Here is a 144,179-nt window from a genome sequence, read left to right as displayed (position 1 = left end):
GTGGTAATAAGAAAATGGCACACATTGGACACTAATGGATTTCAGGGCCTTACCATAACTTTCGCAGCACTGTTGTAAAGCTCAAATTTTTGCATGTTCTAACCCCCATTGCATGTGCTCAGGCCATTCACCAATTCAAGCCCTTATTGACAATGCACCGAGGTAAACTCAGAGCTTCCAGCTATGGCACACACCCAGGAAAGGTGCCTTCATCCTTTCCTTATCCTTCATAAGCACCTGGTGCCTTTCTGTCTAAGCTCCCACCTAGCAATCTATATGTAGGTTTAGAAATTGAGGTTTTTTTCTATAAATTAACTGTGACCAAATGCCAGCACATTTTAGTGACATCTTAAAAGTGCAAGGAAAAAAAAATTAACATTGAATTGACTTGAACACCAAACTCCTCATTGTTCATCATGAGCCTTACTAGAAGTCACTTAATTTAGGACATAGATCTCTGTTATATATGTATATCTCCACATATATATGTTTAAGATACCTATACAAGACTACAAGGATTTATATGTATCCTTTGATTTTGACAACCTCACTCCTGTTAGACAGAGCCTTACTTTACATGTGGTTTCTACTGAATCTAAATATTTCTTAGGTCCCCTCAATATTTCTGAATATCCTGCTATGTGTGTGTCTAAATATATTTTTTTGAGTTTAAATAATCTCTTAGACAGTTTGGAAAATAGAGGAGAGACACCTCTCTGGGAAACCTAGTCCAGTGTTCAACCACCCTCCACTTTATAAAAAACTTTTTTTTACATTTAAATGGAATTTTCTGTATTTCAAGTTGTGTTCTTTGCCTCTTGTCACTGTGTGCCACTGAGAAGAGTCTGGCTCAGTCTACTTTCAGCCGCCCCGTCAAGTGTTTATACACATTGATAAGGTAAAATGGTATTCAAATTCATTCTTGGCATCTTCCTATCATACTTCCAGAGCAATGTACATTAAAACACACTCTAGCTTGTTTTTTTCTGTTACCTGAAGTCAGTAAATCACAGAGTTACAGAGGTTACCCCAGTTAGGACTAAAGCCATCACCTTTAACATTGGTTTCAGTGAAAACACAAACACTTCTGCAGATGAATGACAAAGTTTTATGGCTACGGTTCTTTGAAACAACTAATAAATATTTGTTTGCCATTTCTCTCTGGGGCAACTGTCCACTTGCTAATTTACACATCACCAAGAGGCCATTTAACTCTTGCCTGTAGGTATTAACCCTATCCATTAGTGTGTCAATGAAAATATAAACTGTCTGGGGGGTGAGAGATGTTTGGAATAAGAGTAGCTAAGCCCAGACAGGGGTTGAGAAACAGAGCTTGAGATCCCTCAAGACTCTTATAGGTTCTGATATGACTTAATGGCAGTGTTTCTGCCTTCAAAATTGTGTGTAGTCCTGTGGAGTGCTTTTCCATAAGTATCACTGTCCTTTGGAGAGGATTGAGCTGCCTAACACTTGCCTTCACATTTCTAGCTTTCCTTCAGCTTTTCTTTGCCTTCCTTCTCTGACGTCACACCCACACCAGCAGCAGTAACTCTCACTATATCATCTGACCTCCAAGATTTGCAAACACAAAAATTACCTCTTCAAATGTTTCCAGATTTTAATTGTGTGGACCAAATCATCAGACTCTTCTTCCAGCTCATAACCCTCAGCCTGGGAATTGGGTGTCCAGAATTTCCCTGAGCTTATTTATAAATTTATGTACATCTCAGGGTTTTATGTGTTTGTATTCTTTGAAAACCTCATCTGTTTCCCTGGAGATTTCTGCTTCATCAGTTCCTGTCTGTGGGTCCCTGGTTGATAACCTGACTTCTAAAAGCCTGTGAATTTGCTGGCTGCAGTTGTTTATTTGTTTTTCTTCCTGTTTGGCTTGAAAAACCTGCTCTCTATAATGTTTGCTATTAAAACACTTCATTTAAGAGAAACGCTCTTGCGTAATTTATTTTTGTTGTTGTTAATTACAATTCTCCAGGTTTTGCCTCTCTCTGTGGATACGCCCAGCCCTTGCAACCAAGAATTCCCTTTAGATTTAGCAGCTAAGCTAAACAGAGTAGAGATATAATAACACAGACTTTCTGCACATGAACGTGCACCCAAGAGCGTGCACAGAGGGAGCACCTACTGCCATCTGCCTTGGGCCAGCTCTGCATGGTCCCAGGCCTCTCCAACCTGGCTGTCCTCAGACCTGGTACACCAGCATTAGCACAGCACTGCACTGGAGTTAACAGACATTTCTGCTCCTTTGGATGCGGACAGCATGCGTACCATGCTCACCACAGGGCTCCAGGGCAGCTTGGACCAGGCTGCAAATGGCCTGGAGATATTTTGCTCTTCTTCGTGCCATGGATTTCCCAAGGCTGCTACATACAGCAATAGCAGATTGGAGGGTGCACACTGGAGTGTTACACAGCTTAGAGTTGATAATCCAGCTGTCATTGGCTATTTCATTCTTTATGTAAAGGCAACAAAATCTGGAGAACAGGCAGAATTTGCAAGACGCCATCATAGAATCATATAGTGGTTGGGTTGGAAGGGACCTTAAAATCCATCTAATTCCAGACCCCTTCCACTAGATCAGATTGCTCCAAGCCCTTTCCAAGCTGGCCTTGAACACTTCCAGGGATGGTGCATCCACAACTTCTCTGAAAAACTTGTGCCAGTGCCTTACCACCCCCAGAGTAAAGAATTTCTTTCTAATACCTAATCTAAACCTGCCCTCTGTCCATTTAAAGTCCTTTCCTCTTGTCCTACCACTGCATGTCCTTGCAAAGAGTTCCTCTCCAGCTTTCTTGTAGAATTAGTATTAAGACAGCACTGTCTAAAAAAATGAAGCAAGGCAAAGTGAAACAAACAAACAAACAAATACTAAAAAAAAATGTGTGTAGCTTTCAGCATAGTTGAAAATCTTCATAAGTTCCCTTGAAAGTGAATAATAATGGAAGGAACAGCAAATCTGAAACAGTGGCATGAGCTGCATGGGTTTGCTCTGGATGATGGGGATGATTCTGTGGGAGGTGCATGGTAGAAAGGTGCCACAGGTCCCTTCACATAAGGATCACCCTGAAGTCTCCTCCAACTTTGCCAGCAACACCTCCAGTAATACCAATGGCAGTGATCAACACACACAGTGGATACCTGTCCCTGGGAATAAGTGTTTGATCATGAGCAGAGCTGGAGATAAGCCTCATTTAATAACATCACAGCCTGACAAGTGTTTTTCCCAGCTCTCTCATGGACTACTGGACTCTGGGCTCTTGTTCCTGTTCAGACATTGCAGAGCGTTCACGTGTAAGTGTTGCAAAACACTTGAAAGGTGACATTATTTACAGCTTCTCAGACAGCCTCCCTTGTGTCACTGACTTATGAATGCACCTAGAAGCACACAGCATGTATTTTTTCCAAAGGATTGTCTATTTGCACAAGGAGCCATCTCCCAAGCACCAGCACTTTGCAAGTGAACCATCATCACTCCACCGCTGCCCAACAATAGCCTGTGAGCTGCAGACTTAGCTTTTGTCTAAAACACCAACACAGTTGACCATAAAGTAAAGAAACCTTCATTATGATATTTTTCTTTTATAGCTCCCAAGTACTGTAAACTGTGGAGGAGCAGAGCTGCAAAGCTGGCCATTAAACTGTCTGCTCTTTCCTGTTTGAACAGGACCTCTCCAGGGCTTTAGCTGCCTCAACCACCATGGGTCAACATCCAGGAAGGAAGACGTTTCTAAGGAAACCACGGATGCTTTCCACCAAGGTGGTTGCATGAAAGCACTGAAACTGGTGAGAGTGACAAAAAGCAGTTCATTGGATAATGTAGAAAAAGGTAAAAAGTTATTGCGCGCAGGCTGTTTTTATAATGAGGCCATTCAGGCATAAAATCACTTTAAATAGGTAGTTTGTTTCCACATTGCAGAATTATTTTTGTCCTACTCTTTCAAGGAGGAGTTTATCTAGGCACAGTGGTGTATAAATAATAAATAGCCCCGGGGGCAAGGCATTTTTACTTTTTTTTCCCCCTGCTTTGTATCCTGTTGCAGTTGGTCTCAGGCTGCAAAATGAATTTTGTTTTCTGAAATAATATTATTTACTTTGAGTTCAGTCCTCTGCAAGAGGCCATGAATTCTCTTCTGCAGTTGCAATGTCCCAAACCAGACAGGAGTTTTACAGTCCAGCATTCTTGTGAGATGACTTTTCTGTGGACTGCAGGGCAGTTTGCTATGAGGACAGGTACAGTCCCATTAGCTCAGGGACCTCCAAGAAGGCTGTGTGTGCATCCAGTGTTTACTGTGCACATGCCTTGGAATGTGAATGGTCCAGGGATAACCCATTGACACCAGAGGTGCAGGATCACCCTGAAGGTGGTCTGTTAGAGAAGGAGGTGACAGCCCTCATGCTAGAGATACACCACTGTGAAACTCTCTGGACAGACAGAGCAGGTTCATTTCTTCTGTTTTCTGTGATGCTGAGCATCTCTGGATGTATCTTGAGCAGTAACCACATCCCATATCCCAGCCAGCAAGACCAGGAGGCCACACTAGCACCTGGTTCTCTTCTCACAAGGTCACAACTGACCACTGGGATTCTGTGAGCTCTGTCCTTCGTTTGCAGCATCACAAGGGCTGGAATGAGCCTGCCATCAACACCTGCTTGGAGGAACCAGTGTCGAGTCTGACCCCTTCAGCCTAGACCTCCTGATGGATGGAGATGGCAAACAGCAAAGACCCTACAGCTGAGTAATCCTAATGGGAGGGGAGGGAGGCTGGAGCAGCCATGGGGGGCTTGCCCTGTTCATCACTGCTCTTATGTGAGTTTGGGGGGCACTTCCCACAATTTAATCACAAGGGTTCTTGGTTTGAATCTCAGTCTCTCAGTTAGCTCTGACCTTTGTCATTTTCTCGTGACACAGGCTTGTGTATTGCTGCCCTGCCCTCCACTCCCTGCAGGGAGCCCTTGTTCAGTAAAACAGAACTGGACTGAATAAACAACAAATATTTAGGAGCCTCAGGGCATGAAAAAAATGGAGTTTCCCTTCTCTAATTTATTTGTATCCTCAGGCTTTCCCTACAGACTTGATAGGAGAGAAAGTCAACAGAGAAGCTGCTGCTGTTTCTCACTTCTTTCTTGGATTGCCACCTGTGCATCATCAGGGATGAATAATGGTAGTGAAACAGGCAAAAACACAGGATTTTGGTGTGAGAGATGCAGGATTCAGTGGGGAGATCCCAGAAGGATGAAACAGATGGTGGGTGGCTCATGGAGAGGGATAACAGGGACCTGCAGCAGGGAAGGGGTTGGGTTCAATGGGCTCAAGTGAAGAGCCTCCATCATGCGTATTAGAGAGGTCCAGAAATTTGAACCCGGGGGAAATAAATTGAAAACATTAAGGAAGGATCAGCCTGAAATGATCCAGACACTCAATAAAGTCCCAGGTTGCTGGAGGGGGAGGGAACAAAATTCCTACTCTCCTCAAAGAGCATGAGTGATTAGCTCTAAAAGCCATGTGCCAACGCTCCTCTGCGGCTGCTGCTGCTGCTCAAGATAAAATAACAGGTCATCTGTTGGAGCAGAGGTCCTTCCAGACTGAAGTCTAATTTCTGTGTTCCAGGGGCTTAAGTGCTGGTTCAAAGGTCACCTTGCAACACCCGCCGCTTAGCAAGGACGAAGCTCATTTTCACTGAAAACAGAGCCCACAGAGCAGGACTCTGCACTCTGTCCATCACATCCCGTGGGTGTCTGCAGAGTCTCAGTGGGGAAGGAGAGATCTGGAGATCAATAGCCTGGAATGGTGGTGCCAGAGCAGATGCTGGTGGTGTCACCACACTGAGATTGGAACTTACCTTCACTAACGTAGCTCAGGCCTGCAAAATAAACCTCAGCGGCCAAAGTTAACCCTGAGGGAAGCCCCTGTGGTTCAGTTCCCTTACACCAAAACACTCCATGTCTTCATGCAGGAGCCACATTATTGCTATCTAAACTGTGCCTTCACATGCATGGTGGATGATCTTTGTCCCAGCTAGAGACGCAAAATGCTTGCGAACTTGTGTAGCTCTCACTAAGCTCTTCACCAACACATTAAAAAAAGGCTTTTTTAAAACTGGAAACATTTATATTTATATTTGAAAGGCCATGAATTTCCATTGCTTGCCTCTGGTTTTTTATTACTGGAATGGTAATAGTTAATGGAGTTTAAAAGGTAAAACATGATGGGTACAGCAGCACCTGAAGCACAGCCGACACCCTCTGAGTGTTGGGCACAGTGATGCCCCTGGCCCTCCTGGGAGGAGGACTGCTGTCAGCTGTACCTGGAGCTGGGCTGCTGATCTAGAGCAATGAAAAGGTCACTTACTGCTAGCCTAGAACACAGATTTCCATCCCCTCCCCCACTTGCCCCTCCAAGACGGCATGGAAAACCACAGTGCAAAATGCATGTAAAGTAAAATGAGAACCCCTTTATCATCCAGGTAAAGCTATAGGGAGAACCTCCCATCAATCCATCACAGTGCTTATGTTAGAGGCCATTAGTTAAAAAGGCACTAGAAACTTCAGGAAAATAAACTAAGCAGGATACTTAGGGAACCCAATACCTGTTTTATACTAGATGTCAGTCCACATTTCACCTGGGCCATGAATTTCTATCCTATCATCTGCACTTACACACGACTCTTTGTTTTTTCCTGTAACAAATCCCATATTTGCAGTCCTTGTTTGCCCTTAGAAAAACCACTGCCCTTCCTCAGAAAGAAATAAAGCATAAAACCCAAGACTTAACTACATCTCAACGGCAACAAAAAGCTTTCAGGGGCTTGTTGAGGTGCCCTGCAAACCATTCTAGGTTTTTATGTTTATTCATTATAAGCAGGAGCAGCTTTTTTCCATTAAAAAGTGATCTATTTCACAGCTTTCAGCCCAAAGTGTCAAGCAATCAAGCAGCAGTTATCCCTTAACAATTGCTAATATATTTCAGCACCTAATGAATCTATGCAAAAAAGGCAGGTAAAGGCTAGAAACAGCCTACAGTTAACTCCTGCCCTCCCCTTGCAAGGATTTTTATCCCCCGCCTCCCAGTCTCATGTTTTTACTGTGTGGCAATTAATTAAAATGATCAAGATAGAAGAAAGATGTAAACCTTATTACTGGTGTTATATTTCCATACTAGTTTTGCCCAGGGAAAACGTTTCCCAGGAGATTAGCTAATAGTTAAGCTATTAAAGTCTTCTAAACTGGAAAGGTTACTTGCAAGGTCAGGCAACTTTACTAAGCTGGTAGTTTCAAAATTATCCTGGGTTCCTTTACTAATTCATCGATCAAAACGACACGTTTTAAATTACAGATGAAAATGGAACAGATTTAAATTCCTGTCATGTAACCCCTGCATGAAAACTACACATTACAAGCCTCGGACCGTAGTAATTTTTAAGTGAGAATGAAACATTTGTTCTTATTATGAAGTGCTGATTTACTACAAATTCACAAAGAGCTGAACCAGCCTTCACACTGAAAACAGGTCATCTAACCAGCTTCTCCCAGGGGCTTTCAGCAGTTAATGTGACATTATTCCCCCCCTAGCATTAGTTAACCTTCCAATTCCCGGTTAAAGGCAGGGATGCACCTCACAGGAAGGAGAGATATAAAGGAGGGATCTTATAATGGATTCACTAACTTACTTAAACCAAAATTTCTGTATTGGAATCCAAGAGACCTGCAGGGGACAGATGAGCTCCTGTGACCTGTCTCAGGGCAATACTAAATCTCACCTGCACTCAAGGCAGGTCATGAGATGTCCACCTATGAGAGCTCTGTCCATTGGTGTCCCAGGAGAAATGCTCTGGATCAGTGACTACGGTCAAGGGTCTGTTGTTCTCTTTCTGCTTTGGATTTTGAAGTCCTTCATCTACATCAGTATCTGGATCACTCAGATGCCACCCTACTAGGACAGGAGTATGGGGTTTCCGGGCTAACTCTGTCAATCAGTTGTTGATCATCTTTGCAACTACTCCTAACACTAGGATCCCTGTTTGGAGATCTGCAGTTTGGGCACTGCAGAAATAGCATTTTAAATATCTTGCTTTGGAGAGATTGAGCACCTCTTATATTTGAAGTCAGGTGCAGAGAGGAACATTTGCTGCTTTTTACAGAAATAAAGTGGAGAAGGAGGTTGGAAGGGGTTAAACAGACCTGTAAAGCATTAATAGGCAGACAGGTCCAACCAGAACCAAGTCACACAGCAGAAATCTGTGCTAAGTTTGAGATGAGGCCATAAACCATCAGTTTTGTTTACAGTTGAGGATGTCACTGGGGTTTCAACTCTGTACTGTAGCAAGAGGAGCCAGAGCCTCTGTGAACAGGGCAGAGCTGCTGAGCCTAATGCTTCTGCTCCAGGTTGTCCTCTGTGCTACACAGATTCTCCCACATCTCTGAAGTGTGGCAGATGTGCAGATGTTATTCTGCTATAGACCAGTCTAGGAATAGCTCCAGAAATATAGCCTCAGTTACAGTCCATGATGCTGTTGACAGTGGGTACAAGGCTCCAGGCAGAGATGCATGTGCTCAGTCTTCTCCAGAAAGCAGGTCTCTCTAAGGAGTATCAGAAATGACACCAAAAAAACAGGTCGTTATTTTAGAAAAAAAATAATCACAAGCATCAAAATCAGCATAGAGGACTGAGATGTCCCAGGCATGTAGGGAATGCTGGGGAGGCCCAGACTGGCAGACCTTGAGGCTTTTGCATCCTTTGCACAACACTTGGAGCTCACAGGAGCTGTCACCCCAGAGCCATGCTCACATGGCCAGTTACGTGCTGTCAGAAGCTTGTGTGCTGTTCCATCACCAGCTGTCTTGAACTGTCCGGTTTTGTGGGCAGCAGTGGCGGTGTTGCTTTTCTTTCCATCTGGCCCCTCTGTGTCCTCCAGCAAAGGAGTCAGCACTTGCGGCTACAGCTGTAGAAAAACCCATATGTCGAAGCTTGGATCATTTTCTTTCCCAGCCAAGGCATCTGGATCTGTGGCTTGTTCAGCTAATAGCCTTGCTGGCAGTGCTGCAAGCAGCTCTGGAGCTAAATAGTCATGGAGAGGCCTGGGGAGGAGCTCACCTGTCCTACAGGGCACTTTTCATGCTTTGTTTTGAAAGGATGTGACTCACTGACATAAATTTCATGGACATATGGAGAAAAATGCTACTGGATAATAACGACCTCCTTTCAAAGTCTCTGCTATCACATCTCCTGTTACTTCAAGAATTGTTCCTGCCAAGGTAATGTGTTTATAAGTTTTTTTCATCATGAATCAGTTGCAAAATATTCAGGCAGCAGGACATATGGAAATCATATGAGGTTTTACTGCATTACACTTGAAAGTGATCTCTTCAGGAACGCGGGGGCTCATGAGTCGCAGGACACTGTTTAATGCCTGACTGCTGAGACATCACCCAGAGGTGATGCATGGGAGAAGGGGAATCTGAAACTCCTTGGTCTTTCATCTTTGGGGGATTGCTAAGCTCTCTTGGTTGAAAGTGCTGGTTAAAAATCTCCCACTAAACTTTTTTTCAGGGAGAACATGGGGTTTGGTTACGTCAACACCATCTGTGTTCTCAAAACGTTTGTTTTTTCTGTTGGAAACTGAAACCCCCACTGGTGAGCAGCCCAGTTCTCTGGATACAACACCTGACGAGGGGATTTGTAACAGTGATGAGCATAGCATCACCCACCCTGGTGATGTTTCCTGAACTGACACCTCCCTGCTGCCACAGAGCTGAAAACGAGACTCAAATGTAGTGATAGGACAGGGGGGAATGGCTTTAAACTGGAAGAGAGTAGGTTTAGGATGGATATTAGGAAGAAATTCTTCCCTGTGAGAGTGGTGAGGCACTGGCACAGGTTGTCCAGAGAAGCTGTGGATGCCCCATCCCTGGAAGTGATCAAGGTCAGGTTGGATGGATCTTTAAGCAGCCAGATCTAGTGGAAGGTGTCCCTGCTTATGGCAGGGGGTTTGGGATTGGATGAGCTTCAAGGTCTTTTCTAACCCAAATCATTCTGTGTTTCTATGTTTCTATGAATGATGACATGAGCAGGAGATTTCAGGAATGGGACTTTCTGACTGACTATTCCCACCTCTCATTTCTTGCCTGGCACATCCCTGACTGCACAAATTACTTCTTATCATCTCCAACCATGCCCACTGCCACTTTTTCTCCTATATGGACTCCACCCACAGCATTCTTATGGAGGGACAGACCATAATTTTTTTATTAAATAGCAGCTGTAAAACCTGGCCATGGCTCTGATCATTGTTTACATGGTAACTCCAAAGCAGTGTACAAGGAGGCATCGCATAAGGCCAGCTCACACTTGTTATTTTAATTCTGCCTTTACTGTTTCAAAGGTGAACCAAACTTTGCACCGCCCAGGGGTAAGAAAATGCATCAACTGAGCTGATACAAAAGTGTCCAAATCTATGTGGGCAGAAAAGTAATTTACTTTGCAGAAAGCCTGAAGCAGAGAGGATGGAAGAAAGGAAGAGAGCAAGAAGGAAAGACAGACATCTGCCATGCAGCTCCAGCACTCCTAACAGAGATGCTGTGTTTGTTCAGACCAGAGCACACCCTCGTCCCCGGCAGTTCTCTGTTACGTGCCACACACCCGACAACCATACATCAAAGCTACCAAGCACTTGCTAAGCAGTAAGTGTGGCCATTTATCATGTAACATTACATATATGCTATTCCATCATGGAATGCAGCATGTTCTGCTGGAGCACAGTGGCAGCCACCTCCAAACACGCTGAATGATCGAGTGTTTTTGTGCTGCAGGAACACGTGGGTTAGTGATTACAGTGTGACCACCAGGCTCACTTTGCTTCTTATTTAAGTCACTGTATCATTAAAACTTTCCCCACTTGCAATTTCCTTGGTGGGTAAATTGCATATTTTTATATTTTAACAAGATGCACTTCATACTGACATCTCTTTTAATTTCATCTCTGAGACTGGCTGGTTCAGCTTCTGGAACAAGAAATGGCTGAGCAGACCTATGTATTCTACCTGAACATCATGAAGTCTGTAGTTTTCTTTAGGAGACAGCATGTGGATTATTATTAAACCAGAAAACATATGTGAATAATTGAGGGAAGCAATCCAGCATTTAGGTTAGAAAATGTGAAGTCAGCTTGCTGCGAATAACATATCTCTGCATTTTGACCTGTTGCTGACAACAAATATATTTCACTATTACCTGAATAGAAATGATCGGGGATTTTTTCTCCTCTAAATGAAAGCCAGTTGAGAGAAGCTGGCAACAGACAAATGATGCTCATTCCACCCCTGCTTTTACTTAATGGTTCATATTGAGATCCTTGTCATTCATTGGTGACACTACTATTAAAAACATATTTCTTATCTGGCTCTTTTATTCCTACAAATCGAGCATGGAAATAAATCTGTGCTGATGGAGCGGTGAGCATGCAGTCATGGGAAGGAGAAGAGCTGGCCTTGAGTTCGAGGCCACCGAGCTCTTCACCTGCCTGGGCTGAGCTTGCCATGCGTCATTTTCACACAGGGAACCACAAAACCCCAATCCTCAAGGAGCCAAAAATAGGCTAGACTCAAGAAAGGGGATGTAAAACCCAAAGGAAGCATATGATACCTCACTGCAGCCACCCAGCCCAGAACTGGTGCTTTATGGGGTGGACTGGGACACCAGTACCTGAGTGCAGTGCCTGATGTAGCAATCCCAGGCAGAGGGACAGAGCAACAGCAACAACTTAGACAACAGCAGAGTGTGCTGATCCACCATGCAATGCACTCTGCTCTTGGCAGGATTTTAATATTCATCCTACTAATTCTACATATAATCATACTAATATACCAATATATGCATGCAACACATCACCAAGTGCAAAATAATACCTGGCAAGTGATGTGTGTGTGTACTCTGAGTAGCATTTTGTGTGTGTGTGATACATGATATACAAACACCATCATACCCAGATAAGGTTTCCAGGATTAAAAATACCTGATGAATTAAAATTTTATGTGAAATTCTAGCGTTGTGAGTACTGGAAAACGTTACTTTCCCCTGCATCCCCAGAAAGGCTTTTATTGGGGAAGATGAGTACATGTTTAACAGTCTTTCCCACAATGGAAGAGAGTTTTTTTTAATCACGAGTGTTGCTGAGAAGAAATGAAATTACCTTACCAGATTGGTTTAAGATACTAAAAAAAACCTGTAATGGTTCTCAGTGGTGGGCAAGGTGGGACAACACAGTGACTCAACTCGAATTTAATGACAAGTGAAAAATGTCTCCTTTACTTACATTAACCAAATAGGTTATGTTTTGCCTCCAGTTTATCTAAATGTCTCTGTTTATTTTATTATCTGTCCTTGGGGCATGGACAAAGCTTTATGTGATTATCTAAAGTCAGCAAAGAAAGACATAAATTTAGGCTTCTCAAGATCTGCAGATGGGCATCTTTGGAGTCCTGGCAGTGTGTGCAGACGTGATCAGGTAACAGCCCTGAGGGATTAGGGTATCTGGTGACCAGTTCTAATGTTAACAGGGAAAATCCAAATCTTTCCTTGTAATGGCATCATCTAAGGAACAAATGGAAAAAAAAGACAGAGGGCTGGAAAAAGGAGAAACATACCGTGTAGTCTCCATACTTCATGCCTGCTCAGATATGGCCAGGTCTTGTTAATTATTGCAAAGCCTTTGGGTGGCAACACACTCGTTGTTGTTCGGCCACAGGAGGAGATACTAAGTATCCAAAGAGGAATCCCATCACTCCTCCTTATACGTTTTTCATTCTTGCATTTAAATGCAAAAAGGGAAATCTTGAGGTATCAGGAGCTGACTGATGTGTCTGTGCCTGTGCAAGAGCCACGCTGACTGCAGGGACTTCAAAAACAAATCCTGAGATATTCCAGCCTGCGCCCTGCAAGCAGCTGGGATTAGCAAGGAATAATGTCCCTTCTCTCCCTTTGTAGGACTCCCTCAGAAATAATGTGATATTATATCAAAACAACAGTCGTCTGTTGCTCCATTTTTCAGTCAGCTCTACAAGGACAACATGGGATGAATCGATCATACAAGGCCGATGAGGCCACAAGGCAAAGTTTGGTTGCAAACCACTTCCAGATTTAACACCAGCTTTGCCTTGATACTTCCACTGAAATCACAACTTTACTACATGAGCACAACTAACTTGGAAAGGAACCAACCAGTTTGGAGTCAGGCTCTTGATGTGGTTTTTGTTTGAGATATTTTTCCTTTGTGTTTGAACATAGTTTTAATTTTGTCTCAAGGTGAATCTGAAACTGATAATTTTTATGACTGTTTTACTGATAAAAGACATAAAGCTACCTGCTTTGGCTGCACATCCTACCCTGCAGAAATTATTTATCCAAGCACAGCAGCAAAGTGGGTCAGGGGAGAAATAAAAAAAACCGACTAAACACCTGCCCACAAAATTCTTTAATTCCCTGCAAAAATTGGATTAAGACACAAGACATTGGGCAAAAAAATGCTTGTCATGTTCTCCATTTCAAAGGAAAGGTGTCAGCTCAGCCAGCAGTGTGAACAAGCTGCAAAGTTTGAGCTGCAAAATGCCTCTCCCATGGTTTGTAGGGCCAGCCACGAAGCAGGCAGCAGAGAAGAGTCATCTCTCAAATCTGCTCTGCCTTTACCTCAAAGGCATGTAAATCCCAAAGAGCCAGTTGCTTCCTTGACTCCATGAAAATAAGGCAGAGAAAACGCTTGGGAAAACATGGGTGAGCAGCAGAACCCACGGGGTGGATGATGGGGAGGGGGGGAGAAGAGAAAGCTTTTTTCCTGCAGTTTCTACTACAAGCTGCTCTTTTTAGCTTTAATAGAACAGTAGCATCTTTTCCCAGCTCTGAAGTGAAGGAGGCTTTGCTGAGCCCTGGGAGTGAACTGGGATGTGCACAGGTAGAACCAGTGACTGTAGGTCCTCTGCAAGAAAAATAAAGAGCTTAAGTTGCAGAAAAAGAGTGATCTAGGAGTGAAACATAAGAGAAGTGTGTAGTCTGTCTGACAGCAACCTGTGGCTCCAACTTACCCATTTAGGCTGCATCAAAACCTTGGACTGACTTCTTCCTCCAGAAAAAATCACTTTGCTGCAGCTGGGCAGACTGGAAAACATCCTGGTATAAAACGATATTTGCAGAGAAAGAAGAGGTCACACCATTTGTGAAAGCAATCTGAGCAGGGAAGCACAGGCACCGCTTGCAGCTCAGCTCATCAACCAGGATCTAACATTAATACTCATCAAACAGGATCTAACATTAATAAACCAGAAGTGGAGGAAAGCAGATAAGCCCTGGCACAGCTGTTGGCAGGAGGGGGTTTTCTCGCTCCACGGAGGAATTCAGTCATCCCCAAAACCCCAGCGTATCTCTCCTTACACTTTAGCCAATTAAACCCACAATCTTAGCTCCAATAAACTTGAGGTGATGCCATACACTGTTATTTATTTGTGCCTCCTGATGATGATGATGACAAATCCTACAGGAACACAAGTGAGCAGCAAGGCATTTCCACCTCTGGTGCAGGCAAAGGAAGTGATATCATCCTGGGGGATCCCACGGACCAAGAAGATGAGACAAATGGGATTTTCAGAATCACTCTGAGCTGAACAAGGTCTGATCTCATTGGGGTTAATTGGAGGAATATCATTACTGAGGATAGGCCCAGCCAGGGCAGAGATGGGGGCTGTGTAGCATCAGGCAGCATTCGCCAAATGCATGCGACTGGAAGCATTGTCTCCTGGATCACAGCCCTCCCAGGGAATCTGGCCTTGATTAAGCTGGCAAAGCATGTTCTTGGGAGTGACACTGCTAGTGACCTCCACAGGCTACACAGGGCATCAGGGACAGACCTGTAAGCAACAGTGCACCTCTGCTCAGCCTGCGGGAAATGTATCAGAAAACTAAACTTGTAAGTGAAAAAGCTGAAAAATGCCTGAAATAGTAGGAACAGACCTCTGGACAGGAAAGTGGGTGACTTCTGGGGTAAGAAGACTGGTATTTGTACAGTAAAATTCCAGAATGACTCCAGATTCCCCTGAGGGAGGCCAGGTTTGACTTCCACTTCCATAAGTTAGCTGTTCGCTTGCTTCTTTTCCTTGGGTATTTCCATGACTACTTAATGAAGCCTTCCCACTAAACCCTTTCTTTAAAAGCAGGAATTTAGAAAAGCTTGAAGAATCCTTGGGGAAAAAAAAAAAAAGATAGCTGAGTGGGTCTGGCTTCTCCTCTGATCAGACACCATAGAGGTGTCTGATGGTTTCCATGAGGTGATTAGAACCAGAGGTGAGACCCGTGGGTTAACTGGAAAATATCATTATGCTCATCCCACGTGATCTTTCCTCACCAAAACGTTAGGAAACCAAGCTGTGCAGTACAGAGCAGCCTCAGATTGCTGGCAGATGTCAGGATGAAGAGAAGAAGTTCATTTCCGCCTGTGAAGGAAAGGTCATCAAGGAGCACAGCTCATGGCAACCTCCACCAGTGCATATCTGCCCACTGAATATGACAACAGGCTGCTCTCAGGGACATTTTCCATGCAGGCAGCACATCCCACAACTTCAACTTAGCTAGGGTGAGGTTGGGTGAAAATGTGTACTCAACCTCAGACACCCACTGCTGTCCAAACCGTTTTTAAGGTTGTTTTCCCACTGATATTTTCAAAAAGCAGGTCTTCAAGGTGGGTGATTTCCAAAGAAGCTGATTGTGCAAACAAGTGATGGCAGATGGTTGGAGTGGGAAAATGCGCAGCTGGAGGAGTGGTGAGTTTATATATTTTGCAGTGTTTGGACTGTTTGTGAGCATAGCCTGAGTCAGCAGTCTGGCAAGAATAGATATTTCATGCAAACTTTGCCATCCTGTTCTTGTTTCCTGTGCATAAGAAATGACTCAAAGGCAGAGAGGGAGACAATACAGAAAATTGTGATGCATGAAGGGTACTAATAAGCCAGAAGCATTTTAAAAGGAAACTTTTCATAATTTGAATTATTTAGCAGCAGAAGAGTTGGAGAACAGGAGGGAGTTACTGGCTGATTGTGGAAACAGGCGGCTGCACTGTGAGAGCCAAGAGGGAGATGTAGTTGTCACTTAACTGTGAGGAAGAGGAAGACAAAGATTTTCTGCCTGAGGTGTTGGTGTGAACCACTCCAGGGATGGGCAATGCTCTGGAGGAGGGTGGATAGCTGGGGAATAGCTCAACATGGGCCCACTGGGTTAGGCATGTGAGAAGATGTTTCTCTGCCTGCAAAGGCAGAGGTCCCATCACTGCAGCCCACATGGATGCTGGGTGCCTATCCCATCTCCCCAAGCAGGATATCCCATCCCTGGAACTGTTTAAGGCCAGGCCGGATAGTTCTCTGAGCAACCTGGTCTAGTGGAAGGTGCCTCTGCCCATGGCAGGGGGATTGCAACTGGATGATCTTTAAGGTCCCTTCAAACCCAAACCATTGTATGATTCCGTGATTCTGTGATCTCCATTTGAAATGCTTCTCTGCTTTGTCTGTAGGGCTGGACTGGGTAGACTGGGCAGCCTTTGTGTAAGGGTTTATGAATTTGCTCCTGAAGAGAAGAGTTTTAAAGACTTCAGAGTGGTGATCAGCAAAGTAGTACATCACCAGACCTTCTTGCTGTGGGTGCCTCCTGTCAACACTGCTACTTCTGATATCTATCCCTGACCTTTTCAGCATTTCTCTTTCCATTGCATGCATGAATCATTTAAGAATCCAGCAGTCTCAACCAAATATGAATTCTAATTTTTTTAAACAAATGCCCTTTAAAAAGCCTGTGTACAATGTACAATACTGAATTAATTTCCTTTGCTCGAAGTCCCTCTCTGAAAATCAGCTCAGTGTTTTGGGGTCTGACTATTCACGAGGAGTGAAGCGCAGCCTGAACCCGAGCCAGTCAAAGCTCAACACCTCTGAAAAGTCAGTCTGGGCTCCTCTGGGAACCCAGAGCCAAACAGGCCACATGAGAATTACCAAAGTCCTCCTCTGGAAGAGAAGCTGAGCTGGTATCTGGTTCACACATGGTCTGGACCATTCTGATGGAAGCTTGCAAAGCCTGGTAGTCCAGACTGAATTTCTTGCAGGGATTGATGTTAGTGGGGCCTGGAGCAAGCCTCTTCTGCTGGCTCAATTCTCCCCCTCAGTGACTTCCTCAGTACTCTTCCCCTTCCTAATGTATGTGCCTCTTTTGAGACTGCCATGGATCAGGAATTCATATTCAGATGAACTGCTGCTTGCCCAGAGTTTGTTGCTGCTCTGGGATCATCAGCAGAAAAAGTGCCTGAAAACATTAATCATCATTGTCATCATTATTACTGTGATTGCTGCTCATTCCCAGGAAAACAACAGAATTTTCTCACACAGAAAACCCTGATAAACCCTTAGAAAATATTTTTTATTTTATATAAGCTATTTATAAGAGGAATAACACTCACTTCTTGCTCCTTTGGCTCGTGGGGTCTCCAAGCGGTGTCTACAGGTACCAGCTACTGAGTGAAAACAGCAAAAGGTAACTGGGAAGTAGATGTCAGCAGTGCTTCTAATCATCATAGGCTCCTTTAACACATGTTTTTAATTGCTTAAAGAAAAAAAAGAAAAGGAGGAAAAAAAGAAATAAAAGCAGTTATGAATAATCTAATAAGCTTCCCAACCACCTGTGAAACGTGGCTTCCCAGCTGCAGAGAATCAAACACGAGAATAGAAAACAGAGCATTCTCCGAGGCAACACACATTCACATTAGATGCGCGTCATTCCAAAGCCGCAGAAGAAAAATGCATTAATGCCATTTTTTGGCTCAGGACGTACATGCCACTCGGTGAAAAAGTATCTTGGAGGAGTGTTTATTTAAGGAACACCAAGGATCTGCTTTAAAGTCAAAAGGTAGAGGGGGAAGATGGAAGAGGGAAACCTGTTCCTTGGCATGATTTCAAATGAAAAAAAACATCATCATCAAGAAAATCCCACATAGCATTTACTTGAGGAACTGCAGTCCAGCAGCAAAATTACTCAGGAATAATTAAGCATGTTTCCCTGATATAAAGATATTTGGGAGCAAGTGTTCAAACAAAGTTAAAATGCAGAGCTGTATAGGCACGGCTTTATTCAAGAAGTAATTTGTTTTCCTGGTATGAAAAGAGTGTAATGTTTGCTGCATTTTGGAGCCACCCAGCAAATGTCCTCATGAAGCTGTTTTTCATGGGAAAGAGCTTTTACATGGAGGGAAAAAGGTAACATCTTGACATGGGGGGGGAAGGGGAGGGAACTGTACTTTCAGGGTTGTTTTGACATATTTTTCTTCTACACTGAACCAGACTTCAAATACAGCTTCTTAACCACGACAGCTAAATGACCCACCCAGAGAACTCTTTTTCCACAAACAATATAGCGTCGGGAGAAGGAGCCTAAGAGGAAAAGCAAACACTCCTTAAAGCAACTGCTTTATTTGGATAGTTCTGAACCACTGGCATTGAGGGCAGGTTTTAAGTCGGTGGGCGTGAGGAGAGGAAAGCTCATGGTTTTGATTTGAAGTAGCCACATCAAAACCTGTTTAAGAGAAGGGAATGGCAGTATTTTGAAAAATACATCCTTCTTAAGGGGATGTTAGGGAAAACAATTCCATGGCCTGTTGAATGATAAAAGCCAACATGATGGCTGAGGAGAAAAAAACCCTGCCTTTAAGTGCCTTGGATAAATCCAAGATATACCTTTACTGGCTGCAGTAGTACCTTTAGATGAAGGAAATTCATCATGCACACATGTTGCTTGTGGGGAGAGAAGGATCAGCTAGTAAAATGGTGCCAAAATGTTGCTCTTTCTTTCCCATCAGCCTGCAATCGTGTACACAGTGTCAGCAAGAAACTAAAAACTGACAGTCCCACCCTAAAGGAACTTGGGGCCCCATCCCACCTGGATGCATCCACCCACCCTGTCCAGATATCTTCTACCAGCCATGAGTCCCCAGCTCATTGCTGGTGCAGCAATGATGGATGAGACACAAATCTGCACGCTGGTAGCCATGGGATGGTGTTAGATAATAACACTGAGGGGGGCTACTGGGAAATTAGGACATTTCTTGCAGACTTTTCCAGCCTTTGTCTTTCACATGCACTCCTGATAACTATATTATAAACCTACTCTGTGGTTTTATTTGACAATGGTATTTCGTATCCCATGGAACCACAATGTTGCATTTCCCTCGGATGGCTGTTTCTAGGTCCAAACAAGCTCTGCTTTTTATTTTGTGAACCATGTTGCACATTTCAGCAGGTGAAGAAAAGCAAGGCACGATCTCAGGCAGTTCTTCTGCACTGCCAGAGGCTTCTGGGCAGACGGGGAGCAGCAGAGACAGCAGCAGCAGATGGGTGACATCCCCACCCAAGTCCAAATGTGGGGTGGGTGGCCATGGCATGGACTAATAAAGGACTTATGTGCCAGCCCCTTCTCTTATGGGCCATGAAGCTTCTGGTTGAGGCAGCCAGAGATCAGCAGTGCACCTTCACGAAGGGCTTTGAGGTCCAGAAATATGTTTTCATTCCGGTGTGGAACAAGAACCAAACTTTTCAAACGCATCCCTGAAATGTTTTTCTTCGTTGTTGTTGTTCTTGTTGCTGCCATTGAAACATCTGGTTTCAGATTGAGAAGATCAGGGTTCTCATTTAGATTCTTCTCTGCTAATAAATTGACCCCAGAAACTCTGAAAACTTTCCCATGGAAATGTTATTAATGGAACTATTTCACTGCAAGACATTTTGGTTTGGATGGAGCAGCATTTTCCAACAACAATGACAACAAATCTCATTAAAATGTTTGAGTAGCTCCAGTCTCCAAAAGCACCGAGCGGCTTTTTGAGCATCTTCAGATCCTGCAGCATAAAACATGCAGCAACAAAGTAACATTCTTGTCACCCATCAGATAGGCAATAATTCGGTATTCACTTTGCATATCTGTAATGGACCTACATCAATGGAGCTTTGTTTGCAACAAATCTCTCACAAAAATGGGAAAAGGAAAATGCCATGAAATACCTCCAGCCTCTCAATGCCATTCAGCAAGGATGCATTTTGGTCATTAATCATCCACATTTAGGCAAGCAGTTAGAAAAGCCCAGCTGTTCCAGGCCACAATGCTTTCCTTTATTGCATTAATGTCTCCCTACTAATAAGACAACTTCAACACATGGTCTCCAAGAAGGGCCATAATGCCTTATTCCTAACGTGGTCATTGTGGCATTGTTTTAGATTGAAAAGTTCATGGACTTAATGCCTTTAAAAAAACCCCAGTTCAGCCGAATTATCTTCTGAAGAGTTTTGTACAGGCGATATCTCGTTTCAAACCAGTGCTGTGTTTGCCCAGGAGCTCCCAGGGCAGTGTGGGGTCTCTGGGGACAGGGGAAGTGAGCCCCTTTTTTCCCCTAAAAACCTTCACAGAGAGCACATGCTGGGAGTGGTTATGGATACCACCCCTCCAGAGACGCACGTTTGGGATAGGGTTGGATACGAAACAAACCTTGAGCTTCAAGAAGGTGGGAGCTGCCTGATGCACTTAACCTGTGCTTAGTGCCACATCCTGCTACAGCACTGATCGAGTGACACCTTATTCCTTCCCCTTCCAGTAATATGTACTGCAGAGCTGCTGTGTTTTCTCTGCTTTACTCTAATTCAGGATCTTTTTTTCCCCTGAATCAGACATCCTGCTTCCAGCCTTTTTTTTTTTTTTCCCTGATACTCACACCCACTTCTCCAGCAATGTGGTCCTTCTGCTTCCCACCGCTTGCCCTCCTACTCACCGGTGTCCAACCATACCTGTAGCTCCCAAGCCTGGGCTTTTCCAGGGAATTCGGTGATGAGAGGGATTTAGGCACTGCCACGCCTGTAGCTTGCTGAGCACTTCCAGGTAAAGCTCAACATATATTTTGCTGGATCTGGATGATGAGTATCCTCCCGTGCAAGACCTCACTTCCTCATCCTCTCCCCAGCACCGGGGCTGCACGTCTGGAGCTGCTCACAGCCACCCCCTCTTTTGGCAGTACCTTTCCCCATCAATGCCTTCCAGGGAGTAAATCCACCACTGTTCAAACCCACGGCTTTGGAGTGGGTTTAAAATTTCCCAGGGCACATTCCTACAGCCTCTAGCTTCCAAACTCTCAGGAATTTGCCACACACACATATTCCTTCCCCTTATTTGTTTCTTCCAAGTAATTAGAGGGGGGATTGTTTGCTACCTGTCATACCTTGGTTTAAGCCATTTGGGAACAAAGTGAGAAAAGAAAAAACTGAAAAAAAGAGACTTGCAGTGGATTAAGACTGCTGATTGTAGCAACAAGAGGAGGTATTTTAATGACAGGTTTAAGACTTGCTAAGTAACTGCCATGAGGATTATAAATACATTTTGTAACAGGGTAAGATTAAGAGATAATCCTTAAAAAAAAAAATACGGCAAATGGATTTTTAGATGAAAAATAAACTACAAAAACACCAGAAGCCTTTGGAAATTCAGCATAAGAAAAGTTTTCTCTGTAAATGTTGACTTCGTTAAACATTTTCAGGTCAGTGTCCTCGGCAGGATTAAATTGGTGTGTCTTAATGTGAGTGGAACAATGTTGGTTTATACCTCGTTTGACTTGGGCATTTTTTAAATGGACTAACAAGATCCTTGCCAAGGAGCAGCCTGGCATCCTCAGCTACAGGGAGCGTGGTCCACAAGGAGCAAGCTGCCTTTCTTAGAAAATGAGCTCTTGCTCCCGAACAATGGCGTTATTGATACCTAAATGTCATATGGAAATTTTGAGGACACTTGGGGCCTTTCTCTTTCCTGACTCCACAAGACTTGATCTTAACCCTCGCCCAGCTGAATCTGTGACCAGCCATTAGCTTTTGGATTTGACCCTTTCATTCTGTATTCATCACAAGTAACACAGAAAAGACTGTGTTTTCACTCAGTATCAGCAGTGGGAATGTACTGGCTGTAACACCTTCCTCTTGGCTGTACATGTGTGGTTTTGTATCCACAAATCCATGTAGGCAGATCTCTGCTGACAATGAATCAGTTTCTGAGCAGGTTTTGGGGCCCTGCAAGACCAGTTGAAGACTCAAATTCTAGTGCTTGGTGAGGGATGTGGCCACTCTGACATCTTCTAGCTCTAACACAAAGCTAGCATCGATGGGAAGGACTGTATCTATTTGTTGGTGAGCAGAAATTGGGAATGTTTCCTTACCATCTTTTTAAAATGGCACTTATTCCAGTTCAAAGATAAGTATAAATTTAGAAACTAGTTAGAAGTGTTTTCAGGAAATGTTATAAGCTCTTTAAGTTAACTTGAAGCTAAGCTTCACTAAGTCTGTTTTCCAATTTAAAAATCAGGCAGTCACTGCATGCAGCAGGACTTGGAGTCCATAGTGGGAGTCTGGTCTAAAGCATATCTGAGCTTTGTCTTTGCAAGTAACATAATCTTTTTTCCAAGAAGGATGCATTGATATTACCATACCTTGTAAAGTGCCCGTGAATGAGACACCTCAGAAGTCTTAAACCTAAGAGCAGCAGAGAAAAAAAGCACTCCATGGAAACAAAAGAATTAATAGATCATTTTTGGTTAGAAGCATCCTATTAGCTGTTTACAGTCAATTAGCAGTAAGGGATGAAGATCACTGCCTGTCACACTGTGGGATAAAGTCCAACTGTCAAAGGCTGCACCCATGGATCATCTTCTCCCTATTTCAGACTAAGAGGCAAGACTCAAGCTATGTTGCTTCTATGACATTGCATTACATTTTGGGCTGTAGAAGGGATTTCTAAAATTACAGAAAGACAGCAAACTGATTTAGATGAAGGGTAACATAGCTCAAAAGGACAAAGTAGTCAGAACATAACCTTCCTCAAGACTCACTGGAATCAGTGTAAGACACTTCACTTGTCAGAACAGGTTTTGCAGCAAGCTTGTGGTTAAGTGTCCAGTTATGGTCTTTGTTTGGTCCATAGCCAGAGAGAAGCAAAAACTGCTTTTTCTCCCAGAGAGGCAGTTTCTTGCCAAGTATCCCCACACAAAGAAAACAAACACACGAGAAGGCACCATCACAGATACCTAGGGAGATAAGCTGCAAAAACATGTGCTCTGGGCAAAAGTGCAAGGTGCAAAATGTGAGTTCATGATCTACATGTGTTCTTCACTCTGTTTTGTTTATTTTTGCTCAGTTTTGATGTGTTAAATTAAGGGATAGTTCATGGCTGTAAGTCATCTTCTTGCTGTTGGAAGGCAAATAGTGGGAAGCAGGTATCTTGCACATCAGAGGCCAGCAGTTTCACAGGAAGACTTCAAATGCTGGAGCAAGAACATGAGCAGTTGTTCCATGGCTTACAGTGTTGAAGTAACTCCAAAGTTTGAGGAAAAAAAATTGCCCTATGTCTCAACTGCAAATTAGAAAAGGATGAAAATATCTGCTCTTCCAAGTGCTTCAATTATTGAGATCATTGTACTACTGGGGGTGAGACTCAGTTTCTGTGATCCTTTGTGGTACAGATCCTGCTCCGAAGCCTTTGCTTGGCACAGGACCAGCCTGTGCAGCACACAAGGTGCTAAGAGTGAAAGGGTGATTCTGAACCCATGATTCAGGAGGAGGGAGGGGAAAGATGGCACTCCCTTACCTGCCTCTTTCACGTGGGTAGCAGAGACATTCACTAGCCCAGCTGTGTCCCCACAGATAGCTGGATGGCTGTGGAGGTCCTCTCTCCTGCTGCCATGGAAAGGGGAAGGTATCCTTCCCCCATGGCTCCTCTCCAAATAATTTTATTTCTCCCCTATCCTGTGCTCCGATCTGCAGTAGCCCACACTAGGCCCTACTCTGCTTTTATGCTCATCTGATCCTTCATCAGCTATTTTGGCTGGCCCATCAAACCACGTTGGATGGGGCCCTGAGCAACCTTGTCTAGTTGAAGGTGTCCCTGCCCATGGTGGCAGGGTTTGAACTAGGTGATTTTTAAGGTCCCTTCCAATCTAAACCATTCTATGGTTCTGTAATTTTCATCCAAGGTGATGCCAGATATTTCCTGCTAAATCAGGGAGTCAGCCTAGCTGTGTGCAACACGCAGAGGTGGAAAGTCTTGTAAAGGCACAAGCAAAGAAGTCGCATAATTGGGAGAAGAGATGGATGCTCTCAACAGGTGCAAACGGGCAGTTAAATATTTTTCTGTCCCTTTTCCAAGACATAGAATCAGAGAATCACAGAATAGTTTGGGTTGGGAAGAATCATTACAGATCATCTAGTCCAAACCCCCTGCAATTAGCAGGAACATCTTTAGCTAGATAAGGTTGTTCAGATCCACGTCCAAGCTGGCCTTGAAAGTTTCCAGGGGTAGGGCAGCCACCACCTCCCTGGCCAACCTATGCCAGTGCTTCACCACCCTCACTGGAAAAACTTTCTTCCTTGTATCCAGTCTGAATTGACCCACTTTTAGTTTAAAACAATCACTCCTTGTCCTGTCGCAACAGGCCCTGCTAAAAAATTTGTCCCCACCTTTCTCATAAGTCCCCTTTAAGCACTGAAAGTCTGCGGTAACATCTACCTGAAACCTTCTCTTCTCCAAGCTGAGCAACCCCAGTTCTCTCAGCCTGTCTCAATAGAAGAGGTGCTCCAGCCATCTGATCTTGTTGACAAGGGGAACTTGGGCATCAACAGCAAGACAAAAAAAAAAAAAAAACAAACTCAAACTTTCTACTGACTTTTCCCTTGCCACAGCAAAAAATCTGACTCACAGCTGTTAACATTTAAAGATCATCATCCTTTAAGTGTAGTGGAGCAGTAAAATCTCAGGGTTCTCACAACCTGGCTACTAGTGCCTCTGGCAAGTGTGGTGTCAAGCACCAGGCTAAAAGCAGCAGCAGCCAAAGCTAGAGGATGATCAAATATTTCTGGTTTGTGTTTCATTGTGATCACCATTTTTATCTTTGGTTTTGTAACAGAGCTCTTAAGGAGACAGTGAGGAAACTACTGGAAGCAAAAATCATGTCACACTGCTGGGCTGCAGAGACAGTGGCTGGGAACCCAAATATCATCCAGGGAGGGCTGGATAAAGTAATAAAAATGAAATACTCTTACTGTTGTCCCTCACAAATAAACAGTGAACTTCTCAATTTGTTGTTTATGAGTTTCATAGCTTCAGCTATTCTCTGGAAGTGTTTCCAAGTACTGAGGTCCACCAAAGTTTACCACGAAGATAACTTTCCTCATAAAATTCCAGAAGTAAGATATTCATTCCTGGTTACTGAATATTCAGTTCCCCAAGCAGGAAACAGAGGGTTTAAATCATCAGTGGCACACTGGGACTTCAGAGGAATTAAGCTAAGCAGTTTTTTAACACGCCTTAGTCGGCCAAAAGAGTTTGCATAAAATGCATACCCATAATGAAGGCTTTCTTAGACTCATCCATCATTGTACACAGGATTGAATACATCTGTTAATTTATTTCCAATGGATAACCCATTCTGTTCAGAACAGAAGGAAGGTCTCACTACCCTGCTTTTCTCAGCCATTGAGTATTTCCCTTTTACATCCATCACAACTCTGGTACCTGTGATACCAACAACCACATTACTAATGCACAGCCCCGCATCAAGGTTGTAGCTCTCCTTTATGTGTTCCCAAATCCAATTTAAAGTCACAATGTACTTTATTAGCTGCAGACAGAATATTTAAATTCAAAATATTTTTTTTTAAAAGTTTCATCTTTTGAAATGGCAATTGGTGATATTCAAGCCACATGTTAGCCACTTGTTTTTAGGACAGAGGGTGTACCTTAGTACAAACCTTTCTCTGTTTCTTGAAAAAACAACAATAAAACACCCTTTGCCTTTTATCCACATCTGGCTGCAGCAAAAACAGTGACCCGTGGAATTCAAAATTTCATACTTCGCTGCTGCAGGCGAAGTGCAGAGGTTACTCTTGCTGTGTTTGTGAAAGATGTAGCACTGTCAGAAGGAGAAGTGCTTATTGAAAAAACACATGGGGTTTCTGTTTCCAAAAATTATAGAATTACTTGGTGATAAGACACTTTTTAATGACCTCTAACCATTTATGGGACTTCATAGAGAATGGCTCTGTTAATTGCAAGACAAGAGTAAAGAGTCCATGTCAGATCTTATGCATGGAGAGTGCCACCACCACAGCTCAGACAGTCTGTGTTGCAGAAGCAATGTCTCTCCAAGGGTCTGCAATTCCAAGGAAACTGTTAGACACAAATAATAAAATAGTAGTAACCTTGAATTCAACCTTTATGCTAAAGATGTTGAAATACCATGATGACTTGAGCTTCCTGCAAATTCAAGGAGGCAAGGAGTTATCAGGAGGAGGAAGATGAATTTAAATAATTTTCCCAATGCCGCCATCCATAGATCACCCTTCTGCATTCCCAAGGAATAACAAGTAGAACTGAAATTTGGTCTGGTTTGAGAAACTGGGAGTCATACTCAAATCCATATTCATCAAAGCTCTTACTTTGTCAGGCAAAGCAAGCTGCCATTGATACTACAAACACTGCTTGTGAGAGGTGTGAGTCCAAAGACCATCACTATTATTTTATCATCCCTTTACTTTATTGCTGGAGGTGTCAAACTCATCCCTCATATTCTTGTTCTCTGATGAAAGAGATTCTCTTCTTGCTAGGCATTTTTGGGGGTAAGAAAGTACAGTTGGGCGAACAAAACTCTGTGGGAATAGAAATGTGAAGTGTCTGTCAGCCTCATTGTTCCCAAATGAATTTTCTCCCATGAAGGATATAGATGTATGATGGATTAGTAAAGTAGGCAGCTGTCCTTTGCTGCAGTGAGATCCAGGATCATGTCCTGTGGGAGAGGTTGTGCTCTGGGAGAAGCAGGGAACAATGCTTGCACCTTTATCAGCAAGGAGCCTCCTCTGCTCAGGTATTCTGGAGCATCCCGAAGAAAGGCTACTGCAATGTGACTGATAGCAGGAATTCTGTGCTGTAATGAGAGCTCTATGCAGGAGAGACAGGTCAGGAAAATGTACTTCTCCACAGTAAATGCAGGCCTTTGGAGACAGTTGCAGTCAAATCCCTCTTCTATCTATTTTCCACCAGTTCTGTGGGAAGAGGCGGCAAAGCAGGAGCTGCAGCCATGGGCAGTGACCTGTGTCCCAGGACAGCCCTGTCTCTGTGCACAGAGATGCCAGAGTGTGTTGGGACACAACACCACAACAGCAGAGGATGAGGAGCTGCCCAACATGGCCAGGTCCTTGCTGTGCTTTCCCCCAGCATATCCACTGCACGATCTGTGTGCTGTTTCTTCCAAGGGAAATGTCCAATTCCCAAATCTGGTTTTGGCTGGGTCGCAAATCCCGTCATCTTTCATGTGTGTGTAGGGAGGGGGTGTGGGGTGACTTTACAACTTTAATGATTGCAGAAAGATATTCATCTGCCGGTAGGACCTTTAGGAAGCACATTTCCTTCTGCCTTGCATGTGATTCTGAAAAACATTTGGCTGACATCTTTCTTTGAAGCTCCCTGATCATCCTACGTATCTACAAAACCCAAGCAGAAAACCATCAGCAGAACCACAGTTTCACAATATTTTGATTAAAGAACAACTCATCCTCTCTGCGTTGATGCTTCCCAGTCTATGTTTCCTGGAGGCAGGATGTCAGCACTGAGCAGGCCATTGTACCTCATCTGTTTAAAGAGAGAATGGTTCCTCTTTGTGGCCTGAGCTCAGGAAAACACTCTGAAAGCAAGGTGTAAAGCAGGTATTTGCACCCTTTCCTTTCATGGTACAGACTTAAAGACGTTTAAGTCCTTTCTTGACTTATCAACGTGAAGTTTCAGCACATGCCATAATAACTACACTGAACACGCTTGAAATAGATGCAGGATGAGGACAGCTGCGTGCTTATGCCAGCACGCTTGTGCTTACAAATCATTATGCACTACAATAACCTTTGTAATTCAGACACTGACAAATGAAAAAAACCCAGCATAACAAGTCAAAAACTGCTTTATATATATAGTGTCATTGGCCTTTCCTATTAGGGGGAAGATCTGGGTAATAAACTCCCTGTTATTTCTTTTAAACCCCCAGCTAAGTAATACACTGTATCATATTAGCCATATGGGAGCTATAGTAGAAGTATTTCTTTCCATTTGGATCACCTAAGAGTTAACCTAAGAGAAAGACAGAGCATACTAATGACACCAAGCCCATACAGATAAATATCATATGCTTTCCAACTCAATCACATTTGGTTTATATCAGCAGTGCTAAATTCCTCCATAATTCCCAAAATTGCATTCCAACTGGTTGACATCCACATTAGCTGGATGTTAATCCAGTTAAAAATAAATGCAAATTTTGAAAAGAAAATGAACTCATATGTGCTTGGAAAACAAACTATTCCCAGTTTGCTGTCTTTTGGGAGACATCAACAGTCTTTCTTCCCCGTTCCTTTCAAGACCATTTGAGAGGGCTGCTTGAATAAGGTACCTTAAAACAAAAGACCAAAGGAAAAGGCAAGAGGGGAGATGACTCCCCAGCTTCTCTGAAGGTGACCTTCATCCTCATCTCCAAACCAGATCCTGTGGTGGCCTTGCCACTCATCCAGGTCTCTATCACACGTTATGTGGATTTCCAGCTGCACCACTGCTGCTACGGTGTTGTTCCAGTTGCAGGGAAATGTGATTAATGAGAAAAGCTTTTCTGGTACACTACCACTGTTTTTAAAGAGAAATGTAATCACATCGGTATTCTTGCTTTTCTTTTCCCCCCAAGACCTGCTTGTCCATCCCTCTGTCCATCCTGTTCCAGGGTTATCCATTCTAGCACCATCTGGTGAGTCCTGGTGATATTACAAGCTCCTTAAGAAAGCCTTAAACTGGCAGGAAGCCCTAAAGGTGCAAGAGATACTCACTCCTACATGGAAAAACTCCTAGTGATGACATCTGAGCCTGGTTCATGCAGCTCTTGCCCCCCCCAGCCTCATTTACCTGCCGAGTTTGCTCCCCAAAGCTCCCAGGCTTCCCATGCAATAACACACAGTGGCATTTCCATAAGTCTGCGAGGGGGCTGGCCCATGCTGGGTTGGAGTCTGTGTCCCTGATTACAAGTGCTTTAATGTCCATTTCCCCACTCCTTTGATCCTGTCCATGGCATGCAGAAGAAAGGAAAATCTGGCTTTTGTCTGAAGCACATTTAACCCCGCTGCCCAGAAATGGGACCTTGTCAGTCAGTGGATTTCATGGGTGGATGAATGAGATCACAGCAGTCTTCAGTTCATTAAAAATAAAAGGCCGTCCTAGTTCTTGCTTTAGATCCATTAGGAAATTAATGTATTTAATGTCAGACCTTAATGGCAACAGAACATGGTACTATTACTTTTATAAGACAAATACTAGCAGTAGCTAAATAGTTCCTCAGCTCCTCAGCTGGGGTGGATTTTAGACAAGCTCCTGCTGCCCAGCTGGTACAAAATCCCCAATAATAGACCACAGATGGTGCCACTGCAACCAGGGGTTGAGCAGGCATGCTGCTAAATTGGTCTACAAACAGCAGCCTGGGCCTTGAGGTTGCATGTCGTTGTCTCCAGCCCGGTTTTTCAGAGGAGTTTGATGTCGGGAGTCAAGCCTGAACATTTTTTCTTTTTTTTTTTTTTTTTTTCCCACTTTAGGGACTCCTGGAATCCAGCCTGATTTCAAACCTTCTGTAGGCACTTCTTCTTTAAAGAAATGAAGCATTTGTCAGAGAAATGCCTGTGTCTCTGCATCTCTGTTTATAGCAGATGCTGATCAAAGTTTGAGCTATGCTGAGATAGTTTCCCTGTAAACCAGTGGTGTTGTTGAGCTGAAGGCTGGTGTGTTCAAATATAGTTCTCCAAAAACCTGCTTTGGCACTTGTTACAGGGTGGGTCTGCAGCATGGTGTCTTTTCCAGAGAGAGGGCTGTGCCAGAAGAGGGAGGGAAGGGATAAATTGAGCCCTCTGAACTTTCAGTGCTGAGATTCAGGAGAAGAAAGGCTGATTGCCCAGTGTAGTGGTATCTGCTGCTGTTCCAGGACCTGTGTGCACACTGACTGGAGGGATGGATAGGGCAAGCTGCCTTTAAAATACACCCATGACATGGTGTTGGTCTTCCCCTCTCCCGAGTCTATATTGCTGCATGATCTCACTTATCCACTGCCACAGACATGAAGGGCAATGCTGATTTCAAAACAGAGGCAAAACAACAACAGGGACATTTCTGGGGCTTAACCAATTTTCCATTCAGGTCTCACCAAAGCCACCACAACACATGTTTGAAGAGCACCAGCAGCTCTCCCTGTATTTGGCTGTGCACTGCCAGTTCACATTCAAACCATCACAAAAGTAAAATAAGCCCTTCAACAGCAGTTAGAACTAAAGGTTATTTCCTTGCTTGTGCCAGGACCACTGCACAGCAAGGGTAGAGTTTCCCTGAGCTAACCTCATTGCCAGTGTCAAGGTGTATGAGCGAACAGCTTGCTACCAGGAGGAAAATGGGGAAAACTGAAAAAGCCTTCATGGTTCGTCTGTAATAAACAGGCTGGAATAATCTCTAGACGATTATTATAAGACAGATTTGCCCCTCTGAAATTTCCTGGCTTGATTGTTTTTTGCTGTGTGCACCCATGGGGAGTAAGCAGTTCCCTTGTGATCTGTTCACTGATACAGCCATCTCTCAGATAAACAGAAACCTAGGTATATCCAGCAGATGGAATTAAAACACTTCCAGCCATAGACATGTTTTGAGCTGTGAGTGTAATTATCCTCTGGGGCTGTCCCAAGGGATGTGGTTGACTCTTCATTGAAGATTTCCAGCCAAGGTTGGGTGTCAGTCCCAGAGCATTATTCCATTCCTGCATGTAGGCTGTACACAGCACTGCAGGGGATGTAGGCAGCCAAGAGCAATCCCTTGTGATCTTAAAATAGGCAGCTCTAGGAGGGATCTGGTCTTGGAGTTCGTGTGTTGATATGTCAGCACTGAATTAAGCTGGAGTTCAAATCTTCCCAGTAAATCCAGCAAGTGTTAATAATTCTTAATGTTAATTGAGGCACTGAATATATGACTGCAGAAAAGCTATGGTTATACAAGCAAGACTCAGCCTGGCACTATCCAACAGGATTAAAAGGCATGATGCCTAATCCTTTGTGTAGTCCTACCTGCCATGTCTGGATTGGGGTGAGAGGAAGGTATCTGTCAGCACTTGCTTTCTGCGATTGCATAGATTTTTCACTGACAGAGAGACAGAATCACATCTCTCCTGTGTGCTTTAATTGCAAATAGCTAAAACATCTGATTCATACTTAGCCTAATTATGTTAATCCTAAAACAAATAATCCCAGCTCTTTTGTTGTCAGGGTGTAATTTTGCTGTTATTTCAAAATCACAGAAAATGGAGCTGGAAGGGAGTTCATGAGGTTATGTGGATGCCAAAGAGTTACCTGGGTGCCAAAACCTCTCTGAAGCATCCCCAGAAGGTGGAGGTTTTGCAGCACTGGCAAATCCACAGTTTGCCCCAAAAATCCATGCCAGAACATCGTGAAGTCTCTTTTACAGTTTTTTAACCTAGGTGTCTTTGGCTCAGTGGACATGAAGCCAGTTTATTAATTTTCTTATTATCTAAATATTTGAGTTACATTTTCATGACTTAACCCTCCAACCACCCTGCTCAGGACATGAGCTTAGTTCTTGTCATTTTCCTGCAGAAATCATTTTCTAAATCTCTCATCATTCTTTGCTCCAGCAGGCTCCCAGTTCCTTGACTGCTCCCCCTTACTGTCCTAGAGAAATGCCAGATTTTGCCTTTTCCACAAAAAATCACATCCTTTTTATTTCAGATGGAACCTCACTTTGTCCAGATTGGGGCTCTAATTTTGTCCATGAAAGGGTTTAAAACACCTCTTGCCTTGTCACCACCTAAGCATTGTTGTTTGAAATTACTCTAGGCACAAGGGAAATTTATTTTGTTTTGTTGTTATTTTTTGATTTTATGAATAAACCAACAAAAAGAAAACCCAAACAACCCCCTTCTGTGTTTCCAAACCACCTTGAGTGTTCAGTGTCGAGAGTGACAAGGGTGGATTTTTCCAAAACTTATCCAGCACTTCCAGGTTTTGGCTTCTTCTGATCATTCTCTGAATGATTAGTCCTGATGACAGGAAAATGTGCCTTATTTCAAGCCAGGGCTCACCCTGAGCACTTGAGGCTGTTGCATTCTCCTTCAGTGAGTATCAGGATGAAGGAGGACTTCCCACCACTGGGACAAAAGAGTCCCACGTGTACTCAGAAAGACAATAGTCCTTAGCTAACACAACAAAAAACACCCAAACCCCTGACAATTTCCAAACCCTGATCAAACACCTTCTGCCTGCTGCCAAACCTTTGGGGCTCTGAATAAATTTCCTTTAGCTCTTTTGCAACCATGAGGGCATTAAAGTCAAGAAGAACCTCACAGCAAGGAGAAACATTTCTGAGCCTGCTTTTAAAATAAAATTAGATCTGTCTGGGAAAGGGTTTATGTGAAGTGCCAGCAGGCAATGGGCATTTTAACCTTGTGACACATCCACCAGACAGAAGCAACACTAAAGCAGCATCTGGTAAGAGAAAATGGTAAGGAAAAAAAAGTAAATAATATAATACTAAACTTGTGAATCACTGCTGCGCTGTGGGAGTAAATGCACAGAGCAGTAAATATTACACAATATTACATTTGGAAGAAACTTTTCCAAAACAAAAGATCTAGTCTGCCACTGGAGCTTGAGGGTTGCAGCTCAGCTTTGCAGAGATGGGTCCTCTGTGTCCACAGCACTGAGTTGGGGCACACACACATATCAACACCTGTTGTGTGTATTAACCCAAACCAGAGAGATCCCAGCAGATCTTCTGCTTTCCTGGCTATGTATGAGAACTAGCCAAAGCCCAGCAAGCACTTACCATGGTTTTGATGTACAGCCATAACCTAGGTTTGCCTGGTTTGCAAGTCAGTGTGAACTCCAAGCTGTACTGGGATAAGTCTCATGTTTCCCACCACCCCACAGTAACAGTAATCCACTTTAAAAGGTTCAGTCTTTACCACCCAAAAATCAGCCCTGTGATTTTTTTTTTTCTCCTTTCGTGCAATAGTAGTATATTCCAGAGCTAAAAGCCACGTTTGCTTCCAGGAAACAACATCAAAAATTCTTAATTGAATCAAGTAATTCCAAGCACGTATCTGAAAGGACATTCATCTCAGCAGCTGATTGATGTGCTGCTCAGTGAAACCTACTTCCATCACAGCCTTCTGGTCTGGAGGTTCTTCTGGAAGCTCTCTATGCCTTAGACACCATAAATGCTGCTGTGCATCATCACATCTAAAAGAAAGGAAATTCTGGGTCCTGGAAACATGTATGTGGGAGGGATATCCCTGTCAAGGCACTCGAGTGCTGGGTCCTCAGCTGCCTCAGCCCTGCCTGAGCAGAGCTGACAGCCAAAGTAAATGCCTGTGCTAAGAGTGAAGCTGTGTTTTGGGATTCATCAAGGTGACATGCTTTTAGGGTGATGTGAAAAACTAATCTACAGGTGGAAGCATGCATAAGAATAAAGATTATACATTCAATTATATCAGGTGGAAGTAAAATGCAAGGCAAAGAGCCACGATCGAGATAAAAAAAACCCTCCCTCTGGTATATTACTGTGCAATTAGGTCTGAGTGAAAGGTGGCAGGTGAGGATCTGTCTTGCTATGAAACCCTGTAATGAAGAAACTCTAAAAGCCCAGTAAACTGTTCCCATATGACAGTCCCTAAATTTCAAGACATGACCCATGTTCTGTCTTCAAAGATACATCTGTGGAGTGCACAAGTAATTTTTTTTCCCCTGTCACCATCCTTGAAAAATCCCCAGTCATGCTGCCGTGTTAAACCAGCCACGATGCATTTGTGAGGAATGTGTTTGCGTGCTGTCTTCTTACACAGGAGAAAAGCATTTTTGGGAGGCGAGGGTGGAACACGGGATGAGAGCAGTCCAAGAACAGAAGTCACGAACCCACATTGCTCCACCACCAAATAATCTGTACCACTGGGGGTTCACTTTCCTGCTAACCACCCTCTAATAAATGCAGTTAGGCCCTGCTGTAATTCCACACTGAAATCACAGCCTGAGCCTGAGCCTGCTCCCACAGACATCACTGGCAAACCTGCCATTTGTTTCAGTAACAGCAGGATTGGACCACAAATACCCACCTCCACCTGACCTTCAACACGAGAGAGTTAAAACTGCTCTGTCTCTGGCTTTGCTCCTCTTCTTTCCCTGCCAAAAACTGTAGGAGGCCAAAATATTTGCACCTGAAATACCACCAAGAGCTGCTGCACATGCCATGCATAGCCCTCAACATGATAAATGCATATAGGGCATTTTAAGGGAGGTATCATTTAATGAGAATATAATAAGGGGTTTCCAAAATTAATAACACAGGAAAGATTTTTCATGGAACCAGAAGCATGCTGCATTTTCCAGTGATGCGCCTGCTGCACTCTATGGAAAACCAGCCTGAGCTCAAACTTTGCCACCTCTGCTTTGATGTGGGTGATTGGTGTGCCCACAGTTTCTTCTCCTGCCCAGGCACTGCTGCATATCTACCACAGCCACGCAGCGCTAGTAGCAGTAGAATTCACCAGTTTCCCCTTTACTTCTCCCAGTTCCGTATTTTGAGGAATCTCGCTGGCTTCAAGTGGCAGCAAGTGCATGTGTGGCAACAAGGGATGGAAGTCAAAGCCTGACTGTGGTCTTCAGCCACCCACATCTCAGTCTTGATCCAAACCAGTTTGCTGCTCCCTGATGTCCTAGGATATCAGTGTACAGTCCTCTTAGTTTATTTTCAAAATAGGTAGATATTTGTATCATTTGGTTTAATGAGCAAAACCATTAATTTTCCTAATTCTGATCTTCCACTGGAGGAGGTGTGGGGGGGTGGTCTGCACAGCTGCAGCAAGACCTGAATTGTTTTTCATTTCAAACGCCATCACAAAATAATAAAATGGGTTTGTTGAAAGAATGGGGTCCAACAGTCTCCACGAAGGCAGCTCATTAGGGCCAACTTGCCTTTCTCACCATCATTGACACAGAGCAGCTTGAGCAAAGTCAAATTGGGGTGAATTGATGTTAATTCTGCATTACCATTGAACAAATTGACTTGAGATGTGTGGGGTTTTTCTGCCTGCAAATGGCATTTTTCCTTCGCTAAAATCACTGAAACAACCTCCCACTGGAAGTGGGCTTGGTGTTTGAGCATAGATGTATTGAATGTTTGAAAGCAGCTAATTTAGTTGAATTAGTTCTACTGAGATTTAGCAAATTTATAAGAAATATCTCAGTACTTTCTTGTTGAATTTAAATGAAACCAAGGGTGTTGTATTCTCTGCCCTGTTATGGTGGCAGAAAAAGGCAATAAACACAGTCAGAATCAGGCCCAAAGGTTTCTGATACATTTAAGACCTTTTATGGCTAGATTTTCCTTTCACTTCACCTAGTTTTTGCACCCCAGAAGCCAGGAAAGAAACATCTTTATAAGAGAGAGGAGATCAAACCTGGGTTAAAGAACCAGATGCCATTTATTCCCAGTCTGGCAAATGACCCCAGAGTATATGGTAAAAAGTGTGAATAAAACGACACAGACCTCCTCACCAGAGACCACTGAGTCTGTTTATTTATTCAGCTTATACAGTCCTTGTTTTATACTTGGATGCATATGAATAACAACACAATTTTAAGCCTGTGCCAGCTGGTTTGTTTAAGACTCTAACTACTTTTACACACAGGGCATGTTGAAAGAAGTGGAAACGCCTTCCCACGATGAAACCAACCCACCCACCAGTCCCCTTCAGAGAGCTTTGGCCCCTCTTACCCTCACCTCATTCTTAATGAACTCTCTCCTCTCTTTCAAGCACTTTTACAGACGATGTTAACATGCTTAAAGAGCTTTACACAGATGACCAAATATATTTTAATAATTTCCTTGTGTTTTTTAAATGATACTTCCAATAGATCTAACATGATATTAACTGAAGCATTTTTCCCCATGGTTTTGCTCCCTCCTTGAACATTTTTCCCACTGCACCATGCATTCAACTGGACCCATCTCCTTCTCTTCTACCTCCTTTGCCTTGCATCTTTCCCAGTACAACACCCTCCCATCACCTGTGGTTCCCAGATCCTGTATTTTCCATTCCAAGCCCTGGATTCTAGCAGTGATGCTATGATGGAAAGATAATGACTTTTTATATTGACCTTTAAGAAGTCTTACGAGGTTTGCAGGTAAAGGAAGGGTGCAATTACCAATAACTTTTACTTTAACTGGCGCAACAGGCATCATCTTCCCTTCCAGCATATTCAGCTTTGGCTTTCCTGCATCCAGTGATGGGACCTATGAGGCAAGGAAGGAGATGAAAGCACCTGGGCATGACCCACCATGGTGCCTCCCATCCACACAATAGGAGAGTGTCCTGGCAAGCTCATCTTGCTGAACTTGCAAGTAAAATAATTTGATTGTGATTATTCAGTGGAGTAACTTGAACAAAAATGCCCTTTTTCAGGAAGTTGCACACAACGTGGTTGGGGTGAAGCTGGTAAAAACACCTCAGTTAAGCATTGGAGGGATTTGTATTCACCAATGCTCATGGCCAGAAAAAAGACTGGATCTGAACTTTTTTGTTTCCACTTATTCCTTCCACTTACTAATCCAGAGTTTCTAACATTTATAATATTCTGCTGTATTATTAGGCATTAGGCTAAGCTTATAATGAACGTGGTATGAGATGTACATGGTGCAGCATATTAGGAATGGCTCTGATTGACGGTGCCGTGCAGTGATGACAGCACTGTGTTTTGCTTTCATTTTTGGAGACTAAGTGGCTTACATGTGGTCCCATTTAAAGGATGTCTGGGTGGCAGCTGCATTCTCCTATGTGCTTATGAGAGGGAAATGAGCTTTTCAGTCCTGAAATACTGCAAAAAAGGGTTATGTAAAAAGGCTGCATGCAGCTATTGATGGGGGGAAAAAATATCCTCTCCAGACTATGTGACTTCCTGTTTACAAAATACAAAAGGTTTCGACATGGCTCTGAAATGTCACGCAAAACTTTTGATGCTTTCCAGACCAGTGTCCAGCTTGGGATCAGAATGACTTTTTGAGAGCACTGTCCTTGAAGAGTGAGACTACTTTGAGGCTATACATCTGACATTGCCAGTCTGTTTCCCAGATTTTATCCTCTCTCCTTAAACACCTCATATTTAGGGATGCTGTGCCCATAGCAGCACCCTTCCAGTGATGGCAACCCGTTGTCCTTGTCTGAGAGGCAGCCATATGTGACTTCTTTCTTTCCCATTTCTAGATACTTTGCACTTTAGAAACAATGTTGCACTGAGAAAAAGATCAAACCCATACATTCAATATAGAAGTAGGATGGGAAAAAGCAATTCTAATTTTAAATGCAGGAAAAGGAATGAGATCATTCAGTTTCTTGACAAAAAGAGAGAAATGACACTAGTCTGGGAAATGTTGTGAGCAGTTATGGCTCAAGTTGTGCCAGAGGAGGATAAGAGTGGCCATTAGGAAAAATTTATTCACTGAAAGGGTGGTCAGGTACTGGACCAGGCTGCCCAGGGAAGTGGTGGAATCACCATTCTTGGAAGTGTTCAAAAAGAGTGTAGATGTGGCACCTGGGGACATGGTTTAGTGGTGGACATGGCAGTGGACATGGTTGGAAAAAGTGATCTTAGAGGTCTTTTCCAATGTTCTATGTCCCATGAAATGTCTCTCTTCATGAGGACCAAGAGATATTTATCTCTATTACTGTGTAAGAGTATCTGAAAACCCCTGTGGAAGCCGATGGTGGGAGCTGTAAACACCTCCTGCAGTTCCTCCTATGGTTGAATAGGACCTGATATCACATATCTCCTCCCTTTCCTTGGATGCCAGCAAGCAGTATTTTTATGCCTTTTCCTTTTCTATGGCATAGACTGTCCCCACAACTCAACATTCATTTGCCAAGGAGAAACCAAAGGCAATTGAGGAGCTCTTGGTGTGCTTTGGCAGCAAACAGCAGAGCTGAGGAGTGAGTGAATAGGCAAGTGAGTCCTGCCAAGGCAAGATGGTCACTGTAAGAGGAGTTGTGGCCTCAAGTGAAAAAGTACAAGGAGTTTGCCAACAGAGGGCTGACCCAGCAGAATATTGGTTTATTTATACATTTCATCGTGTGCCAAAAGTGTGCACTGTGCTGTATTCCCTGAGGGGAGAGAAGGGTGGAAGGAACTAGGGGAGACCGTGTGATAAAAAATATATTCTGTAAAACACAAGCTAAGGCTGCACATTCAGGACCTGGACACTGAATTCCAGGGGAAAATCTCCCAAGAGACACTCAGAAGTCTCTATCTCCTGCTTAGGAATCAACATCTGACAGTGCTGAGGGTTGGTGCATGAAGTATTTATTACATCTGGTACCCAGGAGGAAAATGAGCTAATTACTCCTTTTTCCTTACATGGTCTTCCCATTCCTGGTGCTGCCTGTGGATGTTAAATGCCACGCTCTCTCCTGCACCTGCCACACCACTCAGGACACCCACAGGTGGAGTACACAAGGCTCTCCCCTGTGACCCCAAAGCTGAGCAGCTCTGTTGAGTCTCTACAACTGAAGGGCCCTCATATTTGGGATAAATTTTCTTCCTCTTTCAGTCACCTCTGTGGTACAAAGGGAAGTGGATAGGGAAGGGGATTTAGTGTCTCTGCTATGAAACCCACACCAGTTTGGATCTTGCCTTTCATAGATCTGTAAGGATAAACCAGACATAACTAATTTTCTTTCATTTCTTCGGGCTTTTTTTTGCATTGTTGTTTTGCTTGTTGTTGGATAGGTTACTCTGATAAGCTGTGTCTGTGAAGCAGTTAAACACAAGCAGTTGTCTTCAGCGGGCACGAGTTACTGTTTGGGTCATTCCTGTTGTGCACACGATGTACCTCAAATGCTCCTTAGATAGTCAGAAAACACACAGTGTCCACACAAGCTAAATTTGCCTTTTTTTTTTTTTGGTTTGTGGAGGGGTTTTTTTGCAGCACTAGAAGGCAGGCACAGAGAAGAGGAGGTCCCTCTCAGACTCCTAGCTTCTGTCTGCTCCCTAAATAACACATTAATCACCTGGACAATGTAACTGAACTCCAGGCTGCTGCCTTCTGCCTTGAAAAATGTACTTTCCTCTCTGAAATATCAGTATCTGGGAAGTAAGGCTGTTGTCATTGTATTTTCCTGAAATCTGACATAGTTAGGGGAGTTTCTTCTCTTGGGAGCACTGACTGGATCCAAGGGCTTGTCTGAGGAATGAATAAAATCTTCACTGCTGATAAGCTGAGGAAGAGTGCAGTGCTCTGTCCTCCACCACCCCTAACCTGGATGAACCTTGTGTTATGGTACAGACAAGTCCTGCTTTGGTTCAAAGCAACCGTTTTAATAGTTTAAATTGACTTTTGACATTTTTTACCCTGACCCCATAGCATTGCTGCCCATACCACCATTAAAGGGCTATCTAATTCCACTCAGGGCCACGTGGGTTTCTCAAAGTGCATAAAATGTCAGGCAGAGACGAATCACAAATGGTCCAAACAGTGTATTAAGCTGTGTATGAGGAAAACATCCTTCTGCTGACAAATCCCAGATCCAGCTTAGCAAGGTTATTGACAGAGAAGTCAAACCAAAGCATGGACAGTGTTGCATGGGAGGTCTCAAACGCAGTACAGCACCACAGGGCTCAGTGAGAAGAGGAGAGACATGGCCCCTTAAAGGATTTTGGCAGCCATGGGCTGGCAGCAGACTGGTCCAGCGAAGGATAATTGGGGAACCTGTCCTTCTCACAAAAGAACCAAGAAGAACAAAACTGAAAATGAATTTTTAAAATGAGTTTTCATCCAAGTCTCAGAAAAAAATAGATGGGGAAAAATAATAGTCTGCAAAAGATTGCCTTGCTAAAGGCCTGCTGGGGTCAGGGAAAGAATATGTCTGTGTGGTTTTAGGGTGTAATATCTAGTGAGAAAGGGAGATGAGGGGGAAAAGGGAGAAGGAGGAGGTGCTGGGGAAATCTGGAGGCCACAGGTCTCACCTTCCATCTCCCAGGGCTGCAAGTCTTAATTTAAGATGGCAGCTAAAATTGCTTCCTCTAGACTGACAAACTTACTGGGCTGGAGACTGAGACATTTTGCAGTGAATGTCACTTACTGTGAGTGAAAGGCTGTTAGAGAAAGAGGCAGCTGATTTAGCCTGTTGACCTTTTGCAGGAGGAAGGAGGTAGCCAAGAAAGAAAAAATATTAATAACAACATAGTGTTTGTAATAAAAGGAGGCAAAGGGAGGCAAATGGAAATGTTAAGTGGAAGCTACTGAGTGGGCTTTGTCTTCTTCGGAGTATTGCTTTCCCATGGATGCTCATGCAGCAAAGCATCTTGTCACAGTGCCAGGCAAGACTTGGGTGAACTGAGTCCTTGTGTCCTTTAGAAGTGGCACAGGATGTAATGCAGGATTCCTTGAACTCTGAGGGAACTCCTCAGGGTTAGGGCGGCTCCTAACACCTTCCTGGGGATACTGAGGAGACAGCAAGGCGGTGTGCAAGGAAAGCCCATCGTTCAGATGCACAGACATACGCTCATCTATCGTGAAGAGTCTACTTCACAACTCCACCACGCCTGCCTCAATCAATCTTCATTTGGCTTTGAACATGGATAGATGGCTCAGCAGGTTTTCATTATGGCAATGCCACCAGCCCATCACAGATGGACTGTGGAAAATTCCCCCTTCAGCCTTATCTCTTTATGCTTAAATGGCCGGCTGGGCATTGCTGATTTTCGCACTGCCAGGGGAAGGATCAGGCTGGGAAGGGTGATCAGAGATCAGCACCTTTGGAGGGAGTAGGGAATAGATTTTCCTCACCATTTCTTGTTTTAACACTAACAACTGAGTAATGCCTCCAAGCTCACTGCTTCCTACAGCCAGGCCTGTGTTTGTGGTTAGTGCTGAAGTTCATCCTGAGGAGCAATTCCAGTTTCTTATTATACAATTATAATACAAAAAAAAAAAAAAAAAAAAAAAAAAGGTAATAGACATGATTATTTAAAGCAGGGAAGGAGCCAGTCTTCCACATTTGATGAAAATGAGACCCTTGCTCTACCAAAAGTTATGGGTGTGATGCTGATGCTGCTGAGTGAAGCTGGATGGTCTATGTAATGCAGCTGGCTGTGCTGGAGGGTTCTTCTGGCCCAAAAAATGGATTAATAACTCTCTAAAAATAATTTCTTTTTTCTATGTATTAGAAGATGCTGAAATGAGTTGAATTAGCTCAAGGAGTACCCAGGGAGTATTCGCATCCCTATGGTGTTGTGCTGCCAGCTTGTCTCACTGCCAGTATTAAATTGGCAGCATTTATTGCTTTACAGCAATATCTGTGGACCTCCTGGTGCTGATGTGCTATAGGCCACTTGCTGCCTTGCTGACCACTACTTCCCTGCTGTTTTCCCATCTGCTGCACACAGTGATCAGACAAACAGAAATTTCTCACTCTCAGCTTACTTGCCAGCAAGGACCAATGGCTGTATGACATTCCCCTAGTGCAGAGGGGCTGCAGAGCTGCTCAAAACCACCTCTGCTGTGTTTTAGCAAGGGGATCCTCCATTTCTGCAGCACCAGCAATGCAGAGGGCCCGAGTGCTTCCCTAGCAGGGCAGCTTTTGCTGTAGGGTATGCTCAGCCTGTAAAAAAAAAGCCTGCTAAAATGCTGTGTCACCCAACATCAGGCTGTGATGTACTTGTACAGAGCAGTGCTGACAAGAGACTGCTCTGACTTCTAGGGATGGGCACTGCCAGCGTATTCACTCATCCATGCTGCTGAGCAGCAGCGTGTTGGGCTCTACAGCAGCATAAGAAGGGGAAGGATGGCATTTGCTGCTGCTCCAAGCACTAACAGTGCCTTGTTGATTTATGTCAGGATCTTTTGGTCCTTCATCTGAGTTTCAGCAAAGAGAAATACCTCACATACCAGTTATTATCATCATTATCATTTTCTTTCATAGAGTAAAAAGAGATGCCAAAGATTTCCTCAGCTGAGTCACAAGATGCTGCAAGTGCAGTCTTTTTAATAGGTAAATACGTAAAAATTAACGGTCTTGCCTTTTCTTAGACATTCTGATTTTTTATGGGACTGGTGTGGCTCAAGCCAAATTTGCTGGGGGAAAAAATGTACAGCTCCCACAGGCTGGAATGGCAATGTTTTGCTGAGCTCTGAGTCAGAGCCCTTGATAACAGGGAACCAATGATACGTTTGGAGCTGCGCAATCCAGAGACTAAACAGCAGCTGCAGACCAAAGAGCAGTTCAGTGCTGCTGGGCAGACCACAAGCTCATTGCAGAGCAAGTCTCATCGTGTTGTTTAGGGGCAGCTCAAATGGAAGCAAAAAGCTGGCAGGGACCTGCTCTAGAGAGAATGGAGGGATGCTCACAGGAAGGTGCCTTTTCCATGGCTTCACCTTTCCTGTGCAAGTTGTGAGACACTGGCACAGGTTGCCTGGAGAAGCTGTGGCTGCCCCATCCCTGGAAGTGTTCAAGGCCAGGTTGGAGAGACAACCTGGTCTAGCGGAATGTGTCCTTGACCATGGCGGGGGGGGTTTGAGATGAACTTTAAGGTCCTTTCCAACTCAAACCATTCTTTGATTCCATGATTCTATGATCATCTTCAGGACATCTCAGCTGCATCCGTGCTAATAAATGAAACAGGACCAGGGCTAAGAATCCCACAGATGCCTGTGCTAGTCTGTACTTTTATGTTGCTCACATCCTGCTGTTCTGCCATCACACAGGCTGCCCAGTGCTTCTACTAGGAGTTCATGATTAGCAGAAGAAAACACAAATCATGGAGACTGTGGATGTTGTCTAACTAGACTTTAGTAATGCCTTTGACAGTTTTCCACAGCATTCTCCTGGAGAAATTGTCTGCTTTTGGTTTGGATGGGTGCATCCTTTGCTGGGTAAAAGAACTGATGGTCGGGCCCAGATAGTGGTGCTGAATGGAGACACATCCAGCTGGAGGCCCCAGTGGTGTCCCCTAGGGCTCAGTTTTGGGGCCACTCCTGTTTAGTGTCTTTATCAATGATCTGGATGAGGGGATTGAGTACACTCTCAGTACATTTGCAGATAACACCAGTTTGGTGGGAGTGTTGATCTGCTGGAGGGCAGAAAGATCCTGCAGAGGGATCTGGACAGACTAGATCTATAGGCTGAGGCCAACAATGTGAGATTCAACAAGGCCAAGTGACGGGTCCTGCACTTGTGTCACAACCAACCCATGCAATTCACTTTCTTATACCCACTTTGCACTGATATGCAGAGGAATCTATTAAATCAAGCCCAAACCCCAATAATATGCCGCTTAACATACTCCTAAAGCTGCCTAAGCAGTCTACTGAGGGGGTTTGTCGGATCTGCTCTTTCCACCTCCTCTGGAGTGGATTTAATTCTTCCCTGCAAATATCCACAGCCTAGATCGGGCAGAGAAAAGTTCATTCCTTTGAGGCCGTTTGGCTGGAGGTTCTGACAAATGCCTGTGATGGTAAGGAAGTGTAAACCAGTCCCAGGTGGTACCAAGGCTTTTCCAAGGCTCATCTGTTCCTCTCCATGAATTCTGCCACCATGGTGCTCAGGGCCAGCCAGGAGCAGATGAAAGGGGCACCCTCACAGCCTGTCTGCCGGCTGGTGTAACTGAGCACCTTCCCTGCAAACCACAAATGGCAAGGGTGCGACAGGCCTTTCCTGTCCTTCTTCTGTTTCCCTTTTTCTCCTGTTTCAGTGTGGATGACAAATAATGTTTTAAGCTCATCGAGGAAATGACCTCAGATTTTAAGTTCTTTCCTGGGGTAGCTTTTAATATTTAAATGTATGTGTGTGCTTTTCTGCTTCTTTCTTCTGTTCTACACATCCGATAAACAGCTCCCCTCTAGAAACGAGCAGAAGATGATATCATAGCTCAGTGAAATGCACTTGTTGCTTTAGCCCTCCTTGTGTTTCTAAAGGCTCACTCAAATTTCACTGAAGTTGGCTTTATTTCAAAGCCCTGGATGATGGATCACTGGGCCAGATTTCTCCTCTTGCTTTTGCCATTCCAGAGGTATATAAGGCAGGAAAATTAATAATGCTGTGATTTTACTAGGGAATGTTAAACATTACCAATCATGCACTCTTGAATGTCGGAATTTACCATGACCACCTTGCTGGCTCATTTAAGCACTTCCCTCTCTGTAACGTTTGGGTCCTTACAGCAGCTATGTCATGTTGAGATAGATTTGTTTCTATTTTATGGAAGGAAGGAAAAAAGCAGAATTTTTCATGGGGATAAGAGTCACCTCACCTACCCATAGCTAACCATGTTAGCCAGCTCCCATTTTAGCCAATGGAGACACACTGGCACCTCCATGGTGCAACTCACAGATGTCCACAACATGCTCTGGAGACTTAGAATCACCAGAGAATCATAGAATGGCTGGTTTGGCAAAGACCCTAGAGACCATCTAGTTCCAACCCTATTCATGGGCAGGGACACCTGTGGAGATCATGTTGCCCAGAGCTCTCTCCAGCGTGGCCTTGAACAGAGATGGGGCATCCACAGCCCATGGTCATTCTTCAGTCTCACCTCTTGTCTATGAGCTCAGCCCTTCCCAAAACTTAGTTCTCTGGGCCACCTACAGAGAAGCATTTGCAGAGCAGAGATTGAGGTGTTATGCATCATGGGAACGGTGGTACTTGAGATTTCACTGGGCAGATAAAGAGCTATCCAAGAAAAGATAATTTCAAACAGAACGTATTTTAGAGTTGATTGTTATTAGAGCTACTGCTATACTAAGTCTCTTCTGTTGCATCTAGTAGGGAATATTAAGCAGCTTTGCAGCCTTTCATTAGCAATATCCCTCCCAGGCCAGCAAGCCAATGTTTTATGAAAAGACACGTGGCACTCTTTATCACAGACTAGTTATCACAAACCACTAGATTTCTTCTGATCCTAGCCATAGTCCTTCTGTAAAACTGAAGATTATTAAAAACCTGATTTAAGGTAGCCTAACACTTATAGTTTTTCTTTTTTTGAGGAGGGAGAGAGAGGAAGATTCACAATTCATTATAGCTTTCCTAACGTCCCATCCCTGGAAGTGTTCAAGGCCAGGTTGGATGGGATTGGAACTGAATGGTCTTTAAGGTTCCTTCCAACCCAAACCATTCTAAGATTCTGTGTTCTGCAACTCCCTTATGCAATCACCAAAGTAAAAAGAAGGACACCCATGGTGCTTGATGTGCTTTGTCTCAGGGATCTTGATTCTATCTGCATCTTATAAACAAACTTCATTTCTGTAAAGTTTCAGAGCACCTGACACAGAAAAAGTCAGAATAACTCTGTTTAAGGGTGATTCTGAAGTAGATGAATTCACAGGAACTCTAAGGAAAGTTAGATATCAGGTTTGCATCCAAACCTCAGTCAGTGGAAAAAGGATGACATATTTGTGATTACATTTCTCCAGCCACTTTATTAATTCCTTTGCCACCTGGATGTAAAGTGCTACTTCCTCCTTCCTCCAGAGAATTCTGTCATCTGGTTTGTGCACCAATGGTGATAAAAAATCTACCATTCAAGTTAGGCTCGGGATGAAGATATTTAAAGACAGGCAGACAAGCTGAAGCAAAGGCAGTTGGTTCTGGGAGACTGCTAAAGGCCCACAGATGAGACAGGCTGATTGCCTTGAGATGTGGTGTGAACAATGTTTCAGGGTTAGTTTGCCTGATGATTTGCCTAGATGATTTTTTGAATGGTTCAAGTGCAGTTTTTATGTGTACAGGCACCGTTGTGCTCCATCCCACTGGCGCACATACTGCAGCCATGAGACAGCAGTTTGAGGCTACTGGGACCCAGGAACTCATTTCTTATTCAAAGCATAACTGAAGAAGCTTCACAGCCAAATCACTGCAGCTGACTCCATTTGACTGTTGAGACTAGGATGAATATTAGTCCAGGGTGGTGGGAGTGGAAAATGGGGAGACTGATAAACTAAGAAGAGCTGTGCTTAAAAGGACACCCTACTATGTCAACTCTCACTAAGCACACAATTTCATTAATAAAGAAAAGGAAACAATATACCTGAAAACTCAAATAATGCAAAGAGTTTCCATCTTGCATCCAGAGATGGTTGTTTCTGTACCATTTGGCAAATTTAATATTGGAGAAGTCCTTCATCTGAAGGCACACATCTGAGAATTTCTTTTAGCACAATTTTAATGAAGTGTTCATGTCATCGAGGAAGAAACAAACCAAGCATAAAGCCCAGCAAATGAAGTCTCAGCCAGGGCAAAGCAGCAAAGTCATTACTGAAAAAAAAGAGCAGTAGACGTCAAAGTAGCTGGATGTCACTTCTCCCCCCAGCTCACCATCAGTATTCTATGTCAGAAGAAATACACTGGACCCCTCAAGCGCAATAGCAAGGACTCGGGAATAGATCCAGAGTGCAGTGAGAGCTTTCAATAACCCCAATGATCATGATCTCAGGTCTAGTGTGATCGAGTATTGCTGTGCTCATTTGGGTTTTGTTTCTCAGGTAAAACTTTTCACCTCCTCGTTCGGTGAGAACAAGTCATTAGACATTTTTAGGATTTTGACTTGCTTGCGTGAGTTGACAGCCCAAGAGTATTTGCCAAAAGTTGGTAAAGTGCCAAGTTTTCATTAAACCTCTTGTAAACCCCAAACTGCCGTCCTGCAAGGCTACATCTGGCAAGGAAGCCATCTGTGATTCGTATAGTCTTGCTCCAACAAAACGACAACAGTGTGAAAAACTCTTTTCTCTGGTCGGCAGTGAACTGTAAAAGTAACATTAGTAATAGCTTCTGCAGGCTCAGTAATGACATAATTGACATTGGCTGAAAGCAAAAGCCCCAACAGCAAGGTCTTGCCAAGGCTCTGGATTGATTCATATCATCCTTCAAAAATACAGGTCATAGTCAATAGCCCTCTTGGATGTTGCTTCTCACGTCAGTGGTGAGACCGCTCTCCTCCTGAGCAGTGACTACAACACAATCTCACAGAGTATGAGCCTCCTGACCCCAACCCTATCAAAAAAAACTAAAGAATCAACAAAAAAAGGACTGCTCTGCTTGACTGAAGCCATTTGCTTGATCCATAAACAAGATCTGTATTTCCAATTGTTTAAAAACCTGCAGTTTCACAGCGAAGTGCACATTGCACCTAGTAATCTCTTATATCTAGAGCAACATGACCCGGTGCATTTTATTTAATGCAGAGCCCTAGTAAGGAGACTGGGCTCAAAGCCATCTGCACATATGTTTCTTGGATGCCTGATATTTTCATTTTGCTTCAGATGAGCTGCACTGTTAGGGGGCTCCCATTTATAGCATCCGGGATTTTTTCCAGTGTATGTTGTGTTCACCCTGTCTGCAAGCCTCTCTTCCCCCCTCAACCCCCTTCACCCCCATGACTCAAAAAATACAAACCCCAGCAGATGTCCATAAAAGAAAAAAAAAGGAGAGAGAGAGACAAAAAGCACTGATTGCTCAAATCTCTTGCTAAAGAAACCATTCCCCAGCTCCCTTTGTATTTAAAAGCTTGAGGCCCCTCTTTTAGAGAAATCCTAGAAATACAATTTAAAGACCTCGGTGGGACTGTGCAGTGCTAAGAGACTGTGTGCTTACTGATGGGGAATGTTTAGAAAAACAACCCCTAATGCCACCAAGGTTTCCATTCGCACCTCTCCTGTTCTACACCTTTCATGGAGTGCCTGGATTTCAATGCAGGAGCTTTTCCTGCATTATTTATACAAGTAAGTGACAAAAAAACACTGGACTGTAGCCTGAACTCATTACTAATCTTTAGACCTTCCTGATTTGGGCAGCAAGGAAGTGGGGGTTTAACCAGCTGAGGGAAGAGTGAAAGAAGATGAAAACAGAAGAAAGATAGCAAAGGACTATCAGGTAGCACAAACCCAAGTGCCTGATTCTGACCCTCCCCTGCAGCAGGAGTGAATCCACATTTGTGAAGATCAGAAGTGGCTCTTTGCTGAGTGATGGGCTCCAGGATGCAGGAGGGGGATGAAAGACCATGCTGATAATGTGATTTTATGTTTGAAAACATGTCAGGGCCAAGTGGCCAAATCCAGAGCTGGTGTCAAGGGGTATACCTCTCTTGAACTCCCTGCTGCTCAGAATGCCTGAGAGTTTGATGTGTTAAAAGATGAAAAAATCAAAGCCCACACCTGAGCTGAGGTGTGATGGGCCAGCTGTTGTTCTTATATGTGATATTAATGGGGAGTGGGCTGGCAGGTTAGACATCTCACTGTGATATTTGACATCCTCATGAGTTCACCTCTGCTCCCTCTCTGCAGCCCAGGTCTTTGTCCCTGTGTTTGCGGGACTTCCAGGGCCAGATTAGCAAAGGGATTTATTTCTCTCAGCTCCATTTCTCCTGTAATTCCCTCCTCCTGCCAGCCCTGATGCCAGAGGCAGAGCCCACACAGGCTGCCAGACTGACTGCGATTCCAAAGCCAGTGCTTGGAACCAAAGTCAGGATGCTGGGAACAGACTCTGAATATGCCCTTCTATGGCCATAGAGTCCATTGGCTCTTCCCTTTGGCGTGGTTTGAAGTTCCCACGGGCCTTAATCTGTGGTCTCTTTTTTGTTTCACACTGACTCCTCAACACGAGCCTTTGGGGCATTTTTATGGCCAGCTTGTTGGGTGGGAGACAGGGAGTTCATAAACTTGCTGGGGTTTGTCTGCCAGAGCTCCCAGCTGGCAATGCAAAGAAGGGAAGGTCATGGTCCCTTTTCAACACCAGTGCTGCTGGAGGGTTATGCAAGCCTATCATGGGGCAGGGATGGGTCCCCAGTATGGTTTTGTAACATGGATATGCCAGGACAATAGAGCTCAACTGATGCTTTCCAAAAATAAATCCATCCTCTCCCCAGCATGTCCCGAAGGATGCAAGGCTTGAAAGGCTCCAGCCTCTCCTGCACATGTTGAACATGTCTCTGCTGGGAGTGACTAGAGGCACCAGGAATGCCAGACATTCTCCATGTCATAGGGACAGCCCAAGGACAGCATTTCTTGGTGTGCCCAGGAAAGCCCAGTGTTTTGGGACACCACTGGCCAGATTTCCTTAGGCAACGGAGACTTGAGGCTGGCCATCCCAGAGCTGCCTTCCTGGTACACAGGAGACCTTTCTGCTCTGAGGATTCCAGCTTGACGAGACCCTGCAAATCACTCTCCAGAGAACCCCCCGGCCCCTCCAGACAGCCATTCTCACGGGCCTTGCTAAAGCAGGGTCGGAGCTGATTGCAAAAGGGAAAATGTGTAATGCAGGCAGGGAAACAGGCAGCGTGAGCAGAAATCTGGTCAAGGGTGGTCACTTCCTCCATTTGTATGAGGATTCAGGAAGTCCATTACAAAGTACTCCATCACTGTCACTTAATTCCAGCAAGATTACAGAAGATTAATAGTTCAGCTCCTTCTACCCCCTGCCTACATGTTCAAAGGGTGGTGTTATCAGCCCCTCGGTGCATGCCAGGTAGAGTTTCCCAGGACTTTAAGGAGCTCTCTTTTACTCTCCAGTTCCATAATAATCTCAGACAAATCATTGTGGGAGCCATTAGTGTCCTAGAGCATGTTGATGGAGGAAACATGAGGTGAAAACAGCAGATGACCAGTGACATGTCTTTGGGCAGCTGGGATGAGGCTGTGATGCCTAAAAATGATGTGGCTATGCTGCCTGGAGTAGAGACCCTCTTATTTTATTGTTCCTCAAGATGGTGTCACTGTCACTGCACACCAGAGGCCATGAAGAACTCTGGGATACAGCACTGGAGGGATAAGCAAGGCCATTACATGCTGCATTCCTATCTTTGGCCCCAACCTTGTGGTCCTGAGGAATTCAATCTGATCTCCAGATGGTTTACAGCTTCTTCTTTGTTTTTTTTTTTTTTTTAAACCTTTTCCCAGGTAACCTGACTTTGATGTGAATTAGGTCTGAGAAGGGAAATCATATGAGAAACCACAAGAGCAAAAGTGCATATTTGCCAGTGTCTTCACACTTCCACTACCTATTTACACACCTTGGACCCAAGCATCAAGTAGCCTGGTGTAATTAGCTGAGCATCTTGTTAGTATTCACATGACCTCCATAATTTCAGCAACTCCTCCACTTTCCCCAGGACCATGATATACAGCACATAAAATCTGGGGGTGTCTGTGTGGGGTGTTGGTCCATGGAGGGGAAGTAGGGCTGACCCAAGTGCCTCAGCCACATCTGCTCCCTGTCTGGTGCAGACACAACTACAGAGGCTGGGAGTGGGGGCAGGGAGGGGGGAGTTCCACCATAAGTTCATCCCTCCAAATGGGGCTTTGGGCAGAGAAAGACAGTGAGTGGATTCAAATTTGGTGAATAATTTCTGTGAAAAGAGAGAGAGTCCTGGCTACTTTTCTATCAGTGTTTCTAAAATGCAAAGATTGGCCGTGAAAATGGTCCAATGTTTCATTTTGTTGTTTTCTGAATGTTCACCTGTTTCAGATCTGCTATTCATACTGGTCTAGTTTTGAAAATTAACTTGAACCAAAGGAAAAGGTTATCCAAAAAGATTATATAGCCCCCAAATGAAATAAAAAAAATTATCTCACATTTAGCCAAAAGTTTCATTTTAATCCAGTAATGAAAGTTTCTGGGATTGTTTATTCCATTTCAGTGCTAAAAGGAGTGAGATATGATCATTGGGCTAGACACAAACTAGTATTCCCTCCCCAGTAGGACTCTAAGAACTAAAGGAAAGAAACGTAAGCTGAGAAGATGAACTATTAGTATAATTATTAATATCGCTGCTATAGTAACTACTTCTTCTTGGATGCAATAGGCAAATCTTAGTGGTAAAGGTGGTGGGACCTTCCTGGCCTGGGATTCAGTGGCATGGACCTATTTTAATCTTTTCCTTCAGAGCTGGTCTGACTGGGGGTGTCAAAATACCTGGTGGCCCCTCTACTCCATTTGCTTGGCTCCTGCACACGCCAGCAAGCAGACAGATAATGAAAAAAAGGGTCAGATAGCTGGGAGAAAAAATTGTCAGACAAAATGTCTTGGACAAAAATGTCCAGGTTGTTCTGATCAACCCATTTGAGAAATTGTCTGCTGAAAGACTTGGGCGCTTCTGTACCTCATAGTTCACACATAATAATTTTTGTACATTGTCCAGCATTTTTCCTTGTCATAATCGTACAAAGGATCTTAGTTTACTGGTGAATCTGGATTTTGTGGTCACAGAAAATGCAAGGATAAGCCCTGTGCTTTAACAGAAGAAAAGCATGGTCCTAGAGCCATTTTTCCCATATGCTTCTTCAGGGCTGGCCCTTAGCTCACCATTGGCCAAAAAAACCCCAGAAAGATTTTTTTCCTTCTTATTCCAGAGTTTCTTATTCCACCAAGGACGTATTATTATTTTAAACTTAACGGGAATTTAATCAGAAAGGAGTGATGCAGCGACTAGTCACCAGCTGAGCTCTGCAGAGCTCTGATGGATGGGGCCAAGCCCCAGTCCAGCCTGCCAGGGCTCTCTTTTTGGTTTGGAAATCATTACTGCTGCCTCCCGCGGACGGCTCCGTGGTCATGGCAGCTGATTGCAGTAACGGGGGAATTAAAACCCTTCACCTGCTGTGGCTCTCACTCAGCTTCCCTCCCTGCCAAGCCCTATCTTCGCTGGAAACAGCCTGAAAAAGCCCAAAGCATCTCAAAAAACTGTGGCAGATGTTTTGTTTTAATAGTGGGGGAGGAGAGGGGGAGGAAAGGGAATCAGTGACAGGCAGTGAAGAAGAAAGGTGGGAGGAAAAACAACAAAATGGAACCATCTCATCTGGCTTTATCCCTCCATTAGCTGACACAGTAAATAAGGGTGGTTCAAACTAATTTATCTGGGAGGGATGCTATGCTGCTGAGTGGAAAACAAGCTGGAGGTATCCACCAAGTACTTTTCACTGAGTTAGAGCACATAAAAAAAAAAATCCAGGAAAGCCAGGAAGGTCCCAAAATTTGACCCCAAACTAAACTCTGACCCATTTCGTGCCTCATTAATATCATCTAAATTTTCTATCCTGTTCTCATGCCTCTGAGTTCAGCCTGAGATTTTGTTTTAAATGCCTCTGAAATATGTAGTTGTTCAGGTCAAGGGTTTTGCTTTGGCACTCGCTTAACTATTCCTGGCTGTTCCTGTGCTATGGGAGGTCCGAGAGTATTTCCAGGTTTATCAGCAACTTCTATTCTGAAAGTTGCTGCTCTAACCCTGCATTTTTGTGTGCTTTGCTGATAACCCATGTCTGAAATAATGGTGTCACTGCGTGCTTCGTTGGGATCCATCTGGGTGTGAAAAAAAGTACTTGCCAGCGTGGTCCAATTTTGTCAGCTGTGTTCCTACCAAGGAGGCTTCTGAACTAATTAAGATATTTAAATGTAATGAGGCAAATCCTCAGTGAAATACCAGTGACCTTTAGACCCCAAGTCCTGCAGTGGGGATTATTTTTTTGAGCATTTTCCCCCTCCTCTTATGTTCTGCATGTCTCAGGTGTCTTTTAAGCAAAGAACAAATTCTGCTTCTTCTCCCCCATCCCCATCAACATCTCTGAAGATGGCCTCTGTTTTCTTCTTCAGCTGTGACACTCCCAAGACAATAGCGACATCAAAGAAATCTGCAGAACTTCCCAAGTTAGTAGCAATGGAAAGGAATGGTGGAATGCCAAGGTTGCTGTGATACAGTAGGAAAGTAGGAAAGTTTTGTCAAGCTGCTTAGAAGGAACTGTAGACACATGCAGCTACTACAGGCACCAAAAAACCACTTCCAACAGAGCTCCGGCTCACAGGACTCTTTTATTGATATGGGTTCTTTTTAAGCAGAAAACAGGGATGTAGCCTATCTGTTCTTGTGCAGATGAAGAAACTTGCTGTGGAGAAACCCCACCTGCTTTCCATTTTTAGTGCATTTTTCCATTCTTGGTAAAGACTGTGCACAATTGTCTGACTATATAAAAGATGTTTTATTTCCTTTCAATTAGAAAAAAAATTATATTCAGGATTTGCAAGTGTTCCGAGGACGAAATGTGTGACAAGAATGAATGGCTCTTTTTTTTGTTAATATGTATGTCTTCGAGCTAAGCTTTTAGTGGAAAAACTGCTCTAAAGAAGCCTAAATGTGACTTGAAGTCTGATCCTCTGCTAACTTGGCAAATACCTGAGGATGAAGTATGGAGAAGAGCTAACCTATAAAGTATCCTGTATTTTGACAGCCTGTTTCTCCATTAAGAATTTTTAGACATCAATAGAACGAATTGTCCTGTATTGTATGTTACAAGTCTATGTGCTGTAAAAACATTAAGGTTTTTGTCAGCTCGCTACTTTAACCCTTAAAGACATTCCTGATGGCTGGTGCTCCAACAAAGTCATTGTCCTTTGGCTTTTGTTGGAAAGCTGCTGTTGATTTTATGGCTGTGCATCTGCATTATCATTTGTCTTCACCCTCAAGAAGATCCAGATGCTGGTGGCGATTTCATTACAGTTGCTGTGGTTATTTTCTTGTGAGCTTCTCCATGGACCACGATGCTCTGAGATGAAGGAGTACATAAACATCAAGCAAAAACACATCAAATGGCTTTGTAATTCCAGCCTCAGCAGGGCAGGTTCTACAAGACATCCTGTGAGGGCGAGTTCCAGATGGGCATTGCTGCAAACTGTGTCTCTCTCTCTCTCGACAAGGGTAGGTTGATCTGGCCAGACTTTGAACCTTCTTGCCAGGATTTTTGGCACCATCTTCACTTCTTCCTGCTTTGTTCTGGGGCAGGGTGACTCCCTGTGTGTCCTGCCTGACCTAGGAAGCTCCGATAGCCCCACCAGCAGCTCCCATTCACATAATATTCACGTTGTCCGTGTTGTTTCCTGCTCACATGACCTTGAGATAACCACCATGTACTCTTTCCATGGGTATGGCCTCCTGGGCAGGTTCCCACCAGGGAGGGACAGCACTGCCTGAGTGGTGGCTGCTCTGCAGTAGTTGTCCATGTCCTCACCTTAATCCACAATAAATGCAAGGTATCTCACTCCAGTTTCACTGAGCCATAGAACCCCCAGGTCCCATCACTGTTACCACCTCACTGGGACCACACTGGAGAGCACCTTGAGCTCAATCCTGCAACAGTGTTAACCTCACAACATGCCTCTGATATGTATTTTTGAGTATGGTTTCATGGTAGTGGCCCTGCTTGCAAATAGAAACAAAGTGAGAAACTCCTTCCTAACATTTTCTGGTGCCTAGGGCTTGCCAGTTCTTCACAACTGCCTGATGGGCTGTGGAGAAATTACCCCCATTGAAATTAATTCTTTCTCCCCTAAAATATTGTTTATACTCCAAATCACCTCCAAGATCTGACTCACACCTTAGCTGTATAATTTGGGCAAGGGGGATGGTGGAGCAACACCATTGTGAAGATGCAGAAGGTGTTTAAGCTGTTCTTGTATTACAACAAATTACTCACTTTAATGATTCAATCATTCACGACAACCTGCTGGGACGAGCACAAGAGCCCTTGGCTGGTTGCAGTAACCACCAACCCGACGGTCCTCATGCTTCAGCTGTGGACCACCAGGGCTGTAAGACATAGAGAGAAGGGCTATGAAATGATTGATGGCTTTCCTCCCCATGGTGGACAACCAAACATGAAGTCCTTGCCACATATTCACTTTCAAGAGTGGAAGGAAGGAAAAACAGCCGACCAGCATTTTTGAGAAGCAGTGCAACAAGTGAACATGCATTTTTACTAATTTTATAGTAGCATGTGCATGGTGTACTCTGGGTGCTCCTCAAAAAGGCTATGTGACTTTTAGTTTAAAAAATGTTGAGGTAAACTGAATTACTCCAATATTTATGCCAAGCTTTTAATAAGTGAGGGGTAGCAGCTGCAACACTAACCAGGAAATAACCGAGTAGTCAGTGCTTGACCAGCTTGTGGAAGGTGTTTGTGAGGAGCTGGTGACTGAGCCCCGTGACGTAGGTGGTCCCTTCCATCCCTACACGCCTGGGAATGGCCGTGGCTCTCTCCCAACCACCGTCGGCACTGATGTATTTACTTTCCTTGCCATGGTATGCGAAGCAGCTTTGCTGGAGCTAACAGGTTTTATACCTGGAAGTCCCAAAAGCAACTCCCACACAAACCTGAAGAACTCACTGAGATGGAGATAGCAACAGAAAGGTCTGCAAACACAGCCACCATGTTGCTTGATGGGGAGGAATCCAGCACCACAGCTCCCCAACAATTTACATTGCCCTCTCCCCTACGCCTTTTTTTAAAGTGTTTTACTGCTGAACACATGGAAATCCCTCTGTCTGCTGGGGAACTTTTAGCAGAAGAATAAACAGGTCCTCCTTTCTCTTTGTGTTCAAACATGGGAGTTCACATCCTCTGCCTCTTCCTCTCCGCCACTGGCCCTCTGGAAGAGCAGAAGCACACCCCAGGGACCACACAACAAACAACTCCGAGGGGCAGCGGAGGAGAACAAAGAGCCCTTCAGCCCTGTGAAAAGCTTGCCGTGGAAAAGGGAGTCAATCTCAAGGCAGTACTGGTGCAGGGATTAAAAAAGCACCAGGAAAGCAGAACAAAAGCAAGGATAACAAGGCTTCAATGGTCTCCTTATGCATGTCTTAGACTACGTGCATACATGGGTTTCCATACATATATTGCCAGAAGGGAAATATGAGCCTTGTTTGTAAAAATTACAGGCTTGCATCTGAGTTTAACCTCTACCCTTGAAACAGCAGCCTAAGCCTAGGAACTACTTAGTGCAGGACAGGCTGTTCCTCTCGGTTTGAAAGGAGTAAGCAATTCAAGATTTTCTCACTTAGCTGCTATCTGCTTTTGTCTCCCAGGATTCAAGTGAAAGGTGAGAGCTTTGCAAAGAGCTGCAGGACTTGCTGTGATTGCATCATTCCCATCCTGGCGTCCACACAGCGGCTCCTCTTCCAGTGTCCTTCATGCTCTCAGGGCCTAGAGCCTTGTACCAGCTTCTGGTACTCACCCTTGTAGCAACCTCTTGTAGTTTCCCTTGTAACTACCTCTTGTAGCTATTTCTGGTAATTGCATTTGAGTGCTCTTGTACCTGCAGCTCCTCCTGGCTGTAGACAGACTATGTGATGCCTATGATAAATATATGTCTAAATGTCTAAACCATGCACTCTAAATATATCTATATAGGTTAGATACATATATATATATGTATTTTAATGGTGCTGTCCCTCCTTAAGCCTGTGGCAGGCTTTAATATACATATTATATATTATGTATTGTGTATATATTATAGATATACACCTAACCTTTCCACTCATTTACACAGAGTGGTTTGGGCATGTAGTCAATGCACAGTGGTAGACAGAAATTCAGCCCCAAAAGTACTGCTTTTGCAATGCCATTGAATTTCATGTGAAAAGCAAGACTGGAAGAGATGGGAAGGTGCTGCTCATAGGGATGTCCTTGTCATGTCATGGGCAAACACAACTGCTCTGGTCAGAAGAGAAGGTAAAGAACCATGTGGACTGTTGGCCTCTTGTCCTGAGGGAAAACAATGCTACCTGGGGTTATTTTTTAACAGTTGAGATGTTAAGTACTCAAGGTGTGAGGATTCAGATTCCTCATTTGCATTTAATCTTTGGATATCACAAGGCAACATAAATCAACACCATCTCATGCCTGGGATGGCAGCCATCGTCAGGAACTTTGCTTTGGCAACCACCTATGAGAGGCCACTCCAGGCTTAAGGAGGGACAACACCATTAAAAACCATTAAAACTCCTAACTGAAAGAAATTGGGTGTTGTAATACCAATCATTACCCTTCTCTTAGGCAGAACTCTGGCTGGGAGCACCCAGAGGTTTGCCCAATCTTGAATCGCTGCATCAGCGTGCCTGGTAACAGAAGAATCAAACCAGACAGTTCCATAAATGTGAATTTTCATGCCTTAAATCTGTTGCTACAGTCCTCATGATTCATTGAGCGATTCCATTGGAGCCTGTAAATAACATCCCCCCCACCCCGCCATTATTATCTTAATAATTCTCCTGAGATGGAAAATGTGTTTATTTTGACTCAGAGATTGTAAAACCACAGGAATAAAACAAGTTTAGGCTGCCAGCACTTTATTTAATTTCTCGTTCTTTTGCCGAAGCTCTGAGAATAACTTCTGTTTCCTGCCGAAGAAGGAAACAGTGTTTTCCTTGACTTATGTAAATATGACTTCCCTGCTTGTACATTTTCCCACTGCTGGAAACAGGCAGGAATCTTTCCAGTGCCTGAAGTTTGCAGTTCATGTGTAAGATTTTGCTCTCCACCCAGTTCACCTTGGGCTGGCTTGGGGGGTGTTGGAGTTTCCCCGGATGGAGGTTAAGTCCTGATGGCCATGCAAAGGCTTGGCACTTCATTTTAACCTCAAGGCAACACTCCTGTGTGTTCATTTTTTTTCTGTGATTTAAGTCACTTGGCCATAACATATAATCAAGACTTCCCTTACCAAGAACGGCTGCGGCAAGAACAGAGGGAGTAAAATATAGGCTAGCCATGTAATGGAAGCGTGTGAATGTGGGATGGGAAGCGCAAAGGGAAGGACAGGGAGGCAGAGATGCAGTGTAAAAGCTGCACAGACATCGAGAGCTATTCCTCTGGCATGTGTATAATCATACCATAATATCCAGTTGGGAGAACGTGGTACAGCATTTCAAACAAAGGAAACAGCCAGTGCCTGGAGCTCCTCTGCATATTTATTACATCAACATAATGATATAGAGAAATAGAGGCAGAGGTTGGCGTTACAAGAGGGTGACTGTCACTGCTACTGTGTGTAGCACTGCTGGGAACGTGCCTGGCTCGGGCTTGGTGTGGAGGCCAGACTTTGGAGAGGATTTCAGTGAGTTACTGAGGGTTTGGGAAAGCAGGCCTGAAAAATGATATTTGAAAATCTGGCTGGGGTGAGCATCCGAGAAGTTTGACCCACTGAGTTCCCCAAGGATGGGGGCAGGAGGTGGTTCCTTCACAGCTGGATGGTACTCACAGCAGGGAAAGGGTTGCTGGTGCCAAATCAGCCTTTCACTGAGCCATCAAAAATTATGCCAGGGCTGGAAACTCAACCCAGATAAAATCAGTGCAAATGGGAGGTGGAATTGTTAAACTATTTCTAGTCATGACCCTTTCTAAGGGGCAACATAAAGACTGCTCAGGGAAGGCAAGATGCTTCTGGGGGTGTTTAGGCTGGGACTTTTTTTAAAGACATACTCTAACGCAATCAGGGAATTACAGGCTTGATGTAAAGATTATACAATTTAATTATCCAGCCTCTGTTATGCAAGAGGCCGGGAAAGATAATATTTCTGCTAGGCCTTTAATCAGTGATATGCCCATTGCAAAAGCACTGAATGATTTGGGGCTCCCTCAGTTTTCAGGGGTTCTGCTGCAAGAAGTCTGACTTTCCCAGGGGAGGTAACAGCTTCTTGGAAGTCCAGCATCTTCCAAGGTTTCTATGTCTATCTACACGGATATTAGGACACTGAAAATTGCTGTTCACTTCTGAAAATGGTTTTTCCATCATTGCACCAAAATATGGACTCCAGATATAGACAATTTAAGCCCCTAGGAACCCCTAAAGCCCCACTTTTTTCATAAAGACAATGACTTTCCTATAGTTTGACTCTTTCATCCAAAAATGTCCCAGAGTGCTCTGTCCATAAATGAATCTTTTCACCTGAGGAAGACATCTATCTGCTTCCCCATCAGGGCCATTTCTCTTCTCACTGCACTCCCAGCAATCTTGCTGTTCTTTATCTGTCTTTTTTTTTCTTTCCTTTCTATTACTGCTGAGGTGATGGCAATTCCCTGTAACAATATAATCCCATGTAATTTATCACGATAAGTCTGTTCCGCTAGTGCAGTGGAGTCCCTGTTAGCTCAGAAGAAAAATTTACAGGCAGGAAAAATCATTGTAAGCCATACAGAACTTGCACACTACCGCAGCTGAAGAGCTGCTGGGGAAAAGCTTGCCTGCTGCTGATAATCAGTGCAATGTATCGCTGCTGTGGTCTCCTCATAACCCTTGAAATGAGGTTTTAATTCCTGAAGTCTTGCACAAACAAAAGAGTTGCAGAAAGAGAGAGAGACTGGGGTGGGGGGAGAGGAGCGGTGACCTTTGCAAGTGAACTCATAAGGAAACAACAACGTGCCTCATTCTTAGCCTGATATTTTTTATACTTTTTTTTCCTCCAAATGAAGTTGGCTGTTGGAAACCCAGAAGCACTGGCTGTCAGACACCAGCCAGATCCTGCGTGCTTTGTTATTCCGGTGTTTAATCCCAGATGAGGCCAAGTCACACTCAGATTTTAGATATGACAATTGGGTCTGGGCCCCTCATTGCTCTGGACTGTATTTCTGGCTGGTACCCCAGAAAAACGTAAGGAGGAGGCTGAGGTGATGAGTAGGTTTTATCACTGGAGTAAATCTCACCCACACTGAGCCTGGCATCCTTGTGCAGAACAGCACTTTCTTTGCAGCATCAACTTTGTCCAGAAGACCACAGATTAAATCATCCAGAAGGAATAACAATGAGACCCGTTATCCCATATATTATGTATATGATATATCATATATCAGGCATGCAGTGTCATGATGACCACTTTTCTTTTTGATGGTGATGATTCACGAAAAATAATTTAACAGCCCCAGTGATTTCCCAACTTCTCTGCATCTTCTTCAGCTTCTTCCTCTGTTTTTCTCTTGCTCAGGAAAGTGGGCAAAACTGTGGCGGGCTGAGGCTCCAACCTGGGGGTTGCCTTCCCATCATTTTGCTTCTGCCATCTTCTAAAAAGCCATTTATTTCCCCCTTGCTCCCTTTTGTCTGGGCTGCTTGTCACGAGTGCTATTGCCCAACATACCCCCCTCCACAGCAGAAACCACCATTTGCCACTATCGTTATTGTGTGAGATCCTGCACTTCTGGAAGCAAACAAAAAACACCCAAGTTGCCGCCTCTGGCTCCAAACTTTACCCGTCAGCTCCCTGACTCCACAGAGAGCATTCCCATTTCAGTCCTTGCTGGAGCTCCTCAGGGTAAGATTGCAAGCGCCAGGGAAAGACACATGTTTCCCATTACATGCCTAAGTCTTCGCAGAGTCCTGGTGACAAGAGATCTTACAAAATAGCGCTCGGTGGAAAGGGGCCGCAGGTGGGGGAGGGACTCGCTGGTTGCAGGGGCTGGTTCACAGAAGGGAACCCCGTTATTGATACAATAGAGGGGGGGTGGAGACAGGATAATAGAAAAAACTGGCAAGGGATTATTTTAGCAGAAAATAAATAAAAATAGTTGACTTAATAAAATGCTCTCCCAAGTTGCCCAGATCTTTGTTCAAATGCATCTTATATCATGCAAGAAAAGAAACACCTAACACCTCTGTTTGTATACATTACTTCTTTTAACCCAAAAGTCATTTACAGTGCTGCTCTCACACACCACTGTCCTGCTCCCTCGCTCCTCTTGGAAGCAATCCCTTGTTTCCAGGGTTGTGTTATGATCCCATTTGTTTCTCACTATAAAACTGGCTCATTACGTGGCTCTTCCCATCCCTGCTGTTCCGATACAGTGTGCAATTTTGCATTTGCTCATGACACACCATGATCCGAGCAATATAAATATCATGGCTGATCTGGTGTTAATCATCTTGGTCCTGTCTGATGGGAGAGCAATTGAAACTGCACTATAGCTCTGCAGGTTATTCATAGCATCAGCTTCACTAATTTTTACTGAAATACATTCACATTTGAATGACATGTTTATTGGAACTTCTTTTGCAGTCAAAGAGTGTTATTGTGGGCATGGGTGAAATGCATTCAGCCATTATATTCTGCAAGCCGCAGTTAAATGCCAGACTAGGGTTGAGCTGGGTTTGAACAGCCTATCTATAAAATCTCCTTCATGTGTCACCAGAATAGGCTGGCTAAAGAGTTTACCATCTTAATATATTAGCCTAAGACATTAGCTCTTAGCCTAATATTAAAATAACAATAACTGCCAGAGGTACAAATGTTGCGGCCAAGCAGAGAGCGCTTGGAAAACGCAGCCCTCGAAGGGAGCAGGTCATCAGCCAAGAGAAATAAATTACCTTCAGCTCCCAGCACACCAGCTGTATCTAAATCAGCTTAAACTCACACTATCCGCAGACTGGTTTTATCTCCTTGGAAGCAGAGGAGGGTTTGCGGTGCTGTTTGGCTGTCGGGGGCTTCTCTCTGCTTCGTCCTCTGGGGATGGCCAGGTCAGAAAGCCTTGTCTCCCAGGTCTGCCAGCCCTATCTCCCAAGGAAATCTGTGTCTATATCAGATTCTAAAGTACTTGGTGGTTGCTTTTTGAGGCACCGCGCTGTCCTCCAGCTCCGGCTGCTAGTGCTCCCACTGGCTCCTGAGCCACCCTCCCCCAGGTCGAATATGGAGAATATTCGTTTGGGAAGTGAAGTCAATGCAAAGATCCTTTTCTCTGATAGTTTATACAGAATAAGCATGTGTTGTCATGGAGGACTGGTATTTAGATGAGCTCCATCGGAAAAGAGACTCCTGACGCTTTCCCACTGCGATGGTTTTATGAGGCACATTAGCACCTCCATGCCAGATCCTCCTTCACTGGGGGCAAGGGCCCCACTCAGGATGGGGTTCGATTCCTCCTCTGCCCTTGGGAGCCATGTAAAATAGAAAACAACACACATTTCAGGTTCACGAGGGACATGAAACTCGGCAGGTCTTGCACAAAACTCGGTGGAGACACAAATCTGTCCTCAGAGCTGCCAGCAAGCACAGCCCTGGCCCCCCAAAAGTCGCTGCTCCGCCTCGCAATAAAACGCTCTGTTGCTTCTGCAGGACACAAGGGGTTTTCACCTCAAGGTCAAGATTTTTTTGGAGTTTGTGAGTCTGCAACCGTTTGCCTTGCAGTGGGCCAGCTGATATTTGGGGGAAAAAAAAAGAAAATCAAAACAGCGCAAAGCACAGAGCTAAACAGAGCTACTTTGGCTTTTGTTATGATCCTGCCCCTCCTCAAATGCAAAACTGAATGAGTAGAAACCAACACAGAAAAATTAAAGTTGCGAAGTGCACCTTTGTGTATAAAAGAACCTGGGATACCAGTCTTTCTTTTGTCCCTAATTTGCAAATTCCTCATTTCTTAGGGAATATGCCTGTTCCAGTGAGGGAGGCCAGGACAATAATAGCAATAAAAGCTTTCATGGAGTTGATTCAGACAACAATTAAATGATGTGTAGGCTTCCAAAATTATGAGAAATAACTTCTTTCCATCTTTGAGCTCTCAGTTCCTTGCTGACACCAAAATGTGAATCAAAAACTGAAATAACTCTTGCTGGTATATTTTTGCCAAAACTTTGCACAACTATAGGCAAAAGCCCAAAGATTGCTGAATGCAAAACGCAAATGACTTTATGCATTATAAACCACTCCAGCTCAAGTATTGAAGAACTGCTCAGAAAGAATCAAGAGAAGTTTTTTTTGGTAGTTGGGTGGTTTGTTTTTTTCAAGAACACAACATTTCTTATTTTAAAAAATTGCTATTTTTCCCAGACCTCAAATTTAGAATGAAACTGGAGTTCTGATTAAAAGTGATGTGAAAGGAAAACGTTCAATTGGATAATGCAATATTAATGTTTTTCTTAAGAGTATAATGCAGAGGACATTTTTACAGGCTTGTCTTTTTTGGTTTTACTCCTTTTTTTGCAACTCTCTTGTTAGAGGGAGTGACAGCAAAAAGAGCCTGAGCAAGGCTTAAATATGGACAGGAAATTTCCCACATGAGGACAGGCAGAAACATTTGCTGAGGCATCAAAACTTAGCCCTGCTCTCCAGGAAGTGAATGTGAGACCAACACCTTTAAAAACTTTCAGATAGGAAGACAGCTCATGTCTTGTCCCACAGCTGGTCACAGTCCAAACATTGGGGGATAAAATAATTTTAAATACTTTTTTTGAAAAATAGTTAAAGCAGTAATGCGGTTACTTTGGCTGGATGAACCATATATCTGTGAACAGCCCAGACCAGCTGCACCATTCTGGTGAGACCACAACCAGGAGCTGTGTCGCGGATAGGGAGATTTTGCCATGAAATCTGACACAGTTCTGAGGTTCCCACATCTCCATCAAAGGCCTTTGTGGCTAAACCCACACATTTTTGGACCACAAAGCACCTTATGATGTCAAGAAACCTGTCTTCAGGAAAGCTTTGTTAGAAAAAGCTGGTTCCCGTGAAAAGTTTCTTTTGGAAGAAAACCAGAACAAATAAAAGACAAAGCAGAAGTAGTTCACCAAAACTTCCCAGGTGTCTCCTCACCATTAGGTTTTGGGAAACCTCATGATAATCCATTTGAGACAGAAGGTCAGCAGCTATAGATTCTCCTTTGAATAATTCTCCTTTGAATCCCATGGACTCCTAATTCCTGCCACCCCCCTCATCTGACCACTAGTTTGGGACAGATGTGGTGTTTACCTTCCCTGCACCTCATTTTCTCTGCTGGTAATAATGGGAAGCGGTGACTGCTGCCTGCTTTGATGAAGTCTCCTGTGATCTACAAGTGAAAAATACAGTGTAAATGCAAGGAATGTAATTATTACTATCACCAAAGAAACTGCCTGCTGACCTCGGAGCTGATTTGTAGATTTGTAATTGGTTTAGATCAAAATGGTGATGAGACATGTTTAAACATGCCATTGCATTCTTGCTATGCCCAAGCCAGTCTTGGGGGACAGTAAATATTGCAAGCGTAGTTAACCCACATTTCAGGACACTGCAATACCTTTGATAATCTACAGAGGTCCAGCTGCCCCAGTGATGCTGGTATTTGGAAATTCCCAATCGATACTCATTGTGTCACACAAGCCAGGTTAGTTTTTAGCTTATGTTTTGCCACAGCAAATTGTGTTCAGACCTCAGGAATGAGAACCCAATGCTATTTGACATTTACAGGGAGTATTTAATTTCAGAAAGAGGCTTTGTATATAACAGCAATGAAGAGCCCCTTCCAGCCTGAAAAACAGCTACTATTTATTATACCTCACGCTGCCCTTGAAAACAGAGGGTAAGGATTCGAATGTTGCATCCAGTTAAAATTACAGGAAAAGCCCCTATAGACCGAAAGCCATTTTCCAAATGGGAGTATAGCTGTAATTATGGGTCAAACAACTCCTCTTAAGTAAGAAGTGTCCTTATTTAATGATGTGACACAGCATCGCTGTAGGGGCTTTTCTTTTCAGCAGTTTTTTTCCTGCCTCTCATTTATTAAAATAATCTGGCCAGAAGGAGAAAACAACATAACCATGGGGAGGGCTATAAATCTTCCTGCTTTTGAGCAGAACTCAAGCCTTAAGCAAAGAGAGGTTGGGAAGCCACTTCCTCCATCAACAGGTTGTTCCATAATTATCCTCTCCTGGGCTTTCTCCACCTTCCCCTGCAGCCTGTAACCAGAGTTGGAGCCAAGATCCTGGGCAGAGTGGACACACTGCCAGGCCCCCTCTTTCCCAAAGTTGTGCAATGTATCCTCTGTTATCAGTGTCCTCAGGATCTTCCCACAGCTGAGACAAAAGGTCTGGGGTTATTTGTAGATGTCTATAATTTGCAGGGTCCTCCCTTTAGTTTGATTTGCTCTTAAATATAGGACTGGGAACTACTGTACAGAGTCGTCCCTCTTATTGCTTGATGTTTCCTGTGTACTAAGTGTGCTGTCAAAACAAATATTCCCCTGTCCTTGTTTACCACGTTCAAGTCTGGCATCTCATACATCGGCCGGGCTTCCTCCCACCTGCTTATAATCAAGATTGCCTGAACAGGAGCTATTAAAGGCTTTTAGCAGTTCTTTCCCACCCAAGAAAATTAACCCAATCATTCAGCTTCTTTCTGTGAAAATGGATGTTAGAAATCCACTTAGCTGCTGGGTAAGATCGGGATCATCTGTCCTTAGCTTCCAGCTGTCCCCCTGTAGCCAAACTGGCTCCTGGCTAGTATCCTTCGCAGATATTCAAAGACTTTTTGTAGTATTTATCTCTCTTTTCTTTGCTCTTTGTGTGCTAGATCCTCGGGTTTGTGTTCCATCAGTTTTCATTGCTTTTCCCATGTTTCTGCTTGCTCCCGAGGTTGTGGATAGAGGAGACCCGTGGAGACGCTGTGGATGGCAGGAATGGGACCACTGCATTCTACAGCTGCTCCCAAGGTCCAGCATAAGGTGGGGCTGGTGTTTCCCACAGGTCCAGCCCACAGACCCAGCCTGTTTCACACCAGAGCAAAACCTCTGTGATGGAAACTATCGAGTTTAGGCTGAGTTTTTTTCTCCTTTAGGACTACAGGCTATGCTGGACTTGTGAGCTGCAAGGGGACAAACCTGATGATTTATCCACTAAGCCACATAGGCCCCTCAAACAGCTCCTTAATGTGAAACATGTGCTGCCGAGCCCCGCAGTTAGTTCTCACTTCGGCTTAGCCCCTGTTTGCTCAAACGCCGCGCATTCGGACGACAGATTTTTTTCGGTAAGGAAAGCAGCATTCCTGGAAATCCCGTTGCTGTAAGAACTTGCTCTTTCTGCTGGCACTTATTTTGACTCTGGCCTGAGTTATTTACAGAAGGTGAAGGATGTTTCGCTTGACTTTTATCTAATTATGATGGGCTTATGCAGATTAAGCATTATATGACATGCTATTTGTGACAGCAGAACATGGGTGCAGTGTGCAGGGCTCATGCTCAGGACGGGGGTTCCCTACATAAAAGGTTATTTAGATCCCTTGTTTCCAGCTAGCAGTAGCTCCTGTTAAAATCTGCAGGAGCAGAGCATCCAAATAACCTGACAGAACAACGCCGGGATTCCCAAACACCTTTAGGTGTTTGGCAGATGCCACTCAGCAAACTGAACGTGAAACCAGAGCTGGGCGACTTGTATTACTGAAGTCATTTTAACCCCCATCACTTCATTGTTGTTGGCATATTAGCTCCCACTTGTCCTCTCTGCATTGCTCTAGGGAGAGGAAATGGGTCGTTACAACAAATATCACCTTCCCCGGAGGCTTTAGCACAGGGATGGCCTCACCGTTTCTAAGCGTCCTCTAAAGCCTTAGGAGCGATTAGCACAGCTCGGGGGGGAAGGAGACAGGTAATCTCTGCTGAGGAACCCGGCAGCTATGCCAGGAGGACCGAGTTTTCCTGAGCTCTGGAGCGCGACTCCAGGCAATATCTCCCAGGATGGTAAGCAAATGCACTTGCACAACTGCTGTCTCGGTGAACACGAGCTCACCACACTTCTATCCCAGCCAGCGGGCTAGCAAAGAACAAGCCTTGCCACTACACTTACTTCAAAATAATTAATCTTCTGTTCCTCCTTGTACCATGTCTTGAAGCACTAAAGAAAAGAAAAATGTATGCCTCGAGTGCTTTGATATTTTAAGTGATGTTGGAGTCAAGGTCGCTTCTTCAGTGCTTAGTGCCTGCAGCTATGTGGGGCTGCACTGTAGAGGGGCAAAGAGATTTGCACAAAAATGCTTAACATTTCCTAATGGGGATTGTTTGGAATTTCCCATTCCATGGAAAAAAAAAAAAAGTTAATATTTTGATTTTCTGACTCGATTCAAAGGAAAACACACAGTAAAATATTGGAATTTCTCAAGGGAAAACCCCAAATTCAAAGCTGCCTTAATAAAGTGAGGAATGGCAACGAGAAACCCCAAGCATTTTTGGTGACTAGAAATACCAGCAGATTGGCTTCCTCTTCATAAGGTTACCTACCTTGGCTGATAGTGTAGATAGGGGGAAATACCATACGGATGTCTCTTGAGGATACACTTCCCTTCTGACTCTTGACACCCTCGCCGGTTTCCTGGAGAACTTAAACCCGCCCATGAAAGGTTTTCCATGGGTGGAGCAGGGTGATTGCTTTACAGCCAAACCCACCTCCATGCCCCAACCTCACTCCACTCCTGTTCACCTTGGCACCTTAGTTTTGCCTCTCTTTGTTCTTAAGCTCATTTTCTGTTTAATAAACCCCTTGATTACCTGGCTTTTATCTGCAAAAATGTATATATTTTTCTCATAACAAAAAATAAAGCACAGCAGCTGATGAATGGACGTGAACCGCCCCAGAAGGTTGCCCTTTCCCCACTGCAGCAGTGGGTGCAGGGGCAAATGAAGCTCTTTCCATGCCATTTTCCCCCCCTTCAGTACTTAAACAAAAATAGCTGCTCGTAAATATAAGCAAATTGGGAGAAAATGTCCTGAGGCAAACTGGAAGCTCATTACAGGTCCAGTGCTGTAAATGTTTGTGTTAGGTTTCCATTAAAGCACAATGTGTATTTTGGGAGGTTGGCTACAGGCATTCTGTTCTCTCCCAGAGCCTCTGGCTCCTTGCAGAGGTGCCAGCCTGTCGAAGGCTGTACCGCTATGTGCTAATATCTTCTCCCAGTGAGGTCTGACGGTGGTTCATTAGCTTAAGCAGTAATCCATGCTGCCTGTTCTTATTTGTATGGAGACCTGCTCTGCAAGAAAGCTGTTTTCCATGCTCTTTCCCCTGAACAGTTAATCCACCTGCTCGGTGCCTAACCCGGCTGCTTCTGCAGAACGGCTCCCTTCACTGCAAGATAAGACATGCATGGCTTAATGCCTCCAGTAAACCTGCCTTCTCTATTCAAATCTTCCTGCAAGAGCTTAGCCAGGCAATTGTCTTCCTATTTTCAGTGCCAGTTCAGACAGGGAGCAGGCACACAGTTATTTGAATATTTTGTCCATAATAAATAAGACTGAAGATATAACCCTCTGTCTAGCCCTGCTAATAGCCCTCCAGCCTATTAGCACAGGGTGGGTGGAAAGTCTTCTGCAGCCTTTCGTTCAGCCTGGGTTTGCTGGTGTCTCTGCAGCAACCCATCCTCTATCAACCCCTGCTGCTGCTCTGTGCTCTCAGCAAGGTCACATCTGCATTCAGCTTTGCTCTGGCTCTGCTGGTACATCAGCTGCAGTGCAAGAATTTAGCATAGAGGTGACTTCCAGTTCCTCCGTAGCTCCTTTGGAAAGCTGGAATCTTTATAGATTGTTGTGCTCTGTGAGTTTAAAGGCACATATTAATCCACGACAAAATCACCTTTCCAAGACTTAACCCTTCAGCTTCACCTCACCCCATGGAGTCATCTCCAAACCTCTAAGACTTTTGCCATATGTTCCCTGGCTCATGGTGGCCAAGTTCACTTGCCTAGCAGTGTCATACCTGATTTAAACCAAGTATAAAGGTATTTATCCCCCTCCCCCAAGCTTGGAAATGATGCCCACCTTCAATGTTCTTGATGAAATGCATCTTACACATTGGTTTGGAAGTCATTAATGCTCATTTTGAAAAGGGGCCTCTTCTGCAGCTACAGACAACCCCATGGAGGGTTATCTGCTGTTCAGAAGTACCCTGAGGTCTAGCAGATAAGATGCCTGACTGAAGAAGGCTTGAAGCAGGGCAAATGCTGTCAAGCCTCTATTCTCCCAGGGCCTGGAAGGTGGAGGGGTTAAGACCTGATAAGGAATCTCTCCTTTAGGAGAGCACCAGATTAAATCTGACCTACAAGCAGAAGGTGCTCCTGTCTAATTGCTTGTGCAAAGGAAAATTGGTCCCCAGCTGGTCCCTTCCCCACTGATTTTGTGAGAACTTGCAGCCTTTCTCATGTTCTTGTAGGGGAAGCAAAAGCCTGAGCAAATTTTAAACCTAGAAGCATTATTTATGAGGAAACCCCATGAAAAGTTAATCAGGGAATTCAGCTCCAGGAAAATGGCTCAATTTAACAAGAAAAAGCTTTTTTTGCTAAATAAAAGGAAAAGGATATGGGGCATGGGAACACAGAAGCAGTTATTAATGAAAACCAAGGGAAGAATTAACATATTTTTAACAGTGAGGCCAATGAGCCAGTGGGACAGCTGGCCAAGGGATGTGGGAAATCCAATTTAATCTGTCAACTTCACATCAAGCCCGGATGTCTTCCTAAAGGACTTGCAGTACCTTAGCCATAGGCAGCTAAGAGCTACTGGATGATTTCTGAGCAAGGGCTGGAGCATCCCACCGGCCTCAGCATTAAATAATTTGTTTGATGGTCACTGTTGGTGACTCTCAGAAATAGGTGAGTTGGAAATGCCACGTCTAACAGACCCAGATTTGCACCATATCCATTCAAGGGTTGGGTCTGCTGAAAAGAATTACCTCTCCTGAATTAAGTAGTGTTTTTTCAGCTGCAGTTGTCTCATCGTTTACAAGCAAAACTTTCATAGACTTTTTCTGGGTTTTATTGTTTTCCCATGGAAAGAAATACCTTGTAAAGAAAAAAAATCCCCATTTTTTTGTTTTAAATAAAAGCTTGGATGGGCTTTTTTCTCCTTCCCCTAAGTCTTGTTAGCTATTCTTCCTTTAATTTAAGCAAGGTTTATATCAGTTGACGTTATTCTTGTGCTTACTTGACTTGAGGTAAACACGACTAATCCTGCTTAAAACTGAACTAAGAATATCTACACAGTTTAATGAAATGGATTAAAATTTTACCTCATATTAAACATTAACAACTTTTCTTGTTCAGACAAGCCCTGGGAGGCTGGAACAATGTTACTCATTTGCCTTCAACATCACTAAAATTTCTTTGAAAATAAGCAAATTATGCACTTGTGCAGAAGGCAGGTCCCTTTGAAATGATGGTGCTCATGGGAGATCTGGCTCCCTTCCTCCTTTGGATAAAAAGAGGGTTTCTTTTCTTTTTTAGATTTTATTTTCTTTTTAGATTTTATTTTCTTTTGGAGTTCCTTATTAAAACAGCACTGTTCTTTCTGTTCCATTCATGGTGTTTCTCCAGGGGAAAAATCAGCCTAGCAAGAATTAAATGCTCCTTTATTTAATTCATATCACAGGCTGACCTCAGCTCTCATGCAGTCACACCACACACCTGGAAATGGAGATGTCAAAGTGTGATGGGAAAGCCAAGATTTTCACACCAGTTCCTGTACAAATGAAGTGATGGCTTTGTTTCAATTTATTCATTTTTCAGGTGGGAAAGAGAAGTCACATTATTTCAAGTTTTGGTATGTTTTGAATCACTTCAAAGATTTCAGGAGCAGGCTGAATTGCCCACAATTCCCATTTCTCCCATCCATAGATATGTGTGTACACATAGTTTGGTGTTTTGGTGGTTCTGTTTCTCAACTTTCTGCTGACACGTGGAAACACTAAAAGGTGTTTTTCTTAAATAATAGCCCATTGTTCCTGCTGGTTATGAACCCTTCACATAAAGTGAGATCAAACCCTGCAGAGTTCATGCCTTTAGACACCGCAGATGCTGATGCCTTTGCCACCAGCACTGAGCTGTCTGGCAGCTTCACACTTCACGTGTCCCGAAAAGCAGCACACAGAGTCACCTGATGAAAGATAAAAACAAAAAACAAAACAGAAGCAAAGATGGTTATTTTCTGGGTTAAAGACAAAAATTAAATGCTGCACGAGGCCACACCACTATATATTAAAAGCAGCGTTGCCTGCGAGCTACCGCCGCGGTGGCAGCCGGCTCTAAAGCGGGGCAGGAACTCGTAGAACAAGACTTTCTAAGGAAACTGGGAGATGTTCCTGGTGACTTCACTCCCTTCTAGCTACAGATAGGATGAGGCGGGGACTCAACACAACCAGTTGGATCATTATTACCCAAACACACACATAGGTGTAGTCTGTGCCCCGAGGAAATTATAACTCAGGACAAGCTAACGCAGGCACTCCTGCGCCGGCTGGTGCCAGTGGGGGTGGCGTGCAAAGGTGATAATTGAAAGTTGTTGGGTTTTGGGGTTTGTTTGTGTGTCTTTTTCCCCTCACTGAGTCAACAGGAGGTTGTTTTCTACCTTCTCTTTCTTCAGTGAAGGTGACAGCTTCTGTTCAGTTGTGATGTAGCTTGGTAAGACAAGCAGTTGGCCATCAGGACTCTGTCAGAAACATCACCTGGCACCCAGGGAACAAAGGTAGGAAAGTCTGGAGGGTAGGGGCAGTAGGTCCTGTCTGTGGGCAGGTATAGGGACCATGTTTACAGAAGCCAGGAGAGAAGTGATTCATTTCATTCATAAAAGTCTGAACTTCTGATCTGGTCTCCAGAGGAAAACACAAGGCAGGAATTGCTTGCCTTTTGAGAAGAGAATAGTGGATGAAGGCAGAGGGTGTGTCAAAGGAAAGGGACAATGGGGGTAGAAATGCAATTGAAGTGGGGTGCTGACTCCAAGGACAGCCATGCTGCACCCCAGCCATGGATATGGGCTTGACATCAGCCCTCTGGTGCAGCAGGACCTCAGCCTAACCTGTCCTCCAGCTCCATGGCTGAATGCTGGTTTCAGCTTTACAAACAGCTGGGTGAAACCTTCGGACACCCAAAACAAGGCAGGTTTGGAGCATGAGAAAAACAGGTCTCTGCTTGTGGGATGAATCTCCTTCCTCCCCCTCCCTTGATTGAGAACTTCATATCCGAAAATCATTGAGCAGAAGTACAACAGCTTCAGCCTCTGAAGGCTGCCAAGCATTCTTGCTGAGTGAAGCTGTTTAGGTACACTGAGACATGGCCGAACCTAGCGCTTGCGTAAAGCTTTCTTACCCTGGAACAAAGGACCTGCTCCCATGGCAGTCAGGTGCATGCACGAATCCCTACCTTTGAAAACACGCTGAACCGGTCTCTGTGCAAAAAAAGACAGGTTTGACCAGAATGTCCCCTTGTGCAGAAAGGATCTGCCAGCCAGGCCCCAGCATCAAAGGCAGACGGCTGGGTGCTCCACAGCCTCCGATTAGCATCAGCATGAGCAGAGCCCAGGTTTTGCAGTACTAAAGGCCACAACCAGCATCCAGCCTCAGGCTCCAGCAACACGTCTTGTTTGCATGAGCACATCTGAGTTTGTTCATCTGTCTGCCTCGTCAGGATCACTGCAGGGAGCTACAGCATGCAAACCCCAAAGTCTCCTGGCTGCTCAGCACCCCAGCAGGAAGGATGAAACACCACAGCACCAGCAGTGCAAGGTGCAAGCATCAGATGCACCTGCAGACACTGCAGAAGTGGTTGCCTCAGGATCCAAGTGCTCGTATGGGTTTGGGTTTGTTTTCTTTTCCATTTCACCCATTTCTCTTTCACTTCCTTCCTGCCCCTCAGGAAGTGCTGGCAATAGATACGCCCTGTCGCTGTGCTTAGGGCTTGAGGTATCTACACCTCTGCTCCTTTGGCTTTCACTTCTCTGTGGCGTTTCATTGAAATGCTCATTTAAAATCAGTGCTCATTTCCTTCTGTATCACCAAAACATTCCTCTGTGCTTTGCTATCCAGAAAGGTCTCCATGGACTGTGACACCACATATCACCTTCTCCCACCCATGCCTCCAGTAATTATCACTTCATTTAATTCCCAACCAGTCAGTAGGGGTGAGCCCCACCAAAACTGCACCCACCCACCCAGCACATGCTGCCGTGCAAAGCTGCCCTTACCCTCCTGGGATCGGATGGAATCTGACAGCACCGGAGAGGCAGACAGGAAGCAGAGGAGGAAACGACCATTGCTCAGCCAGAAATAGGACTTGGCACTGCTGATGCTCAGCCCCATGCTATAGTGTCCAAGCCTGTTGCCTTCTATACATTTATCCATGGCCTTTTCTCCCTCTCGCCAAGATGACCTACACATCCTGAGTGAGGTCCCATGACTCGCTGGCCCCACAGCCCTGCCCTGGCTCTTATCACCTCCTGTGCTGTTTCCCCTCTGACACTTCTCCAAGCCCTTCTCTTTCACCCAGACATCTGTATTCCTGTTTTTTCCAAGTAGCTGGGGTTAAGATGCAAGCAAACACTTTTCTCAGCCCAGGGCTTGCTGCACCAGAGCCAGCTCTGCACATGAAGGGCTCCATGGGGCCAGGCTCCTGCCAGGCACAGGCAGACATGGCAGTGTTTCCTCCTCCCATGTGGATTAGTTATATCCAGGCAACATATTTTGGAGATAAACTGGAGATTAAGCGTCTGTCCTCAACAGCCATTGCCCTAAAGCTGATGTGTAACCTCTACAACCCACTCAATCCCCAAACACTTTTACACTCAAGTCACACATGGCACCATGAAAACTTTCTTTGCATTTAGGACAGGTGTGGGTTTACAAAGTTTTTCCACATGTAATAAAATATTACTTCTAATTAGGGTAATAATAGCGAGTGCTAGCTGAGTTCTGCTGGCTTAATTTCCACCTGCTCTTTATTTGCAGTTTGATGTGGTATTCACTTCCTGTCATGCATTCTTGCATATTATTTCTGTGCTGTGTTATCTCGCTGATGTGGTTCACCCAAGGAGTGGTCGAAACGCAGCTCTGACCGTGTGTCACCACCAAGAAGTTCATTTGCTTCTGTAGGAGGAGGAAAATAACAATAATAAAAAAAATAAAATCAAGGCTGCCTCGTAACTGTATGCTGTGCACATGTGCCTTTCTGAGAACATGTTGTTGTGGCATTTTTTTTTTCTTCTTTTCCCCTTCCACCCACACTTGCAACCCAGTGAGCTGCGTGGTTTTTTGTTCAGCTGCAAAGTGTCTGTTTTTCATGGAAAAGGTGTTTGTGCAGCCCTCCTAGGCAGGGGCTGTCCAGGACAGCCAGCAGCTGTTAATTTCTTTAAATAAACATTGCTAAACATGCCCTCAATAAAATGGGATTTGCTTTAAGACCAAGCATACCAAAGAACAGATCAATGCAAAAACTCCATGAGTGTCCCCAGTCAGGAGCTGGTGGGACTTTCTCACACGCCCATTGAAAGCACCATCAGGTCCTTTTAATCTAGATGTCCTCCTGAACCATCACATCCCCAAGTGTCATCCAACATCCACATCACAATCCCAACTGGGCAGGGACCTTATTTCTCTGGCAAGGGAAGGGCAACCCAAAGGCAGAACACAATGTGCACCAGGATGTTTAGTTGTGTTATGAGCTTTTATTTAAAAAGCACATTTATACAGCAATAATTTCGCAGATACAAACTTCAGTTTTGTATTCTACAAAAGTCTTTGAATATTCTTCTCTTTACAAAACGGAACATTACAAAAATACAGACAATTTAATATGATTTTTTTATACAAGTGTCTCTAATTGTAGTTATTTTCATTAAAATATTACTACCACAGACCTACAATATTTTAGTCGACTATAAAAAAATTAATTCAATGCTTTTTTAAGCAGCAAAATGTAAATAACACAGGTCAGGACACAGTTTATAGTCATAGTGGATATATCTAAAATTGTTTCAGAAATAATATTTTACATAGTTAATTTTTAAGGTTTTATACATTATTTATATAATATTTATAATATAAAAAAAATCATAGCTTGCTATAAGTTGAAATGATAGGACGGATTCTGTAAGAAGGATGTGCAAATGGCCGTTCTGCATGTTTTGCGGGATCCCTTTGCAAACGCGCTTGGTGAAAGGGCTGCAAACCAAGAACCTGTGGTTTCTGGGCAAAAAAAATTAGTCATCACACTCAATATTGGCACAACTGATTTACCACCAGTGTGACCCAGCGGAGCACAGGACCTGGTACCTGACATGGCGCACACCGGGGTGCCCAAGGGAGGAAGAGGAGGAGGAGGAGGAGGAGGAGGAGGAGGAGGAGGAGGGAGGAAGGGATGCACAAACCGACTGACACCCAGGTCAGGACGTGCCGCCCAGCAGCCCGTCCCAAAACTGCAGAATAAAAGTTTCCCCAGGACTCAGCCCCGAGGTTGTAGTGCGAACGAGTCTTCGGCAGAGCCGCCGCTACCCACTTGCAAACTGCCAGCTCCCGTGGGCACACAGAAAATCTGCTGTGATTTTTTTGGGGAGGGGGATGGCCAGGAAGTGGAGGATGCTCTTTTCATGAAGGGCCATGTTGGGGGCTCAGACAGGATGAACCCTCACCAGGGAGCGAGCAGAGAGGAAGAAATGTGGCTTCTCTGCGCGGAGGAGGGAGATCTCCAGCCTCACTGCGCGTCTCAGGGCCGCTTGTTAAAGGCAGGTAGTGTGAACAGAGAGAACAGAGACCCTTTGGAGATCTTGGACTGGGCAAGCTTCTTCTAAATTAAGTCACAGTATGGAATAGAGGAGGCAAAAATAAACTAGGATCAAAAGGAGAAAAAAGCATCTCTTACAAACCAACCCCAGATCTTGACTCAGTGCTGTTGCTTGTATATAGTGCTATACAATTTAGACATGAGTTGTTTTTTTTCTCGCAGGCATTGGAAATCTTCATAGTAAGAAAAAACCTAGGATGGCCAGCTTTCCAAAAACCCCTTAGTGTTCATTGGGCTATGAACAATTTGGCGTTCACTACAACATGAACACTCAAACCAATTGCACATCCAGAACTCCGGCACCTCTCTTTGTTCGGCTTTTGAGTTTTGTGGTTTTTTTCTTTCTCATTGTCACCTTTGCCTTAGTTGACCACCACCACCCCTTTCATCAAAATGTCGCAAGTTGAAAAGACCACAGAGTAAGACTTTACTGGTCGGGCAAGAAAGTCTCTCCCTACATTCTACTGTCTGATGAGATTTGAGAGCAGCAGGTAGTTGCTGTCAGCAGTCATTTTTTTGCCAAAAAAAAAAAAAATTAAAATAAAATACAACACCCATCCGATTTCTCGAAGTTCTACACCATGTTGTGATGGTTATTCCTCTCAATGATGTCCACAGGTGAAAGGATCTCCTTCCGGATGGGTGGTGGAGGCAGGCAAGTCTTTGTCTTGGGTTTGAAGAGATCTGAGACGTAAAACACCTGTAGAAGGAAGTGAAAAAGGCAAACTTAGCCACATTGGGTGATGCTTCGTTTGAAAAGTTGGTTTACAGAGTATATAGACATCTCTAATCTGCAAAAGTAGCTCTTTTTGTGCTATTGAATGCCTGCCTGTAACACCAATAGCTGTGAAATCCCAAGTGCCTGCTACCACCTTTCTGTACAGTGCAGAAAAAGGCTCAAGCCTCTCAAAACAGTGTAAAACCATGACGGAACAACTTCATTTCTCACTGCGTAATCACCGAGTGCAACACCCAAACCTCTGCTGAATGGGTTGAAAAGCCAGGAAACAGATACACGACCTGCACTCCAATAAAATAACAAAGGTCTCCAAAGGGCTGTCCTCACTCATGGTGCCTGGTTTCAGGGACGGAGTCAGTGTGAAACAATTCATTCAGCCAGATATGAGGTAGCCAATTAAAAGCTTTCAAATCAAAGCTGTGTTAAAAGTTATCAGCAATGAGTCAATGGTGAGTGATGCTCCTCATGCCCCCACCAAAGTACCGATACAGAGCCAGGGTTTCGTCCTGAAGCCAAAGGCTAAGGAGCGGAGGAGTTATTCCTGACTACTTCTTCCTAAATATCCCGTGATGTAAGCCCTCTCCAGGATGTGAAAAAGGTTGGCAATTTCGGAAGGTAGCAACACAATAAGAAACAAAATGCTGGGAGGAAACTTCCACATCCTCTTTTGGCAGCCACCGCACAAAGCTTATCAGTCCTCCAGGACCGGGGCACTTTCACCCTTGCCAGAGCTCAGCCCTGTTCCAGAAGGGAAAAGAGTCAGACAGCACAGATCCTCTGGACAGTGTGAGAAGTGGCAAAGACTCATAATTTTGTTACCTAGCACCAAAGTCTCAAGCTTCCGTCCTGCCACCAACTGCCTCTGCCAGCCCAAATTGGCCAGCTCATCTCGGACATCCTTGAGCCTTGATAATCTGGACTGAGCTGTGGGTTTGCTAAGCTGAAGTCCCAGGATGAGCAGCACATGGCCATAGGAATTAGCAGTACATTTGTGTTTTCTCCCACAGTACTCTAATGCAACATTTAAGCAACCAGATAAATCAGGTGAAAAAATAATTCCAAGATGCTCAAAGAATAATATTAGATTACTACTTCCAGGCTGGGTAACACAGGAAGGAAGCAAAGGTTTTCCCTACCTGTATCTCCATATTTTCTAACTACCCAGAGCCCTGTGCAGCAGGTCTAGTTGTCCTTGGAAATAACTTTGGCAAGTCCCTATCAGCAGATAAGGCACCAAGCTGAACAGACAGCAAACCTGTTGTAAGCAGCAATTTACTCCTACAGTTGTAACTGGGAATGCAGGAAGTTGAGCTGTTGTTGCTTGGCTTTTATTGCTTTGTGGAAAAGCAAAGAAGGAGACAATTTATAAAACAGTTCTTTTTTTAGTGTATGTGCTGGTGTCTGGCCATCTAATCGTATAACAGAGACCATAAAGTTGTTTACAGGGCATCCAAGTGGCAGCATTTGTACCTTTGGTTAAATAACAGGATCCAGCTGACCTCACCAAGGATCACAAGCTGGAGTCTGGCCTCTTGCTGCAGCACTATGCTGTAAAAGCATGTTGAACTGCTCTGGCACTGGTTTTCTTTTGGATTGTTAATAACTCTAACCCCCCCATTTGGCTGTTTTGGTGCACTTCTGATACCATCTCAAATACTTGTCCACCTTGGAGAACTGGATTCAATCAAAAAGATGTCGAACTTCTGCACCAAGATAGCCATGACAAATCAATTTATGGGAGGAGATTGCTGAGTGCAAGAAGCATATGGGGATTGCACTGAGTTTGGTCCTTATTTTGGACAGGAATGAGTTATGGTGGAGTGTCATCCTGGGTATTTTAGTTGTTACTGTGCTGCTTTTCAGGGTTTCATTCAGAGACTGGTTAAGAGGTTTCATTTCTCTTTAAACTGTATTTCACTTTAACATGGCTGGAGGTTATATAAACATTTATAGGAATCATGAAACGTGATCTATGGGGGTTAAAAGTGTGTTAAATCCTCCTAATGCTTGAACTGTTTAACACAAAAAAGGACTAATAAACGTGTGAAGTTTTTCACTTGGATTAGCTCCATTTCCTGTAGAAGGTGCTCTCCACCCATAAAGAAAACTTGACAGGAGAAGGCTGAGAGCATTTTATACAAGTAAGCCAATATCTTATATTCCAACTTAACAATTCCTATTACTTTTCATTATATTGAAGAAATTTTTAATCATATACAGAGAGGTTAAAACAACTCATCTAAGCTAACCAGAGCAACACTGGGAGCATGTCCTTCCAACATCCCCCTTTTCTCTCTCCCTCAGATGAGACATAAACTACACAACACATAGCAAGCATATAAAAACTATTTCTATTTAAGAAATCCTCATCGTATTTCATCCTGGATCCAAGTCTGAATGTTTCATCAGCTGGAAGTGCTTGACATTAATGTCTTCTGCTTGTTATTTCAGGCACTGAAAGACAAACGTGTCTGCTGCAGCACGACCTGGATTTAAGCTCTGGCAGCCTTCAGAGATGAAATCCACAATTGGTTTCTTCTGAAAATTATGGCCTGATAACTGTGGTGTTTTAACAGCTCTTGACTATCAGCAGAGTGGACTCCTGAGTGCTTTGCTGGGGAAGGGGTGGTTGAGAGCACCCAGGGTTGGAGGTGATGAGTCTCCAGGTCTCTCCCTCTGCTTCAGAGGCCCGGACACAAGAGCTGGGCAAGAACCACCAGAACATACCAATAATTTTAGCAAAAAGCTGCTAAACCACTCATTCAATGAAAACTCCAAGGAGTGCCAGGATGACTCTTCCTCTTGTCCCTCGCTGCCGCGCCCCAAGATGGAGGAAAGTCTGCCAGCCTCTCCTAGGCAAAGGGTCCCACCAGCAAAGCCAGGTTCTAGAGAACAGCAACATACCTGATGGTTCCTTGCAAGCTGATGAAATGGGACAAGGGTTGGGTTTAAACCCTGCCCTGAGTACTAAGCTGCGGCCTGAGACATTCCGAGTCACTGAGCTATGCCTGCAAAGGCCTTGGAGACAACTGCCCCTTCCACAGGCCAGCTGGGAGAGCAACACAGGTTGCCCCAGGCTTGCAGGCAAACCAGAGCCTGCCTGGGAAACTCCAGGCAGCTGCTTCCTATGTCGGTTTACCTCGACACAGGAAAACTAACCCAGCACCGCCACAGCCTCCCCTTCCCAGCACAGCTTCCAGCTGCCGGAGGGCTGGGAGGGGACAGCTAGGCCTGCTGCTTGTCCCAGCCAGGAAGCAGCCGGACACCCATCCCGAGCATCCGGAGAGCTATTGTCTTTCTGAAACTGCTGCTGGGATCCTGGGATGGATTGTCTGGTCCCTACTCCCCTTATGTATTGCTGTTATTCCACTTCTCAAGCATAAAAACACACACACTTCTCTCACTTCCCCCTCTGGATTTGCCAGCCCCGCATGGGACACCAGCATCAAGCAGTGGGAAAACCCAACAGCTACTGCTCAGAGAGTTAATAATACCTCATAAAAACTTTCCAACAATGACATTTTTATTTCAGCTTTGGAATATTATCAATGAGTGGGAAGTACATAAATAACCTATTCTCTTGTGGGGAGCATGTCTGGATGCACAGGGGATGTGCCAGGCCGAGGGGCCCGAGGTGACATGCGCAGTCACATACAACTCTATTGGCTGAAGAAGTCACATGGTACACAGGGATTTAAGAGTGGGAAATTTGAATAAAAGTTCTCCTTGACCATACCACCGACGAGGAGCGTCTTCATTCCTTGTTATACAAGGACCCATGCTACAAATGGCGACCCGACAGGGATAATTTTAGCTTATATTAAGTGAGATAAATATCCTGGATCAGGAGATTAGCCGGTAACTCCGGGATCGTCTCGATTTTTCAGAGACGGGAGTTTTTACCGCAAAAAACCTTGACGTCAATAATCCGTGGTCTTAGTGGCATCTAAGAGACGGACAGTTTAGTTTAGCGAGCTCAAAAATAGTAAGATAGTGCACAGAAGAAGAGAAGAAAGAAGTTGAAGAAGAAACCGAGAGGTCAAAACAGCCACCGAGAGAGCGAAGAAGGTCAAAGCAACATCAAAGACGGTGAGTCTGTCTGGAACGCATTCCGCACGTCTAAGACTGATCCCTGGGCGAGACGTGGCTGCAGCTCGGAGCCCCGAGCTGCGGAGCACCTTAAGATCGTCAGGGAAAGGCCTGTTTGATCCCTAAGTGTCGGTCATTTTTGATAAAGCGACCCTTCGCTACCGACTGTGTGGACCACGTGCAAAAAGCGGCTTGCCGCTGCCGCGTCCTAGCAACCCCAGCCACCGCTGACCCCCGCGGAGCCCCCGTTCCAGTTTTCTGTCCAGCAGAAACTGGCCGCGGCTCCCCGCCTGCTCGTTGCTGCTGACTGACCCTGCGGCGTGCTTAAAAAGCACTGCCAGCAAAAGCCCTTGCGCCGTGTTCAGACCGCGCGGGCTTTACGGAGGCGCCGAGCCGCGCCTTCCAATACAGTGCACTCCGACCCCCGCGCCGCCCAGTGAACCGCGGGAGCCCCCGGAGCCGCCGCTGCCACCGCTGCGAACGCCGCGCTCACCGGAGACGGAGCCGGGACCACGCCGAGCCGTCGCCACGTGACTGAGAGGCCGCCGCCAGCGCCGCCGCTTCGTTCGCCGCTTGCAGCCCGCGCACGCCGATCGCCGCAACCCCAGGTCACCGCCTCTACAGCCAGCCCCCGCGTCCGTCGCTACAGCTGCCCGTGCCGCCGCCGCCGCTTGCCGTCTGCCGCCTGCACCGGGACATCAGCCGCCGCCGACGGGACGCCACAGCCCAGCCGACAGTGAGCCAACACAAATCAACAAACCGACAGACCCTCTTCAGCAGCGCACCCCAGCAGCGCCGAGGCTCAAAGGTAACATGGGAAACTTTTTCCCTACCGAACTATCACGAGACACAGAAGCACTGGTTGCTCTGCTGAATCCTTACTATGTTCAGGTTACAAGGGCTGAACTCTCAGAGTTGGTGCGGCTCATTAAAGCAGCCGTACCAGAACTGCCTCTAGTTGAAGCCCTCAACATTCACATATGGGACAAAATAGGCAACCTTATCAAACTCAGGGCTCAGGGAGGAGATTCCCAGGCAAACAATGCTTATCCAGCCTGGCAAGCTATAATGACTGCATTAAGCAGATCCCATAAAAGAACGACGAACTCATACACCCCCACTCACGCTGCAACCAGCAGCCCCACTTTTACGCGCCGCAATTCAAACACACAAACCGCGGCGGGGGGAGGGGGTGGAGCCGTTCACAATTCAACTCTGGGGAAGGGAACAGGAAACTCAAGAGACACGGACCGGCGGGAGGGAGCGGGACCTCAAATGCGAAGTTCCAGTCCGTGGGACAGCAGCAGGGGGTCCCGTGACGGGGGTGGGGGGGCTAGTCCAGCTTACTTGCCAACCCATCCCGCACATGAACGCCGAGTACGCGCCCAGGGGCGGGCACCACCATCTCGCCCGCCACGCGATACGGACGCTGACCCATCCTTCCCCGCCCCTGCGCCGTCTTCCCCAACCACCACCACCACCCACCCACAGGCAGCCGCTTTCGCCGGAGCTGCAGGGGGGGGGGATTGGGAGGAGTGGGGGGAGGAGGAGGGGGATTTCGGGATAGCTCCGCCGGCAAGGGATGAAGCGACATACCGAGAGGGCACAATTGATAGGTGGGCTTTATGTAGGGAAGAGGCATTGCGTACTGGGGACTTACAAGTTATACAAGCATGTCCAGTAATTATCGGCCCACGTCAAAGCCGCAGATTCCAACCATTACCACATGAACTAACCAAAGAATTGAGACAGTTAATAAGAGAAACGGGTGTTTCATCCCCTAACACGCTTGCATTTTTAGAATCACTAAGTTCCACATATATCTTCATGCCTCATGACTGGAGAACCCTGTTACAAATAAGCCTTTCTAACACACAGTACAATGTATGGCTGAACGATTTTAGAGAAATCTGTTCTGCCTATGCTAATGACCCACAAGCAGGGGTATCAGCACACCAACTCACAGGGGATGGTAACTATCGGTCCATAGACGCACAAACCGGCTACAATAGAGAGGTATACGAAGTCATTGCAAAGCATGCCCTGCGGGCAATAAGGAAATTACCCTCATCAGACAGAGACGCAAACTTGTCATTTACAAAAATAGTACAGGGCCCAACAGAATCTTATACAAAATTCTTAGATCGGCTGCAATCTGCTCTGGATAGGCAGATTGAAAATGAGGAAGCCAGAGAAATCCTTAGCAGAAGACTGGCTTTTGAAAATGCTAATGTGGACTGTAAGAGAGTTCTGCAAACCCTTCCTAAGAGGGAAACTTGCAGTATCTCAGAATTAGTTCGTGCCTGCCAAGAAGTAGGTTCTTTAACACATCAATCAGATTTGCTAGCAGTAGCACTGAGTACTCAGTTAAGGACACAGCAGGGGGCCAGACCCAGAGAAGGTTGCTTCATTTGTGGGGCCCCCGACCATTTCCAAAGGGACTGCCCTCAGAGACCCCTAGCATTGGTACCTCGAAAGCAAACCAAAGCAAGGAGGATGCCAAAAAACTGGAGGCGAGGGGCGCTGTCGCACGCCCCGGTACAGCAATCACATGCGACACAAGGGAACAGGCTGGCGATTTGCGCCCCCCCAGCTCAGCCAGCGCTCTGTGCCCCTACACCCCAGCCAGCAATCTGCGCCCCTCCACCGCAGCCAGCGCTGGGCTGGACTTATCCAACAGGGACACAATCTTCATAACTTCCACTGACGTGGTGCTAATCCCAACTGGGTGTTGGGGTCCCCTTAATCCAGGGGTACATGCACTGCTGATTGGAAGGTCCTCCACTACCAGAATGGGTTTGTTTGTGCTGCCAGGTGTAATAGATTCAGATTCTCATAGTGAGATTCTAATAATGGCATGGACCCCTTCACCCCCCTGCTTCATCCCGAAAGGACAGAAGCTTGCTCAGTTAATCCCCTTCTACAGTGCCTCGCCTGCAGGGGAGGGGGGGAGGGAGCGGGGTTCAGGGGCCTTTGGCAGCACGGGACAACCACAAGTTTACTGGGCAACAGCCATCACAGCCACACAGCCGCTCATGACGTGCCAGGTTAATGGGCACCGATTTACAGGCCTTGTGGATTCGGGAGCCGATATTTCCATCATAAGGGACTCGGAGTGGCCACTTGACTGGCCCACTGTTTGCCCAGCTGCAACCATTCAAGGGGTGGGAGGTACACAAAGAACCAGACAGAGTGCTCAAATACTCACTGTCTTGGGACCGGAGGGACAATTAGCAAAGGTAGCTCCATTCATAGCTCCAATCCCTTGCTCTCTGTGGGGACGTGATATACTTTCACAGTTTGGCACAGTCATGCAAATACCTCCTGCAAGCAGCCAGGTTTTTCAATAGGGGCCATTGGTCAGCCGTCCCAAGCACCGATTAAGCTGGTCTGGAAAAGTGACCAGCCTGTCTGGGTAGACCAGTGGCCCATGAAAAAAGAAAGGCTTGATCATTTAAAAATGCTTGTAGAGGAACAATTAGAAGCAGGACACATTGTGCCAACAAATAGTCCCTGGAACACTCCTGTATTTTGCATTCCCAAAAAATCTGGCAAATGGAGGATGCTTCAGGATCTCAGAGCAGTAAATGCAGTCATTGAACCTATGGGAACATTGCAACCAGGATTACCCTCACCTGCGATGCTCCCAGCAAACTGGCCTCTGACAATAATTGATTTAAAAGATTGCTTTTTTACCATATTCCTGCACCCCGAGGATGCCCCAAGGTTTGCATTTTCCATTCCAGCATTAAACAACTCACAGCCTATGCAAAGGTATCACTGGGTTGTTCTCCCTCAAGGGATGAAGAACAGTCCAACCATATGCCAAACAGTAGTTGCAAATGCTATTCAACCCATTAGAAAGCGTTTCCCCTCTGCAATAATATATCAGTTCATGGATGATATTCTAATAAGCATGGCCACAGAAAATGAACTGCAAATTGTTGTTACTGCCTTGACTAATGCTGTCCAAGAAGCAGGCTTACAGGTTGCAGCAGAGAAAATCCAGCGATCGCAGCCCTGGACCTATCTTGGATGGAGAATCACGCAGCAACAGATTTCCCCACAGCCACTGCAACTCGAGGTAAAAGACACTTTAACCCTAAATGAGTTGCAAAAACTCCTGGGAGCTATTAATTGGTTAAGGCCTATTCTAGGCTTAACCACAGAGGAGCTACACCCTCTATTTGTGTTACTAAAGGGGGACTCTGATCTAACGTCTAACAGGTCTCTGACAGCAGAGGCAAAACAGGCGTTGGACAATTGTGCCAAGGCAATAGAATCTAGGCAGAGCAGAAGGAGAAATCCTGAACTGCAAATCTGCCTGGCCTTAGTTCCCAGCAGGTACCAGCCATTTGCAGTCTTGTTTCAGTGGGACCAGATTGAAAAGGACCCACTGCTGGTTCTAGAATGGCTATTTCTGCCCCACACCCCACCTAAAACTGTATGGACAATTAATGAAATGTTTGCTAAGCTTGTTATTAAAGGCAGAGCTCGACTACAGGAACTAGATGGAAGGGATCCAGCGGTCATCTACATTCCAGCCACGAAGGACAATTTTGCTTGGATGCTGGCTGAGGACACCGAGTTCCAAGCTGCCTTAGCAGGTTTTGATGGTAACATTTCAGTTAATCTCCCTAAGCACAAACTTTGGGCAGAAATCGGTAATTTACCTTTAAGAACCACAACTAGATGCAGGAGTGAGCCAATAAAAGGCCTCACAGTTTTTACAGATGCATCTGGACGATCACAAAAGGCTGCAGTGACTTGGGTGAATCCTGATACAGGACAATGGGAACAAAAAGTACAGATCATGAACCAATGCTCTGTACAGGTTCTGGAACTGGCTGCTATTCGTATTGCCTTGGAAAAGTTTTCTGAACAACCTGTTAATATTGTCACTGATTCTTGTTATGCTGCAGGGTTAGTTTCACGTCTAGAATGTTCATTTCTTCGGGATGTTTCTAACCCTCATTTGTTGTTTGAAATGCGTTCTATTTGGTTCCTTGTCAATCACAGAAAGTTTGATTTCTATATAATGCACATCAGGTCTCACACTGACATGCCAGGGCCAATAGCTGAGGGAAACCGGGAAGCTGACAAAGCAGCAATGTTCAACACAGTACCTAGGACCCTTGAGCAAGCAAAATTGTCCCATTCATTTTTTCACCAGAATGCACGCTCTCTAAAGAGACAATTCAAAATTACTATCAATCAGGCCCGAGATATCATATTGTCTTGTCCAGACTGTCAAAAAATCACCCCTATGCCATCTCAGGAAGGTGTTAACCCCAGAGGGTTAGTATCCAATGAAATATGGCAATCAGATGTTACACACATCCCAGAATTTGGCCCCTTGAAATATGTACATGTAACTGTAGACACACATTCACAGTACATCACTGCTACAGCACACACAGGTGAGAAAGCCAAGGATGTAATAAGACACTGGCTAAGCTGTTTTGCTACCCTTGGCACTCCAAAACAAATTAAAAGTGATAATGGACCAGCATACGTCTCTGAAAAGGTAAGGAACTTCCTATCAGAATGGGGAATTTCACATATTACAGGAATTCCTCACTCACCTACGGGACAAGCAATTGTAGAAAGAGCACACCGCACACTGAAAGAGATGCTAATAAAACAAAGAGGGGGGGAGAAGCTATGTAGTCCGCAAGAACGTTTGTGGAAAGCCACATATGTTATCAATTTTTTAAATTGTGACAGTGCTGAAAGAAGCAGATATGAGAAGCAGCACAAATCTCAGGCGTTTGCCTCTCCCAGGCCACTAGTCATGGTAAAAGATTTGATTTCGGGACAGTGGACAGGACCTTTAGATCTTATGACTTGGGGGAGAGGTTACGCTTGTGTGGCAACAGGAAAAGAACTGAAGTGGATTCCCTCCAGGTGTGTAAAGCCCTATTTGGATACACAATCACAGCTGCAGGAACCAGATAACTCAGGAGTTTAAAAACAGTTATGTTATGTTTCAGTTTATGTTAATGACCAATGTGGTGACAAGCAAACTGCAAATACTGGTGTGTGTATGTTTGTGCGTGAATGATGACGGCCGTCGTGTGTGAGCTGAGTGAATGAATAAGAGAATTGTGTGACTGGTAAACATAAAAACACAGAATACCTCACAAAACCACATTACCTACACCACAAGGTCACTTTGAAAGAATTGAGTTTTGATATGCTTACCCTGTTTCTTGAATAAAGTTGAAATCCCCAGTTATTAAAAAACCCTCAGAATAATAAAAGTTATAGTTTACACACAGTTAGGCTAAAGGCCCCAAGTTAATAAAATAGTTATCCAAGTTGCACTACCCTATAGGAATATAAGGTTTTAAAAGGTTTATGTTAGAGTTAAGAAGCTAAGCGAAGCAATGCGCTGGGTCGCTGCGAAGCTTGGTAGTTTACAATGTTCTGGTTGTTTGCACTGTTTTTTACACTGTTTTTTGTGACTTCTTTAAATATTTGAGAGAGGGGATGTGTGGGGAGCATGTCTGGATGCACAGGGGATGTGCCAGGCCGAGGGGCCCGAGGTGACATGCGCAGTCACATACAACTCTATTGGCTGAAGAAGTCACATGGTACACAGGGATTTAAGAGTGGGAAATTTGAATAAAAGTTCTCCTTGACCATACCACCGACGAGGAGCGTCTTCATTCCTTGTTATACAAGGACCCATGCTACATTCTCTCTCCTTGCAAAATGTAACATTAGTGAACTTAACTCCTTGTCTCCTAGGCTGACATACTTTTAGATCAGCTAAAAAAAAATTTTAAAAAAAACAACCCAAAAAGTGGTGAGCTGTTAAAATCTTGCTTTCAGGAGCTTGCACAGACACAGAAACTACCACAACCTCCATCTCCTTTGTGTCTATCTGAGGCAGCTGCCTGACCTGGTGTTCCCCATCCTGCCAGCTTTAAACATCTTCATGTGTCACTTTGAGTTACAGGGCTGTGCAATCAGGTCACCCTTTGGAAAGCAAATGGCATGAGAACAAGCCCAGCAGCCGAAGACAAGAGGGTACAGCTTTTGTTTGCCACTTTCTCACAAGCCCTTTTGCTCCATGAAAACCCACCACCCATCAAGGCAGTCTGCCTCCCCTTATCGGGCAGACACAGCTCCCATGCCCGGGAACAGCTTCTGGATGGATTGTATTGGGAAGTGCCATAATCCCAACTACCCCAGACTCTCTGTTTGGGTGCTGGTGGAAAGCCTTGCTAATGAGCCAGTGCTCATTACTGAGAACAGCTGGAGAAGCCAATGCTGCTGGGCAAGAGGGAAATACTCTCCCTTGACTGAATGCCTTCCCAGCACCCTGATCTGCCTGGACTGAGCCTCTGGAGAATGCTGCCTCCTGTCACTTCCTTGGATCTAAGGGGAGTTACCTGAGATGGCAGAGGCATCTGCTGTTCCCCAAGGACCCAGCATCCCTGGTGCCATTCCCTGCCCAGTTTTCCATACTTACCACGCAGTAAGCCACCAGGGCTCCCTGTGCAAAGCCTGCCAGCACGTCGGTGGGGTGGTGCTTGTGGTCTGACACACGGGACAGGCCGGTGTAAAATGCCATCATGATGAGGGTGAACTGGAGGAGGGGACGGAGCAGGCGGGCTCCCTTCCATGTGAATCTGGCCTGCAGATAAAACTGTGGGAAGAGAGGAAAACAAAAAGGTTGTGTAATAATTTGCCCAAATTTGCCCAAAATATGCACATACAGCAGCAACTGCTCTGTGGGGCTGGCTGTGGGGAACCCACAACCCTGTGGGTCAAGGAGGGGGGAGCTGTCAGAAAAGAAGGATGCTCCTTGCACATGTGTGGCCTCCATCATGCAGAGCAGAGTGGAGCTGGAGGGATTTTAACTCATAGAGGGGATGCAGACAGAGGTGGATGCGTGCAGATCCTCCTCAGTGAGCCAGGATCAGGGGTTTGGGAAACCCTGCATCCCGGTTCACACCGTGGCCCCACTTCAGCCTCCACACAACATCCCATGGGGCTGAGTAAGGAAATTCCTCTCCATCGCTATTTACTATGCAACAGAAGCAAGGTCTCAAATTTGGGGTATGTGGGACTCACAGCATCTCTCAGAGGCAAAAAAAAAATCAATGCAGGATGCTACACCTTCAGAGCCAGTCCTGAGAATTTCCAGACATGGCCACAACCACTGATGATGTGCACAATGCCATCCTCTAACATGGGAATTCCCTCACTGGGTGGGAATGACATGCAAAGTCCTGGCCCAACCCAAAAAGGTGATGTAGACATGATGTCAAATAGGCATTGTACCCTTGTCGTGACTATCTCAGGCCCGTTTCCGTTTTAGTTGAGGGGCATGGCTGGTTCCTGTGGGAACCAGGAAGCTGGGCGGGAAGAGAGGACAGGAAAACGGCAACTCACTGCCCATAGATGAGCACAAGGAGGAAGGCTATGGGAAGGGAGGGATGCCAGAGCAACCTTCAGGCTTGGGGAGCAGAGAGACTCAAAGAGTGTAAAAGGTGTGGCAAATGCAGCTCAGCTCCTGCAGCTCAGACCCACAGCCCACGGGCTCAGCTGCAGTAGGTCTGTTCTGCCTGTTTTTAAGCACTAGAAGTCAGACCTCGTGTGCTTCAAGGGACTCTGCAACATCAGAGGGCTGGAAAGGGTTTAATTCCCATTTATGATCCCTTTTACACACCCAGAGCACTTTGCACTGCCTTAATATGAAGGGAATGAAGCTCTTGCTGGGTTCCCTGAAACCACAAATAACTTAATGACACCATTTACCTATAAAAGGAGAACTAATTGGGAAGCTGATAAGGGGGAAGCATCATTTTGCCAATTTAGTACGCTTGGCTGTTGCATAAACATTGTATTTACCCCTTTTTAGAAAGAACACACACTGGGCTCTTCAGAAGAAATGAAACATCATGTCGTTTAAATGGAGCAGATGCTCCAAATTATCCAAATTGTTATCCAATTAACATGGAAGAGAGCAGTACCAAAACAGCTTGGTGCTGGCTAATGCACACTATGATACTGGGGAATATATGTGCAAACCAGCCCGAGCCTGGGAATGGAGCCACATCCCCACAGTGTACACCCCACACCATGAAAACGTGTGCACACAATGTACGGGATGACTTTCAGCTCTCAGACCCCACAGCAGACCCACGCTGATGCAGCCCAGCACATAGACCAGTGGGGTGGTTCTCCAGTTTGTGATGATAATTTTCACTGCCATGGTATTTGTGCACCCAGTGATCTGCCCCTGAGAGTAACTGTGCAGACACAATACAGTTGTGGATGCCCCATCCCTGCAAGTGTTCAACTCCCAGGGTGGATGAGGCTTTGAGCAACCCGGTCGAGTGGAAGGTGTCCCTGCCCATGGCACGGGGGGTGGAACTAGGTGAAGTTTAAGGTCCCTTCCAACCCAAACCATTCTAGGATTCTATTTTCATGTTCAAGAGCCTCAGCTCAGCCCAGGTGACAGTGCAAAATTCAGGTTCAAGTATCTGCTGAAGAGCAAAGTTAGCCGCAAGTATTATATATATTATAAACCATCACTCTTAGTTCTACCAGGAAGACTTGAAACCTGACGTCTTATTTTAATCTTGTGTCTGTCACATCAAACCCCTTAAGAATTAAATTTGCTGCCAGATAATCTGACATTTGTCACTTTAGCAGAGTCTTGACACCTCCTTAAATCATTCCATCCCACAAGCCTGGACTAAACAGGTCATTGGGAGGTGAGGATGCAAAGTATCAATTAAAAATTAGCAATAAAAAGCTAATACCAGGTTTGAACACCCAATAAAACAGACACTTTTGGGGCTGAACTGTGTGCCTAACTACATACTTTAGCCCTGGAAAAGGAGTGCAAAGGCAGTGTGGCACCATACAGGGTGTGCTGGGTGTCACTCAAGCCCCCAGCACTCAACTCACACCCACACATGCATATCTTGGAGGAGTAAAACCCACAGGAACAGATGACCCTCAGACACTGCACTACCAGTGTGAGGATCTTTGCTGACTTCCTTTTACTGCCACAATAAAGGTCATGGAAAAAGTCCTCTTTATTTCCCCACTCACAAGGAAAAAGAAAAAGAGGGTAACAACACTTCTCGTATTCCATAAACATATTTTGAACACGCAGTATTATGGAAACTGCTCTGAAACACCAGGGTGCTGAGGATCCCCTAAATACTTTCAAGGCAAGACTCAGAGTGCTCCAAACCTTGCCTCTGCCCTTAGTATGAAAGTAAAACCCAGTTAATAAGAGAAGATCAAAAAGTGAAAGTAGAATTTAGGGGCTGAAAAGATTAGAATTTCCCTAAAGCAGGAATTAGTTCCATTTCCAAGAAATAGGAAGTTCCTGGAAATTTATCTGAAAATCTGCTTATGAAGGTGTTTTGTGTTTTTTTAAACCTGGGAGCAGATCTGAAGTGCTGCCTGCTATGGACTGCCAGATTTGTGTGGGAATATATGGCTGGATGGAGCCCTTCCCGAGAGGGGGTGGAGGAGCAAGACCACAACCGGGGTTATTTCCACTGCAGATCATCACAAGGCAGTGAAAACCAGGAGCATCAACAGGAGAAAGGGTGGATGGAATGATATGAAATGGGATCATAAGAGCAGGAGTTATTTGGAGTTCCCATCCACTGTCTCCTGGCAGAGGCTGAGTTACCACAAAGCAGATGGCTTGAGGGATGTCACATAACTCTTCTTGTGCCAGGGGACTTCCACAGTGCTGGTGGGGACAGCCCACAGCCACACACAACCCCTGGGCAAACCCATCGAGGAAGAGCTGGCAGGGGACACCGTCTAAAAGAGTCATGTCCAGCCTCCTGGGGCTTTCTGCTATCCAGAAATCCCATCCTGTTCACGCTCTCCCACCACAAGGCTGAATTCCCTCAACCACGACCCTTAGTCACACCTAAAGTTTCCCTCTGGGAAACGGCTGGGCTTGTTTCTGGCTGTCTGACCTGAAGTGACCTCTGCCTCCAGCCCCATCTGCAAAGAGAGTGGTGCCTAAAGTGGTACAGGGACAAAACCTCTCAAACCCAGACTCATTCCGGTGTAACACATTGCCCTGGCTGGACAAAGTCAGCTAGAGGAATGCAGAATTTGGCTTTTAGCACCAAGATGGCTAGAAGAGAAGGACAGGAGATGGGCAAAAACCTCTCAGGACAAAAGGCATGTGCTGTTTGCTTCTTCCCTGCCTTTGCTGAGCATACAGCATCCTCCCACTCCATCAGGAATACCCCCATCAACTCAGCAATGCAGTTGACACCTCAGCCTTGGCCTCTGATATGATTCCAGTTTATTTGCTTACTTAGGTCACCGCTAAACTTGACTCCACAAGTCCACAGTCACCACAGGGGTTCCTTCACAAGGGCACATCATTGCTCAACAGCACCAGGTCACTGGACGTTCTCTGCCCTTCAGCAAGAAGCTCCAGTGAGAAGCCTCGTGCTCCCCCTCACAAAACCAAAAACATCTCTAATTTTTCATTTAAATCAGTAGAACACACCACAGTCCATTCTGATCTGAAGTCTCCAGCCTCACCCACCGACACACAATAAATACACAAGCTGCCCTGGTTTACTTGCATTTTATCCAGAATCAGTAAACATTGTTGAGGGATATTAATTTAGATTTTCTGATACTTAAATTTAGCTTTTCTGCACCCTCTGTGTGGCTGGCTGTGATGTCAGGCAACTTCATGCTGCAAAAAATATCAGCGTTATGGTCTCACATGCTTGAGGGGTGCGGAAAGCATCCACTGCTCTCTGCAAAGACTCCCCCACATCCAGAGAAACAAAACCAAGAAGTGTGGGTCAGGTCCAGAGGGCTGCCTGGAATAAGCTGTTCCCTACCTCCTCTTTCCTCAGCCTGCTATAAATACATATTACAGCTCACTCAGCCAAGGAGTAACAAAGCAAGGAAAATTAAGACAAAGAGGATTACCCAAGTGTAATTTCCCTTTTTAAATTTTTTATACAAAGGCCTGATGTTAATTGAGTATTCCTGGTGACAAGAAGGCTGCAAGAAACTTAGTCCTGAAGTCTCAGCATTTAGAACAAAATCCCAGGGAATTTTCCTGTATTGCAAGTGCCTTTCCCTGGGACTTTTCCTCCAAAGCCCTCCAGGGCTTGGCATCTATTGGTGTTTTCCTACCAGGAGCCCATGGATAATACAGGGCTCTGCTGCTGAGCTGGGAAATGGGGAAGCCATGGTCACTCATCCACTGCCCACAAAATACCTGGACAAATCCATCCCCATGGTGCAGGCAAAGCCCTGTGGGATGCGTGGGAATCTGCGTATCTTTTAATAGACTGGCTGAATTTTTCTGGCACCCGTCTCCATCAGGTGAGGCAAACATTTTAATTCAGAATGGGCTCTGAGAGTGAAGCCAGGCAACGCCAGGAAAGACGGGAAGTGACTTATCCTTGAAATATGAAGTATTGTTCAATCGGGAACACACTTGGGATGCAAGTGATCAACCAAACCTCTGCAGGACACACTCAGCCCCACAAATACCCCCGCTCTGCAGAAGCTCCTGGCAAACTCCTGGTATCCAAAGCGTAGGCAGTAACCTGCTGCAGCACAGCCCTCACTTCCTAGGAACCAGTGAGCTCTTGATTGAGATAATTCCCTGATTAAATCCATCAAACTCACCTCCTGCAGGCACTGGCATGGTGGATTCCACATTTCTAACCCGGTTGAAAACCCCAACTCATTCATTTTTTTTTTAAATTATTTTTTGGTATTATCAACCTCTCCCAATCTGACAGATGTTCTGCTTCCCTTTTTCTATAAGATTTTTCATTCAAGTTCAGTCAGTGATCAAGGATCTGGATGCTGCTAGACATGTTAGAATCATAAAATCATTTATGAAATGAATGATTAAAGGTAATTTTCTTTATTTAAAAGACTCTTAAGATCATAACTTCATCACCTCTGATACACATCACATCACAATGTCTTGTCACAAGTTGCCTTTTTCTCCCTTCAATTTATGACCAAACACTTGATGTAATTTTTCCCAACTTCTTAAGGCACAAAGCAACTGGACAACTAGTCAGACAGAGCCTGCTACCAGCCTTATCACAGTTTTGGGACAAGTTAAAAATTAAAAATAAAATAATTTGTAAAGGGATTGGCCCTCCATGGAAAGGGATAAGTGGAGCAGCTTGTTGTCCTGGATCAGGAGGTGTGGGACAGGGGCTGCTCAGTGCAGATAGCTCAAGTGCTCCCATACGGGGACAGGGAACGCAGCAAAGGAAGACCAGAGGCAGCTCTCTGCTCTGATGCCTCATCCTCTGAAGCAGGTCTTCCGTGCATTCTGTGGGAATGTTGAATGTACTCTGCAGTTTTGGGGTCTCCAGTGCACTCTCTGCCACCAGCCCCCCCAGCCACTGTATTTCCATTTGTTTCTCACTTGCTCCACAAGTGCTGGATTTTCAGAAAAACACATGGAAAAAGAAACTGGCAAAGCAACAAGGTTTGTCCAGCACCCTGCAGAAAGAGGGTCAAGCCCTGGCAGAGAAACCATCACCAACTTAATAGGGACTGGCAGTCCTTGCTGTTTCCAGATGCTGGGCTCAAAGGCATCTCAGGGCTGACTTATCTGCCTGCCCACAGATCTCCTCAGAAATAAATAAATGCTGGTGTGAGCGATGGTTTCCAAACTCAGCTCAGAAAGTTTTACGATGGGCTGAGCCTCCTGTGAAGCATCACCAAGGCAGCTCTTCATTGTAACATGGCTGGGAGGAAACGGCCAAAATCTTTACTGAAGAAATTCACAAGTTTTCCAAAAACAAAATAAAGTAAGAGGGAAAACAAGGAAATAATTTAATATGCCACCCACAACTGCCTGGAAAGTTCAGTGATTCAGTTACAGAAATTGCTCAGAGGGAGGGGGTATCCAGGGCTGAAAAGGCAGGAGGGAGCAGTGGTCACTTATCTTTGCAGAGGGTAGTGGACTGGGGGAAGCACTGCTCATAGATAAAAGCTCATGTTTAATGTTTTTATCAGTGCTGTGCTGTTTCTCTGGTTGTTAGTTAGAACTCACAGGGGATGGAGGAGGTGCACAAATCTTAAAAGGAATACAAAATCTTTTTCTGCCTGATTTTTTACAAAATAAATAATTTTTAAATAGGGAAAACCAGACACAAATCACTATCCAGACTCTCCCAAATGCTGTGTGTGGGTCCAGCCCGTGTGGGCAGCATGCCTCCTGCAGTCCTGGCAGGAAGCACCTTGGCAGCCACCCCGGCCCCCAGCCCCGGCACAGGAAGGGCAGAGCCATTTCTCACTGACAAAGAAAAACAAGTCCCAGCCCTCTGCTCCGGAACCAGGCAGGCAGAGGCTGCTCCACCTGCTCCACTGGCACATTTCAGAACTGGCCATCACACCCTGACAGAGCCACGACCGCCCTTCTTCCCCCTCCATCCATGAAACCTTTTGCCTCGCCCCAAACTCTCCTCAGTGGAAACCACAATATAGGGTGAACAAAATTGCACAGGTCATCCACAAATTTGGTAGGGTTTAGATTTATTTGCAACCTTGGCTACATCCCAAAGCTGCACAGCTCAGCTATCACCCCAGGAGTCTCCATCCTAAATAATGTCTGAGATTGGACCTTCCCACCACCAGTTCACTCTTTTTTTTTTTCAACCAACTTTCTATCTCTGATGCTCATAGTGCCATTAGTGCTATGGAATGTGGGTGAGTGCTGCAGGAAAGGGGGACAGGAGATCAATCAGCTCAGTGAGGTTACTTACCACTAAATACAGCATGGTGTACAGGGAGAAGGACGCGTGCCCGGAGAAGAAGGATTTCCTGCAAAACAAAGCAGGTGCTAAGAACCAGCCAGCAAAAGCTTCGATATTATAATTTAAATACAATATGGTGACTCTCCTGCCTCTACTGAGGGTGCCAAAGCAGAAGGATCCACAACATCCAATCCTTTGGGTTATAAAACCCCCACAACCCCCAATCCTTTAGGTTATAAAACCTGTTATCCGCCCTGCTTGCTCATGAGGCAGAAAGCGAACGGATGGACAGGATGCTTGCATTGTTTGTCCCTTCCTGGTCTACTCGTGGGACAGCAGTTATTTCCAGGATAACCCGATAACTCATCATCTCGCCTCAAATAACCAGGAAACTGTAAAGAAATAAGAAGTGAGCGACTTCTCCGGTCGCTTAATTGCAGTATGTAAAATGTGTCCCTGGAAAAGTCAAAACTGACCATCTGATGGATTTGATAGAGAGCTCGAAGGGGAGGCACAGCAGCCCTGCCTGTCTGGTGGAGCCTTTCTGAAGGAGAAGCTCTCTGCTCCACCACACAGGACAGCTCAGGCTGTTCACCATGAGCTCAGCTCATAGGGTGAATTCCCACACTGAGCAACAGCTCTGGGGAACAATAGTGTAGGAGTAAAGGGAAAGGAAAAGAAATATTATTCAGCCAAGTGCCACACTTCCCAAGGGAAACTGCCGGTCACTGGAAAACAGATTTATGGCCTTCAGAGAAAAAGCAACATTTCATAGAATAACCAAATGGTTTGGGTTGGAAGGGACCTTCAGGATCATCTAGTTCGAACTGCCTGCCATGGGCAGGGACACCTTCCTCTAGACCAGGTTGCTCCAAGTCCCGCCCAACCTGGCCTTAAACACTTCGAGGGACGGGGCAGCCACAGGTTTTCTGGGCAACTTTTGCCAGTGCCTCACCACCCTCACAGGGAAGAATTTCATCCTAATATCTAATCTAAACATGCACTCTCTCAGTTTCAGAATTGAATCAGCTATTGCTGACAGAGAAGCTCCTGAGACACCTTTAGTGGCAGCAACTCATCGCTTCAGTGCCACTTTGGGCTCTCACCTGGCTTCCTGGACCCTGCTGTCGTTTCCCCTGCAGGTGTAGTTCTGGATGTAAACTCCCTTGGCACAGTTGATGACGGAGAAATCCACGTCACAAACTGCCAGGAAATGTGGCCGCAAGCGCCCGACGGACACTTTGGCAATGTCTGTGAAGGACTGGCTGATGGCGCAGCCGAAAACGAAGCAGCCCACTTGCTTGTAGAGCGCTGCCACGTAGGGGTTCTGGATAAAGGAGCGGGATTTCTCCTTCAGGTAGTGGATGCGGTAGAGCTCTCCTGTTATAATCTGTGGAGGAAACAGAGAGGTTAGAGAGCAGGAAAAGTGCTGTGCAGGACCCCTGATGCGTGTAAATGCAGGGCTGAGATATCTCTTTGTGCCCTGAGCATCCTGAACCAGGAATCTGCTCCCTCAAGGAGGAAGGAGAACCCACAGCTCAGTGTCTCTCCATGCTCCCCTTCTTCCCTCTCAAGAAGAGATTGCAATGCTCAGAACGTTGTTTATGGAAAAATCCGATACACAAAAACAAGGTAGATTTTGCATTAGCACATTGGCACAGTTTTAAAGAAGTGAAATAGCACCCCAGAATAGTGGGGGGAAACATTAACATCAATGAGATAAAGAATCAGTTTGTATTGGGAAGGAGAGGTCAGATCCACTACCCTCTTATCAAACTGATTTTGGGAGAAAGTAAATGAACAACCTGCTTATCTTACTCTCTTAAAATCATGAACGCAACAAGGGAAGAACCAGAATGTCCCAAACTTCATATTCTGGCCTAAAACTTGCTGCCACCAGACCCAATTCAAACCTCTCGAAGCCTTCATAAATGCCAGTATTTCAAGGCATTTCAAGGGGTCTTGCATTTGCGTGGCAGCAAATTATGTTTTTCTTGTGTCAGGGGTGCTGAGGTTTGACAATATCGCCATAAATCACTGTCAGGGAGCAGAGGACCCAACTTCTCACATTCAAGACTCTTAAAAGGCAGGTTAATGAAAATCAGGCTGTGAAATGAAGTCCAAATGTCTCACCTCTCCCAAAGAGGCAAAGGCTTAAATTGTTCTCCGTCACGCTACACACCTAAGTTTTAAGCTCCAGATTTACAGCTTTAGGATTTTATTCATTACTTTAAATGTTTTTATACCTGAGTAATAAATCGAGGCAGAGGATTTTTTTTGGGTGCCCCCTTGTCCCTACTTCTCTCTAGTCATGGAGACTATGATATGTAAAATTAACTGTCAGGAAAAATGCCTTCATGTTAATCCCTTTCTGGAGCAGCCAGCAATATTCCTCCTGGTGTGGCAGCCTGCCAGCTGTAAGCAGCAGACGAAGCTCCCCTGCCTACCTTTTTTAAAAGCTTGGCACAGCCCTTGGAAACTAATAAACTGGAAAAGTATGGCAATTAGACTAAGAGGAGATGAAGCTGTATCATTGTTTGAACTCACTCGTACCAGGGCTTGAAAAAACAAAGGTTGACCTAAGGCAGCTGAAATTGCAGCTAAGCAAGCTTTATCAAAGAGAGATACAACTAGAATAATAAAAAATAAAGGCCAAGCTAGAGTGTGCTCTGCTACCGTGCACAGGAAAGCTTTGGGTGGCTGCACCATCATTTTGGAGTTTACATGTCACAGCTGAGATTTACTCTTGGAAATCTGTCAGTGACCAAGAGTTGTTTAGGCAGCTGCAGCTAACCAGCTACAGCATCATTTTAATTCTCACAGTCTCCAAAGACCATGGTTTATCTCCATTTTGGACCATTTTCCAGTACAAGCTGGCAAACCAGGAAACTTACTGGCATGAGGACTGCAGGGTCAGGTTGTCCTGGATGCACACAGAGGCTCCTGTACGAGGTCAAAGCACCACTTGCACTCCTGAAAGCCTAAATTCACATGAAGGGGAGCTAAGAGGCTCAAAACTCATGGCTTTCACAGGGGGGAGATGAGACAAACTAAGGATGATATCTCATACTGGCAGATGTGCCATTACTCCAAACTTACAAACACGTAAACCTGAGGCTCTTGGCCTTGGAAAGGCATGTGACCATTTTAAACAGGGACCAACAAAGGTTTGGGGATTAATATTTTTCTCTCACCGTTGGTGGTCTGGGTAATTGCACACATGTAGCAGATTGTAAACTGGAGCCTTCATTCCCTCACTGACATGCTGCTGGGTACCCATAAACCCTCCCCACTCAGTGAAGGCCATGGCTCAACCTTAATGAGAAGGTAAAAATTGGGTAAACTTGTTTTTTTGGCAGAGATGTCCCAGATAAAGCAGGACGGTGAAAAACTAATGCAGCACAGATGTGCATGGACTGGAAGGACATCCTGAAAAGAAAACAAGTTTTAAAGATATTAAGCTCTTCTCATGCTTCACATTTCTGGCGAGCCATCCACATGGGACATATGCCATTCCCAGGTGATGGGCACAGCTCCCAGGGACTGTCTCACACATTTAAGAAAGATGGTCACTATAGAGAAGCCAATGTCAAACTTTTCTGTCAGTGAATGCTTTTTGCAGACTTTTGGTTGTCATGCCCATTTTATTCTTATTATAAGCAATTCAATGAGCCTATAATTGCTTTTAGAGCTTTTCTAGTCACTTATGTCTCTAGTGTAACCTTCTCTGTGCTAATCACATTGGTGTATCACCTTCAACTGTAAAACACCCAGCTAACCCAGCTGTGTAACATAGATCACCTAGGAAATTAATTTTCCTAGGAATATTTCAAAGGCTTTCAGGTGTGGGGACACAGGAGACCACAGCAGTGGTAGCTGTATGAGGCTCAGGAAGAGGAGAGTGTCACCTTCCCCATGCCATCCAAGGGACCACCAACATAAAATTTACAGAAGAGCAGTCAGGAGAGATGTGAGAGTGCACAGCTCAGAGGCACGAGCCTATCCAGTGTCATCTGCACAGAAATTTGCCTGAAGTCAGTAAATATACAGATATTAAAACCAAATGTATATCCTCTCACATCCTGACTGAAGCCAAGGACTCATCTCTGCCGTTTACTTAACAAGCTCTCTGGGTGTCCTCAAGCCACTTAAAACATGACCTGGACCTTTTACCCCAGGCTACACTGCCTGTGACGCCACATAAAGCAAGGGTGTGAAATTTTGGCTGCCCCATCCCAAATGCCAGCTCCGTGGAAGTCCTCACAACCACCGTCCTGCCTTCCAAAGGCAAATGATGGGAGCAAAAGGAGCAGAGTCAGTGCTTTGTGGATTTGGAAGGAATTCCTATTATGCTACAGTAATTCTGGTATCTGGGTTACATCTGAAAAAAGAGGTCAGGCTGACTTGAATTTTCCATGCAGGCTGCCTTAGCAAAGAAATCTGTTGCTTCAATTCCTCGTTAGCCATTTGTGTCACTCAGCAGCAAATAACTGAGCTTTTGAATTTACCTTATTAAGTTACATTTGTTGTGGGCACAGTGAAACCAGGGCAGAAACATCAAATTCTTTGGGGATTTTCTTTCTCTTTTAATTGACCTGCTATTTCGTGGTAGAAAGTTGATGGATCACATAGGCAGCTGATTATGTTTCCAGTCTCTGTTCCAACTCCTATATTTGCCACTGCCTCATTACAGATCAGAAGAGCACTCCACATGGAGCTGGCGTGCCGATAGCTCAGGCAGTAATGCAAAAATGAGAGGCTTTTTCATTTTGTTTTTATGGCTTTTCCACACTTGGGGGTTATTCACCTGCAGGGTAAAATTCTGCTGTGTTTATAGAATTGGGGGTTTGGCACCTTTTGGGCTTGCTTTGGGAAGGGAGGGGGCATAGGAACAGAGCAGTTTTGGGGACCTGCTTTGCTTAGTAAGTGTATGTGGTCAGGAGATGATGGAGAGATCAGGAACTGATGCAGATATTCATGTCAGGAAGGAGCAAGGCTGAGGATGGGGTATTACCAAAACAGGCACTGTGCCATCCTAAAATATCTATTGCCTGTGACATTGCTCCTATGAGGAAAGACAGAAGCTACAATGAGAACAAGTATTCCTTACCTCTCCCATCACCATCCCTCCCAGCTGAAGGACTGAGAGGAAGGCAGCGTCACTGGGAAAGCACCTGAGCATTTCTGGCAGCAGGTGAGAAGGAAAATATAGGTACTTTTCACAGGAGAATTTCATCTTAGCTGGAAGCGTTTAAGCAACAACCAGGAGACAGCTCTTGTCTTCTGCCCCAGCACCAGGTACATGCTGGCATAAAGACACTCAACTCTGTGAGCTGAGTTCAGCATTTTGGCTGACACTGAAAGCTCTCACCATGCAATCAATTCAGGTCTAGAGAAACTGTCAGGAAAAGGAAAACAAAGAGACATTGGGAAGGTGGTGCATTACCTACTTTTTACAATGAGGACTCTGGGAATATGCTCCCCATGGAAGGTTTTAATTGTCATTTGAAAATGGTTGTAATATGCAATCTCTTAAAAACCTAATACTAACCTGTTAAACTTTTCCAGGCACTGGTTAGCTGAAAAGATGTATCCTTTCTTTGTTTTTTAAACCTTATGAAATAGGCAAATACCAAGAGTGATTTTAATAGGGACAAACTATGCCAAGTCCTTACTGACACTCAAGTGTTTTTGCCTCTACTCTGAACTCCTACCGGAGGGTGAAAAAGCTCTTGTGAAGCTCACAGACTTGCCCAAACAGCTTTGGGCCTGTTTACGGGCTTCAAGACTAATCTCATTCCTCTCATTACATGCTTTCATTTGCAAATGTTTGCTGCCATGCTTACAGTGAAGTCAAATCATTGCAGAGGAGATGTGAACCTTAGTAGATCCTGTGAACACACTGGCAAGACTGTGTTAAACTCCCCTGCTGACGGGATGTTGGTGCTAAAAGAGGTGACAAAAAAGCCCCTCAAGGGACAGAAGAGGAGATTTCAGAGGTGCTACTTACAGCGAGGATGGCAATGAGGATGCCTGCAGCACACAGCACTGCATCGTTGATAGTCTCCACATTCTTCTGTGGGTACCTGATGCTTTCATCGTCGCAGTAGAAGCCCCGCTGGTAGGGCTGGATTGTGCTCGTTTCAATGATGAGGAAGGGCAACCCAGCTACAAAGAAAGGGAGAAACAACCAAACCCATTATCAATACAGCCAAACACAAGCAGCTCACAAAAAAAACTCAACCCCTTGCAAATCACGCAGCACCGTTCCTGATGCTTGTCTTTCCATATTCCTATCTTTCCAAAGGGAATAGGTTTGGGATTTGTTTTTCCAAGTCGGTCTTGCGGGAAAAAAGCATCTCCTCTGTTATGGTTATCAGATGTCTGTGCAGCCTGGTTTCAGTTAAGCCTTGTGCATTGCAAATATTAACTTACAGGAACAGACCCCTGAAGCAATCCCTCTGCAAAAGGCCATGAAAACTAATCTGGCACTTTTCTCTAGGGAGGGCCCGATGCTCTGCCGAGCGCCCCATGGCCGGGCAGCCCAGAGCTGTGCAAACAAACACTGGAGGATCGAGTATCTGTATGGCTTCTACCTGGTCAGCCCAGCTACACTCCAGGCCCATCACTTTTATGCCTTTGAAGCCTTCCTTGGCTCACTCCTCTCTGTATTTACAGGGTATATGTGTGTTTGTACCTACTCATGCAACAAGTATGTGCCTTGAGCAGCTGTGGGATACCCATCCTTGACCCACCCATGTAAGGACCAGCCCCTCCACAAGAGCCAATGGAGTCCCATGAGAACCTGTTCACCTTCAATGACAATAAAGCCATGTGAAATCTGTTTTTTTAATGCTATTTGTGAACCCTCTGTGCAGGATTTCCTGCATCTGCACAGCTTGGCTGGACTTTTGCACCAGGTAGGGGGCAGATCTGCTCAAAAACATGAGGCTAGGACATAGAGTGAAGGGAACACCTGGAAATTGCTGGAAATGTCTGTAACTCCAAGTTCTTATAAGTTTTTCAGAGAAATACAGCCTTGCCTCAAAACTAGAAGGAGAACCCTAGGGTGTTTCCCAGCCACAATGTCACCTTGGGCAGGGCACCCTCCTTCCCTTTGCCTCAGTTTCCCCATCCACCTTTGCTATTAAGTCCATCATCGAGAGAAGCACTACATCCCCACCAAAATAAGCCCCAGATTCCCCGAAACCCACATTCAGAGCAATCACAAACCACAAGGTACAGGAAACCCTCCTCCCACTTGCAGAGCGAAACCCAGGTAAGGGGAAAAACAAATGCACAGTGGTTCAAGCTGTCCTTGGGCCAAGACAACAGGTCTCACGCCCAGATCCTACAGAAAGCACTAGGGAATACTTGTAGACCACTAACTTGCTTAAGTATCTGTGGGTTTGTTTACACAGCTAGAAGTCAAAGACATCAGACGGTTTTTCCTTCTAAAATTAATAAAAAAGGAAATAAAAAGTGAAGTGCTGTTGGGTTTGACCCAAATTTGTTCACAGCACATTTGTAGTGAACACAATCTAGTAGATGTGATTAGCAAGGGCATCATCCAGGTTGCTACAAAGTGTCATCGAAATAATGTTCCACATGTTCTCCACATGAACCACTCTCTGGATCTCACTTTGCGCAATCCCTTTTGGCTCCTCTTCCTGTATGTTAATAGGTTTGCCTAATCCAGGATTACTACAAGGTTTTCTTAGTCTTAAGAAAAAGGAAAAACTCCATCACCTGTGAGCAAGGACAACACACACAAATATGAAGCTATTCAGGGAGCCCGCAGCGGTCAAGGCCACTGCTCAGGGCCCCTTTCAGATCCTTTCTAAAAGCTCTGGAAGTAGGTTAATTGCAAATTCTGGGCTCCATGGTGCTTGGCAAGGCAGAATAGTTTCCACCACATGTGTGAACCAGTGAGGAACAGTTTCAGAACTGCCTGCCCAGCTCAGATTTGGTAAATAAAATCGGACATCTCGCGTGAACCCAGTTGATCTTCATTCCACTGTTTAACTGTTTTGATGCCCGGCCAGCTTGGCCCCAAAACGCACCTCTGATGCCAGCAATCCCATATTAATAGGCCACTTAAAAAATCTTTATGTTTCCAAATGAAAAATGGCAGGAGAAGCGCTAACGCCGCTCGGCGCGATCCGATTTCACACGCGCTCGGAGCGGCAGCGTAACAGTTGAACTCGGGGAGTAGACATGCCACGGTTACGTGGCTTATTGTTATTCCTCCAGTTCCTCTTGTTAATAGCTTTCACATGACAGGTCTGTAAAACACATGTTCCCACAGACAATAAAATACATCTGAAAGCTAAAACTGGCTTAAAAAAAAAAAAAAAATTAAAAAAAAAAAGACAATAGTGTTCCTATATATTATGTGAACCCAGGAATAATAAAGATTTGTTTTCTCTTCATTCATTGAGCAGCATGGGGTAGTATTTCCGCGATGCAATTATGTGTACACTTGCCACAGCTATAATAAGAGTATAAGTGACCTATATGGGACACATTTTCATAAAGCACATAGGCATAGTTTAGAAAATCCAATGGGTTTGTTTTCTCTCCTACAAACTTGTGGTTTAGTGGGATATTGCCAATCAAGTCTTGATATTTTTCCAGCAAAACAGTAACCTCAGATTACCTTTTTTTTTTCCCTTCCCCTTTTTTTAACATGAGAAACGTAAACACACTCTCCATACCTAAACGGATATTACTTATAAGACATAACATGCCTTTAATTTTGAGGGCTGGGTGAGAGGCTGCTCTTTCACCCAAGGAAGAGAAGACCCCAGCCCATGGCAAACAGTAAATTGTGCTCAAAATGGCTCTTCTTCCACAAGGTTATTTCTTGGAGGATGGAATGTCTAAGGGACTAGGTCACTGCTCACATTTTTTTTGGCAAGGGGGTTGCAGCACAGAGAAACTTGTACCAGTACCAAAAGACAGCCAGAGTATGGGTTTTGCAAAAAAAAAACTCTACAGAGGGAAGTGTGGAAGAAGACAGAAAATTAAATGCCGAGAGAGATGACCTTGGAGTCCCCAGCAAAACACTAGAGACATTATTCACACTAGGAGATCTGCCAGAGGCAAAGGTATCCAGAAGTGGGGCTACAGCCCACACACCTTGGAAATGGAAGGCAGGCCGTATAGGTGTAGGGTTGTACTGTGAAGATGAAACATCTGTCCCCATCACCTTTTCTGCCCCAGTCTGCCTGTTGGATTCAGCATTTTAGTAGGAAATTCAGACTGTGCATCCCTGGCTGCAGGGATTTGGATGTAGAGATTCAACAGCCAAACCCCATAAAGCTGCTAAGTCTTCCCACCCCTATACATGGTACAAAACTATTGAGAATACAAGAGGTACATTTCAGAAAACAGTAATTAATGGTGACTTGCACTGAAGTGAACAATAGAAATACAGGGCAGGCAAAAAAAATTACACTGATTTTGGGGATAGTCACCCTTCTCTGAAAATAATCCTGCCCCCTTAATACTGGTATCTCCATGCTAAGAAATGACACAGCAGCCTGTGGACCATGTCCTAAAGCATGGGGGCAACACTGGTACATCCATATAGAACTGTGCAACCAGGGAAGGGCTGCTATCCCCACCTCACAGACACAGGAAACTAAAGCATAAAGCAAAGGGATTTGCTTGTTCCAACGTATAAAAGGTAAATGGAGCTGAAATTACCTTCTGAACTCTAACATCATTCACAAGGTGAAGGAAAGTTTTTTTCGTTATACAAAGGGGATTTTTTACTTTAATAAAAGAACAAGGGAATCCCAACCACAATCTTTCATCCAACTATGCTGTAGGAGATCAAACACAGCTCCAAACCATGAGCATAATAGAAATCTCTTGAGGACTGATCCTGCCCCATCCAAACAGGCTCAGCCCTGCCCCAAGTGTCATGGAGCAGGTGTGGACACTAAAGAATTGTGCAAGGCACTGCAGGATGCTGTGGGACTGGACATTGAAAAATGATTGTTGGGAGGAAGTCCAAGTGACTTGGTGACCTCTAACCGCTGGTGTCCTACACTAAGGTATTTCAGAGCAGGGTTTAAATTTACTTGTCTTTCCATTTAATAAAGCCAATCAAGTTTGGAAATCTAGCACCAAGGAAAAAATATTCCTTTCTCTGGTCAGCACCTTTATTAAGAGGCAATTAATAGGCAATAATCCTGGGAAGGCTGGCAGCATGAAAGCTAAAACCCCACCACCAAGCCTAAACAAAACCCCCGTGTACTCTCTGACCAGCCTGAAATGTGCATAAAATCAAAGGCAGGAGAAAAAAGGGCTCTGTGTTGGGTACAGCACTTTGAATCTCAGTCTTTGAAAATTTAACACTTGTGCAGATTTAATGGGGAAAAAAATTTAAAAGGGGATAAGCTTTCATTGGCCACTCATCAAAAAGCAGAAGGAGCGGAAGGCAGGAGGCATTTCTGCAGCGACCCACCCATGCCACTCTCATCTTCCCAGCCCAGCCTTCACCTTTGCACCAAATTAAACACCATCACTGCCTTTTTCTTTCTAAATGTTTGGTTTTGATGGAGGTTGGGTTTTTTCCTCCATTAAATCTTTCTTCTTTCAACCCTGCAGGTCAGTGGGATGGTGCTGGCTATCTCAACAAAGCAATGGCAATTTCTAACAAGCATTCCATGATGTGTTTGCCTGCCTGTGTCCAGGCCCTGGGTGTTCTTAAGGTTTCGGTAGATTAGACATCCAGCTTAATAAAGTGAAAAAGACCATTAAATAATTTGGCAGGGCTGAGTGGAGTCTCTAATTCCTCATTTAAATCACACTCTGTAAATATTTGGGTACCTACAAGAGATAGGCTTTCTATTTGAAGTACTTATGGCTGATCTTGGGAACACGTAAACCTTATTTGGTTTACAATGCTTGTACATATTTTAAAATGCATAAAAACTAGATTAGCCTACGGTAGGCTTTTATTGGGGCTTTAAAAGTTGGCTTCCCCAACTTGTAGAGAGGAATTGCAGCACTGCAAGACCAGCCTTGGCATCTGCTACAAGAGTGAACAGCTCTTGCAGCCAATTTACATTGTATGTATGTGTATATATATACATATACACACACACAAATAAAATGTAACAACCCAAAGAATAGAAGTATTTCCACATTTTCCACATTTCCACCATATCAGGCATATGCTGTCAATCAAAACAGAGCCCATTTATGCACCAGCACTGGGAGCATCTGAAGGAATGGTAGGAGCGTCACCAACCAAAAAATAACCTCAAGGGACCAGATCCACAGCCCAGTGGCAGACAAAAGAAGGATCCTACCGCAGACTGGATTGAGCCATTATGTTGGGATTTTTAAATGTCTTGAAAGCAGCAGTGATGCACCTCCAAGACCATGGTTTTTGACTGAATCTGGATAGTCAAGGCCCATATATTCACTAGGACAAGAAGGACTAGGATGCAATTAGGCTAACCATCAGCTCTGCTATTTTATTACCTGTGCAGTCTTAATTGTTCTTCACCTTGGTTCCAGCAGTCCAGAAGATTGCTCTGTGCATATGCCTGTATTTTGGAAACACATCTAATATCTTTGTTTGCAAAACATATTCCCATTCAACTCTATTACAGTTCCACAACTCTCAGCTACAGACACATGAGGATAGAAAATTCTCCACACAAACAAACCCTAGACTTTACAGTAAAACAGGTACCTGCTTTAGAGTACTAAAGAACCTATAAACAAGGATCAGTATATATTGCATTTCTCTGATTTGACCTGTTCAGGAAAGTTCTAGGACACAACAGGTTGATTTCCACAAAAACATAAAAAAGGCAACAAATTATTAGTTAATTTCCGTCTTTCACGTAACTCACATGAACGTTTGCCCCTATCTGTGTCAATCTGTCTGGTGCTCTTCCTATGAAGAGTGTGACATTTCCGTCCACTTTATAATTATTAGTTATATTTCAGCCAAATCATAGGAACTTTAACGTAAACCTCACCATTTTTAGGTCCACCAGATGCTACAGAGTCCAGAAGACTTCCTAGTGGGCAGACACAGATTCATTTTGAACTAGATGATATTTTCTGGGTCCTTACTTTTTTGGGGGTTTTCTGTTTGTCTTTTAATAAGAACTGGTTAACCAGGAACACAGAAAAGCATCTTCTCATGCCTGCTAGTGCACTAGCAAACAAGAAGAAAGCCAGGAATATTCACCTTCTACACGGACAACCATGTAACACTGATGACCCCAAGCTGCAGAGGTACTTGAGATGCACCTTTAAAAGGAACCAAATGTGGTGTCAGAAATGATAGGTGTCTTTATTTGCTGCCCAAGCCCATCCTCCAGAGACATATCCATCCCTGGAAGTGTTCAAGGCCAAGTTGGACGAGACTTTGAGCAACCTGATCTAGTGGAAGGTGTCCCTTCCCTGCCCACAGCAGCAGGGTTGGAACGAGACAACCTTTATGGTCCCTTACAGTCCAAACCATTCTAGGATTCCATGATACTTATCCTTTTTGGTTAATACAGCCCTGTGCAACATGGAGCATGTTTATTGACCCAACCATCCTAGGAGAATATTATTATAAAAAGGTTCTTGGTCACAGGTACTTTAAACCAAATGTCAAATTATTCTCATGCACTGTAAATTCCTCTGGATTTGAAACCTCGGTAGAAACACTTCCTAAAGTGTCTGGAGCACAATGTGCCAGACCCATGCTTTAAGAATCTCCAGATGAACAGGAATGCTGCCATTGGTTTTGCTGGGAGAAATAATGCTTTCACTGAGTACCTGTTACCTATTTTCAGAGGTAAAGACCACATACAAAGGAAGAAAGAGAAGAAGGGAATTCTACTAAGAGTGTTAAGCTGTTCCTCATGGGAGTTTGGCATGAGCTGATGTATTAAAAGAGCTTTATATTAAAGAGTACATATATTTTTAATACCTAAAAATGCATTAATAGGACAAAAGGTCTTATCCAAGCCACAATATGTAGATGCATATAAAAGTTTGCATTTGTGGGGTAAAACAGATTTAAACCAGACTGGCCAACCAGTAAATTTGGAGAGGGTGAATAAAAAAAGACATTACCAACAGGAATCCAGAGCCAGCTCCAGCAAAACATGATGGAAACAAAGCCATAATTTCACACTCTCTACAACAAGGAATAAAATGCGACACACCATGAAAATTCCAATGCGTCAGCATCTTTTGAGGTACCTCTATACATCCATGTGCTTTGGAAGTCTCACAGATATGACAAGTCTGACCTAGGATAACCCAGCCTGAATAGAGGGGAAAAAATGTAAAAACAATAAAAATGTGCCTGTGAACTCTGCAATATTGAAGGCAAACAGATTGTGTGTGAAAAATACACTGTGGCGACTATTATGTTTTCAATTACAAACGAAGCGAACAGGGTTTACTCTGCCGGTCAGTGGGGTTTGGAACAAGCCTCACCATTGCTCCTCAGGGCTCAGCCTTCGAGGAAGGGCTCAGACCACTGCCCAGCCCCACCAAAACCCAACACCCTGTTTCTTTGGGGGAAATCTAAGAGCTTTCTGTCAAATGGATGCAAGGATGAGCAGAGAGTCTGCTCCCTTCATCCACCTGCACACGTTGGCTGAATGAGCCCTAATATTTCCCCATCTAATAACAACTCTGTTTTCTACTCATATAGATTCATAGAATGATAGAAAGGCTTGAGTTGGAAGGAACCTTAAAGATCACCCAGTTACAACACCCTGCCATGGGCAGGGGTGTCACCCACTAGACCAGGTTGCTCAGGGCCCCATCCAACCACTCTATCAACTTCTATTCGAGAGGAAAGTTTTGTGAGCTGTAGGCATTGTTTTAATATATAAAATCTCAAGCAAAGATTCCTTATCTCAGCTTACTGCCCCCCAACACCCCTACATACAAGCCCTGGCTCCTTCTCTTTGCACAGCCACCCCAAACCATAACAAGAACAAGTGGAGCCAATGGGATGCAGTTGACAAAATCCTCTTAATTATTTTTAAATCAATAAAGACACAAAGCACTTGAAGCAAAAATAAAGCCAGTTAACCTGGTCAAAATTCATCTGCTGAACTTCCCAAACTTCCTTCCCTCATTCCTGAGCATCCTGGCCAGGCACTGCCATTGTAATTAAGCACGTTTTCAGGAGCAACTGCCCCTGTGTAGGAGGCAGCAGAGCCCCTGGCCACAGCACTGATGCCTGCCACCAGTAGCTTTTTGACCCAGTTCTGTCAATGTACCTATTGTAAATGCAAAATCCTTCTTCGGATTTGAAGCAGCAGCCACCTGCACAAATAAGGCCGGGTTATAACTCTGTAACCCAATACAAGCACTGGAAGCTTAAAAAGTTTGTATTACAAAAAGCACTTCTGACCTCTTCCTTGGAAGTTCACTAATCACTTTTAATTCATAATTTATTTCCTCTTAATATACTTGCTTTATGTAATACCCCCCTTTCCCTCCCCTCCTTTCTTTTTTCTGGAAGTTCCCCAGGAGAAAATGGTATTACACAACTCCCTTGATTAACTGGAAATGAAACTTTTCCCCCTCGGAAGTCGCGATTTGGTGGAGTTTCCAGGATATAGTGCACAGCACACAGTGCTGAAAGGCAAAGAGACGTGAGCGTGGGTGGAAGTGATCCAAAGGGCCCTAAAGTGATGGGGGGTGATCTCGGTGGTCCCTCAAGCAGACCTCAGTAAGGTTTTGCCTGTTCATCAATGGGTTAAAAAAAGCATAATATTATCACTTTTCTGGCTTCCCTGTGTTTTGATTGCAGTTACTACACAGAGTGACATCCTAATATAGAGCAATACATGATATAACTGAGATTGCACTGGTAGTCAGGTAATATTTAAAAAAAATCATGCATCTAATTAAAATAGCTTTGTACTACAAGGAAGGGAAATTTTGCAGGTGGAAGGCAGAGGCTGCTGCCTTGGCCCTGCTGCCACCTTGCTATCTGTAGAAGTTTGTGTTTCTTTGATGGAAAACAGCTGTGAACGGGATACTTCAGAGACAAGACATCACCTGCAGTTACAGAGGTGTCCACCCTATACTGCTCACAAGAACTTACTTATACTGACCCTATCTGCCCCTGGATGACACCCCTATGAATTATTCATGTCCCTAGAAGTCAAACAGATTTTCTGGGGACAGCATGGTTCCATGTTGCACACCACCTTGGAGTTCTGGGTGCTTTCATACCGCTAAGAAACTGAAAACTCTGCAAATCCAGGTGATGCAGCAGTGAAATAGCAACACCGAAAATTTCACCACCCTCTTCTGCAAGCACAGGGCCAGCCACAGTGGACACATCCTTCTTGTCACACACAGTGTCACACCAGCCCCTTTCCCATGCACAGCCCAAACCTCCCCTCGACAGCTGCATTTTGCAGCTCCATTGCATTTCATAGCCCCATTTCCTTAAGGGACAGTATAAATTGGGCCACATCTGACTGGCACAGGCAATGGCCAAGCCTCTATTCACACTGACTCAAGGGACACAACATGTACCATGCCTTTTAAAATCCAAAATGGATAACTCCCAATTTCCCTTTCCAGCCTCCTGTAACAATGCTGTGCCCTGCTGTCAAGGAACGTGTGAATAAATTGAGGAAAAAAGGTTAAAGAAGCCCAAGGGAATAGCAGTCTCTTTTTCTTTATTGCAGTTAATTTTGACAAAGGCTCTTCTGTTTCCTCCCTCTACTTTTTTTTTTTTTTTGAAGGGCTTCGTGCCAAGCTGCATTATTCCTCTTCACCATGGTACTTCCATGAAACCCACCTGGTATGCTTGCCTGAAAATCACAGGTTTTCATGGAAATTGTTTTTATCTCAACAACTACTCCTTTTGTCATCTCAGACATGAAAAGAGGAAGATAAGGGTTCAGGCTCAAATCTGATCCCAGCAACAAAGCATCCATTAAAAAGCACCATGACCTTCCAAATCCAGCATCACGAAAACCTGCCCTCCCAATGGGGCAGAAACCCTTCAAAAACCCTTTTAACTACCTCCCTCAGAACACCGATGCAACTGCAGATCCATGTGAAACTCCGAACCCCACTTTGCACAGCCTCAGTATCAAACACTGAGGCTTGGGAAAAAAAGCTCATCGTATTGGTAGGATTGTTTTGAACTATTTTTAAGTGGAAATAGTTTCTTTTCTTGCAGCCCATCATGGCAACCAGAGCCCACTGGTTCCTGTCAGCGAGGCAGGAGCTCAGTAACTCCTTGGGGGTGTTCTCTATTTCCAGCCTATTTACTGCTCTGTTGAGAAAGGCGCCTATAGATGCTCCAGTTCTCAGATGGGAGTTTGGAGGGACTCGGTTATTCAACAAACCAACCCTTTCTAAACACGGTCAAAGGAGTGATTTGATGCCTTTCAGTGCTTACTATACAAAACGCTGAAAGACCAGCGGACTTCAAAAGCCGCAGAAGCGGAGCTGGAGTTTGGCAGGAGTTCATTAGCTGCCTGTGTCCTTCTGTGTGTGGCTTGTAATTACATGCAGACCTGATGCCAACTCCTCATCCACTGAGGGGTACCAATTAACGTGCTGCTGGATGATTCACAGGTAGCTAATGTAAGGATTTATACAACTGGCGTGCCAAGTATCCCATGCTTTATTATTATTATTATTTTAAGCTGGCCTTTTTTGATTCTCTTCAAGTTATCAGACAAAAATGTGGGTTTGGCAGTAAAATTGGGATTGTTCAGCCTGTTCCCAGGCCACACACTGGTGGGCCTGATCCTGCTGTCACCATGTACCACATCTGCAGGGAAATGCACAACTCTTGGTGAAGTGGCCAAGGGCTTCCAAGTTAAACCACCTACTGTATTTTACCTTTGTATAAAGCATAGTTTTCTGCTCCAAGAAGAAAATTCTAAAATTGAGGTACAATTTGTCCTCCATATTTGCCTTTCCTGCTGCTTGCATCCTCTTACTCCTACAGGTAGTAAAACAATAACAGCAGGAGCTTAACAGCAGCTGGAGGAGCTGAGGAAACAGGTACCTAAAAATGATAATTCATTTTTTGGAGGGGAAACGTACACAAAACTGCATCTCCCGCAGGAAAACATAACAGTTATTAGCTCCTCTAAAAAAAAAGATTAAAAAAATGAAAGTCTTTCTTCTCTTACTTGAAATCTGCATCCCTTTGCTTTTCTTACTGGAGATCTGCATCCCTTTGCAGCCAGCTGGCTCTCAGTGCAGCCTTTGGCAATTAAAACCTTGGGAAGTCAAACACAACAGCATGGAAGTGAGCCTTTTGTTTTCCTGCTTTGTCATTCTTGTCTTGTGTTTCATCCCAAGAAGATTTCTCAGGCTACGGGGGAACCATGGGCCTAGTGGAGCATCTTGGCACTGACCTGGAGCAGACCTCCAAGCACACTGTTTTCCAATGCTGATGTTTTTCCCATGGAGAAAAGGAGAGCCAGTCCTCATTTCCTTCTTCTGCTTGACTTTCTACTTTCCAAAAGTCAAGGTGAGTCCACCGAATTTCCCCTCCTCTCAGTCTTCAGCATTTCAATGGCCTCTTGTCCTTAAAGCCACCAAGAAATGAATGGCACATGAGACGGGCATGATTTTAGATTTACTAGAAATTTGATGCTCCTGGGCAGAAATGAGACTGTAAACATGGGCAGCAAGAGAGAATTTAAAGAAATTATCCCAGCCACAGGACAGCTACGCACTCAGTCACGGTGTTGGATGCATTATGGATACACATATAGCGTCCAGAGACCCTCATTAGCAGTAATTTGGTGGCTTTTGCTCTTCTTCCTTTATCTTTGTCATACAGCTTCCCCCAGTATTCAATTTCTGTGTTAACCTTTCTGACAGTGGTCCAGCACACAGACACCAATCTGTATCATTCTCCCCTTCAGACACCCCCATTTCCATACATCTTCCTCTCTCCATAGGAGAAGCAGTTTCTCCATCACAGTTTTTGCTCCAAGACCCTTGCATAAGGCCTTCAGCCCTGGGGGATAACAATTCCAGAAGGGCTGCAAGTACAGCCCAACACCCACACCATTTTATCCTTCTAATAAACCTTTCACTGCATTTGACACAATACAGGTCTTGTCCAACCATGAAAGCTTTCTTGCTTATCAGGAGAATTTTTAATCAACTAGAAGGGAAAACATGGCCTGACATTTTATTGCTTCCTTGCACTTTGCTTTTAGATGTTTTGGGTTTTCCCAATTTGTACTCTTGCTAATCTCTTTAGTCAGGGATTGGTGGAAAGCCTCAAGTTTTCCATGCCCAGCAGCTTCCTTTAGATCATTTGGAGGCAGGGCAGGCAGAGGAGCATGGGGGAATGGGGAGGCTCATGGTGGGGTAGGAGAAGAAGGCACCAGGCACCAAACTCTCCACTCATTGCAGGTTCTGGGGCAGAGTTTTGTCCTGGCCACAATTACAAAACAACAAACAACGTCTGTGGGGAAGGGTCATAAGAAGTTCAGCTTTCCTCTATTAAAACCATCTGGCGCCTATAAAAAAAATCCAACTGGTTGGTTGGGATGGTTGGTAGCACCTCCTCCCTGCTCGGCTCTTCCTGGCACTTCTCGGGAATGTGGTGGCACCAGAGGTGTCACAGTGAGGGAGAGGGCTGCCATGGGAACAGGGGACTTGGCAGACACACTCCCCACTTTGCATCCCTCCTGCTGAGAAGAAGGTGCCCCAGAATACACCTCATTTCACTTCTTATCTGAGCCAAACTCCTTTACGAGGTGTCTGTCCCCTCAGGAACACTGTCTCCTGCCAGAGTGCTCTCAGTGAGCCTGTGAGAGGGCTGAGCTTTCTGTGCAAAATAAAACATCCCTGTGAGGCCAGCGTGGGACCCAGCAAAAGCTTTCTCCAGGTCAGAGTAACCAGTGGGTCCCCCTCCAGCATCAACAGTGAGAGGCATCGCCAAACATGCAGGAGATGGGAACCTTTATTAGAATAATAAAAAAAGAAGGCCTAAACCTCTCCTTTGTTTTCAACAGAAATAAAAGGAGGGGAATAAAAAAAAAAAAGAAAAGAAAGGAGAGGAGTGCTTACAGCCAGTTCCCCAGCCTGTAACACAAAACCACGCTGTGCTGGGAAACCTTACACCGCGCAGCATCCAGCTCATGTACTCCTGCTCCGCTCGCCGCCTCCCGGATGCTTCCCCAAGCCCAAACTGCCCTTGAGAGAAGCCAAGCCTCAGCCTCTGCTGAAAAGCCTCTTTGTTTGGATTCGCTTTCCAAATCAGCGTATCCTGAGATTGAACTCCCTTCCACCCCTCTGCAGGGCTTTTTAATGTTCAGATGCCTTTGGCAGCAGCCAGATTTGCCAGCAGGTTTGCGGTCCCGTAATAGCGTTCAACCCTCGGTGCTGGGGCACGTACAGTGCTAGGAACTTTCTTCATGATAAAGGAGAGAAGGGGAGGGAAGGAAAAGTATTGCAGAATTACTTCAAACGATCCTTTAATCATGAATTGTGAACATAGGAGCTAAGTTCTCCTTAATTAAACAATAGCTTTAATCAGCCTTCAGTAGCTGACATTACTCAGAGGGTGGTGAGGCACTGGAACAGGTTGCCCAGAGAAGCTGTGGATGCCCCATCCCCGGAATTTTTCAAGTCCAGGTTGGATAGGGCTTGGAGCAACCTGGTCTAGTGGAAGGTGTTCCTGCCCATGGTAGGGGGTTGGAATGATATGGACTTTAAGGTCTCTTTCCACTCAAACCATTCTAGGGTCCTATGACATTAAGGCACACCAATGAGATGACCATTTTTTCTCAACTGGAATAACTGAAAGAAAATTAGACAAGGCATCAAAGAAACCCAGGCAAAGGGTCTAGACAATACATGCATCATGAGAGGGTTTGACTTCAAGTACTGCCATGAGCTTTCCATGCAACCTCAAATCCACCACTCACTGAGGTCCTCAAGATGGACCTCAAGTCTGCCACTCACTGTACAGAGAAATTAAATGCATTCTCTTGGACTGCCCACTCTCTCTGCAAGCTCAGGGCACAAATGTGCTACATCCATACAGCCCCTGACATGCAACAGGGTCTCCTGTCTCCCTTGGGGCTTGCAAGCACCCCAAAATCCTGCATTCTCACAAAAGGCAAGAGATATGGTACTCCCAAGGCAGGACTTCTGCTCTAGCACAGACCCAGCTGAGACCCACAAATGGTACCAAAGCAGTAATTTCAGTTACCACTCAGATCTTGCAGCAAGGGAGTGTAATGGGAATGTCAACCTGGCACATCACCCAGACACTAAAGGGAAAGTCAACCCTTTTCTTCAAAAACAGCCTCAGGCCCAGGACTTGAAGCAATTTCATGGGGGGAGATTTGTTTTTCACTGGCAGTTAGCTTTTTAATCGACCTCAGAGTTACATCTTTCTCTGTGACAGCTAAATGCTGAGTATTCAAGCAGGTGGATTTTCAGACTGTGGACACAATACCCACTTGTTGCAGACAATTTCAACGAGAGCAAAGGCAAAGTACCTGTTGTTATATCCACAATCTAGATATATCTCAAACCCTATCCCACTTCTCTGGCTGTTTTAAACATGCTGCCTGCCTAGATTCTGCAGTAGCTCTGAGAGTTTTACACACTGGAAAACCTCTTTGTGCAAATGCACATGGTGATTTATCAAAACAGGCTTTCTCCAAAATGCTGTCTGGCTTTTCTATGGCTTTTGCATTTGACAAAGATTCATACCAGCTCAGTCAGAAAAATAAATGCCACAAAACTTCTCCTTTAAGGAAAAAAAAATCAAAGCACCCAATCCTCACAGCCCAATGCTTTAGAAATGCTTCCACATGCTAATCAGCCTCCTATTCAGTTCCAGACTGAATAGGACTTCAACAATGACAAAGAAATACGCTGAACCTATCCCACATTTCATCCCCTTCACTCAAAATGTTGCTGTTACCTTGGTTTTCAGCTGCTTTGTGGGAGCTGCAGCAGAATGACAGCTGCATGCTAAAGCTGCAGGGATGGTCAAGAAATGAGGAGCGCTGGATGAAAAAATATCTGGCCCAGATTATGGAGGGGAAAAAAAGAATTATTTGAGGAGATAGTAACAAATGCTGCAAATTTTTATAAGAATTAATAAGAAAAAAAATCTACAAAAACCCTCTTGAGGCCTCTACTAAAAGCACATCCTCTTCTGATCAGGCAACAAAGGGAATCTTTTTCTTAGCCTGGCAAGTATGAGTAGGATAAAGCCCCCTCCAAGCCCTTCCTGTGAGAATTACCCATTTGTGTTATGTATTATCAACTGGCAGATGCCTTAGTGCACCTTTTCCTCTGTATCGTTAACCTGAAAAACTTCAGCTCTTATCTGGGAAAGGACAAGCCAGCTCCCGCTGCAACGGGTGAATCCAAGATTGTTTCCCTTTTCTGCAGAACACAGAAGCACAGGAACAGAGCCACCTGGGGAAGTTTTTGCAGGAATTAGGGTGGGAAGCTCCAGGACAGGTGCACACATGTCCTAGGGACATGCTTCAGCCCAAGCCCTGGCAGCCACAGACTCCTCCACAGTAGTGCATTGCTGAGGATCTGATTTCAAAAGATACTTTGGAAGGCTGGTGATGGCCCGGCAGGACTGGCAGAGGCACTGAAGTCTGCAGTTTCAATGAGGAATTCAGCGAAGAATTAGAGGTTCCTCAGTAGCTCCAAAAGCCCCACTGGGCACCTGGGTGCATCTGTACTGGAAACACTGCCTTCAAAGTGTGCCCTCCCCGGGCTCCAGCACCCTGCCCACGCATGGAGGTGATGCTTCTTCATGCTCCCTGTCTCCTTAGATTAGAAACTCCCAGAGGCACAAACCTCTCTGTGACGTGCCTGGGCAGGACCAAGGGCAGCAAGGCTCACATCCTGGCACAGGGATCCTCTGGGGCTTCAACCCAGCAGTCAAACAGAGAAGCAGCTCCCCAAAAAGCAAGGGCCATCTGATCAGTGATCAAAGAGCCGCTTCAGAAACCTGCTAACACCAAACTGATTCACAGCTATCAACTTCAAAGGAGTTTTGCTGCCTGCCATCAGCTCAGCAGCCATCCAAAATTACTCTGTGAGCATCACTCAGAACATAAATGTACCCAGTGATCACTGACCAGACCTGCTTATCATCATTTTGCCACATTATTTTCGATTTTCCCTTTGGAAACTAACACTTTAAAGAGTGGTGGGCTTTGCAGAAAAGCCTTCTTGGAAGCCCTCAAAATGCTTGGGATGTGTGATTGATTGCCACTGCCACTGTGCTGCTACAAAGACCAGAGCAAAGACCTCACTGTCAGCATCAGTGGGAATGATAACCAGGTCTGGGCTGCCTATTCACTCCAGCCAGCCTCAGGCTGAGCCTTGCAGCCAGGCTTAAAGGAAGGCCCATCACACCACCTCAAATCACACCCCCTGATTTGAGCATCAGGATGATAGGAAGCCCAGACCCCATTTGGCACGCTGGCTTTCAAATTCAGTGGCTGGACAGTTGGAGGCATATGATGATGTCTCAGCTTCTGTAAGCACACGCTGAATTAACAGCAGTGTAAGTAATATCTACGTGCAGTGCCTGTCTCCAGCACATGCATGATCAGACACAGGGGTACTGCTGTAAAAACTTTCAAAAATGGCTGCACTTAATTTACAGCAAAAGCAGGTGAAAGCTAATTGCAGGATGCCATGCAGCTCTTTGCTCCCTTTGTGCTGACACTGCTGGAAGAAGTGAGATCTCTGAGGGAGCATCATTTGTTTCAGGAGGGATGGCTGCCCAAAACCACTAACCAGTAACTTTCACTTTTTCTGTTTAGAGCCGTGGAAGGAAGAACCACACTGTTCTCAGCTCTGCCAACCAGTAAAGGTGATGTGGCTCTAAGAGGTGCAGCTGCCATCTGCAAACTCACAAAGCAGTGAAGGACACCTCCATGCCACAGCTAACTTGGTGTTCAGGGCAAGGTCTGAGTGAGCCCAGCAATGCCAATCCAGCCTTAATTTGCTGTGTCTCCCAGGCATCATAATCTAAACCCACTGGTATGTTTTATCAGAAAGGCTGGAGGCATCTCCCAAGCTTCTCTGTGCTATGATAACACACTTTCATGTTTTTCTGGGCAAGGGATGAAAATCTATGGGAAAGTACCAGAGGATTATGAACACTCTCCAGGGACTCAGTGCCATCATCACTGTCAGACCAACTGCAGTTTCATCTGGGCTTTGGTTGTCAGTCCCAGCCAAGTTCTGATGGAGAGCACCATATGCTCTGATAAAACAAGCTCATATATGGATGCAATCTGCAGGCAAGGAACATCCAAGGCTGGAACAAGAACACACAGCATAAAGAGCACAGGCATTTTCAGAGTATCAGAAACTCTGGAGTTAAATTACATGTTCTGCTTATAACATTTACTTGATGCAGAGAGTCTGTTTTCAACCCTCTGTCTTGAAAACATCCAACACATGTGAAAAACAAGCCCACTTACGTGACTGACTTGAAAGGATGGAGTCCATAGGAATTTCTGATACTTAGAAACCTGCCAGGACAAACCTAATTTTCAAACTCAACCATACACTCCCTTGCTAACAAACTTATGCTTAAGACAAGCTTTCTAACTGTATCAAAAGCTGTATGAAGACACTTCGAATTCCCCATTTTTGATGATGTTCTGCCTTCTCAGGTCCAACTTTTGGAGCAGCTTCTGCTGATCCTGATCCCACTGTTGCAACTAAGCCATTGCGTGCAGCTAAAAGGCAAGAAGGGATTCTTGAACGTAACTTCCCAACAGCTGCTTCAACACAATCCCGGGCACAGACATCTGATCCACATGAAGAAGCTTTCCACCTGCTAAAATTGTGGAGCAGGTAGTGCCTCTCCAAGGTAGATGTCATGGGAGAGGGTGAAATGGAGACAGGGTGGCTTTGAAAAGGATACGAATGCCCTTCTGAGAAAGGGGCCACGTTGATCCATGAAGAGATGTGACAGATAGGGCACCCTCTTCCCAACTTTTGGCAAGGCCCACCCAGCCGCGGTATCTGCAAAGGCAGATGGAAGGCGGGGAACAGGCAAGACCTCCAAACACGTTAGAAAGGGTGGAAGCATAGAAGTGTATTCAGAATGCTGACTTTAGATATTATAATCACAAAATAAGCCTTATATTTCTTTAATTCTTTAATTCACCTCTTTTGTTGAGGCTTTATCATTCTCATTTTTAAGCCTTTTTTTTTTTTGTTTTAAATGTGAAACCTGACCTATCAACAGAACCCAACACAACTGCAGAAGCCAAGGCCCTAAGACAGAACAAAAAGGAAGAAAGAAAAAAAGTAAATATATGACAGCACTCGTACCAGACCCCAGATGTCATCCTGCTGTGCAGGAGGGAAAGCTGCCCAGGGGAGGGGGTTTCCCTGCTGCCCCTCTTGCTGGGACACAGCCCCCAGGATGCCCAGGGAAGCTGCTGTTCCCAGCACCGGCTGTGTGGATGCTGGGATAGGAGGGTTTGAGGGCTGCTGCCTTTCCGTTCAACAGGCAGCCCTTGTTCGAGGCGCAGGCAGACCGGGCGACCACAACGGTCCCTTCTGGATTGCCATGGATGAAGTGGGAGTATTGTATGAACGAAACGGACAGGATGGAGTCTGCTCTGCCAGAGTGAGCCATGGAGCAGAGCTGGGGCTTTCCTCCTCCCCCTCCTCTTTTAAGTAATTTCAGACAGAGATGGAAACACACAAACACCTTTCCTATCTCAGATGCAGGCGCTGAAGAGGAGCTCTGGTTTGCAAGACGGTGCCCGTGTGAGGGTTCCCCAGCTGTGGTATGCAAACCATTTCTGGGCGGTACATGGAGGCACAAGCATCTGGAGATACACCGTCAGCCTGTATCTAGACAAACAAAGTCAGACCAAAACAGCCTAAGAAAGGCATGCATATTAAATTGAGATTTAAAGGGTATAAAAATAATCCGTTTGATCTGGGAGTGATGTTTATATTATTTTCTTTGCTCACTACAAACAGACAATTAAAAAATGTCATCTGCTGTAATTGTGATCCCATCTCCTGCCTGTCTCAGCAGCAGGTACACAGGATTCAAAGCACTTCTGGCCATGAAGCAGTTGCACGTAATCCTGCTTTTCCTGGAGACACATCTTCAGGCTCGCCAAATTCCACCAACTCAGGAAAGCCAGCACATTTATACCCCTGAGGACTCAGTCTGCCATACGTACAGCATTTCCTTGTTCTGCAATTAACACCTCAAGTATAATTGTCACTAATCTCCTTTTGATAGGTTGGTTGGTTTTTTGGTGGGTTTTTTTTTCTTGTTTTTACAAAGCAAATCAAAGAAAGTGGATTTTAAACACCTCCAAAGTATTTCTCTTGTCTTTCCTTCCAGTTATCTTTGGCTCCTTTGGTCTTTCAGGAGAGGCATCAAACTACAGATTGGTATTGCACTTAGATCCTGACTGTTGCTTTAATAAGAAGCTTCCCAAGGCTCAAAAAAAGCTCTTTTAATCCCAAATTATGGTAGACTCTAACTGCACAACCCCATGCCAAGACGCCACTTCTGCCAACCTGCCTTTGCCAAAGCACTTCCAGACCAGCCATCCCTGCTGCCTCGCAAGGAGCTCATGGCCACCAAGAGATCCTACAGGTATTAAGTGATACATAAACATCAACGACCAAACCCCATCTAGGGATGCCCAAAACATGATGACAACTCTCCACCCACACAGCTTCTTGCATGTGGTATGGACTCAGTCCTCCCTACCACAGAGAAGACACAGCATGGAGAAGGCAACACCAAGGGGTTGGGACTGTCCAGCTGGTTTAGTACAGTCAGGTCTTGTTGTCCCTTGCTGAAAACCAGAAATCATTGGCTCAGCAGTTTCTTCAGGTGTATAGAAAGACGTTACCTACACGACCAGTGAGTGCTGCACAGCAGGATAGTCTCAAAAATAAAAACAACAACCCCAACCCAAACAAAGCTAAGTTGCTTAGCTCATCAAATCCAGCTTTACAGCATCCAAATAACTCTAACCTCACCCCTCATCTTTAATTCCTCCCACTCCTTACACTTAAATGACAATCCCAGGCCTGTTTGCACCAATTTTTGTGACGAAGCAACAGGGCCCATGGCAGAGCTTAAATCCTTTTTGTTCTGAAAGCTGGAGGATGATACAATTTTCTACACAGAAGAAGAAAGTTAAGAGTAATCTAAATTGTTAGCCCAAATTATAAGATTATATCCCCACTTATATAAACATGTCAAGGTCCAGCTAGTGTAAATATTTACTTTCAAAGTTCATTTTAGCATCAAGCTTGTTACAGAAGAGGAGATGCTAAATTTGTAAGAAAGCTGCAGAGATATTAAGGTTGTAAGAGGTCTATCCATCTGTTGCTTCAAAAACCTCCGCAAGGCAGTAAAACTTGTGTTGTACAGATTAACTGGAACTGATAGAAGAGAGAAAATTAAATTAGAGGCAGAAAATAAGAAGGGCAGTAAATTATGTGCAGTTTACATCCTGCCAGCCTGAAACATATGCTCCCATAAAGCCAAATTCCACAAGCCTCGGAAGCAGGTATGCCAGATGAAATCCCTCTATTTTATGGCACAAGCAAGACTTTTTGGAAGCTGTTCTACCTGCGCAAGCTGCACAAATACAAGCTACTGAAGACCCTCATCTGCCCTATCGCCCTTGCTGACACAGCCTTCCCCTCTTCTGAGATTAAACGCTTGACTTAGCACCCATCAGCAGAGCACAGGTGGCTGCTCAGAGTTTGTTGAGCACAGGGAGTCCCTGCCAAGGGAAAAAACAGGTCTGAGAGGAATAAATTTAACCCTACATGCTACATCTGTGGGGCCAGGCTTCCAAACATCCCACCTTAAGGGTCAGGACAGAAGGCTTTTCCCCACCTGGCCTACATCTCCTGCATCAGGAAGAGGTTGGTGGCTGGTTGCAGAAGCTCCGTGCAGTGCTGCATCTGAGCAGCAAAACCCCAAGGTACTGCGGAAAGCCCCATGGAACCTGCCCCAGCCAGGGTCACCCCAGTTACCCCCCATAACAACTCCATGCTCCAGGAAAGAGCTGCAAGGAACTCCTGGCAAAGGGGCAGGCTGCAATTGGGCTGAGGATGATCAGATGAAGGTGGAGTGAGGTCCTCCCATCATGCCTCTTGTTTTGCAGCTCAGAGTTCCCCACAGCTCTACAATGTGAAGACACCAACCGGCTCAGCAGGGGCAGCTTCAGACCCACCCAGCTCTTCAATCGCATTTTCAGATGTGTTGCAGTGACCAGTGAGACAGGGACAGGGCAGCAGGGACTCTTCCACACCACCAAGCTCGCCTGTGGCCCTAACAATTTCAGGAAGCATCTTCTAAATCTCTAAATAGAGCCCTCCCAAGAGGAGGAAGCAGATGGAGAAAGTTATTTTTCCCCCTCGGATGACCTGCTTTATTAATAAATGCACACTCAGTTCTTTTCTGCCTTTTTTACTGAGTTAAGTGCAGACGTGGAATTTCTGGGAAGTTCACAGTGTTGGTGATGAAACCTCTTGTTCATGCAAGAAACCAAGGATTTATGCGTGCCAAGTGCACTCATTAGAAGAGTAGGTTGGTTATTCAATAAAATCCAGCTCCCTGCCAACTCAACGCAAGTTGGAAATGCAGGAGAAATTGGAGGTCTGGTTCAGTGGATCTTCATCCAACTTACTCCACCAGCGGTGCTCTTCTGGCAATGGCTCCATGACTCTGCTCCCCAAGATCCTCAAGAAAAGAAGATAAAAATCTTCCTCTTATGCATTTGCTATCAAGATAACCATTGCACTACTTTTAGATGAAAGACAAGAGTGGATCCTTCTAACAACTCTCGCCAAATTAAAGCTGAAGGAAGCTCCTGATAGCTCTGCTTTACTAATTCAGACTTTCTTAGATGTTTATGATAATTGTCTTCTGGGTAATTTGTTTAAATTTGTGTGTAAACAAAGGGTTTGTACACATCTACAGCCTCACAAAGAGTGTGTCATTTCTGAAAGACATTTCAGCCATAGTTCATTCTTTTCATTTTCCCCTCAGAGAAAACCAATTCAGGTCCAAATTATGGCAGTACCTGCTGTGGAAGCCAGTGCAGCATCATAGGTCTCTGCAAATCAAATGACCAGTTTTAATATTTCCTAAAGAGGTCCTCAAATGAGAAAAAGCCTTCTGTTTTCCTGCTTCTGTGAATGTCTTCGGGCAGCTGCTCAAGAGGCGTAACTCAGTTTAACTGCACTGGAGGCCATTGGCCTTGTGCCTACATGCACAAGCAGAAGACCTTAGCTGAGTCCCTCCACCTTAAAAGAAGTTATTTCACCCAACTGGGCTCCTCATTATCTTACATAGGACTCTTTTTTTTTTTCCACTGAACATGTAAATACCCATTAACTTGTACCTGTCCAGCTTTCTCTTACAGGAAGGATTCAGCTAGGGCACCTTTTTTTCCACTTTCCAAATGTTTCTTTAGTTTTGTTTTGTTTTTTTTTTTTTTTTTTTACAAGCTCAGAAAGGGAGAAAATGGGAATCAAGTGCTTGGAAACTATAAGCTCATAGTCTTCCCTAGCAAAAGGCAGAGAGAAGAGCAAGCCAAACCTCCTGTGAGTAGGGCAGCTGCTTTCACAGCAACTCATGCCCAGTCATCCACTGGCAGGTCCGATACTACTGGTCTGGGTGTATTTGAAAAGCCCATCCCCAAACATGCATCATGGGCTATCCATCCCCAAACACACATCATGGGCTATCCATCCCCAAACACACATCATGGGCTATCCATCCCCAAACACACATCATGGGCTATCCATCACATAATCACCTTCCTTACCATGTCCCACCCATGCTCTTCACCTGCCAGTGATCTAAACCAGTGATCTAAGCTGTCGAATTCATGTTTTTACTTTTAAATGCTCCTCACCCTAAAAAACCCCAAAACCAACAACAGAACAACAACAAAAAACCCCAACAAAAAAAACCCAAAAATCCTTAACAAGCCAACTCTGGTGTTTACCTTCCAATTTCCACCTGCAGTAACCTGAAACAAAGCAACAATCACAGTTTTGCTGTATCACATTATTCCCTGCTAACAATGCCTTCCAGTGATGCTTGATAAGTCCTGTTTACCCAAACTATCACAAGTAGAATAACACATGTCAACTAACTGCTTTTTCATTTAGGACCCTTAGTCTAGAGAAGGGGAAGCAAAACCCTTTTCCCATTCAAATAGCACCTACTCATGCCAGGAACGCCTCAAGTTAAGAAAACTTGCGTAAATAAATGTTTAAAACTTCTGATCCTAGGAGTTGTTTTACTAGGAATCCAAACCTTCTGTTTAAATAGGTGAAGTAAGTCAAGCTAGTTATGTTTCTACTTATATTAGTTTCATATATGGGATATCAAGTATTTTTATTTTTTCCAGATCTGAGGAGATGAAGCTTTCTGCACTGGCCTCTATTCTTGTGGGAATATAAAGAGAAAACCATGCCTCTCTTCTTAATGTATTAGTGCCTCGTAATATACACCAGATGATCAATAAACTACATAAAAATTAAATCAAACTGACAGTCTTTAAAAAATGGGCTCTAAGCAGAAACAATTGTTTTAAAGATTGTGGTGTCTGGAGTATTAAACTCACGTGCTGTTGTGTTATTAATCTCTTTGTTGGAAGCCAGTTGATTTCCCCTGCCTGTGTCTGTCAATTAAATATTCAGCATCGCAGCCACAATGGAAGGGGTAATGTTTTGGAATGCAAAAAGTTTTTGGGAGACACACTGTTGACAGTTCCCTTCCATGCCATATCATCTCCAAAAACCATAGCAGCTCCAAAAGCCATAGCAGGCAGGTAAACCCAGACCTCTGCCAGCGGCTGAGAGATGCCTGAGAGCACTTTAAACTTTTAAAGGAATGAATTTAGCGAGATGTGCGAGTGGGGCGAGGGGAGAAAGAGAGAAGCGCTGGTAAACCGGACACCCGAGCGACACACAGTAACCAGAGCGGCAAGAGTTTCTGTTTTTCATGATTAACCAAAACACGAGTCACCCCGGGCTGGGCGGTGGAGCAGCCGTAGAGCACTGCCTCCACCTGGAGCTGGCCCCGGCGCCGCCGAGGTACCGCCGACCCTGCCCCGGGGTGCGGGGCCCGGCGCGGGGGGACCCCCGGGGTAGCATCCCCGAGCCCACAGTGCCCCCTGCGCACCGCCAGCGCCTGGCCGGGCTGCTCCCCCACCCTCCAGCGCCGCTCCGGGCGCGGCAGCGTGGGGAGCGACACAGAAATAAAACAATATCGATAATACTGAGCAGATCGGGGTGCGGGGCTGCTGTGCCCGGCGGACACCCGGCTGTTTCCCGCAGTGACCCCCGCGCTTCCCGGTCCGGCCCGATCGCTCCCCGGCCCGGCTCTCCCGGCGGCCCCGCTCCGCTTTTGTTTGGGAAGCAGAGCGGCCGAGGCACGGCCGAGCTCTGCCCGCCCGCCGCCGCCAAACTTTCCCAAAAGTTTTTCTCGGTGGTGGGAGACGGGCTGGGGGTGCCGGGAGCGGGGAAGAAGGGTCGCGGAGCCCCCCCGGTTGCTCACCCATGACGAGGCAGAGGCAGTCGAGGCAGATGAGCAGGGCTTTCTTGCTGCTGCTCTTGGCCGGGTTGTTGTTGAGCGCCGGGCTGCCCCCATTCTTGCTCTCCGGCGGGATCGCCTTATCGTACTTGTAGCTCTGCATTATCGGGGGCGAGCGCCCGGGGCGAGCCGTGCCGAGCTGAGCCGGGCCGTGCCGGGCCGCAGGGAGCCGCTCCGAGCCGGGCCGTGCCGCGCCGAAGCCGCGCCGCGCCGCCGGGGCTCGCACGCCGTGCGCCGGGGAGGTGCTGCCCGCGCCGCCGGAGCCGCTCCCGGCCTCTCCGGTGGGGCACGGGAGGCGAGAGGCAGGCGGGTCTTCCAAAGGGGGAAAAAAAAAAATCAGAGCAGCAAAACAGCAAAACAAAACCAAACCAAGCCCAAAACCACCAGCAAAGGGGCGAAAGGGGGAGCGAGGGGAGAAGTTTGCGGGTGTCCCAAGGCGGTGGAAAAAGTCCTGGAGGAAAAGCCGGGGGGAAGGATTAAAAAAAAAAAAAAAAAAGTGTGTATATATGTTATGTATATGTATGTATCAAGGTCTCAGTCCGCGGGGAAGGAGGTGCGGGGCGAGGAGCCCGGCGATGCTGCCCCGGGGGCAGGTGGGCTCCGCACTGGGCTCCGCTGCGCTGCGCTGGGGGCTCCCGCCGCGCCCGCCCCGGCCGCTCTGGGAGCCACCGGCTCGGTCCTGCACTTTTATTTCGCGAGGCCCTTTCCACCCCTCAGGAAAAAAAAAAAAAAAAAAAAAAAAAGAAGAAGGGGGGGGGGAAATCAGTCACTTCGCTTCGGATGGGATATCCAAGTAAGCACAGCCCCTTTCCTGCATCTGACATTTTACATAGATAATTAACTCCACATTTTTTTCCTGAGGGAAGTTAAAAAAAAAAAAATAAAAAAAGAGTTAGGAACTAAAGTTTCTCGTAGACCAGAAGGAGGGAGGGAGCCTCTAGCGTTCATACAGGATTGCAGGGCGGGAAGGAAAACAACCAGCCGATCCAAGACTGGAGGACTCCTGAAAGGTGGGAAAAGTGTGAAGGGCAGAAAACTAGTAACAATTTAAACATTTTTCTCCTGTCTTTTCTTCCTGCCCTCTAGCTCTGTTCCATGTGCTGAGACAGGGCCTTTTGGAGGGGGCATGGTGTGTGTGATTCCCACAGACTCTGGCAGACCCCACTGGGGCAACCCTGGGCTCAGGGCTGAAGGACAGTTTGGCTGTGCCACCCCACCAGGTACCTCCACTGAACTGTAGCAGCACCACCTTCACCAAATGAGTGTAATGAGAGAGCTGGGAGTTGGGTGAGGGACTATTATGTTGGTTAATCGTTCCTTTAGTCTAATTAAAAATCACCAAGGAAGTAAACGAAAGATTTCCCAGGAACCCCAGCTGGCAGGATGGCAATGCTCACAGCTCTGAGCAGGGGGTGCAGGCAGTGGGAAGAGTGGTGGTATGCAAGGGAACTGCTCAGGACAGTATCTAACCATTTTTCTTCTTATTTTTTGGTGTTGTATTTGACCTCAACCTTTCATCTGTGTACAGGCAAACAACTGGCTGGTGAAATCCTGTGCCGAGGCACATAGCCTGCTGCATCCCTGGTGTTTCCCTGCTTGCAGAGGCAGGGAGGGCAGGGAGGGAGGTATGACAATGGTCCCCTTCTGCTTTTCATGGAGCTGCAGACTATAACTGGAGTGCTGGAGATTGTGCCTCGGCAAGGGCAGGTTTTCCAGGAATCTGTTTAGACACATACCTGGGCATACCGGGGCCAGCCTGGGAGGAAGAAAGCAAAGTGGTTGTTTTTATGTTTTACATTTATATGTGCGGTGTAAAAAGAAAGGGAAAACAGACCTTGGACGTTCCTCCAATTCTTTCATTGTGCCTCAGCAACATGCACTCAGGTGACACCTCACTTTTGAGGAGATAGCTTTCTTTTGCCCACTATCACCTCATGGCATTGAGCACAAAAACATCAGTTTTGGCCCAAAATGGTGCCCCATGGTGACAGTCACCCACTCAGGGGACCAAACTGCCTGTGGAGGACACATCTCAAGGTCTTTCTCTCTTTCCCCTAACCACGGCAGAGGTGCGGGTGCCTAATTTAGGCTCCTCAGATGCCTGAAGCGAGTGGAAAGAATCTTCACATGGGAATTCTCCCCCAGCTGAGAGGCCAACCCTGCGCCAGCTGCGGGCACACTGCACATCCCAGCTTGCCTTCACTGTGGGGCCAAGCATCCACCTTTCCCCACACCCTTCGGAGCCTGGCCATGCCAAGAGGAGCCTACAGATTTCAGCAGCTGGCTCCAGCCTCCCCACATCCTCAGATCTGCTGGTTCACTGGGTTAAAATCCATCTAGTGTTTAAAGGAAGAAAAAAATAAACAAAAATTGAGACTTATCATTGTAGCAGCAAATAAAAAAAGAGGCTTTCTTGTACTTAAAGGGAAATTGAAATTATAGTTTTATATTCACATTTACAAGACCCCTCAGGCTACTAATGTTTGCATTTTCATAACAAAAAGATTGTACTGTTAATTGATGCAAGCCAGGGCATACAAATAAGTCTGAATCTTGGACAATTTCTTAAGGGAGCAGCAGCCACTACAATTGTCCAGTTCACACTTGACAATGGGTAAGTCAGTAGCACCAAAAAGCAGCTTCTGTGCCTTTGTCAATAATATGCAAGAAATTCATTGGTAATAATTATGTATTCACAAATGGAGTTATTGAATGTACTATGCAACAGCTATCCTTCTAGGCCTCAGCTTTTCCTTTCAGTCAGACTTGAAATTCCCACTATAGACTGAGAGTTTTCTATATGTAAATTACATGACCCAACCTAATTTATGTTAGTAGTGAATTTTGCCCTGCATTTTTGGAGAAGGTCTGATCTCAACATTTTCACCACCTTCCCAGCTCAGCTGGACCAAACCTCTGGTGAACAAGGAACACAGCACCAATGTAATCTCTAGGAATATTAAACATTGCTGTAACACTTGTTCTTGCCCAGACTGAAACATTAACTGGGATATTTCAGAACCCAACAATATTAAAAGAGGAATTGAGTTTTACTCATTCAATTTTGTCATTTTAAGAGAATCAGCTCTACTCCTGAAATGGGAAAAAGGGTGGTAACTTGTTGTTGCCCCTTGTACCTTTGTATCAGTTGGGTCACAACTATGTGGAAATGTGTTTATTACATGTCAATAACTTAAAAATTGAGAGAAGCTCTTCCTGATATATCATGACCAATCATCATGATCCAGGCCAAAGGATATCTATCAAAAGAAACCAAAAGTAAAAACAACAGTAAAAATGTTACTTTTTTTCTTAGTTATCCATAGAAGACTGTATTAAAGTGAGACAAGAAGGTCTCGTTTGGGGAAAGAGGAGCCTGTTGAGAGCTTGCGTTTCCACTCAGTACACACGGTGGGTTTGGGGAGAAAGAAAGGAAGGGAGGAGGCTTCGGTTTCTACTCTGTGGCTCATGGAATTAGTTTATCCCACACATTATTTAATGTAAAATAACTATTTATTGGAGTGGGGAGTGAATCTGTAGCCTGCCCTTATGCTCCCACTTACCCCATCCCACTCCCCTTGGCCCAACACAACTTTAATTAGTCCCTACAAAGTGTTTCATTACGCCAGCATTGGTGCTGGGGTGCAGAGACAGCCTGGCCAGCAGCACTGCCCTTGGCCAGCACCAACTCCATGCTCCTGGGGCTGCTCCTTGGCCAGGCAGGATGTGGCCCCAGCACTCTGGGCTGCTCTGCTTACAAGAGTAGAGGAGCACAGAACCATAGAATGCTTTGGATTGGAGGGGACCTTAAAGTTCACCTCATTCCAGCCCCCTGCCATGGGCAGGGGCACCTTCCACTAGACCAGGATGCTCCAAGCCCCGTCCAACCTGGCCTTGAACACTTCCAGGGATGAGGCAGCCACAGTTTCTCGGGGCAACCTGTGCCAGGGCCTCACCACCCTCACAGCAAAGAGCATCTTTCTAATACCTAATCTAAGTCTTAACTCTGTCAGTTTAAGCCATTCCCCACTGCCTTGTCACTCCATGCCCTTGTCAAAAGTCCCAGTCCACCTCTCTTTGAGCCCCTTTAGGTACTGGAAGGGGGTCTAAGGTTTCCCTGGAGCTTTCTCTTTTCCAGGTTGAATATCTTCTGCTCTTCCTGATGTGCTACAAACACAAATGATGTCGCAGAGCAGTTTGATGTCCAAAGTGTGCATGGCTGGATGGTCATTTTGATGCACTGTCCGGTACCAAGCCATGACTTCCCCCTCAGACCTACAGCAAGGTTTTACTTGGGAATCCATTTTGCTTTTCTGTCACAGGGAGAATTTGGCAGCAACTCTTCTGGAGAGGGGACATGCAGCGTGGGAGGACCAGGCCCTGCCTATTGTATTTCTTGTAGCTGTTAATGACCATGTCTATAGCAATCCTAAAATAAGAAAGCGAGCTGTGTTCAGTTTGCTGATTGTTATCCGTTATCTGAGATTGTTCCCCACCAAAGGGGGAAATTGGAGCAGAGTTATGTGCTGCACATCAGGTGGCCTACATTGGAGTCACAAGGCCAAAATACCAAATACCAAAAACTACTTCCGAAAAGTCCAAAGCTGAACCATCACTACCCTGTTCAAGACTATTCTTAGTATCAGCAGCTGCTGCTGCTGAAGAAAGCACCCTGAGAGGGGCTATGAGCAGTGGGAGGGAGCTGGGGGCATTGCCAAGCCCCCCCCTCAAAGCAGGAGGAGGTTAAGGGCAGGAGAGCTGCCGTGTCCCCTGCCCATGTTCACATGCTGGACACCTTCACTGGTGCCAGGTTGTCCTGGTGCAATCAGTGCTGCCCATTAAATGTTTACAAAGGCTGGACTTAGACCTGTTGTTGCAGACCGAGGCAAATAAAAGTGAAATCCAAAGGGGGCCCAGTTCTGCCCTCCCCAGTGCTGCTGTAAAGGATCAAGCCTCATAAACCTTCAAGTCATTAAAAGAAATTAGCTGATAAATGTCATCCCGATGCAGCATTTGGTGCTGCTTGGGAAATTGGGGATCCAGATTGATGCAGGCCAGGAGGGTCATCCCTCAAGCACGTGCCTCAGTGACCCATGGGGTAGGACATTCTGTGGTCACGGACCTGTTCCTGGCATCCTGAATTACTCAGGGTCAGCCACATTCGATTGGCCAACAACCTTCAAGTTCTGTTTTGAAACTAGCATCTGAACTCCTGCCAAGTTTCACAATCCTGGTGTTTCTCCTTAATTTCATTTAGTTCCCCTAAGTCTTGTAGGCTCCTGACATGATTAGAGAATTCCACTTCATGTTATTACAAAAAGAAAAAAAAAACAAAACCATGAAAACCAGAGAAACTACAAATGACACGATTACAACAAAAAGTTTGAAAACATTACTTCAAAATCTCATCCAAAAGATCAAAACAGAGAAGCTGCAGAAAAGGATGTTGTTTTATTTATTCTGAAGATTTTCTGAAGCCCAAATCCCATGATTCAAAGGAGCCTGATTTATTATTTGGGCATACTGAGGACCGGTAACACCTTGTGCATAGCCCTAGTTGTGCCACCTCTGTTCTCAAAAAAGAGAATAACAGCACCATCTACTGCCCTTCCTCAGCATTTGCTTGGGAACTCCATCAGAGCATCCCGGCAGGTCAGGGTATGGATGGTTTCCCAATGCCTGGTGATATAGCCCAGTATTGATGGACAAACTGGAGCAAACTCAGATTGCAAAACCCAAAAATCAGCACCTAAATTACAAACGATGTGTGTTAATTATTAAAAATTCCAAGTCTGAATAATACACCTTCCCCCCAACTGGTGGCATTAAAAAAAGGGTTTCAATAGACCAGTATTTTCATATAGTTCCCTCAAATCCTTTCATGTGTTTATTAGTGTAGCCTTAAAGGGCTGTCTGTAGAATTTCCAATTTCTACCGGGCAGGCATTTTCACCGTCAACAGCAGTTAATGAAAGAGGTGGTACATCACCCTCATTTCCAACCTGGTAAAATCCGTGTCTGTGCTCCGCGCTGGCGAACTCCCAGGAGTTTGTTTGAAAGTCAAGAATGTGCCATGGTTTAATTACGCTTCTAGGTCAGGATCTAAATGAAAGCCCCGTTATAAACAGCAGTCTCAGAGGAAAGAAAGGTCCGCACTCGGGTTTTTAGCCCCGAATTGATTACCAGTTAACTCGGGGTAGTTAACACGTTTGTAATGTCTGGTCCAGACACTTCCCAGCTGTTTGTTGCAGGATACAAACATTTGTGGTTTATAATGTAAACAGGTACACCGACATTTTTTCAGCTTGGACTGATTTCTGGTCGCAAACTATCTCAATAACCTGGCTGAAAATGTTCAGCATCCAAATGAAATGTGAAAGAAAAATTAATACATTTTTCCACATCTAGAGTAAGCCATTTTATGGGCCACCCCATAGCTTTTGGCATCACCTTCAAAGTGTGAAGCCCCTGATGATGAACACGGGCACTAATGGGGCAGGTGCATGGTGGCCACTGGCACCATGGGGCAGCAGGAAAGATGACGCTGAACATGGGCTTGTTCCTTCCCAACATAAATGAAGACTCTGTTCTGATGGGGTGGTACTGGAGGGGCCTGGGTGTGTAACTGGGGAAGCAGGGAGAGGCTTTTTAAAGACATTTCAAGCAAAATATATACATGGAGCAAGAGTGGGGCTCATCGAGAGATGAAGCAGTGCAAGAAAAAAGTGAAGCCTGTGGCCCCACGTGTGGGGGATCTTCTATCCATCCTGTCCTGCACAACTGTACAACATGACAATGGAAATGCACCAGGGAAGAGCTCCAGCATAACTCCTGCTGCCTCACATGAGCTGTGAGGGCCAGGCCAGGTATTTGTATACAATGCTCAGGTTCCTGGGGTTATCTGCTCCCAAGTCTCTATCTTGATAACTCATTGTCTGTGAGCCTCAAGTATTTAAATGTGTTTGCAAAGGTCAGGCCGGACCCTCCCCAAATATTTGCTCCATCACAAAAATTGGGTTCACTGTAACCTTGGTCATCCATCCATGCTGTGATCCCCCCATGCCATGAAGTGCCAGGGGCTTATAAAGGAGCTGCACAGACCAGCTCTGCCATAGAGGAGCTTTCCTCCATCTCCATTGAAATAGTGAAGGAACTGCTCACAGTAAAACAGGGAGAAAAGAGGTTTTTCAGGGGTAACACTGCAAGGCTGTGGCTGAGCAAAGTTGTGCCACATGTTGACAAAATTTAGATGATTACACTGCAGCAACCCCTTGAGCAGGAGGGGATGGCAGGACCTCAGTGTCCCCATGGGCTCTGAGTTCTGCACTAAGCTTTTAAGGGCCACAGTACACACAAAAATCTCAGCAGCAGCCTTTCAAGCCTGCTCTTTGCACCCATTTATCTTATCTAGCACTCCACTGAAGTATGGATTTACATAATACACACCCCATATATTAATGTTCCTATTCATCAAGGGGATCTCGACACTGTTTTCTTTTAAAGTCCTGTTGAAAGTGGTCAAGCTCCTTATAACAAAAGAGGGGTTTATAGCTCTGAAGAGGATTTTCTCCCCCATTTGTATTCTGAATCCTTTCACAGAGGCTGTTTGCTTCTGTGATAAGAGCCAGGCCCAAAAACTTAGGAGTGGTAGGATCCATGATTTGGATTAGTAGCACATTACAAAACTACAGCACTCAAATTACTGACTCAGCATGAAGCATTTGTTTCACACCCTCTCTCTAGCTAAATTTTTTCCCCAAAATTATCTTGCAACACAGTGTTTTAATAGCCAAAGGGGGGCAAGTCAGGCCCATTCCCATTTGTCACACACATTTCCAGTTAAAAGCCCTTTTTTTTTTTTTAACTGCACAACCCCCTCCCTTCCCACTTCACTTTTCTGTGCCAGTTTAATTATTCTTGGGACACTGGATTTCCAAAGGCTGAAGAAATGTCTGTAAAGAAAGAAACCCACCAAATTAAATGATGTTCAAGTTATGATATTGACCTTAATACAGTTCAAATTACTTATCAGGCCTTGCAGATCACAGCAGCAAACCACTAGAAAGTTCCTCTGTAAAGCCATGCAGATTCCCTGATATATATATATATCTTTTCCTTTGTTTTGAAAGGGATTAAGAAATAATTGCTTTTATATGAATGTTTAGGCATCAATTATTCTTCTACCCAAAGGTAGACTAAGAAAAATGAGAAGTACATTACCCATTTTATATCAAATAGTGATAATGGTCAGATCTTGGAACAAATTTTTGGGTATTGGGTTAGTGGCTGATCTTCCTAGCTTCATATCTTGCCTTTGTAGAAGACATGATGTAGTTGAACACAAACTATCGTGCTCAGTACAGGAGAGGATGAAGATAAGTGGCTTCAGCTACCCAGAGACTCGGACTATGGCATTAATGGTCTCTTCTGATTTTCAAAATCTGCAAATTTGCTCTGAATCAGGGATTGTGAAACAGCAGTAAATGTCAGGAAATACACTTTAAACACATAAAGACACAGGTTCACTGACAGTTGTTGCACAATAGCTCACAAATAGCTCATGTGCTCCATCATGGACACCTTATCTCTTTTATCCAGTATTGCCAACATCAAACACTGAATGTCAAAATCCTCCTGTTTCCAAACCACAAGACTATTTTGAAACAGTGGAATCCAAAAATTAAAGAAAAAGACCCCACCCCAAAGTGACACATTCTTTTACTTGTCCTCAGCTCCCCACCTTTCCCTGGCCATGCACCCACTTTTACATCCCTGTTTGCAATCTTTAGCAAAGCCTTGTACCACCAGCTGCTGGGAAAGTGGAGTAAAACACCAGTTGTGAGGTGACTTTTGGGCTAACAAACCCAATGCCAAAAGCACAAATCACAAAAGTCTGACAAGGCAGCATTTCAATTTGCTTTTGTTTTCATCTTATTTTCAGAGACTGCCAGCCTGGGTGGCTCTGTGTGCTTGTGTCCCTATGGGCACAAGCACCTGATAGGCAGCCAAAAAAATACTAGTAGGGCACGACATGCATTAAGGAACCCAGTCCTGATGTTAGCCTTTCCTACTGGACTTTGATGCAAAGCTCCTATTAATGGTTCTCAAAGAGAAAACATGATCATTTCACAGAATCCCAGAATGGTTTTGGTTGGAAAACACCTTAAAGATCATCTCGGTTCAAAACCCCTGCCATGGGCAGGGACACCTTCCACTATCCCAGGTTGCTCCAAGCCCCATCCAACCTAGCCTTGAACACTTCTAGACAATCTGTGCCAGTGCCTCACCACCCTCACAGGGAAGAATTTCTTCCTAATATCCCAACTAACCCTGCCCTCTGTCAGTTTGAAGCCATTGTCCCTTGTCTTTTCACTCCATGCTCTTGTCCAAAATCCCTCTCCAGCTCTCTTGGAACCCCTTTAGGCACTGGAAGGAACTCTAGGGTCTCTCTGGAGCCTTCTCTTCTCCAGGCTGAACATCCTCAGTTCTCTCAGCCGGTCTCCACAGCAGAGGTGCTCCAGCCCTCTGATAATTTTTGTGGCCTCTGGACTCAATTCAGTGGCTCCATGTCCTTCTTATAATGAGGACCCCAGACCTGTACACAGTATTCCAGGTGGGTTTTCCTATGTCTTGACACATTCTTGTTCATCTTTTCCATACTCAGCACTTTGCTGTCACAAGCTGAGAACCTGTTCTCTATATCACACACCCCACCCGAAGCCAAGAGATAGAACACACTAAACAGAAAAAGTGAAGTGCAAATAAATGCAGTACTTAAACTCACATGAAAAATAATTGCATAAAGGGGAATCTTGCTTCCTAAAATAGCTTGGCACCAGGCTGTAACATGAGACCAGTTTGCTGATGCCAGATGAGGAGACTGAGCACAACATGACCGCCTGCCCTTACAAGAACTCAGCCTGGACAACATAGAGGTCTCTCTGCTGCGGCTTAAAACCTTTGATTTTAAAAGAAAGCAATAAACAGTACCTTGCTTCAAAAGTTTCACGATCCATAGAAATTAAACTTGGCCAGTTCAAAAGGCTATTATTATTAATGTGCCTTCTTGTGCAGATATGATCTCAAGAAAAACACACATGTAGGACTAATAATAACAAATAATAAAGTTATTCATACAGCTGCTGCTTACACGATGGCAATTTCTCCATAATTGCAGGTAGAAGAAATGGGCACACAAACAGCACTCTGTAGTACCTCTGCCTACTGAGGGCTTGGGTTGAAGCTATTTCTTGTAGGTACATATACTTTTGGGAAGAAAAGTATTTCAAACTCCAACTGAACCCCGATAAGGCTCTCCTGCATCCCTGCCTGGAGCTGTATTCACACCAGAAAAACACAAGGAAAAGAAAAATAAAAGGCATGAGCACAAAGGTGTTTCAGAGGGAAAGTGGTTTCTGGGTGGTGATGAGCCCCAACCCCTTTTGGTACCTGACCTCCAAATGAAACAAGAGTCGAATCCCAACAGTTCCTTTCCTGCCTGTCACGTAAATCACAAGATAAATGTACGCCAGGAGTGAATACCTGTGATTGAGCAAGTGGGGAAACCAAGCGCCTGCCCCCATCATTTCTCCCTTAAAATGCTGCGGGGGTGGCGAGGTGGGGACGGCAGATGCTCCGGCTCCAATAAGGTCAGGGCAGCTCCTTCCATGGGCTGTCTGGGCACTGCCGGCACGGGCAAGGCAGTGGGGATCTGTGGGTAACCCCTGCGAGGCCAGGTGGGATACTCAGCCCTGAGAAGCCTTTGTTCATCTAGAGAGAGAGTGAAGAGGCTCAGGAGAGACGGCCTTAAAGTCCCCTCCAGGACCTGGACCGCGGCACCCTCCTAACTGGGGACAGGGCAGAGGAAGTGATGCTGGCAATTGCACAGTGCTCGTTAAATTGTTAAACTCAAGGTCACCTGCAGCATGCAAACAAGGCGGGGAGGGAACGCCGTGCCCCTCCCATGGCTCCTGCACCTCCAGGCAGCCACCCACAGACACTTACTCATTACCTGTCTGCTCCTCGCACCTTCGTGTTCAACTCTGTGCTGTGCATAGCAGTGCCTCCGAGCCCCTGCTTGGGTGCTGGCCCCCAGCCCCACGTCCCTGAACCATGCGGCCAAGCAGAGCTGCCTCTCCTGAGAAGCTGGTTCATGACCACAGTTTATCTGAGAGATGATAAAAGCAAGTAATTTGATACCCAAGCTGGAGGGGTGGGGGGCTAAATCCTGCCCTCCTCCCAGGAGGGCACAGACATGACACAGGGAGAGGTGCTGGACACTCCCCCTCCTCATCCCACATCATCAGAAAGACACCTTCAAGGTAAAGAGGAGAAAAAAATCTGCCAGGCGAGACCCGTCTCTTGTGGGGCTTCTGCTTTCTGCCCAATCCCATTAATGTCCATTAAAGGACAATTTGGCTTGTTTAGAAAACAAGGTGGATGAAGCAAAGGTAATTCCTTCATTAGGAAATGTTTTCCATCTCAGAGCAGCTGCATTTCCAGTCACCTGCAGCTGTCCCCAGGCTGTACACCTTAGGTGACACTAAGGGACAGCACATGAACAGACACCAACATACGTAGTGTGCTGCACATCCAAGAGGCCATGAGGCTGGCAGCATTCAAAGGAAAGAAAGGATATGGGTGAATGCACCCCTGCAGGCTTTAATGCACCTTGATGTGTGAATGATGGCTTTGCTTTTCACCCTGTCAGATTATTTTCCTGTTTTGATGGCCCAGGACTCAGCTGCGATGGTGGAACAGACCTCAGAGCAAGCTGTACCCAAACGAGGTACAGGAGATGGAAAGCAGGAGATGGAAAAATTCCACTGCCTTGGCCCTTTGATTTTTTCCCCATCCAGATGGAATCTTTATTTTCTGATTCAGCTACAGTTATAATTTCACAGCCCAGGACTGCATTCAGGAGCCCAAATTCCCCCCTTGGATGCCATCTAGTGCTGAGTGCTGAGAGCAGAGGAAGCCTCGTAGGTGCCTGGAGCTGCTGGTAGGAAGGTCATTTCCACTCCTCTTCCAGGGACTACAGTCATTCTTCTGGCTTTAAGCTGCTGGCTCACACCAGATTTTATTTCCCAAGATTCCACTGAAAATCACCTGTGATTTTCTTTGATGAAGCTTCTTCTGACCATTTCTTTCTCTACTCTTTTTTTTTTTTTTTTTCTCTCCCTGTAATGTAGAATAATTTCAGGGATAAGCAACCACATTGGCAGCACAGACAGACTCAGGAGTTAGGACAACTTCAGAAGGTAACATTTGTTGGAGCCATCTAAAATCTGTTTGAGTGGTTTTGTCTCCTGGAAATGAACCACCCAACTGAAGGGTTGGGGTTTGTCCCAGTGCCAGGGTGTGGGGCTGAGGATCTTCAGTCAAACCCCAAGATCCATGCATCCTAAGGAAGAGGGCACTTTACCCAAGGTACTTTACCCAAATTCCAGCATTATCATTTTGTCCATTTTGCAGTGCTGCTGGTCAGCACGTTCAGACCGGATGTTAGGAAAAACTTATGCACTGAAAGGGTTCTCAAACACTGGAACAGGCTGTCCAGGACAGTGGTGTAGTAAACCATATCTGTAAGGATTTAAAAACTGTGTAGGTGTGGCACTTGGGGACAGGGTTTAGTGGTGGTCTTGGCAGCATTGGGGTAATGGCTGGACTCAATGATCTCAAAGGTCTTTTCCAACCTAAATGATTCCATGATTCTATGATTTTCCCACATGATTTCTACAGAATGACCACCCCACTGATGAGCAGAGCACATGCTAGTCCATAAAGTCCTTCCACCACCCAGCCTCAGTCTCCAAAAGCATCACGAGGCTCGCTGAGGCTAAAAACCTTCCTCCTCCTCCACAGCCCCTTCCCAGAGCCCAGGGACACATCCCCCACATGTTCTGGGTGCATCGCAGCCCCACGGCTCCCAAGGACTAGCTCAGGTCTGTCTCGCCAAGCCGAGGTCTCACCTCTGCACTGCAATGCAGACATATCCTCAAGGCATGTCTATTCACCCTGCTCAGGCTGCTCTGCTCCTGCCCGGAGCTGGCAGGGTGCAAGTCAGGTCTGGTTTGGAAGCTGCTGAGTGGCATTAGGGTGCAGAGCCAGCCGAATTTGCCTGGGCACTGTGCCATGCTGGAGCAGCTCCACAGCACAAACCCAGCTTGGGGCAAGAGTGGCAGAGGCTGCGCAGACCTGCTCCTCCCCTGCCTCCTGCTCTGGCTCTCGGCTCACAGCTCCCCTTCGCCATCACTTCCCAAGAGCCATGGCACACTCCCACCCACAACTCATCCTGCTTTTTTTTGCCTCTGCTGGCATCTTCCCCCTTCCAAAACTGGCATGTCCTTGCTGCATCATCAGGAGCACTGCATCTCAGTACCCTTGGGGTCCTGCTGGAGTTGTGCTCCCATTTTAGAGGCACTGGGACTGAGCCTGTTTTGGTGGAAGCTAAAATGATTCACTTGCAGGCTTGCTTGCTGTTTTATTAATTCTTTTTTTTTTTCATCTGCAGTTTCAAATGGTGCAATTTTGAGATCAAAGCCCTTCCCCTGCTCTAATGGCTCCGTGTAAGCCCAGCCTTCACACTTACAGGAGGCTCTGCCTCCAGGGGAGATGCAAGAGTCAATCTCAGCCAACGTGAACTAATTCACAGAGAAGAGAAACTGGACTATATTTTGCTCTCACTCATACCAATCCAAAATTAATTGGCTTTAATGTGGGAAGAACATACATAGTCTACTGATCTTAGTCAGATCAGGCCCATCCTTGAAGTGTATTTAAGAACACCCGTTGGGTAGTGCTGCCTGTGAAATAAGTGCTATTACCCCTGGCCTGCAAGGAGGACTAGCTGGACAGCGTGCTGCATGGAGAAACAGCTGGCAGGACACAAGGCAGGGGGCCTGCTGCATCTCCCACCAGGAGGAGGGGTGTTCGTGTTGGGCTTCCTGAGCAAAACTCAGCTCCAAGTTTTTCCAGAGATGCTGTTTACACTCTAACTGGTTTCTTCAACATACGACTGATAGTCCCATGTGTGTCCTTTCCTCCACTATTTTGCAGGACAGAAAGATTGTAAATGGGGCCCCAAATGGGGCCATGGCTGTCCAAAAACTATGGAATAATTGGATTGGAAGGGACCTTAAAGACAATCTACTTCCAACTCTCCTGCAATGAACAGGGACACTTTCTACTAGAGCAGGCTGTTCAGAGCCCCATCCAATCTTACCTTGAATGATTACAGGGATGGGGCATCCATCACCTTTCTGGGAAACTGTGCCTGTGTTTTACTACTCACATCATAAAAAAAATTTCTTCCTTATATGCAGTCTAAATTGACCCCCTTTTAGCTTAAAACCACTTGTCCTGTCGCAACAGGCCCTGCTAAAATGTCTTTCCCCTTCAATTTTATATGTCCCTAAGAGAGAACAGAGCTCCCACCCAGCTGGAGATGCTGGTGGATATTGCCTGATGTCATTCATGACATCAGGAACACCAGAGTTTGTATCTGGGAGATCTGCTGAAGCTTAACCTAAGGTGAACCTGCAGAGAAGGGTAGTGAGACTTCATATTGGTTTAGACCTGTCATTGTAAAGCTCGGCTTAAATTGATTAGGAGTTGTTTTATGATAAAATGAAGCAAAAGCTGTCAGAAACAGGTGCAGGTCTGCACAGTAATTCAGGCAGGAAAATAACAGGGCAAGGATAGAGCCAACCTCACCAGTTATATCTGAATGTAAACATGGTGTCTACAGGGCATGGTTGAAATCCCCAACCTGAGGGCACAGGAGAAGAGCCTAAGGTTGTTCTAGCTGGATCTACTCTCCAGAATTAGCTCCCCCTTTCAACACAGTTCCCAAGGCAGCCTGCAGACCCTAAGTGATGCCCTCTCTCCCTTGGGTGCTGGCTGAAGCCATATGTCTGTGATGTGTGACAGCTCATGAATCACTCTGAATCAGGAGCCAACCAGCTACCCCCAGATTTGAAATGAGCCTAATCTTTTTCTCATAGACCTATTCCATCATTCCCCATTTAAAAAAAAAAAAAAAACACCTCACTCCCTTTGTTCTCTCACATGAATCAGCAAGAAGAAGCACCATGCTTCTTCACGGGTTCTCTTTCCTATTAGAAATTGTTAGTGTATTTATTGTGCACAGTGCTTTTGATGTGTGTGTTGCTGATAAAACACAGGCTCTGGTTTACCAAATCAATAAAACCATCCTGTTCACAGCCCTTCTGTGCAAAGTGCTTCTGGATGTTGAATGTTTCCTTATCTAATCTTTCATACTTCAGCATTTCTTCATGTAAAGCACTGATAATTAAAAATGCAGAAGGAGATGATTATGAGGAGAGATTAAAGAACTTGAACAAAGTATTTGAAATAATAACATCATTACATTACAGGGAACAATGTCTTCTATTAACTGACTGCTGTGCAACAGTGCCAAGGGATCCCAAGCTATGGCTCAAAATTCCTCTGCGTTAGGTAACAAAAACTGCTGTAAAAAGCACACAAACTCCCTACAGGATGCAAAAGGCAACCCAGCAGATGTTTACATCTCAAATTTCTCTGACACAGATCTTTAATTTTGTCTTAGTTCTCACTGAATTCCAAAGGTTGATAAAACGCTTCCTGAACCAAGATTTTAGGAGCTCTATTCTTTGAGCTACTCTGCATTTTATAAAGAGAGATTTGCATCAGATGATACATCAGATAAAAATAACTGGGAAATATCAAGTAATCATAAGTACAAGTCCCACAGGTTTGCATATCTTGAATACTGAAATGACTTTAATTTATGCACTAAGTGATGAGTCCCCCTTTTGCCCTTGGAAATAGCATATGCAATGCCTTCTGTTTTGATGGGGTTTTGTTTTGGAAAGCTGTCTTAATAGACACTGCTCAGTGTTTATGTTAAAGAAGGCAGACCAAAATCCTCTGCTTTGCAGCTGGAGTAGAATGGGTTATGAGGTTAGTTCTCGTGGGGTTTTTTCTTAGCAGTTTGTGCTGGTTTGGGCTGAGGTAGAGTTAATTTTCTTCATAGTATCTAGTATGGGGCTGTGTTATGAATTTGTGCTGAAAACAGTGTTGATAATATAGAGCCTCATCCTTCATAAAAACAGGAAAGCATTTGACTCCAAATGAAGGATAAGCAGCAAGGACTCTGGATGTTCAGCTATGAGTTCCACAAAAACCACAGGCTTTTTTCACTAGGGCTCAAGAAGCACTAGGGCTGCCTTAAGAGTAAAACTTGCCTCTACTCCACATGGAGACCTAAGAGCATCCTGCAGCATGACCCTGTGTAAAAGGTTGGTTACTGTGGACTGAAGAGAGAGATGGAATTCAAAGCCTATCTGGATATCACAGCTCTTTTGCCAGTCAAAGGAAATGGGTAACTTTATATGCAGTTCACTATAAAGATCTGGCCATCCAGAGTAATTTCATTGCACAGCTAAGCATGAGATGGATCTGATTTCCACTTCTTCCTTTTAGCCACAGTACAGCATATTCAGCTCACTTAAACCACAGGAGGGGAATCCTTGTACAACAGCACCAATGTGCCTTAAATTCCAAAAACAGGCATTAGCCAATAATCCCATCTACCATTTTCCATCTGTATAGCTCCAATCACTTTAGAAAGGAGAAAAAGTAGCTTTCATCGTTTATCTATCATTTATCATTTGGAATACAATTCCTCAATACAATTAACTCTCTTGGTAAAAAAATGCTTCCTAATGTCCAGTGTAAACCTCCCCTGGTGCAGCTTTCAACTACTCCCACATGTCCTATCACTGGATCCCAGGGAGAAGAGCTCAGCACCTCCTCCACGTTCCCTCCTTAGGAAGCTGTAGAGAGCAAAGAGGTCAGCCTCCTTGACTCCAAACTAGACAAGCCCAACATCCTTAGCCATTCCTCCCAGCACATGCCTTCCAGCCCTGTCACTAGCTTTGTTACCTTCCTCTGAATGCATTCAAGGGCCTTTAAAAGGAGAGAGCCAGGCTCAAAAAAATAATAATGAAAGAAAAGAGCCAGACTATAAAGAAAACTGAGAAAAAAGACTCACAGCAAATACAGTCAAGTGAACATAGAGCATGAGCTGGAGGTTAGAGAATTGTGATGTAACAATGAGGAATTAATAAATAAAAAAGCCCTCAATATTAGGATGCATGAATTTGTTCAGTTAATCATCTTCTTCTTCTACTTGCCTCAACAAATTTAATGCCTGAAAAAGAATTTGAAACACAGGCAGGGTAAGGAAAAGGCACATCAGAAGAGGTGAAAAGGATCAGAAGCAGCATTTTTTCCTCTATAATCTCTCATATTTTATAGCTCCACCTCATCAGAGTCCATGATCACACATGGTATAACCTTCAGGAGCCGAGTTTGCAGGTTGTCCTACATGACATACTGTCAATCACTGTATCAATCATTGCTCTTGTTATTTTCCTCATGCTTGTATTCCAAATTAGACTTTCTCAGCAAAGCTGCTGTTCAATCTCAAAGAGGGTTAAATGATTTTCCAGCTGATCCTTGGCCACAGTTTCTTTCCACTCAGCTCAAAATAAGGACCAAATCCAAGCTTGGCTCTGCACTGTCTGCTTGCAGTATTACTTGATAAGTTCCTTTTGTCTGGAAAAACCTTCAGATTTATCTTCCATTTCTCCCATACAGAGATAACAGCCAAATCATGAGCACCTTCACTGAACATGTGCAACTCAGATGGTTGGGAAATACAGCAGGGCTCCGCTTCCACATGTCAACTTACAAGACCCAAAGTCATCTGTGTTTTCTACTTGTTACAAACCCCAGCCTAGCCCAGATATGTCAGCAAGGGACTTAATGAGACCTCACTTTGTTAGTGATTAAGCTTTGTCACGGTAATTGCCGGGATGCACAGCAATATGTGCATAGGGCTCTCCAGGGAAGCTCATGAGATTCCACCTACATCTGCAGGTCTTCCAGATTTTTCCTCCCAGCCCAGCAAACTTGGCAAAAACATTTTGATTTCTACTTAAGTGGGCTGTGAAAAACTAACATTCTCATCTGAGAGCAGGTCTCCAAAGACCTCTGCAGAGGATGCGAACGCGGCTCCCACGGCCGCGCTATCCCCAAGGCTCACATCCAAGAGGGCATCTTTGAACTGGAACCAGAGCAGAAAGGTTTAAACCAGTATGGCTGACTGACAGAAATGATAAAACCAGATTAGCAGATCTAATCTCCAAGCAGCAAAAGGAACTGATGGGAAGGCCAGCTGTGAAAATTGCTTTCATTTACACAAGGCAAAAGAACGGGCCAAAAATGCTACTGTAGAATGATATCCGGTATCACATGAGTTGGTTAGAAAACATTTGCAGGATTATTACAATATATAATTTCTCAAATTAAACAGTAAATTCCTGATACAACCTGAGAGAGTTGACAAAACATTTGGACAATAGTCCCGGGCACATGATGTGACTCTTGGAGATGGTCCTGTGCAGGGCCAGGAGTTGGACTTGATGATCCTTGTGGGGCCCTTTCAACTCGGCATATTCTGTGTTTCTGTGATCCTGTGATACACTGAAGTCCATGGGAAAAGCCGACTGCTTTCAGCATGCATTGGATAAAAATGGAAAATTATACAAATGCACAAACTTGTAATAGGACACAAGTAAAATGATATCCCTGCTTATAAAAGCAGGCATATCAAGCAGACT

The 144,179-nt window shown here is 45.0% G+C and overlaps 1 protein-coding gene and 2 long non-coding RNA genes across 5 annotated transcripts; all 3 read right to left on the bottom strand.

Annotated features, from left to right (window-relative positions):
* Positions 1 to 13,466: 13,466 nt before the first annotated feature.
* Positions 13,467 to 21,134, bottom strand: LOC135419056 (uncharacterized). Of its 2 annotated transcripts, none has more exons than XR_010432804.1 (4): positions 20,844 to 21,134; positions 17,493 to 17,635; positions 14,086 to 14,170; positions 13,467 to 13,979 (listed from the first exon to the last, which is right to left on the bottom strand). It is a non-coding gene; the product is annotated as an uncharacterized LOC135419056 (long non-coding RNA). The 2 variants fall into 2 exon arrangements; XR_010432805.1 differs by having other exon boundaries at positions 20,860 to 21,125.
* A 32,015-nt stretch (positions 21,135 to 53,149) lies between these two features.
* On the bottom strand, positions 53,150 to 54,771 carry LOC135418564 (uncharacterized). The gene is made up of 2 exons (XR_010432526.1): positions 54,665 to 54,771; positions 53,150 to 54,199 (listed from the first exon to the last, which is right to left on the bottom strand). It is a non-coding gene; the product is annotated as an uncharacterized LOC135418564 (long non-coding RNA).
* A 19,373-nt stretch (positions 54,772 to 74,144) lies between these two features.
* Positions 74,145 to 136,609, bottom strand: PLPP3 (phospholipid phosphatase 3). Of its 2 annotated transcripts, none has more exons than XM_064665143.1 (6): positions 136,492 to 136,609; positions 100,883 to 101,040; positions 95,979 to 96,262; positions 94,882 to 94,939; positions 87,588 to 87,764; positions 74,145 to 75,979 (listed from the first exon to the last, which is right to left on the bottom strand). In XM_064665143.1, exons 1-6 carry the CDS (start codon positions 136,493 to 136,495, stop codon positions 75,854 to 75,856), a joined length of 807 nt encoding a protein of 268 aa, XP_064521213.1. In that variant the 5' UTR covers positions 136,496 to 136,609; the 3' UTR covers positions 74,145 to 75,853. The 2 variants fall into 2 exon arrangements, with proteins under 2 accessions (XP_064521213.1, XP_064521212.1); XM_064665142.1 differs by lacking the exon at positions 136,492 to 136,609 and adding an exon at positions 125,453 to 126,150.
* Between the last annotated feature and the right edge of the window lie 7,570 nt (positions 136,610 to 144,179).

This window comes from Pseudopipra pipra, chromosome 9, assembly GCF_036250125.1.
Source record: "Pseudopipra pipra isolate bDixPip1 chromosome 9, bDixPip1.hap1, whole genome shotgun sequence".
NCBI classification, from domain to species: Eukaryota; Metazoa; Chordata; class Aves; order Passeriformes; family Pipridae; genus Pseudopipra; species Pseudopipra pipra.
The sequence above is the reverse complement of the archived record's forward strand: the minus strand, read 5'-3'. Positions and strand labels throughout refer to the sequence as shown.

What these genes read in the sequence shown, in the direction of transcription:
- PLPP3 (XM_064665142.1), bottom strand. Translation starts at nt 125,591, where the DNA reads ATGCAGAGCTACAAGTACGATAAGGCGATCCCGCCGGAGAGCAAGAAT. An exon ending in TCCTCATTGCCATCCTCGCT is followed by an intron (nt 96,263 to 100,882) that starts GTAAGTAGCACC and finishes TTTCCTCCACAG; the next exon opens with ATTATAACAGGAGAGCTCTA. An exon ending in CCCTGGTGGCTTACTGCGTG is followed by an intron (nt 75,980 to 87,587) that starts GTAAGTATGGAA and finishes TTCCTTCTACAG; the next exon opens with GTGTTTTACGTCTCAGATCT.